The 141,518-nt window shown below is 38.5% G+C and overlaps 6 protein-coding genes across 8 annotated transcripts; 3 read left to right on the forward strand and 3 right to left on the reverse strand.

Annotated features, from left to right (window-relative positions):
• Positions 1 to 7,811: 7,811 nt before the first annotated feature.
• Positions 7,812 to 10,868, forward strand: LOC129723159 (2-amino-3-ketobutyrate coenzyme A ligase, mitochondrial). Of its 3 annotated transcripts, XM_055677195.1 has the most exons (5): positions 7,813 to 8,126; positions 9,307 to 9,533; positions 9,596 to 9,905; positions 9,959 to 10,668; positions 10,734 to 10,868. In XM_055677195.1, the coding sequence occupies exons 1-4, from the start codon at positions 8,081 to 8,083 to the stop codon at positions 10,666 to 10,668; spliced, it is 1,293 nt and encodes a 430-aa protein (XP_055533170.1). In that variant the 5' UTR covers positions 7,813 to 8,080; the 3' UTR covers positions 10,734 to 10,868. The 3 variants fall into 3 exon arrangements, with proteins under 3 accessions (XP_055533171.1, XP_055533170.1, XP_055533169.1); XM_055677196.1 differs by lacking the exon at positions 10,734 to 10,868 and having other exon boundaries at positions 7,812 to 8,126; positions 9,968 to 10,695; XM_055677194.1 differs by lacking the exon at positions 10,734 to 10,868 and having other exon boundaries at positions 9,959 to 10,695.
• On the reverse strand, positions 10,703 to 12,421 carry LOC129723164 (ATPase ASNA1 homolog). Its single transcript, XM_055677202.1, has 5 exons — positions 12,304 to 12,421; positions 12,084 to 12,239; positions 11,719 to 12,018; positions 11,397 to 11,655; positions 10,703 to 11,332 (listed from the first exon to the last, which is right to left on the reverse strand). The coding sequence occupies exons 2-5, from the start codon at positions 12,194 to 12,196 to the stop codon at positions 10,985 to 10,987; spliced, it is 1,020 nt and encodes a 339-aa protein (XP_055533177.1). The 5' UTR covers positions 12,197 to 12,239; positions 12,304 to 12,421; the 3' UTR covers positions 10,703 to 10,984.
• Positions 12,422 to 18,786: 6,365 nt separating this feature from the next.
• On the forward strand, positions 18,787 to 60,269 carry LOC129723133 (uncharacterized). Its single transcript, XM_055677126.1, has 6 exons — positions 18,787 to 19,010; positions 19,383 to 19,566; positions 53,301 to 56,983; positions 57,476 to 58,558; positions 58,621 to 59,148; positions 59,220 to 60,269. The coding sequence occupies exons 1-6, from the start codon at positions 18,978 to 18,980 to the stop codon at positions 59,559 to 59,561; spliced, it is 5,853 nt and encodes a 1,950-aa protein (XP_055533101.1). The 5' UTR covers positions 18,787 to 18,977; the 3' UTR covers positions 59,562 to 60,269.
• Positions 60,270 to 60,342: 73 nt separating this feature from the next.
• Positions 60,343 to 67,794, reverse strand: LOC129723162 (peptidyl-alpha-hydroxyglycine alpha-amidating lyase 2). The gene is made up of 5 exons (XM_055677200.1): positions 67,482 to 67,794; positions 66,888 to 67,167; positions 61,981 to 62,156; positions 61,424 to 61,924; positions 60,343 to 61,362 (listed from the first exon to the last, which is right to left on the reverse strand). Exons 2-5 carry the CDS (start codon positions 67,101 to 67,103, stop codon positions 61,068 to 61,070), a joined length of 1,188 nt encoding a protein of 395 aa, XP_055533175.1. The 5' UTR covers positions 67,104 to 67,167; positions 67,482 to 67,794; the 3' UTR covers positions 60,343 to 61,067.
• An 11,890-nt stretch (positions 67,795 to 79,684) lies between these two features.
• LOC129723173 (uncharacterized) lies at positions 79,685 to 92,662 on the reverse strand. Its single transcript, XM_055677213.1, has 4 exons — positions 92,296 to 92,662; positions 91,725 to 91,847; positions 80,700 to 80,782; positions 79,685 to 80,624 (listed from the first exon to the last, which is right to left on the reverse strand). The coding sequence occupies exons 1-4, from the start codon at positions 92,302 to 92,304 to the stop codon at positions 80,534 to 80,536; spliced, it is 306 nt and encodes a 101-aa protein (XP_055533188.1). The 5' UTR covers positions 92,305 to 92,662; the 3' UTR covers positions 79,685 to 80,533.
• Positions 92,663 to 112,794: 20,132 nt separating this feature from the next.
• LOC129723174 (cuticle protein 16.5-like) lies at positions 112,795 to 113,328 on the forward strand. Its single transcript, XM_055677215.1, has 2 exons — positions 112,795 to 112,858; positions 112,927 to 113,328. Exons 1-2 carry the CDS (start codon positions 112,844 to 112,846, stop codon positions 113,197 to 113,199), a joined length of 288 nt encoding a protein of 95 aa, XP_055533190.1. The 5' UTR covers positions 112,795 to 112,843; the 3' UTR covers positions 113,200 to 113,328.
• The last annotated feature ends 28,190 nt before the right edge of the window (positions 113,329 to 141,518 follow it).

Consider the following 141,518-nt stretch of genomic DNA (forward strand, 5'->3'; position numbering starts at 1 on the left):
ATAGCCCATAACTCATAGTTTTTCAAACAATACGAATATAGTACCTCCCAGACAGTTGTGTATATTGATGCTACTAACAACTTTGTAGAACATAGTGAAGGCCTAGAAAATAGAAAAAAACATGTTTCATTGAAAAATGTGTTTTGACATGTCTATTTTCAATAAAAACTCTCTAAGTCAATTTGAGTAGCAGATACGAATTTTTTGTCTTCGGCAAAGTTGGTCGTATTGGTTATACCTATAACTTTACCGAAGACACCAACTCTGTATCTCGATGGAGCAAAAAAATAAATTTTTCATCTCACTTTTGGGGAGATTAATCACAAATCTCATAGTACCAAAAGATGCAGGAGGTCTTACCCACCATTTTTGCTGAAGACGTCATAATTGTATATCCAACGTACGTGGAGTTATCAATTTAGCGCGTCAAAATCGACTTTTAAACCACTGTGCATCCCTCTAATTGACTCGCCATAGACCTCAAGAGTTATATCTTCGGCGAAGCCCACAATCACCACCCCTGGAGGGAGTGTTAGTTTTAACACGTCGTCATACATGACATTCCACAATACCGGACCCTAACCTATCCGTAACTTGTTTAATGGGTAAAGCTGTTACGACAACTTCGATTCATATGCCTGCGTCACACTCTATTTTCTTGTTTGCCACCGAGTTTTGACCGCAGGATTCTATGCTCAAAGACCCCAAGCATTCTCCGATCAGCCTCCTCCCACATGCCCGTAGAGCGCCGGCGGGTGGATCGGTGTCCTGTAGGGCGTAAATTTCGTGTGGATCTATGGCTGCTTGATCCAAGCTGCGCAATCCGTAATAAGCCCTGTTCGCTATCGCAATCCATCTCTTCACCTTGCGGCTCACTTCGTTATCGTACGTTTCGAGTGTTCGAGACAAATCCGACTAAATTTTGCAAAGGGACTTTTTTCTAGAAGGCTAAACTTTTGAAATTCAATGGTCAAAAATGATTTATGACCGCCCTTGCCATACAATTCGAACCACTGTGTGATGGTGAGCTCCTCTGCATACAGTACTTTTCAAGGCTATGTTGAACAGTATGTTCGAGAACCCGTCTTTTTGCTTTTTGCTGTCTTGAAGTTTGATGTGAAACCGTCAAGGGTCGCACGGCTGAACTTAATCAGTTTTGTTGGGGAACCAATTTCAAGCATAGTCTGTCACAGCTCGTTGCGTTTCACTGAGTCATAAGCAGCCTTGAACCCTATAAACAGATGATGCGTCTACAAGTTGTGTTCTTCCACTCGAAAACCACACTGGTATTCACCTGGGAGGGAGAAACGAATACTACGCTCAAAATTGATCAAAACAGAAAACACGCATATTCGTCGTCTTATGATTGATAGCGTGTAACCTTCTTCCTGCTGTAACCCGTGCATGACTGGAACAAAGTTTTTAGTGAGTATAGATTGCTTGCACATATTGCTTATACGTTTCAACAACGGAAACGCCTTTAAGAATATCGACAAACTTTCACGAAAGGCCGCAAATATTATGTTCAAATCAAATAATTTCGATATTAAATCGGACATTTCTTTCAATGGCCGGACTTTCACCGAAAATTGACACCGCTGACGCTGAAGGTCGACTCAACTTGAGCCGGTGAAAATGCGGTTTTTGTCACTTTGTTTGCAGTTCGAAAATTTGCAGCACTGGTCTCCTACGCTTCTGTTGCGGTCTCCTGCTTGCACGCCATTCAGGTGTTCATCGTAGTGCTGCTTCCACATTTCGATCACCTCACGATCATCCGTCGAAATGCCTCCATCCATATCCCTACATTTCGGCTCGTGGTCTTCGTTAAGTTTTTAGTAGAGTTTTCGTGTTTCGTGTATGCGGTGCAGCTACTCGAGTGCTTCGCATCCCTCCTCTTCCTAGCGGCGCTCTTTTTCCTTGAAGCGTTGCGTTGCGTCGCGCTGCGTTGGACTTCCTCCGCAGCACTACTGATAGCTGTTTCAGCGGCGTTTTTGTGATCTTCTAGAGGGGCTTCTTCAGGTTCACCCACTTCTGGCAGCGCAGCTTCGAGCGAGCATCAGCGCTGCGACGTCGTGTTGCTTCAAACGCGCGAGATTATACCGTGCCGGGCGACGGTACCGTATGCTATTTACAACGGATAGTTTTAGGTGTATCTTAACCATCACTAGGTAGTGATGGTCAAAATCGATGTTAGCGCCTCGATGTGCTTTGACGTCGATAATGTCCGAGAACTATCGACCATCTATTAAAACGTGGTCGATTTGTGTTTCTGTTCAATTTGATGATTTCCAGGTGAATCTATGGTGGAAGCTATGCTGGAAGAAGGTGGTACGTATGGCCATGTTCTTGGAGGTGATAAAGTCGATTAGTCTAAGATCATTTTCATTCGTCAGTTGGTGCACTGCACTGAAACGTCCAAACACCGGTCTTCTGGCCACCTGATAATGATCTTTACATCATGTTTTGAGCAGCGGTTGTATTCTCTCCAACTGCGCGTAAAATTCGTCTTTGTCGTTTAGGTACTTCCTAGGTGTGGGCTACGCACGTTGAAAATACTAATGTTTAAGAAACGGCCTTTAATCCTCAGCCTGCACATTCTAGGACTTATCGGCCACAACCCAATCACCCACTTCTGCATCTTATCCATCACTATGTAAGCTCTCCGCTGCTTATGTGTGCCTTCACAACTTTGGTAGATGGTATGACCATCCCCGTAGATACGCAGCATACTTCCTGCAGCGCTGAGATGTTGAATTTGCGGGTTTTTAATTCCTCGGAACTCACAACACGATATAAAGATCGTCATCGGAGATACGAACGCACAAGTCGGACGAGAGGAGTTCTTTCGTCCCGTTATTGGTAGGGAAAGCCTTCACTCTACCACCAACGACAACGGCTTGAGGCTAGTGAACTTCGCCGCGGCCAGGGGAATGGCCATCTGTAGCACCCATTTTGCACGTCTGAATATTCGGAAACACACCTGGAGACACCCCAATGGAGAGTCCTGCTCCCAGATCGACCACATGCTGATCGACGGCCGGCACTTCTCAGACGTCATAGATGTGCGGTCCTTTCGAGGGCCAAACATCGACTCGGATCACTATCTCGTGGTAGGCAAGATTCGCGCCCGGTTGTCCAATGTATTTAAATCGAGATCGGCGAGGAAGATACATCTGGACATCCAGAGGTTATCAGCGGAAGGAGTTGCTGCAGAGTATACTCGGAAAGTTGATAGACGGATCGGTGGACCAGCTGGAGAGGACCTGAACGAGCAGTGGAAGCACATCCATGATGCGGTCAGCGAAACAGCGCGAGAGGTGATAGGCATGACAACGGGAACCACGCGTAGTGGGTGGTTTGATGCTGAGTGCCTAGAGGTGACAAAGGAGAAGAATCGAGCCTACGCCAACACGTTAGTAGCAGCTAATCGTGTAACGCGTCAGATGCGGGAGAAATACCGGGAGGCAAGAGCTGCCGAAAAGAGGCTTCATCGCCGTAAGAAACGTGAGCACTACGATCGCGTTCTCGCGGAGGCGGAGAATTGCTTCACCAGGCACGACACGAGGAGCTTCTATAGAACGATCAACGGAATCAGGAACCGGACCGTGCCAGTACCTGCCATGTGCAATGACAGGGAGGGGAACCTGATAACCGATAAATCGCAGGTGGCCAGGCGTTGGAAGCAACATTTCGAAGTGGTGTTGAACGGCGAGGAAGGGAGGAGAGTCGTCGAGGGGAACAGGATAGATATTGGGGAGGACGGACAAGCTGTGGACCCACCAACATTGGACGAGGTGAAGAATGCTTGCAAAGAGCTAAAAAACAACAAAGCCGCTGGGAAGGACGGCTTACCGGCCGAACTTTTCAAAGTTAGGAGCGAGCGGCTGTGTAGTGCAATTCACCAGATTATCCTAAGAGTATGGTCTGAGGAACAACTACCTACGGACTGGTTGGAAGGACCCATATGCCCTATCTACAAGAAGAGACATAGACTCGAGTGTAGTAATTATCGAGGCATAACCCTCCTCAATTCCGCTTACAAAATTCTCTCCCGTATCCTGTTCCAACGACTGAAGCCGTTGCAAGAAGCCTTTGTTGGAGAATAACAATGCGGCTTTCGAGTGGGGCGATCTACAACGGACCAGATGTTCACCTTGAGACAGATCCTCGACAAGTTTCGAGAACACAACCTGCAGACACATCATCTGTTTATAGACTTTCGAGCGGCGTACGATACAGTGAAACGCAACGAGCTGTGGCAAATAATGCTAGAACATGGTTTCCCAACTAAACTGATTAAACTGATACGTGCGACGCTCGACAGTTTCACAACATACGTCAGGACAGCGGGCGAATTTTCGGACGCGTTTGTGACGTTAGATGGTCTGAAGCAAGGTGACGGGCTCTCGAACTTGCTATTCAACATAGCTTTGGAAGGTGCAATACGAAGGGCAGAGGAGCGGCACCATCATCACTAAGTCTCACATGCTTCTGGGCTTTGCGGACGACATTGAGATAATTGGTGTTAACCGTAGAGCAGTTGAGGAGGCCTTTACGGCTCTCAACCAACAGATCCGTACGAGATTAGCCAACAGATCCGTACGAAATTTGCGCTCTATAGGACTCTGATCCTCCCGGTGGCGCTCTACGGACATGAATCGTGGACGTGGAAGAAGGCCGATCGACGAGCGCTTGGGGTCTTCGAGCGTAGAATCCTGCGATCAATACTCGGAGGCAAACTAGAGAACGGGGTGTGGCGCAGGCGCATAAATCACGAGCTGTACGAAGTATACAAACACACTGATATTGTCAAGCTGATGAAACACGGCAGGTTACAGTGGGCTGGCCATGTAGCACGGATGGCGGATGAGCGACCGGCAATTATAATATTTAGTAGAGAACCGGATAGAGGCCGACGACTTCGAGGCAGACCGCGCACGCGCTGGATGTGTGCTGTCGACGAGGATGCCAGAGCAATGGGTGTAAGAGGGGGAGACTGGAGAGTAGCAGCCCAAGACCGAGTTTTGTGGAGACGTATTCTGGATTCGGCATAGGATCTTAATGATCTGTCGCCATAAAAGTAAAAGTAAGTAATTCCTCGGAAAGCACCCGGGTACTTCCTAAAAAGTTGAGAGATCGGTAGTTGCATGTTCTAAGTACCCAATCGTAAGTCCGTTTTCGTTGTCTAGGTCCTAGCCGATTGTCATGATTTTTCGTGCATTATGGGAGCTTTTTGAATTAATTCATTAACTTTCGGGCCCTAGGTCATGTCTGGAGGCTGGAAGTTGATTCCCGGAGATCGGAACATAACACTTAAACTCCTGTTTCAGCATAATTACATTATTCAATTTCCTTTCCATCGCTGAAAGCCCGCACCTTAAGCCCTCCCATTCCAATTTGTGCAACGGAGGAGCCGACCTTTTAGGCCACCTTCAACAATTCTTTCTTCAACTCCAACTCGTTTTTAAACACCTTGAACGATTTTCGAAATGTGGCCTTCATTATGGCCCAAAATCTATCCATCGGACGAACCTCTGAAGAACTTGGAGGGTTGGCAGTTTTTGGTACAAAAACTTTTTGTCTCTGTACCAAACCAATGTCAAACGCGCGTAATGGCATGATGCTAGGTTCGGCCGAAATAATCTCGCCTCCGTGGGACCGCGAATTTATTTTTTGCCGAATTTGTCCATTTTTTTTTCCTTATGTCTTCCGGAACATCAAATCGTGATTTGGAAACGTAGAGGTCTAGCTCCGGTGGCTGCTTTGCGTCTGCCTTGATGTAGGTTTCAATACAGCTCCCTTGCGCAGGATTTGGCCGCCGTGTTTTCTTGATCACACCGGTTCGGTGCCTTCCAGACCTTGAATATACGAATCCCAGTTCGCTTCATGGTTTGCTGAACGAACCAAGCGGAACCCTTTGGCTTCAGAGCCGCGTCGCGAATCGAAATTTTCGAATTGCGCCTGAAATATTCCAACATCCTCCGGGCCTTCACAGGGTCAGCTGTTTTCGATTTTCTTCAACTTCCAGCCCGCCGCTCGGTCGTCTGGGACTCCTTAAAGATTTTAACACCCGAGACACAGTTGTATGAGTGTCTTTCAGTTGTCTTCCAATGCATCTCATGGTCGCAGCCGGACTTTCCATTAGGGCGCGGAAAATCCTCTAGCGATTTTCTTTTGTTTCGATGATATCTCAAAAACCACTGAACCGATTATTGTGAAATTTTGCACGTGCCCTCCAAACTAGTAATAACTAGCTTTTCATCAAATTTTACCCACGGCCAAAAAAGTTACACACGGATAAAAATGATGCATTTGTCGAGAACAGGCCTTAATGTCTGATGCCATTTTTAAATCTAAGATGACTATTCCCGTTTTCAGGTAAGTCGTATAAAACTGTGGAAAACCATCATAAAGACCCCCAAATAGTGGTATTTCTGGAACCAGGGCAGCGCTTAGATACTAGAAATCGGTGTCTGACAACATTTTTAAATTCATAATGGCGACTACTGGATCCTGGAAACCTACGAAAATGTATCATTTACTACAATTTGCATATTTTCGGAAACAAAATGACGATCGAAGACCCAATATCGATGTTCGACACTATTTTCGATTTCGAGATGGTGACTTCCAACTTCATGAAAATTGGGTAAATTTGAATATAATGCTCAAATACTTCTTCATATTGATATTTCCGGAGCTGACATGGCGTTGAGAAACAGAAAATTTAAATCCTACGCTATTTTAAAATTGAATACAATTTACAAAAAATTGGGTTTTTTGCATTACAAATTTATGCATGTCGCCTAAGAGCGTTTGAAATCTATTTATATATAATAGAATTTTTTACATAGAATAGAGAGCGCTTCGAATAAATAGTTGGTAGAGCGAAGGAGTGTGATGAAGAATGGTAGAAGAGCTGATGAAATGATGAAGAGAGAGTGAACAAGAGGGGGGAGAGGGAAGTAGAAATTTGGAAAAATATGCAATTTTAAAACAGCTATTGAAAATTTTGACCATTAATTCCCTTGTACTGCCTTCATATTTTTGAAATTTTTAATAATTGATTTTATCTCATTCAAGTTAGTTTCAATTATTTTTCTGCAGGTAAAAAATCCTGAGAGAACATTAAATTATATCGACGTGTGACTTCATTTCCAATTGGACTCATAAAATTCAAATTATTATGAACACTTTCAAACTGCTAAGCAAGTCTTTGTGCCTTTTTAGTACCAAATCGATCGTTGCTAGTTTTCTTAGAGGAAACAAACATGTAGGACTATTCGGAGATGAATTAGAATAATATTCTAAGGAACAATCATTGAATTTAATTTTGCCATTGTAATAACTTTGAGAAGACTATTTAAAACTCAATTTTAAGAGGTGGTTTATAGACTTTTCACTTTCCTCATGGAAATGGGATTGTATTTGAAAATAGCTCTTGGCATTTAACGCAATTTTAACTTGGTGTATGTTATCACGTTATATGTATACATTCAACTATTTTTTCCATCGGCGAAGTTTGATCACGACGCTTTTCAGCATTCCTGACTATTTGCGGAAAATATCCTCCATACTAATTTGAATCTTCTCCAAAAAGAATAATTGCAATTGAACCAAATTTTAATAGAATAATAATTCTACACTATGATTAATGACATGACCGATTTTTGGTTTAAGCACTAACGTTAACGTACACAATTTTTAGAGCAATTTGTCCCCAACTAATTGAACAATACGCAAGATTGAAACACCGTCCTACCTCGGAGGACTTAGTCTCTCTTTTTCTCTTTCTCAAGCCGGCACAGTTTAGTCTGTTTCTAAGCGCCACCCCGCCCATTCGCGTTAGTTCGCGCTAGTCGCGGTCGCTAAACAACGTCCAGTCGCAGTCTTGTTTGTTCCATGCTAACGTAGAGCTCGAAGTAGTGCTGCGAGACAATTTCGCTAGAATCACATTCTGTCGCAGACCATAAATTGATCCAATTTCGCCGAGTTAATCAATTCATTACTTCATACTTTGCGGTGCTGTTGAATACGGTTGTGACTTACTTTTTTTGGAACCTGAAACCACGCAAGCACAATGTTGCTATCCAGGCAACTGATTTGCAAAAATGCATTGAGCAAAGGTAAGTGAGAGTAGACTTATCGCCAGACGAAACCGGCTTGCAAACCGGTTTCAAGTAAACAAGTTTGGCTTTAAGAAACATAGGAAAGTCGGATAAATGATATGAAAACCAGATTTCGAAAAAAGAGCATATGTTGAATGGAGTTGCACGGTGATGCATTTTTCTTACAGTAGTAGAAGAGCAGAACTCGTCGGAAGATTCACAGAATGTTAAAAATAAATTTCGGATAACACTGTGTAATAGAAAAGTGAAACAATGATTGATGCCTCCAAGGTCGCAACGATTGCGTCAATAGGTCAGTCACTTTGTGGCGTTGTTGCGAGACAGCCGCAACTAAGTACATAGCATATAACGAGCCGGCTTGGCGAATGCATCTTCCCGCTCTTATCTTTATAGATATTATTCGTATCTATCTAGCAGAGTGCAATGTTTGCTCTTAAGTCTTTGGTTGATAGTATTATTAGCAAATAGGAATATATTTTTTTCAAACAATGTCAAAAAATGACTCCGATTCGACCAGTGAACATTACAACAAACAAAAAGACAGTTGAAAATTTACTAAGGGTGTCGGTTCTATTATCGTCAGGTTTTACCCATTGTCGTCCGTGGGGTAATGAAGTCATAGAGAACTAATATTTTGCAGAGAGGTACTATGCATTATTAAGAACCATCATGGAAGAGATTGAAGATCTTGGACATCATTTATCCCCCTGACGATAGTAGGTAAAATCTTAAGATAATAGAGCTGATACCCTACATAATAACAACCGACATTATTCCAAATGGAAATTTCCACTATATCAAATGCCGAAATGCGTGCTTTGCAAAAATTTATTCGTGATGTCTGCTAAACACTTTCGAAAAAAGACTAAAGAGTAGAAATAATTCACACCTAATACTGTCAAATAAAACTTATTCAATCTTTAAAACTAGATAAAAATCAAAGAGAATAGTTAACGGTAAAATCAAAAAAATATTCGGAAATTGGTTTTAGAAATTAACCTAACACTCTCATTGAAATAATTGAATCAAACGACTTTTCAGAGAAAACGCAAATAAAAACATCTTTGGCCATGTCTTTATACTTTTTTCGCTTTCGTTGACAATTTCAAGATAAGAATTCATAATGTCATACATTTACAGAATAACATCTAAAGCATCAATTTTCAATCATTTCTAGGGTACCCGGGAGAGTTTGTAGCATCGTACTCAAGTTTAGCAAAGCCGGAAAGAGCAGCTCAGAAATCATTTCGTGAGGTTCTTCAGACACAACTAAATGACATTGAGAAAGCTGGAACATACAAAAAAGAACGCATCATCGTTTCACCTCAGGCGACCGCTATCAGCGTGGATGGCTCTGAGGGGAAAATTCTCAATTTTTGCGCCAATAATTATCTCGGATTGGCTGTAAGTTCAAGTTAGTGCATATTTAACCATAGATTCAATATTTATCTTACTTGTTCTCTCAGTCCAATGACGACGTGGTCAACTTTAGCAAAAAAGCCTTAGACGAGTATGGAGCTGGCCTAAGCTCAGTGCGCTTCATCTGCGGTACACAAAATATTCACAAACAGCTGGAGGCGAAACTGTCCGCATTTCACCAGCGAGAGGACACCATTCTGTATGCGTCCTGTTTCGACGCCAACGCTGGCATTTTTGAAGCTGTTCTTAGTCCTGAGGATGCAGTTTTCTCAGACGAACTCAATCACGCTTCTATTATCGACGGGATTCGATTGTGTAAGGCTAAAAAGGACAGGTATCTTCATCGCGATATGAAAGGTAAGTTTTGAAGAAAACTATTTTATGAATAGTAAATAACATGTCACTTTGAGATTTGGAAGAGAAATTAAAATCCTCGGATGCTAGAATCAAAATGATCGTAACGGATGGCGTTTTCTCGATGGATGGCAATGTGGCTCCATTACCGGAGATATTTCAGCTAGCGGATAAGTACAATGCCCTGACATTCGTTGACGATTGTCACGCGACTGGATTTTTTGGACCTTCCGGGCGAGGAACCGAGGAGTTTTACGGAATGTGGGGTCGATGCGATATCATAAATTCGACGCTGGGTAAAGCTCTTGGAGGGGCAGCCGGAGGGTACACGACTGGCCCCAAAGAGCTAATTGATCTGCTGCGACAACGATCTCGTCCGTATTTGTTTTCAAATTCATTACCACCACCAGTCGTGGCCAGTGGGATGCGGGTTATCGAGATGCTGATGGAATCCAACCAGCTAACTGCACGTGTTCAAAGCAACACTAGACGATTCCGAACGGCCATGACCAAGGCAGGATTTACCATCTCTGGTATGGATCACCCCATTAGTCCGGTGATGCTAGGCGATGCCCGACTAGCATCGGTGTTCGCGGATGAAATGCTCAAGCGAGGAATCTATGTGATTGGATTCAGTTATCCAGTAGTTCCGAAAGGTAAAGCTCGCATTCGTGTGCAACTTTCTGCAGCACACACTGATGAGGAAATTGATCGAGCCGTGAGTGCCTTTATTGAAGTAGGCAAGCAGTTGAGTGTAATTCCGTAGGTTGTGAAAATAAACATCAAAAACCAACACGGCATTCTTTCAGCTTTTTTTTCTTGCTTTCTTAGACATGAAAATATATTTATTGGGTCGATTACTGAGGAACCTCTGGCGTATTTTTCAGCTATACTTTGTATACCATTTTGTCGTTCAGTGTTTCATAACAACCTAATTTTTATACGTAATAATTCAAAAACCAAAGTTAAGAACCAAAGTGTTAGAATATTGCTCTTACCGTGGAATCAATTTGTTCAACAAAAAATAATAAACCATATCTCTTTCATCCAGACAAACACAGTCATACTTACTATTCACGATACTATTCACTTTGCTTCGGAATCCCATCGTTGGGGCAGTACGGTTTAATAAGGTTCTCGGAAAACTTTTTAACCTTTTCTCCACCACGAACCTCACTGTCCAGCAGAGGCAGCTTGACAACGTGGAAATCTTCGTACAGATCGGCGATCTGATCTAAATATTTTTCCTGCACCTTGTACCGAGCGGAGCACATCGCACAAGGTTCCTGCCCTTCCCGCCGAAACAGCAACTGATTGACGATAATATTATGTGTATCTATTCCACACTTGGTCAGCTCCTGAACTAATCTTTCCGTTTCGTACAACGACAAGAATTCGGCGATGCAAACACATACGAAAGTTGTTTGGTTCTGCAGATAAGAAAACATAAACATGCAATTTTCTTTCAACCAGTTAAACAGAACTTAAACTTACTGGATTACGAAACTGCTCATTCACTTGCCGAATAATAGTCAACATTTCTTCCAATTTGCTGGTCAGTGTATCAGCGTTAAAGTCTTGCATCCCGAACAATGATCCCAACTGTGAAATAAACGGTGCGAGCTTCATCTTTAACCGCAGCAGTTTGCCAAGGCCCTTTTCTACCACTTGTGGAAATGATAATAGTCTCAGCGTATGTCCTGTCGGAGCCGTATCGAAAACGACTACGGAAAAATTCATAGCTTTCACCAACCTACAACCAGAATCAAGACAATTAGTAACAACAAAAGCTAACTCTTAGGGTAACTAAACATACTTCATTACTTCCGCATAGCTCATCGCTTCATCGATACCGGGCAGTGCTCCAATCACTTCCTGGAACACCCCTTTGCTGAGCTTCATAGCAGAATTCTCGCCCTCGAAATACTCGTCCGGTAGTTCGTTCAGACCAACATTCGGATCGATTTCCATCGCGAAAAGATTATCGAATCCGTTCACTTTGCTCGGAACCTTGGTAAACTTCTGATCGAACGCATCGGAAATGTTGTGCGCCGGATCGGTTGATATGATCAGCACCGATTCGCGAACCTTAGCCAGCTGGATGGCCAAACTGCAACTGTTGGTATACGATGGTGTATTATATTACCTAAATTGGAATATTAAAACAAGTCATTGTGGTACCTGCATGTCGTTTTCCCAACACCGCCTTTGCCACCGACAAACACCCACTTCAATGTTTCCTGCTCGATGATATTCTCCAAGCTGGGAGCCAATAGTTCAAAGTCTGTGTCCATTCTTCCGGTCAACTTACAGTCGCTACACAGATAATATAGACCACTATAATAAAAAATCTGAGTTACATTTGATTCAAAAACGAATTTAGTAGATTATTCACAGTTACCTATCAAACGAACCAGACCGCCACGAATATTTTTGATTTCGATTTTATGATTCAAAGGTTCTAATAACAGATGTCAAACTGACGCAATACGCGTAAAATCATTTCAGATGTTTTATACCAGTTGGTGAGGGTCTGTCATAAAAGTATGGCACACAAATGGGTAATGATTTTATACTTATTGGTGGTGGTTGAAACAAAAATTTTATGCAATGTGTATTTTGGGTATTTTGCCAATGAGCATAAAAGAGAGGTGAGGAGGAGAGTGCACTTTTCTAGTATTATTAAATGCTTCAAATGTAAACAACTAGAGGAACTCAATGGTAAATCCAAATAGCTACGTCACTATTTGGCATCAACTCTGGGCAGAGGGGGGCGAGCAGAGGGGCGCGTGCAAGTGCTAGTAAGTTTCCTCCTCACCTCTCTTTTATACTCATTGGTATTTTGCCGTTTTTCTCTTGATATTTGGGGACAGCATTTCTCAAATTATGTTCTTGGAAAAGTTAGATAGCCTAAAAAGTAATTGCGTATTTTTACGTGGAACCCTTTACAACTTTTCGTAGTAATGTGTCCTAAGGGCATCTTCAGCGGTGGTCTATTTTTGAAACAACTTTATACTAGATTTACACCAACGCAATCCGAATACAACCAGCTAATTCGCGTTGACAGTGTTGCTGATATTTGTTTGGTTTTTGCATGCGACAAAGAAGGAAGGAAATATTTTTGCTTTTGTCATCACGCACATTTTGACAATTGCATATGAGAGTTCACGTAGGTGCGAACAGCCTTCAAAATCTTTTTCAACGCGAATAACCCGAATATAGACCAACTTTTCGTTCTCCGCACCAGTGTTGAATATCTTGTTGTTTTAAACCGCTGACATCTGTCACACTGTCAACAATTCAACACCCCATGCTAGTTTGTGAGACTTGTTATAATAAAAAGCACTCAATATTTAACAAACGGAAACTCGATAAGTTTTACGCACATTTAACAATTACTTTGGAAGGACCCTTTATATCCACAAGACTTCATGGATTTAATGGTTTGACCCAAGCGTCAGTGAAATTTTTCAGGATAGATTGGTATGATCGAAAAATTTCTGCTACAAGTAGGGCTTCGGAGGATAGCGAAAAATATTTGATCACGTAGATGTTCATCTTCCGTTTTTGTGTCATCAATCTTTCAGAATCTTGCAGTTCTTTAAACTTGGGTTCGGTGTTGAGGATATTGAAACAAGCCTGAATTTTAAACGTTTTCAGTTCAGTGTCACAAAGGAACATTTATCTGGTCTCTTGAGGTCTTTTCTAGTCCCACTACAATTCAGGCGGATCACGAATAGCCAACATACAGTAAAGTCTTTTTTTACACGGTTTTTTTTACACGGTTTTATTTTACACGATTCTTTTTTACGACGATTTTCCAAATAACGCGATTTTTTTACGTCGTTTTCTCAAATAACGCGGTTTTATTTTACACGGTTTTGTTTGCACGATTTTTCGTCTTCGCGTAAAATTGTTACAGTAAGTAACAGTAACGGTAACAGACTATAGTAGACTGTTTTTGACACAGTTTCATTTTTACACGGTTTTATTTTACACGGTTCTTTTTTACGTTTTTCCAAATAACGCGGTTTTTTTTACACGGTTTCTTTTTGCACGGTACGTAAAATCGTGTAAAAAAGAACTTTACTGTATTTGTCTTCCTGGTGGCTGATGGTTTCAAACCAAGTAGTTGAACCTACGGTTATGGTCTTCCAGAATTCTCCCTTTTGCCGGTCGGTTTCCTTAAAACCAAGAACGACAAACCTGTTAATTTTCTTCTTCAAAAAAAAAAAACACAAAAATGAATTGTGAATATTCATGAAAAATCTTTGTTTCATTTATCCCCCAACTCTGGCAAAATGCTTATATGTAAATGGCTAAAAATGAGGTATTCAATCAAAATATGACATTTTACCCACCTATAGGTAGCGTACAAAGGGTTTTAGAACGATCTATTCCTTGTTCCAAAAAGTGACAAAAATAGATCAAAACGTATACCAGTTTCAATTTTTTTCAATTTAGATCTGGTATAAAACAAAATTTACATCACCGGTGCAGCAGTGAATTTGAGTTTGTTCCAAAAAAATCACCCCTTTGGCATCACGCCATGTTTCAAGGGCTAACATCTCAACATATGTAAAAACGCTCCTTTTCATACATCTTCATCTTACTGCTGACAGCGGGCACAAATTAATTTGAGCCCAGGACATGAGTTCATTGTCATTCACTGTTACTCGGCATAAGGGTGCCAAAGGCTCGAAAAAAATAGAACAAAGCAACAATTTGGACCACCGCTGAAGATGCCCTAATGTTCTGATGCTTTTTGTTGGTTAAGCCCTATTTAGAATTCAAAGCGAAGTGAAAATCTCATACAAAATGTTCATTTTTCACGCTCGTGAAAAATGCAACCTGCAAAAATTTCACTTCGCTTGGAACTGTAAACAAATTCGATCCAGCGAAATCGAAGGTTGTGGATTTCATCTTTTACACTTGGGTTTTCTTTTTTCAAGCATGCAAACGCTAGTGAAGCAGCAGCAAGCGAAAACTTGCGTTCGTTTATATTCTGTCAGCTGCAGCCAATTTTCACTTCGCTTCGCTTAATGCGTTAACACCGTAATGACTACTCATTAATAATTTATAAACAAAAACTTGCATTGTCAATTACCTTTCCTTTGAAACGATACAATTAATACCTTTTGAAAATATAAAAAAAAACTAAAAATGCTATTATTGTACATATTATATCATAATTAACCCTCTAGTGCCCAATGCCGCCATTTGGCGGGCTTCAGTCGAAGTTCCGAAAAGCTTTAATAAATACTTAAAAAGTGTTTATAATGGTTTTTAATGATTTTATCGAAGTCCGTTTAGAAATTAATTTGGGCACTAGAGGGTTAAACTGCGTTGTTTTATTGTAAAAAGTAGATCAAATATTATTGTCCAGAACAGTAAAAAACATTGATTTTTACTATGAAAAGAATTTGGTTAGGTGTCCTAACCAAGGTTGTTAATCGATAATTCATCGTAAACGCCGATAACGATACCGTCTGTTATCGTTATCGACAATGACGCTTACGTCTTCAGACATTATCGTCATTGTCAAAGACGATAGATACTGAACGGTATCGAATCAATAACGTTTGTTTATCACCAACCACTGCAATATCATCTTTTGCTGCATTAGATATATCATTTAGATGCATTTTAAATGAAAATATGACAATGCTACATACATTACTATTCGAATTTGTGCTTCAAAAAGCGCCTCATAAGCTAAAACAATCAAAACTGAGACATTTATTTTCCTGATGAGAAGCGAAACATAGACAAATAAAAAAAAGTTTCCTCCTGTTGCCTAGTGATGTTTCGTCTCCAACCTTCCGAAGTGAAAAAACGTTTCCTCACCCCGTGTCTGCTTTTTGATCAAGTCGTTACATCATTCGCTACCATAGCAGACGAAACTGGCATGAGGCGTTAGTGAGCTGATAACGTCTAGTGACTATCGTCATCGCCGATATCGTTAATGTTTGAAGACGCTATCGTCATCGTCAGTAACGATACCATACTTAATCGGTAACGGCGATGACGATTATCGACGATAATCTATCGTATTAACAACCTTGGTCCATTTTTCCTATATATTTATTGGGCATTTTTCCTATATATTTAGAAGTCACTGACAACGTTCCTCATGGTAAAATTTGGGCGGTGAATTTATCAACAATAATGTTGTTAAACCATGGTAGGTAATAATAAAAACCATTAACTTAGACCTTGAAACCATGCAACCATACAATGTTTTAGGGTTTTTTTGAAGTAGAATACTTCTCTCAAGAAGTTCGGCTACATAGGGATGCGAAATGAAAATCTAAAATCGAAAAAAAGGGAAAAATATGTCCAATTTCAAATGCTAATAAATCGGTTAGTATTCGATGGATTTTCTTCGTTCTTGCAGCAATAGATAGCAAAATCTTCTAAGATTCTTCCCAAATGAAGATAACTATAATTTTATTATTCAAACTTTTGTACAATCGAAAATAGTCAAGCCTTGTCAAAACGAAAAATTCGACCTCTGACTGGTCGTTATATGATTGCTTCCCAAGCACAGTCGACAGAATCATATACCTTGCAATTTAAAACATGCTATTTGGCCTATATAAGAGTCTGTTTTAGCTAGCGAACCTATACATTAGAGAAATGACAAGACACTCACCGTTAAGGCAATTGTCAACATCAAAACGGGCGAGCTGTATAAATTTGCATTGCCGTTATCCGTTTTGATGTTGACAGTTGCCTTAACGGTGAGTGTTTTGTCATTTCTCTAATGTATAGGTTCGCTAGTTTTAGCCGAAGCCGCTCATAATAGTTGTAGACCGCGACAACAACAGTCATCCTTTAGCAGCAGCAGTAGCAGTGCAGTGGATACCAGCGATTGCGAAAAGCGGCCACAGCTGTGGCATAGCAATGGGTAGCGCTTAGTAGGTTATCTTTCTTGAAAAAGTATTCTACTTCAACCTTGCGGCCGTGGCTTTGCACACAACCTTCCTTTGATTTTTTTAGTTTTAAAGTTATTTATTTTCTAGCTCATATGCGGTAGCTTAACGAAGCAGTGTTCACAATGTATTGGTTTTTAAATTTGAAAAGAAGCGAATTTTGTTAGAAGGAGTGACCGTTACGCCCGATTTACTGGGGTTAGTATGGCATTGCCATTTTATGGTTGGGAATTTTAAGGTTGGGAGTTGAATTTGTTTTTAAAGAACTGACTAACATGAAAAATAAAACTGACTTATCTCTAATAATTAATAACTATTCGCTTATATCTAATATCTTATAATTTACTTAATTTTTCGATTTATTGCACTGCTAACGTTAGAAGTTTGTATCGTGGCAGAGTCTCGCTAGGGGTGCCGCGTTGTTTCCGCTTTGTGTAAGCTTTCTGTATCTCCAGTATGCTCGTCAATCAGTACATAGTGGGTTGGGTATTCTGGTGAATATACAAAAGATATTTTTTTCAAACGTTAATGTCGGCATTTTTTAGGAACAAGTAGAGTTCTGACTTACTGGAAATCACCGCTTCCCAGAATATCTCTAACGGGAACGTTCGGTTGTCTTCCTCGGGCCCGAAGGGAATCTGTTAGCTTGGACCTAGCACCAAAGAATTCGGTACACGACCAAACAACATGCTCGATGTCATGGTAGCCATCGCCACAAACGCAGTGATTACTTTCTACAAGCCCTATACGAAAGAGGTGCGTGTTTAAAGTGTAGTATTTGGACATAAGTCTTGACATCACGCGAATGAAGTCTCGACCTACATCCAACCCCTTGAACCATGCTTTCGTCGATACCTGACGTGTTCTCTGGCGCAAAATACTATAAAATTAATCATAAGCAATAGGCCTTTCATAAATATCGCCATCAATAGCACCCACCTTAGCTAAAGAGTCAGCCTTTTCATTGCCCGGAATCGAGCAATGAGGAGGGACCCACGCTAAGGTAACCCGGTAATTTTTATTTGTTAAAGCACTTAAAAACCATTGTATTTTACCCAGGAAACACGGGGTGTGCTTCACAGTCTTCATCGATCGCAGAGCCTCAATGGCACTGAGAATGTCTGTGAAGATGAAGTAGTGGTTTATGGGTAGGGTTTCGATGATCCCAAGGGAGTACTGAATAGCAGCAAGTTCTGCGGTGTACACGGAAGCAGGAGCATCGAGTTTGTAGGAGGCGGTAAAATTTTCGTGGAAAACACCGAAGCCAGTGGACTCATTTAGATTAGATCCGTCAGTGTAAAACCTTTTATCATAACTAACATGTTTAAACTTATTGGAAAAAAACCTTAGGGATCTCTTGGGGTCGCAATTGATCCGGGATACCAGAAATTTCTTGTTTCATGGTGGTGTCGAAGAAGAAGTATCTAAAAGTGCGATATTGGAGGAATCGTATGAAGAAGCATTAATATCTTGAGCCATATAGTCAAAATATAAAGTCATAAATCTGGATTGATATTGAAGGTCGACCAACCTCTCGAAATTTTCAATTACTAATGGGTTCATAACTGTGCATCGAATTAGCAACCGGTAAGAGAGATTCCAAAAACAATGTTTTAACGGAAGAATACCCGGCAACACTTCAAATGTTTTAGGGTTACAATAAAGAAGATTATCCTTTCACTGTTCTTACCCCAAAATGCATGATACTTTTTTTTTGGACGTCAACAGCCCTAGGTCAACATGAGCCTTACGGCATGTATTACACATCTCTGATTATACCAGCTTCGGTTCGGCTTTGAACGCTTTTCGATGATTGCCACTGAACCCTGTAGGTTTTTGTTGTTGTTCTCTTCTTTGCTCCGCTTTTCCTGGCCTGGCCTCTTCGTTGAATCGCCCGACTTTTGACGTTTGCATTCGTTAGTTGCTCGCTCATTCAAATCCGATCATCGGTCGAGTAAACATACGCGCGTATATGAGCGGTAGTTTTTGCGTAACGTAACACGAAAGATCTCTTCGTTTAAGCCGTGCTGTGCTTGTTTTATGCTAGACTCCTGCTTCAAGGATATTAGACAAACTTGTGTTAAAAACTAGTTTTTTTTAAGCTGGTGTGTGGTTTAGTATTAAAATAAGTGTCAAATTGATGGATGCGACTCTTGAAGAGAAGTGCTCAATAGTAAGTATTTTAGGGATCACGTAACGGACTTTTTCCCTAGTAATACTGTAATAACAGAGTGTAGAAAATTGAGGTTATGACGGAAAAGTACAATGTAATGAAGTTTCGTCGGTTACCAAGGTCGACAGTGTAAATATTTAAAGTACAAGAAAAAGTCGCTAGTACAATAATGCGGAAAAGATATGATTTGTGTTGCGTGAAGAGAAAGGCAAAATTCTTTCACCGGCAGTAATAACACATTCCCAACAGGACTCGTTTTCACGCAATCGCTTCGCGAAATAATTCCGGTTTCCGACTCTTATTCCCTGTTCTGTGTTCTTGTTTTTTTTTCTTGCCGGTTTTGTATTCCCTCTGGCGTTTAAATCTGCGAAGATCGCCAATAAAAGCAACAACAACAGCACCAGCAGCAGTAGTGCCAGCGAGGAAGGCAATGACCAAAATAGTGAGACCAGCGAAAATGCAAACATCACCAGTGTAAGAAGAAACCCATCAATCCTTCTGGCGCTGGATACTGTGCACCGGTCTCTGCTGTTGAAAAATTTGCAGTTCGATCAAGGTAAGTGTCTCCTTTGCAAGAAGTACCTACTGTTCCACCCGAACCGGTAGGCTGTAAATTGAAGGTGGATGGGTTGCAGTTTTTTTTCTTCATAAGAAAAATCTGCGTTTTATCGCTTGATTGCAGCGAAGTATTCATAAGTTTATTTTTTATTACCAAAAACGCTCGAAAGAACTCACATGTGTAGCGATATTTCCTTTGTTTATAATTTAGTTATTTACAAATTTTCTTCTCAAACCATCGACACGAAAATTGATCGTTTTGCCTTTCTCCTAGAAAGGTATAGCAATCACTGGAAAAACCAAAGGTATAAAAGTGGTCCCAATGGCCGAATGTCATATACCACTCGACCCCTTTCGACGAACTGAGCATTTTCTGTATGTATGTATGTATGTGTGTATATGTGTGTGTGTGTGTGTGTGTGTGTGTGTGTGTGTGTGTGTGTGTGTGTGTGTGTGTGTGTGTATGTATGTGCAACTTTTTTTTCTCACTCACTTTTCTTAGAGATGGCTGGACCGATTTTCCTAAAATTAATTGCAAATGAAAGGTCTAGTTGCGCCATAGGTTGCTATTGAATTTCATTGCAATCGGATTTTTAGTTTAGAGGTTATGTATCAAAATGTAAAAATCACGAAACATCAATATCTCAGAAACCACACAACCGATTTCAATGAAATTGGTTTCAAATGATCGGGCTGTCTCCAGAACCCTTAACTTTTGAATTTCGTAATGATTAAACATATGGTTCAAAAGTTATGTAAAGAAAAGTTATCCTGAGGTTGTTTAAACTCACTCATTTTTCTCAGAGATGGCTGAACCGATTTTCACAAAATTAGTGTCAAATGAAAGGTCTAGTTGCCCCATAGGTTGCTATTGAATTTCATTGCAATCGAATTGTAACTTTGTCCGTTGTTCATGAAAATGTGAAATCACATAATGAAAGTAAACATATTGACTTCCTCCTAACGATCACTGGCTAATTAAAAGGTAGAAAAGTGATCCAAATGGCCGAATGTCATATACTACTCGACTCAGTTAGACGAATCGAGCATTTTCTGCATATAAGCATGTATAGGTGTATATGTTTGTGTGTGGGTGTGTACGTGTGTATGTGCACCTTTTTTCGCACTCACTATTCTCAGAGATGGTCTGACCGAACAGATTTCAATGAAATTAATTGCAAATGAAAGGTCTAGTTGCCCTATAAGACCCTATTGATTTTATTGTAATCTGATTTCTAGTTTAGAGGTTATGTATCAAAGTGTAAAAATCACGAAACATCAATATCTCAGAAACCACACATCTGATTTGATTAAAATTAGTTTCAAATGAACGGGCTACCTTAAAAACCCTTAACTATTGAATTTTATGAAGATTGAACATGTGGTTCAGAAGTTATGGAAAGAAACGTGTTCTGGAGACTATTTAATCTCACTCATGTTTCTCAGAGATGGCTGGCCCGATTTTTATAAAATTAGTGTCATATGAAAGGTCCCCATAAGACCCTAATGATTTTTTTTACAAACGGATTATTACTTTGCCTGTTATGTTAAAAAATGTGAAATCCAGCTATGAAAAGAAACATATTCCAAGACAACTTACTTGGACTCACTCATATTTCTCAGAGATGGTTGACCCGATTTCCACAGAATTAGTATCAAATAAAAGGTCTACCTACCTCATAACACCCTATTGAATTTTGCAGTAATCGGACTGTAACTTCGTCTGTAATGTATCGAAATGTGAAAATCACGAAACTTCATTATCTTAGAAACTACACAACCGATTTGAACAATATTGATATCAGATGAACGGGCTAGTTAAGGGTTAAATTATGATTGAACACGTGGTTTCAAAGTTTGGCTGCCCCATACGTTACCTTTTCTTTTGATTGTAATCAAACTTAAGCAAGCGTTATGTTTTAATTTGTAAAACAACGAAAGTCTATTATCTCAAGTATTACACGACTTATTTGAACATAACTAGTGTCATACAAATGAGTCATCTCTCAAACTTACAAATAACAAACTTCATAACAATTTGATATGCTGTTTAAAAGTTTTAGAAAGAAAAGAAATTCAAAGACTATTCAACACTTTACCTGCTTCGATCAATATATATGGCCTCAACATGATTTAAATGTGGTATCGTACTATCTGAACGTTCCCGGCATCGCTCGTGATTAAATTGTTCGAAATTAAGAGTCATTGCTTTCATTTCGCTATTTCTTAAGTACTAACATTACGTCAAATTTCATATTTTATACTTTAATTACAACATCAATATTTTAGAACCCAAAGAGTGGATAAACATTTATTGGATTTAAGCATTCATGTAAATCTATATTTACAAATAATAAGTTTGAATGAGAAAGGCTGAGTCTGACCGCTAGGTGGATTAATTTAGGTTTTTTTCATAACTTTTTTTTATATTTTCAACTCTTTCCCAGATAAAACAAGTAGCCAATTAGGAAATAATTTTGAGAAGTAGATTTCAAATCTGAACCAGTATAGTTTTTACAACCATGAGGAAAAATATAACAATACAAGGCTTAAACCATTTTCGTTTTTATATTCTCAACCAGCTTTTGAATATTGATAGCTCCTGAAAAAACCTGAATAAATCCACCTAGCGGTCAGACCCAGCCTTTCTCATTCAAACTTATTATTTGTAAAAATAGATTTACATGATCGCTTCAATCCAATAAATGTATATTCACTCTTTAGGTTCTAAAAAATTGATGTTGTGATCTATACATATAAAAATGCAATCCGGTTTGTCTGATCCATACACTAATCAACAAATGGAATCAAATTTGTCAGATAAATGTTTTTAGTTGTAAAAAATATCCCATAATGTTTTGACACCCCTCCTTCTTTTGGAAGGGAGGGGTGCCATACAAATATTTTTCATTAATTTTAAACACTTCACATCAAAGATGCATTCGTGTCTGGAAAATTGAACCTTTCATAGTTCTATTATCGGACTTTTTGAACATTTTTCTTAAAGACAACAGTTGTAACTGATCAATTAGTATTAACTTTAAACCATAATTTTTTTGCTTATGATTGTAATAATATCAGTTGACATATAGGTACAGGGTGTCAAAACCTGGAAAAACCTGAAAAATCAGCGAATGTCAGGGAATTCATATTTCGATCAGGGAAATCGCGGAATATCAGGGAAAACTGAAAAATATTCAGGGAGAATTTTTTAACCAATATGCGATTCTCTTTTAAACGACTCCCTAGCACGAAAATTGATTTTTTTAGCATAGAAGTTTTATTCGGGACCTCTACGGTTCGATTTTTATATCCGGTTTGTAAGCAAAGTCAGTAAAAAATTGGCTATAGTTTGAGAGTGTTTCAATGCTTATTAAGTGCCAGTAGGACGAAATGCTCCGTGTATAAAATATTTTATGAATAGTGTTTTTTCATTAAAATTATTCAGCCTGGCCTTTAATATTGTTTTAATTTAATGTTGTTTAATCGGTTCTATTATCATCTGGCTTGTCCCAATATATTCAAGAAATAAATGATGCCCTAGAATTTAAGTTCATTGCATGACGGTTCTTCATATTGTAGAGCATCCTTCTACAAAAGATTAGTTCTCTACGACTCCCTTAAACCCTCTGACGGTAATAGAACAAGTCTGACGATAATAGAATAGATACCCTAACTACACATGCTCTGCTACAAAAGAAAACACTCTCGAAAAAGGAACTTTCTCCACTGAAAACCAATTTCTTGGTGAATGGGCTTCAATATAAGCAAATCCACTGATATAAGTGTCGTCAAAGAGAAAAACGTAGCAAATTCAATGTGTTTTCAAAAAAGAAAACATTGGAGGAAAAAACTCAGTAAAAGCATTTTCCAAATCTTAAAATATAATCTCTCTGGACTTAAAAACTTGAGTATAAGACTCGTTATCAATGATGCATGGAATCTGATTTTACGATGCTTAAAAATGATTTTTTTTCCTTAAAATGTAAAATTTAAAAGCTTCAAAGATTAAAGACAAAAAAAACTCCACTAAAGTTTAGGGTAAAACTTCAAGTATGTATATGCTTTGATGATGATACAATATTGTTTAAAAGGATATATTTATCTAGAGTTTTAAACTGGAATTGTTGTTGAAATGCCTTTTCAAAGCATTTATAGTGTTGAAGTAGAAAAGACTGATTCTTTAACTTTTTTTAAGGCACGAATTTTTTTTTTGCTGCACCAAGAATGTTGTTTATGAATTATGCTTAAACAAGGACTTTTAAGGTTATCTTGCAACAGTCCAAATTTTCTAAAACTGCTAGAAGTGTGGGGATAATAATTTTTACATTTAATTTGCGTTCTACTGAACTTGTACTGGCTTCTTGCGCAGTTTCCACAGCCTTATAAAGGGTTAAGGATTATTTTTGTATGTTGGACGGTAATGCCGTTTGCAAGTATTATTCTGCTATTTGAGCTAGAAGAACAAAGTACAAAGTATTGAGCGTTCATTAGTCTACAGGTTATTTACTTTTTCGATTTAGCTTTTTTCTCAATCGGTTTCTACCAAATCAGAAAATCACGCTACTCCAAATTATATTCACACGTTTCAGAAAGCTCGAAGCGTGTACCTAATCTCTTAGCAGGTTCAGCCGGATCGATCCCAAACTAGGGTGTCTTTGTGAGAACCGTATCAATTGGAACGCACAGCACAGCACTACTTTCTATCCTCTCTGTTTATTATGTGCTACTTCGGTTCGACGGTGTCAAACCCGACGCAGTGTTTATTCAATTTGTTAGCCTCACCGCCTCACCCAGGCTGACCACCGTCGGGTTAAACTATTTACACAATTGATACTGCGCAGGGTAACGACGTAAACTCAAAACCAGAACATATATTTGATAATAAATCCATCCGAAACCAGAAAGAAGAGCACTCGGAATCCGACGAAAAATATGATCGTTACAAATTCGATGCCGCATGCAGCACTGCATCTCCGCGTGGAACGGTGAGATCTGGTATATACCAAAATTAGTGATAATGACCAACCAACCGATCGCTAGTAGCTGCTAGTCTGAACGAACCGCCGAAATGAATGTTAAGCAACTGTTGACGTTGATGATGTTGATGTACGCTTCGATGTTTCACTTGGCGTTAACGCAAGACCACACATTTGCGATGACTGGTAAAATAAAATAGGGAAGAATATAAAGATTTTTGGATATTGGCAAACGAAAAGCAGATGATGAAAGAAATGATTCATTCATGACATTCGATTTGTTTTCACAACAACATGACATTTGCTTATTTTTTATACTAAAATACGCCCTGTTGATTAGTTTGGCCAAATATTTTTTCTGCTTGAATAATACGCTCTTTTGAATACCAGTTTGCTTGTCTGTGATGAAAGAAAAAACAGACTCGCTTGATTATGCATGCGGCCATGCATAGCAAGTGAATTTGATAAGATTATTTCAGGGCATATGTAAATCTAGCATCAGCGTTGGTCAGATATACAGAAAAAGAGGCGTGATAACTTCTGACCGATCTGTCTATGAGATGATCAATGTGCTTGATTGCAGCGTCTATCAGTTCCATCATTTGTTGGGAAAATGTTTTATTAGCTTAACCTTCATTATTACTTTGGGATATCCGAGCACATATGAAACAGTACTGTATTTTTCGATTTTAACCAATTGCAAACTCATTCAGCTACACTGCCCATAATCGCATATCAGTCCCAGCTTCATTTTCATCTAGTTGACAAAACAGCGCGTAAAGGTATTTTTCATTCTTAAGTTATTTCAGCTGTTAAGTGTGGTTTATTCCCATATTTTCGACATAATATAATGAGATAGACATTTACCATAACTTCTCAAGAAGAACGACAAAAATGCAGGTGGGACTGGTTTGCGATTATGGGCAGTACACGCCGTTGCACAGTGGGGCGACTCCATACAAAGGCTGACCAAGCAAAAAAAAGTGTCGATAAATGCGACAAAAACTTGGTATTTACATAATTTGGGGGCGCTGAACACGAATTTGGTATCCATTTTTTGTTTGGGTCCGTCCATAAAGCACGAAACCCAATTTATAATATTTTTGACAATTTTTTCCTTTTTTATAGAATTATATGATGTTTGACCACAAGTAGTGCCACCGGGCGTCCTCCCCATTGAAAAAATACGTAATTCATGGACGACCCCTTGAACTAAACAAATTTTGCCTAAATATATATATTTTTTAGATAAACTAAAACAACATAAGTAATACAAACTAATTACAAATTGAAAAAGTCATCATCATCATCATCATCATCATCTTCCGCTGTGATCTCTTGTGTTGAATTGTTTCCAGAAAATTTGAAGTTCATTATACTTATCAGCAAGAAAAATGTCTTTCGCTGCAATTTTCATTTCTTCTAGTGATTTTCGATATTTCATTGTTTCATATATATGTTATCTTCCTAATCCGGTTTCTATGGTTGAAAGAGGACATTTAAATACATGTATAACACCATGGATTGACAACTTACTAGACATTGAATTAGGTGGTGCCGCTGAAGTTGAAGGCTCCATAATAAAATTCAACGAATTTATGAATTTGAAAACCAAGACACTGGAATGACACAACGTTCTAAATGAATACGAAAAGATGCGGAGTGCGACCACTGTTCTTTGTTTTTTCCTCATAGAGCAAAATGTTTGCGTTACTTTTGTATGCAAACGAGTGCGAAGCAAAAGCAATCTTCAAACGGGCTATTGTTAGCCGGAGTTTGATGGTATGAATATGCTGCTATTATATATATTGCTGTGTATTTGACACTTCAATCAGTTTAGCGAATTTCATGATCGTAAATTGAAAAGGGCTGAATGTTTTTAATATTGTTTTAAATTTGCAGAAAGTGATAAAGTTTGACATAAATAAAATTTCATAAAGATTTGTTTACTGTTTTCTTGTTTAACACTTATTTTATAACTTTTCATTGATAAATTTTGTGATTTTTGCCCAAATTTATATTTTTTCCTTACGGATTGAGTACGATATCATAAATTTTCATTAATGGGGTATCATGGCTATGATTAAGATTAATCCTGGATGAAATTTCAACTACAAAAATAAAAACTAAAAAAATTTGCTATCGCTTTTTTCACTAAAGTGACAATTTGCGCAGTTTTGCGCTACAGCGGACAGTATGCATTTGAAAGTATACGTTTTTACCTAAATTTTGAATGTAGTCACAACCGTGGCAAATTGCGGCAACTAAACTTTTAAGCTACTTTTCTACAAAAAAATCACGTTTTTTTATATTTTTTTAGTGTCAGGCCTACTATGACTAAATTTCACAATATCTAATAAAAAGGGTTTGTTTTGCACAATATTTACAACAACTTTTCCTTTGACGCCAAAAAAATCCAAGCTATCATTGAAGCTACAGAGCGTTTCAAAGTAATGTACTTTTTTTTCAAAAAAAAAAAGACAAAAGACGTCAGTTTGCCAAGCTTTGAAAAGTCATAAAAAATTCAGATTTCATGATATTGCGCCCAAATTTTGGATTTAGACACTTAAATGTTATAGCAATAAAGGAAAAATATTATGGAACAGCTAACGAAAAAAAAATTTTTTTGGCTGATGGCCAGCGATTCTCCACTGTGCGTTGCAATCTGCAAAGCACATGCTAGTATGGATTACTCTCCAAAAGCATACTCACAGCCATAAAAAAGCGTAATGGATATTCGCAATACAAGTACTTTGGAATAACCTTGAATCTGCTTCTCATACGCCCCTGTACCTAGACCGTTTGAAATAAGTTTCCGACAGTAATTACTCATTCCGGTTTATGCTATTCATAGCGAATCGCGTAAAGAAGCATCCTACGAAACTACACGAAATTAAAAAAAAAAGAGATAGAAAAAGCCGCCACCATTCGAAGACGGTTTAAGTCCTTCAAAGCATATTTCTTTCCCTATCTTTCATGAGATTCTTTAATCGGTTCATCCTGTCCGCATTGCATTGCGTTGGTTCGCCTCCCACCCCGCAGAGTGCCTTCGGGTGCCTCAGGGCACCACGTGTGGAATAGAGCAGTCCTCTTTGCTCTGCGGGCGCACTATGTTCCTTCCACTTGGTTGCTTTTTATATGCATAATAATTTGCCTTCGCCTTACTTTGAGCATTCACTCGCCAAGCAAACGACGCAACCGTCTTTTTCTCGATTCGTCTGTCTGTTTGTTGTTTTAGACAAATTGTCCAGTCATGCTCTCTGTTCGAAGGGATTGTGGTTTGCGTCTATTAAAGGATTTCACTTCTACGATCCCTGCAATTCCTTTCTTAGCTATAACAACCTGTCGGTTCAAGATGTACCCCGATAATATCTCCCTTCCTGAGATAAAATTTCAACGCGTCTGCAGATAGGTACGGAGATGATGAACAGTAAATGGAGCTGAAAGAGTTGTTGATTTCCTTTTTTGTCGGTAGAGAAAAAACCGATAAAAAAACGGTGAACGAACGATATATTCCGGAACAACAAACATACGATACGAGAGCATTGACTTGTTCGATTGTACGGTGCAATTTTGTGGTGACTGACCAGTGACAACCGCATAAATCGGAATGTGGTTTTATGCGTCCGTTACCGGCATCTGAAAAAAATACGTGGGATGCTGCATAGTCTTTCATGACGATACAAGTTCACTCGGTTTCTGCCGGTGTCTACCTTGTTTGTTTGAAAACAACTAGCCTCCTTTGGCGAAGCTGCCATGATGACGGTTTTTCGCCCACGGGCTCTCTAGCGGAGTGGCGCGGTTCAACCCAGACAGCAGGGCGCGAATTGGTTATAGCCCAGAGCCAACATACTGGTGGGCAGAGATTGGGGCGGCTGTGGGTAGCCGGTGTTTGCTAAGTATACCACGCAGCTCGTCTTGGCGGAGGAAGACACCAAAGCTATATGCTACCAACTACTGATTGTGCGTTTGTCTTCCGCTCGATTCCCATGCTGGTACGCTGTGGTTTGCGGTAGGTTCGGGTTGATGGATGACTGGGTTCGTCTATTGAATGTGACGTCTGATGGGCTATTAGGCGCATATGAACCAGCATATCAGTCAATATCACGCTGGCTGATGAACAATACGTTGCCCGTCGAGATTTGTGTTAATTGATTTTAATAATTGAATGTGAGAGTTGGCCATACCGATACAGATTTTTTTTGCTTTTATCTTTCACAGCTGCGATTGAGTTGAAGAAAAAAAATATTTGTGTCAATGCACTGCTATGCAAATGTACAATTCGAAAGCTTGGTTTGGTTCACAATTCGGCTTGGTTTTACCTATTTTTACTTACAACAGTTAGAGGTTGAATCCGAAATGGGTGAATTGTGTCAATATACTGCTATGCGCACGTTCACGGAAAGCCACTAACAATCCAGCAACAACAATGATCGACTGCATTTCATGATATCTTTAAAATTGTGACACACTGTGATTGTCGGTACCTGTTCAAAAGTTCGCTAATATTTAAGGTCTTCTGCACTATGTCTCAGTAGTTTAGTAGAGTGGCGTGCTCTGAAAAGTGTAACGAAAATGTAAGGCACATTTTAATGCTAATAATCTTGCAACTACTGAACGAATTTAGAAAGTTTTTATCGATAGATGTAGTTTACCCTAAGCTCGTGGGATAATAAGTGGCATTTGATGATAAATTACTGAAAAGGTGAGTTGACATTTGCCGAATTCCTTGTTTTCTATAGCTCACTTTCGGTAGCCTGCTGGTTCACAATAAGAGTGTGTGATGAATTGATGTCTCACTTCGTGTTGACAATCAGCAGAAGCAGTCGAATAGAGCGTAGCACGCAACAATATAACACGCTGTTCCATGTTAAATTCTACGGCTTGAAGGACAACCATTTTTTTTTGCGTGTTGGCAGGCATTAGAAAGGAAACCATTAGATTCAGAAGTTCGAAGTGCTATTGTGGAGTCAAATCAACCGCATTTATAAAAATGTTTAATCAGTTTTCATTATTATTTTTATTATTTTTTATACAGTCAGCAGGTAGCAACAACCTCAATGACTAAAACTAAAACCAAGATTAACAAGTAAGGACTAAATTAAACAGACAACACTCTTAAAAAGTTATTTCTAATTACACGTCTAGACAAATTAAAATCGAAACATTCAAAACAATTGTCGAATACACGGCACATACAGTGCATTGACACAAATATATATTTTTCTCTAATTCAATCGCAGCAGTGATAGATAAAATCTGTATCGGTATGGCCAACTCTTATATTAAATTATTGACACCAATCAACACAAACCTCGACGGGCAACGTATTCATCATCAACCGGCGTGATATTGACTGATATGCTGGTTCATATGCGCGTAATAGCCCATCAGACGTCACATTCAATGGATAAACCCAGTCATCCATCAGTTCGTGCATACTGTAGTTCGTTTTGGCTTTTCCCGTGCAGTACACATCCTGGAAGTATTTGAAAAACCGTAAGTTGAATCCTAACTGAGAAGATGCTTCCGAAACCATGTATGACACTTGGTTTTTGAACGTTATTGAAGAATCAAGAAGTACTCCAAGGTTTTTCACGGTGCTCGTTAAAAGCTAACTGTCGTTTACGCCTGAAGTATATCACTGATCATTTGGAAACATTGATAAACAGATTTCTTCCTGCATTTCAGAACGTAGTTTAAATCTTACAACAGAAATAAGAATGGCCCAAGATGACTACCTTGTGGAACACCAGATTTCACTAATCTCTCAAATTTAGCCAAATCAATAATATGCCGTACGATGAAGAAGGTGAAAGATACTAGTGGTAGTGGATCGTTTCTGAACGAAACCATGTTGATCTGACGAAATATACTGCAAGCATTTCTTTGTCAAAAAGCTCAGAACAATCAGCTCGAAATGCTTTGACGAAGTGCACAAGGTGTCAATTCCTCAATAGTTGGAAACGGTACGCTTGCATCCTTTTCTGCGAACCGGGAAGACAAGAATTTTTTCAGCCGCTTGGAAAGACTCAAGAGTGAGTGAGGAATCGAAAATCACTGCTTGTGGGGATGCAAGAGCATGAGAACAACGGCTGGAACACCATCTGGGTCAACACGGGAAGAATTTTACGAACGTTTGGCTGCTCTAATAATAACATCCATAGTTATCGAGTGGTGAGGACCAAAGTATGATAAAACAGGTACATTCGCAGTAGCACTGATGATAGCTTGTGAGCTAGCCGGTACATTCAGGAAAACGCTGCTGAATTTTGCGAGAAAAAGGGAGGCTATTTCATCCATGGTAAAAGCTTAGCGATTGCCATTGCGCATCCATGTAGGAAGACTAGTTTCCTTTCTCTGTTCCTCTGGCCCATGTGGGATGACGTTGCTCTTGTGTAAGCTTCTTCGGAACAAGTTGATCGATGGCATAGAGCAGAAGCAGCTAGGTTGACATCGTGATCTCGAGTAAGCTCCTCCCAGGCAACTTCCATGAGAAGGGAGTCCATCTCTTCATAATCGGCTTTGCTGAAGTCATAATGGTCTTCGCTCTAGCATCAACGAAAACACTCCCACTGCCGCGCGGCATTGATAATAGCAATGCTGGGTGATGCCTACAATCGTTGACTAACGAACATGGGGCCCGCATTAGGCCACATTTTGTACCCAGTTCGTCGCTCACGAAGTAGAGGTCTAACAAACGACCGCTTTCATTGAGAACCCCACTCAGTTGTCTAAGGCAAGCTGTGCTGGAAGCATCCAACAAACATCCGGAGGTTAAGCTATTTCCAGAGCTATTTGGATTTGACCGCCATGTAATACTGTGAAGGTTGAAGTCTTCGATAACGATCTAGACGAAATCAAGAGTTATTCAATTTCGAAGTAACCTGGAAGGGTAACCTTGACACGAGTTGATGTAAGAGCAGATGGCCAGCAAAACACCACCCCCTGAACGTTTATCACTTTTTGTCGGAGAGCGGTCCTCTCTATATAAAGCATACGACTCATCGAACGGTTGATTCAACACCGTATTCGCATTTAACCAGGTTTCCGTGAAGACGTAGATGTCATAGGTATCGGAGCATGAAAATTTGTAGTCCGTTATAGAGCAATTAATTCCTTTGACGTTTTAAAAATAGACCAACAAGTCGGACGAGAACGAGTAACGCTAATTGTGTAACATTACGGGAAGTCGCAGAAATGTTATGTTGCTGATTGAGAGGGGCTTCTATAATGCTATACACAATGCGTACCTACTTCCGGCTAGGAATAAGTGATGCTCTTCTGGTACCGTCAGCGATGTCATGGTTCCAGAAATTCGATAGGATGGTTTGATGATGCGACAGAATAGCGTTTGGAGATGAGGGAATATTGTCGAGCTTGGGAAAATACGTCGTCACCTGAGTGCGGGAAACCTCATCACACAGAGATAAACCTGAGTCAAAGTAATATTTGCCTGAGTATGTCAGTTGGAAGACCGCGTTCTCGCCACTAGCCACAGGGTCCGAGACGACTTTGATGAACGAACGCTGCAGTGGACGTGACTGGGTTAGGGCAGTCAGCTCAGCTTAACTGGAAAATCAGCAGTTAAACCTTGAACCTGTTACAGGTGTTTGAGTTGAATCAAAAACCAGCACAAGGAATCCCAAAGGTGACGGCGTAGTGGAGGCAGCTGAAGTGTCGGTTAAGAACCCTAGAGCTTCATCGTTGTTTCGTCCTACGATGGGTGTAAGATACTGAGCGTGTGTGGTGGTGGGTAACCATACTTAGCTTAGCTTGGGAATTATCATACTGTGGGCTTAGCTTGGGAATAAATTAAATAAAGTTGAGCGTCTTAGGGTCGATACCTATTTTGACCAGTGAGACCACTTTAATGGTGGTGCAAGTTGTTAAACATGACTCATTATTGATCAAAATTTAATGAACTTTTCCAAATAAATTTTCCACTTTCAGCATTGAAATTAGATTATAACTTGGTATATACTACTTTTCGCCGATACGTTTGAACTCACTGTATATACAGAGTAATGATGCTGTACAATTGTTTTTGGCCGGTGACCGCCCTTGCGTAATATACAAACTTCCGAAATCGTGTGGGGTTTAGCGAAATTTCGTTTATAAAACCATCACAAGGTACAAGGAGATATCCTCTTTGGAGTAGAAGACCTGGTTGGTCACGCATATTCGACGAAAAGGGCAACATTTAGTTTGAAAACTTGTCATCGATCTGAGATTCTGCCCACAATATTTTGTTATCTTACCTTTCGTGTAAGGCCTTCTAGAAGCGTAATGTTCACGGCGTTTCCGAGTCCTATCAGAAAAAAGGCTCCGTAGAGCGAGCATTTTACTTTCATGGCACGCTGGTCACGAGTTCATTTTTGCTGATAAAAACAATATGCCACATAAAGCACAAAATGATCGATTGTGTCCGAAAAAAGTGTTCCTCGATTCCAGAGTGCAACAGTGACGGTTTGGAGAGTAGTTTGCAAGCGAAGTATGCATCCACTGGTTTTCATCGACTAAGGGATCTAAGTCAATGCTGTTTGCTGTGAAACGGAAGATTTTAGAAAATTGTTGCCCCGAGTAATCGAAACCTTCTCGGAGATGAGTGCTGCTATGTAATATGTGCTCCAGCGAGACGGTGAACCAGCGCATACTGCTAACTTGGTTCAAGGCTGGTGTAGAGACATTTTGACATTTCTTGGGAAAAATATGAATAGCGCCAAACTCCCCAGATTTGAACGCAATGGACTTTTTTGTCTGGTCCTACAGAATGTCGAAGCTTGCTGAATACAAGATCTCCAACTTTGAACAGTTCAAAGCGATTACTCAAAAAATCTTGGATTTAACACCCTTGGAATCCGTGCGTGCGAAGTTGGTGATGCTAGCTAAGAGGGGGGTTAATCGAAAGATTCATCTTTCGTTTCGTCAAGCGACACAAAAAAAACGAAAAAGACTCCTCAAACCTCGTTATTAACTTACTGCGGAGAATCCGGAAACATTCCAAGAAATAACAGAGCGAATAAAACGAAATCTCCGTCAGTTTGGACGTAAGATTGCCAAGAATTGGTAATTTCGCAGTCAACCATGAAGAATGTTTTGGTGTGAAATTATGTTTTCAGACGAAAAAATGTTCCTGCTATAGGATTGCCACAGTTAACAAAATGATCGAATATTTGCAACACAGCTTTTTTCAATCCTCAAGACAAACTGGCTGTTCGAATGTTCCAAAAAGTTTGCAGGCTGATGATATAGGGATGTTTCTCCAAAACTTTGAGAGCTCCATTGCTGTTCATTGTACCTTGTGTTAGAATCAATACATCGTTAAAAATCTATCCACGTGGTATGTGGATGGCCCCAAAATTAATGCAAGCGTCCTCTCCTTTCATAATGCAAGCGTCAAACCTTTACTTTACTGACATTTATTACTACTCACTTTGTATTAAGAGAGTTCTGCTCGATCTATTCTACCGCAGTGTGTTTAAAATTATCGTAATTTCGATTCGATTTACTTATCATGTGGGAAGGGAAAGAAAAAATGATTAGGTGCAGTCAACTTTTAAATCTTTTAGTGTCAAACCGGAAGCTGGATTATCTTGCAAGTCTGTGGCGTGGGTGATTAAAAAGTAAACGGAAACTCACGCTTCCCTGCGGAACACAAAGTAAAAGTCGAAGTTTCCTATACGAGTTGCTTGATCTTCAACTGCGGTTATAGTTCCGTCGAAGAGTCAAGGCTGATCCCAATATTTGAATGCTGACTGTTGTACTGTGTAGTGAATCTATCCTCGGGAAGGCTACAGATCTATGCTCCAGAAGATAAGCGAGATTTTGCAGCTAAAGATTAAGGAAGATTACTTGGAAATGCTCCCATAACTGGATGTTATTGAAGCATTTTCGGAATGTAATACACATCTAATGTCAAACGAGCGCATTCGTGAATATCATCAATACTATGTCTATAGTTTGTCGTATAATCATTTGGTTGATGCGCATTTCTAGCTACATATAACGTAACCAAGTTAAAAATTTCCCTGCGACCCTGGAGTGCTTACTGTTTATGGAACAACAAATTCTAACCATCTCTTTTTTAAGTGTTGGCATATCTAGTCCACTAGAAAGTGGAATCCACACGCACTCACTTTAAATGCATACGCAATTAAAATCCCATTGCGCTGGGGTACTCAAGAGTTATGAGGAAACAGCAATAACAAAGGTTTCAATTCACCCAGCAGTAAACCATTGATCGAAGAACACATTTTACGCAATAGTCAGCATTTTACTGTTCCATTTTCACGTGCATAAAAAAATCGAATACTGCACTCAATGTGACTATTACAACACTCTTAATAGACCCCACACTGTGATATTCAAATGACTCTTTATCACAACGATTCCGTAACCTTTCCGCCTCGGAATAGTGAACGCTAGTTGAGAAGCAATAATATCTACGCACCGGAGAAGTATAATTTACGCGCTGAACATTATTCCTCTTCCGGGCCGATCCATCGGCTAGCGGCTGGCAAACCAGGCAGTCTTACCGTATCGGCAGCATTACGAGCGGAGCAAAGGGTAAAACACGGGCCGACAATTTGAAACAGTGGTTCGATAAAAAAAAAAACACAAAAAGTGCTGACGATTGAAACCTCAAAACTCGTCCCGAACACAGAGTGAAGCAGAGTGCTTCAATTTGACCATGCATTTTGACTGTGGTTGGAGTTTTGTAAATATAGACAGTCGTTTAAATTGTGCATGCAATAAACAGACTAGTCGAGCTGCGGTTCTACCTTTCTAGTAACTGATTCAACTTGCGAACTTTTCAAGGTGCCACCGAAACGAGCGATTTGTGTTTTTTATTGTCGATATAATGACTTTTATGAGATGATTGCTCCGGCGATACGTGCTTTACCGAATCAAGCGAATAGGAGAAGATGAACCGAAAGAAGAGAACTCCTCCATCAAGATGGAACTTATAATGATGATATAAAATGAGAACTATTTCGAACCCTCTGTTCTGACGGCTACCTGAAATCAATCCACCATCATCACCATCAGCAGCAGGTAGCTTGTTGTAAAGCTGAAGAAGGTTATTTGTGTGTTTAAAATTGCTTATATTAAAAGAATATTCCAAATAACTTAGTTTTTGAAGCTCCCTTACACACATCACTAGTCGTCACGGCGAATCAACATCTCAGCTTCCCACAGGCTTTCTTCGGTTCACGCCGCGGTACGGCAGTTAGAGCGAATGAAGCCGCTAAGCCATGAGATTAGTTACATTAGCGGTATTGTCATTGTGCTATTCAAATGCAAGGGCAAATCGAATTAGAGCTTGAATATAAATTTGTTTAACTGGTGCAGCCGATAGAGGATGGCTAGAAAAATAAGAAACGAATTAATTGCTGATTATGGCATAAACCTAATTAGTGTGTTCTATTTTACTTTCAAAAATTGTGCTCATTGTTTTATGTAAATGTGTTTTGTTATAGATGTTCACATTTCAAAATGAAAAAAAAAAAAAAATCCATTCTGGGTTCATGTTCAGCTGATGTAGCTGAATATAACAGGGGACTATAAACGTCAATATATCACAGCGTCTATATTTCATTTCAAATGCTCTCGAAAACTATCTTATTCATTGAAAATGCACAATGTACTGAAACAAACGTTGAGTTCTTGTTTTTTTCATCTAAAAGGGTGTTTATTCGAGAATATGCCTACTGACAATTCCGAGACGTTTACTCTATTTCAGTTGTTTTAGGGTAAACCAACCAAAAAGTGGGTACCAGAATCAATGAGTGGTAGATGAAAAATGTATTGACTTTGACAGCCACATGAGCCCTTGGAGTATAACGCAACGATAGTTTTAGGTTTCTCTGTAGTAGCAGTTGAGTTTGTGCTTTTATCATCTCATTTTCACAATGAATATGTGCGCGTTCATTAACGTGAGCCTTACTGAAAAGGTGCACCCATTTTTGCTTGGAGTTTTTCAACACAACTGTACTGTATGTTATTGAATTCGATGATTCGATGTGTTCGCCTCCTATAGATGCACGAGCCATTGCTTCGTAAAATGCATTTTATACAGTAAAACGGATTTACATTTGCTTCAATTAGCTGTTAATGGAAACTCGATACGTGATGTTCGCCACTTTTAGAGTATCAACAGAGATAAGTAGAATAAATGATGATTTAATGTATTTAAAAAGAAATTCAATAAAATATCCTCGTTGATTCGCTGGTTTAGTTGACTGGTAGCGATATTTCCAACGCGACGGTTTAACGCGCCTACAAGCGATTCGATTTGCACACAGCTTGACACTTAAAGTGGTGCCGATCGTATGGTCACCACGTTTTACAGCTTTCACAGCTATGACTCGGCGCTGTTTTAAAAGCATAATGAGCGAAGCCTGCACCTTTAGCAGCGGCTAAGCATGAGAAATCAATTTTCCCCACATGCAGGGCGTTCCAGTAAAGTAATACATTGCTTCGAGATTTCGCACTAATGTTCCTTCAGTTTAAGTACAGAGAAGTGTCAGACCATAAACCTCGCACTGCTAACATCTACATCCAAGTTCAAGTGGCACATTCGTATGAAGAAAGTTTTCTTGAGAACCTCTGAAGCTATTGTCTTCAATTTTAGTAGTGGACGTTTTGTTATGAATGCTTCTTCGGGGAAGAAAACAACTTCAATGTTTTGCTTAGCATATAGTAAAACCTTCTCATTGATTTGTAAATCAAATCATTCCAATCTAAGATTTTTGTTTATTTACGTCTCTTGAATATGGATGGAACAAACTGTGTTCGAGCTGTTTAATGTGTTTTTTATTTCCAAAGTAGTGCACTGTTCCGAATGTAAATATAGGTTCTGAGCCATTCTACGCTACTTTGTAAATCTATCTGGACCGATCATTTCCGGTTCAGCTGTAAATTCGCAAAGTTTTTATGGAGACGTCATTTCATGATACTTATTCTTGCTGTTGTATTATGTTAAGTAAATGCTTTTAATTTATTTTAAAATTAATTTTCTGAATGTGCGTCAAAGTAATCAAAGTGTGTAATCAGAATCGGAAATCAAACATTCTGAATAAATTTTCGTTATTTCGCATGGAATTACTCCTCTATATGAAGTGCTACAGGAGGACATTTGCTGTGTGAAATATTTTGTCGTATCTGAAAGTGAAAATTCTGTTTTTATACTCTTTCCTTTTTCTTTTCTTGTATAACCTTACGAAAGAAAAACTTTCATCCACCAGCACGAGTTAATTGGCATATACTGCGTCCTTATAGTAATAATACTGTCTCGTTTTAATACATTGGTTAGTGGTCTACACTGTTTACGGATGGCTTTTGATTGTTTACAAATCAAAAAGTCTCAAAGAAACCAAACATAACGGTAACGTATATTCTTCTGTTATCGCAAGTGAATACATCTTCACGTGGAATGTCATCGGTGTAAATTTCTCCAGACGGCTCTGGTTGCGAAATTTGCATGCACATTACCCCTGTCCTCAATACTCTACTCACTGACAACGGAGACAAATTATTATGCACGGACAGGGCAAAAATGCCAATCGTGTGTCGCGACAACAGAAAGCGTGTTCATCACAACGCCAATCACAGTGTACACCGTAAACATACACACATCAGGTTTCAACGAGATTATCACCATTATGAGAAGCCATTACGATTAAGCTTGGACAGAGTTCGTATATGGTAGATTATTTACAAGCCATTTGTATTTGCGTCGCTCTTAACAGCACAGCAAAAAAGTGTGTGCTATCAGCGTAAAAAGAAACACGTTTTAGCAACTTGATCTTAACTGACTATACAAAAGCACAGTAAGTGCCCGGCACAAGTATGTATTAAACTACGTGACTTATATACGTCTTATAGGGAAGGCAATACTCAGTAAGTTATGCAAATTTTAATAGCACTGTCACTTAAAAACCCAGAGTGATTGGTTGTGGTTACACTGGTCGAATTTTTTCGAAGGACTATCGCATACATTTTCAACAGCACACAATTGTGTAAATAGTCAATCTACGCTTACATACAACGTTACAATTACAACTGAACCGACCGGCAGGACTTGTCGCAACGCCCAGGTCGACAAGGTAATTAACTTTTATTGAAATCTCGCTGCGCATCGTCATTTCTCGTCGCCATCAAGTGCGTGGTTTTCTCGCTCCGATGTGCATCACAATGTCTCCAGCATCAAGACCGACCGAAGAACATAAGATACGACGGGGGACAGAGGACAAAACCTTGCTCATAAAGAGGCATATTTTGCGCCGAGTATAATTTATCTGCAAACGTTGTCTTATTTTATGGATTTCTTTCGAAGTCCTCTGCATCGCTTTCGCGTAAATTGTATTTCTGGTTTTTCAGGCTGTCGTCGTATTTCAGGATGGTTGAGTTGTGGCAAAACGGTCAATGGACCTGTTATTATAAAGCCGAATGGCAAGGAACTTTCTGCCTTTTGTCGTTGGCCAAAAACCGTTACGCAGCAAAGGCATTTCAAGTTTTGACAACGCGTCGCTTATCACCAAAACGGACGGAATGGATTTCGTTATTGACTTTATTTGTGGCAATCAAACCGGCTTGAAGTATGGCTTGAGTGTACCATTTGAAAAAATCTTGTTCCTTGAACTTGACTCAATTGGCGCCTGCCTGGACAGGAATAGTGACTAACCCACTTCAACGCCAGTTGCGATCCTCTAGTACCGTAAATCGGTAAACCTAGATAGACAATTTACGTTTCAATGTCTTCCGTGATGTGGCATTATGGTTTTTTACTCGCAGTATTCAATTCGATTCGAACCAAGCTGAGTACTGTTATGGCAGTCTATGGGCCACCTTGCAACAGGTTGCGGTAGACGCTGTTTCTCCACAAGGTCTGTTGTTTAATCGTTTAAGTGACCTATGTGTCTGTTGTGATGACTTGTTCAAATTATGTTCAATGAAGATAGACTCAGAAATATTTGCCGAATATTGTCGCACCGTGTCGAATGAAATGTTTATGTTTACAGTAACGTACTTTTGATTGTCAAGCACTAATTAATCAGGGTTAGAATACGTTTTGTTCATGTGCATTACATTGCTTGAAATTAAGTGAAGTACGTTCAAAAGTAAAGCAAATTAGGAAGATTCATGTGGAGGTTCATTTTTTTCGTAAGCCGATAGTTTATTCAAGAAACACGTAGAAAAAATCGCGAGATATTATTTTGCAGCAAATTTATTGATCTTTAAAGGAAAAATACAGAAAAAAATATTCGTCTGAATGGATTTACCCACTTTTCGTTTTATACCGCCCATCATCTTCTGCACAGTGGAACAGTCAACTCGATCCGCCATTTTCTTCCATCATTTTCTTCCACCATCTGCTTTTTATCGTTCGCCCAATATTTTTCAAGTGGACATAAAAATCAGGGTTATTTGGTGGGTTGATAGCTTTTTCGTTGATATCAATTCCATTCTCCCTTTACGAATCCATGACTTCCCGGCTGTAGTGGTGGCTGGCCAAGTCAGGCCAGAACTTCACCGGACTGTCATATGATTGGATGAACGGCTGTTGAAAACCTTGTTTTTTTCGCCGCATCTGCAGATCCCCTGCCACACCATCAAGTTTCGAGCGAACTTGTCGGTAAACACGAATTTAAACCCCTTGGCAACATCACCCTTGAACTTAAACAAACAGAGTTTTTCTCCTGGGAGCTGCGCGAAATCCATTTTACATATGTCTCGCCATCCATTAAAATGCAGCCGGCATATTTGGTCAAGACTTTCTCATGCAGTATCCTAGCGCGATGTTTTGCAACGAGATTCTGCTTGAGGGTCCTGTTGGGGTGCTTGGTGGCGTGGAACGACCGCAGGCCTTCATGCCGACAGATTCGTCGAAAAGTGCTGTACGGTGTCGAGAACTACATAGCCAAATCGCGCAGGGTGATCCCAGGGTTCGTCCGAGCTGCTCTGCAGACTTTCAATCGTAGCTGCTTGTCAATCGTTCCACTTCTGTGGTTGCTGTGATCAGCGCGATCCAGCGTTAGAGTTTTATTGAATCGTTTCAGCACGCTGTTTACGGTTGATTTGGGGAATTTGAGGCACTTCGCAATTTTTGCACCTGATCACGTCGGACAAACCTTCCTCATCCCTTCGTTGTCATTGTTTTCTCGCAACCGCCACTAGAGGCGCCACAGTAAATAGAAAGCTGCGACAAAATATTGAGTGGATCTAACTTTTAATGTATTCTAGTCTGCTACAATTGCGGCTACTCCGAAAACTGTTGTGCTATGCATTTCACAAATTTTTTGTGCGAAGTCAAAGTAATTATTGTGCGTTTGAGAGAGGACATTGGTTAATTAAAGCTTGAAATTTTGCGTGAAGGAGCATTACTCAGACTCAGAAGCTGAAGTTGTGAGAGCATATTTTCGGCACAATTATCAGCAAATTATCGTGATGATAATTATCTGGTTCGGAGACGTTACGGATATTAGAGTATAAATTAAGCGATTTTCAATACTCTTAAAAATGTAATTTAAAATTAACTTGCAAAAAGTTTTTCATCCCGTTGGCCAAATATTATCGACTTAAAAGACTAAAGAGTAGTGTTGAATTAACGTATTAAAATGAAAATAAAGTAAAAAAACCAAAATAAATCCACCTAGCGGTCAGACCCAGCCTTTCTCATTCAATTTTTTATTTGTAAAAATAGATTTACTTGAACGCTTCAATCCAATAAATGTATATTCACTCTTTAGGTTCTAAAATATTGATGTTGTAATCTTTCCATATAAAAATGCAGTCAAGTCTGTCTGTCTGTCTGATCCATATAGGCCCGAAAACTACCGAACCGATCGACGTGAAAATTTGTATTAAGGGGTTTTTGGTGCCGATAAAGGTTCCTATGATAGTTTGAGACCCCTCCCTCTTCTGGAAGGGAGGGGTCCCATACAAATGAAACATAAATTTCTGCACAACTCAAGAACAAACCAAGCAAATGAAACCGAATTTGGCATGTGGATGTTTTAAGGGGTAACTAATATGTCCATAATAGTTGGATGAAACACAAATTTGTGCACATCTCGAGAACTAATCAACCAAATGGAACAAAATTTGGCAGGTAAATGTTTTTAGTGGTAACAAATATGTTCCATAATCGACCTCAGACAACATTTTGGATTGTAAGATGGCAACTTCCGGTTTCTGGAAAACAGCCGAAAATGGCCTATTTCCACCCAATATAATAATATCCGGATCTAGAATAATACACAGGAGCTAAAATCGACCACAGATAGCATTTTCAATTCTAAGATGGCGACTTCCGGTTTCTGAAAACAGCAGAAAATGACCAAATACCACCCAATATGAGTTTTTCTTCAACCAGTATGCCGTTCAAAATCCAGAAATTGTCTCCAAATGCCATTATGAAATCCAAAATGGCGACTTCCGGTGTCGGAAAAACAGCGGCAAATGACCAAATACCACCCAACATGGGTATTTCCGGAACCGTAATGATGCACTGGAGCCACAAATCGCCTTCAGACAACATTTTGGATTGTAAGATGGCAACTTCCGGTTTCTGGAAAACAGCCTGAAATGGACGATTCCCATTAAATATTAGTATTTCTGAAACCAGAAAGATGCACAGAAGCTAAAAATTGATCACAGACACAATCTTGAATTTTAAGATGGTGACTTCAGGTGTCTGGCAAACAGCCGGAAATGACCAAATACCATTCAATATGAATGTTTTCGGAACCAGAATTACGCCCAGATGACAGAAATTGATTTCACAGACAATTTTAAAGTCCAAAATGACGACTTTCGGCTTCTGAAAAACAGTCCAAAGTGACCAAATATCACCCAATATGAGTTTTTCTTTAACCAGTATCCTAAATACCATTTTGAAATCCAAGATGGCGACTACCGGTTTGTGAAAAACAGCCTAAAATAAACAAATACTATCCAATATGAGTATCTCTGGAACCAGAATGATGCAAGGAGCTAACAATTGACCTCAGGCACCATTTTGAATTGCTAAATGGCAACTTCTAGGCAAAAGTCGGAAATGACCGAATAATACTCAATATGGATATTTCCGTAAACGTGATGATGCATAGAAACCAACTTTTAGTTTCTGGAAAAAAACCAAAAATACCTCTCAATATGGGTATTTCCGGTGTCAGATTGATGCCAGAAAGTCTGCTGATAATGACAGAATACCACCCAATATGAATATATTCAGAATTAAGGCGATGTACAGAAGCCAAAAGACGAGGATGTTGTCATTTCGATAAAACCAATCATTTCATACGATTGTTATTTGACTTTGATCATATCCCATGGCCGATTCGTCGTGCATTTGTAGACTTCAAACAAACCGCAAGGAATCAATGAACTTGGAACGTTCAAATAGTACGACACCACATTTAAATTATGTTGAGGCCACATATATCGATCAAAGCAGGTATAGTTTTAAATAGTCTTTGAATTTCTCTTCTTTCCATTACTTTTGAGCCACATATCAAATTGTTATGAAGTTTGTTATTTGTAAGTTTGAGAGATGACTCGTTCGTATGACACTAGTTATGTTCAAATAAGTCATGTAATCTTTGAGATAATAGACTTTCGTTGTTTCATTAACAAATTTAATACATAACGGTTGCTTAAGTTCGATTATAATCAAATGAAATGGGAACGTGTAGTGCAGCCAAACTTTGAAACCACGTGTTCAATCATAAATTATCAGTTAACCCTTAACTAGCCCGCTCATCTGATAATAATAATCAAATCGGTTGTGTAGTTTCTGAGATAATGAAGTTTCGTAATTTTCACAAGTCGGCACGTTACAAATGAAGTTACAGTTCGATTACAGTTAAATTCAATAGGGTCTTCTGAGGCAGCTAGACCATTTATTTGACACTAATTTTGTGGAAATCGGGTCGGCCATCTCTGAGAAAAGTGAGTGAGTCCAAGTAGTCTTCGGAATATGTTCCTTTGCATAGCTGGATTTCACATTTTTAAACATAACAGGCAAAGTATTAGTCCGATTGCAAAACAAATCAATTGGGTCTTATGGGGCAAGTAGACCTTCCATTTGACACTGATTTTATAAAAATCGGTACAGCCATCTCTGAGAAACATGAGTGAGATTAAACAGTCTTCAGAACACGTTTCTTTTCATAACTGTTGAACCACAAGTTCAATCTTTATGAAATTCAAAACTTAAGGATTTTCTAAGTAGCCCGTTTTTTGAGACCAATTTTGTTCAAATCGGTTGTGTAGTTCCTGAGATATTGATGTTTCATGATTTTCACATTTTTAAACATAACCTCTAAACTAAAAATCCGATTACAATAAAATTCAATAGGGTCTTATGGGGCAACAAGACCTTTCATTTGCAATTAATTTCATGAAAATCGGTCCAGCCATCTCTGAGAAAAGTGAGTGAGAATAAAAATCTGCACATACACACACACACACATACAGAAATTGCTCAGATCGTCGAACTGAGTCGAGTGATATATGCCATTCGGCCCTTGGAGCACTTTTATACTTTCGGTTTTGCAAGTGATTGCTATACCTTTCTAGGAGAAAGGCAAAAATACTTGATGAGGTTGTTTACAAGTCACGACCCAAGGAGGTTAACGTAGAATTATGACAGCCTATCTTATGTCGATGTATTGCTTGCAACTAGGGTTAATCAATTTGATGGTGTGAAGCGGTAAAGCTCAGTAATTATTTTCTTTCAACTTTCTTTTCTACTAAATGATTAGTAACCTTGAAAATAAGCGTTGTTTAATTGATTTGAAATCATTCGAAAATTATGTTGAAGGTTGCTGGAACATTATTGTAAGTAGAGCACCATTTCATCGTTGAAACAAAACAACGGGGCTAGACTGAATTTTGCTCGATGAAAATGTTATGTCAAATTTTAAATTTTAATTGGAGGCAAAAACTTATTTTACTGCTTCAACATTTCGTCGGCTTCGTTCAAAACGAACAAAAAAAAATTAATAGCGCCAAACAATCAGCGTGGAAAATTATTTTTTTTATTTCCAAGTAAACTTTAATATTTTGGACTTTCCATTCTTATTGAACCTGTTTGAGTCTCTTATGCACATATTATAAGCAAATTGTACCATTTAAAACTGAATTTTTGAATTTTTAAATTGAGAAATTTTGATTTGTCTAACAAAGGGACATCTACTTAAAACTATGGCTTTTTGTAAATTTTGAAATGGGTAATATGTAAGATGAGGAGATGGTAGCCGCAAGGTTATAGAAGTCGCTTTGATGAATAGATGGTCGTGTGTTCGGATCTTAGTTAGAAGTAGGCTATTTTTGGTATTTTCAGTATTTCAGAGTTTATTTTCAGGCTCCTCATCATCACCTCATTTTTCCAGAATTCATTTGCTTTCTTACGTTGGGGTAGAGAACATTTGTTTGCTACCAGGAAGCGTTGCTCTTGCATCAATAGCACCGCGTTACATACTATACTCATTGCATCACTTATCAAACGTTAACCTTCCCTTCTAACAACTACTCCCCTTTCTATGATCTTCGTGGAGATGCAGAGGTTAATACGGTCTTCAAACACTTAACCGTTATTGATCCTTAAAAAAAGTATTGAGTCACTAAAACTTGTACAATACGAAAGGTTACAAAATCCGCTTTGTCAGGCGGATTGTTAGTAGAATCAGGCCTTTCGATATTGATATAGCTTTATTCTCAGACACCACAATAAAACTGGCCAGAAGGACGCACGACGAAACTTCTCCAGGAAATTATAATTGGTGATGTATGACAGGATGAAGAAGGCTCGGTAGCGTATAAGCCAATAGCGTGTAGAAAAGGTAGGGCAAAATCACATTACACACAAGCACGGATAAAACAATATCATTATCATGCCGTTTCTCAATAGCGGTATTGCTAACAATAGATGTGCGGGATACAGCAGACATCCTGACATATCTCACAATAGATCAACGATTCTGGTCGCAACAAGAAGTCCATACAGAAAAAAATACTCCTAGTTCTATTTAATTAATTTACTGTGCAATTTTACTGATTTGAATCAATCACGGAGTAGCAACCATTGATATATGCAATCACTCGTAAAAAAAATAAAAAAGTTGTAAAACAGCGTTAGTAGAACTCAATTCTGCTTTGGAAAAGGAAAAACTGTTTCTTCAGAAATAATTCTTTTCATCACTATTAGCAAAATTTAGTCGTGTGGCAAAAAATAATAACTACTTCAATTGAATAATTTCGAAACGCTCAAAAGTGCCACTGAAGTGTAACAATAGTACAAGTTTGCTTAGTTTATCGTCATTGCGGATTGCCATTTATTGATGACATGGGATGATTCTAGTTTTAGAAATAATATTTTATCTTCCACTGCAAGCAAGCAAACAACGATACTACCAGAGAACACACGCACAACTAACTACCTGTAGTGCCCAAACGGCTTAAAGTTCACGCGCCAGATCCGGTCAGAATTGTCCGGACATTTTCAGTAGTGCTACAGGCATACATACCTGTATGACGCTGCTTCCTACACAGACGGGGGACCCAAAATCTAGCGCTGTGAAAGGTGATCTCAGATCACCGGTCCGATTTCCTCTACTGCTTACGTGCAATCGAATGAGTGGGTGTTGTTGCAAAAACCATACAAACATTATATTTGAAGTTTTTATTTTTATTTTTTTTATTTTTGAGTAAAGCATCATGTTGCAACAGTGATCGGATAGACAATGAAGACTGAATTTGTGCATGATAGCTTTTATACGTGACTACCGAGAGTGGGTGTGACGTTGTTCACACGAGCGTGCAAAACAACAACTAATCGTTTAGGTAGTGATTGGTTGTTTAGTTTGATTCAAACTGACACTGAGTTAAAATAAGCGTTTACGAAAGCTCTATAATTTCAATAGTACAATAGAAAGAAAAATGTAAGAATGAAGAAAATCTGTTGGAAACTGACTAAGTTTCAAGCATTTGATAGTAGATAATTTCCGTGACGCTCTCGATGATTTGGGTTTTTTAATTTGCATCCCTATGCAGCCGTAAGACGTAATTCTACGTCAAAAACAACAAAAAAATCAGATGATTCATTGAATATATAGGAACTAGATTTTGGAAATTTAATCGACTGTAACTAAACGGTTTGAAAATGAAAAATTATTAAAAACATGTAGTGTAAAAATAGATGAAGAAAAAAAAATAGATGTAGTGTAAAAATCTGCTTTTCTGCGGAGTCTACGAAAAAGTGATTTTAGTGTAGTATGTTTTTCTAAATTGTAGAAGCAAGAGCAGGCATTATAAAAAATAGATTTATTGACTAGGTTGATGATTTGTACTTGTATTCATTTAAAGATTAGACGTTTGTGCCATTTTTGCCTCCCATTGTGGCAGCAGAGACACTGTTATTAGCCGTTCGAATACGCTTGCTTTCAAAATTTGAATTTTTTGGCCTGTTCCTCATGCTCTCCTTCTTCGTCTTCTTCTTTATCGTCATTGCAAGAGCTACTCGTCTTGCACACTTCGTTCGAATTCGGATGTTGTTTCACCTGTTCGCGCGTGTCGAGATTTAATGATGACGATACAAATTTTTACACACTTTCTGTATGAAGAGAAAGAGAAGGGAAAAAGGCATAAAGTAGCCGTTTCGTTTGCATGCCTCATGAAACCGCTGTAAAACGACTTTACCACGTCGAATGTGCTCATCAGATTAGATATACAACTAACTCGTATTCTCCACAGCAAGCTAATTTAAACAAGTATCTTAATTTTCTATTCAAAGCAATCAACTTGCTGAAAACTGCAAAGCCAAAACGTGTTATAGACAGCAGGAACCTGTCGGAAAAAGCAGTTAGAGCACGAATAGTAGGGTAATTTTTTTCGTCTTCTATTTCGACTTAAAATTAAGGACACATGAAGATACTGCGTCGTCGATAGTTAAACAACACAAGAGGCATCTTGATTTGCATATAAAATCACAACGCTGCTTCGCGTTCCCCAGTTAGTCGTTCACCTTTCGCAAAATGATTATTTCAAATATATACTGGAAAGAAGATAGAAATGGGGCAGATTATAAGCTGGAGTGGATGTCTCAGAGATTCATAGTCATGGTTTCAAATTGCTGATAAAGCTGCTGGCTTGCAAATTTTAGTTTATTATTATTAGACAGCGGTAATATTGCTGCTGTACATAAATAATTACGAGATGCTAACATGCAGCGAAATGCTGGTCATTAGCTTTTTACCCCAGAATCTAGAGTTACATATGGTCCTTTGAAGTTAGATGTTTGTTCTGTTTCCTGTTTGTATGAATACTAAACCAAGAACATTGATCCATTAAAATTCATTTTGAGTCCGTCGTCGCAACATGAAGCAAACTATAGCGTGTTGAACTATTTGTGCATGTGATGTTTTCTCAGTTTACTTTTATGTTCTCTGATGTTTGGTTCATTCGTAGTCATCAAGTAAACCCACTGGTTATTGCGTGCAATTTTTTTCCCAATGCGTTCGATACTGTAGAACCAGCAGCGGAAACCTGTCCGAGTAGGTTCCTCTTCACACCTGTCGTTGATTTCTTTCTCGGATCATCCAACCAGAAGATAATAGCAACTAATCAACTATCAATTTACCTACGGATGCACGTTTGCTGGCGCGAGAGTGGATTCCGAAATTGCACTCAAAGTCAAACCGCAAAGCTTTTCAACCCCGAGTGAAGAGCTGTTATTATCGTATTGCTCCACAAAGATCCAAACTCATCGCTTCTGGTATCTTCGCAGTCCTATGGGATATCTGATAGTCGAAACAAATTAAATTAGTTTCGCTTTCATTGGGGTTATTTGTTAAGAATGGATCTGTTTTCACTCTAACAAAAAAGAAAAAAAAAACACGCAACCAGAATTTCAAATATTTCCAGCATCTTCCACAGGTTGTGTTGAATTGTGCTCGGTTTGCCTGACAAAAGCAGCATACTTTACAGCACTCAACTGAAGGCAAACAAACGAGAAAACTTTGAAATTACTTTATTTGTACAATTGGTGTAGGCTTACCGTCTTCTTCGCACCTCACCGCCGCTGGCGTCTTTGGCCAAGATAGTTTGTACACACTTGTACAGTTGCAACAAGTAAACTGGCCACAGAAGCTCAGCTTCCACATTGGTGGTTTGTCTGAGTGCGAACGGACGCACCATATGGGGTGCGCACAATCAATCCACGCTCTGAAGGAACGTATCAAGGGGTTCCTCAATTGAACCCCTTATCTGGCGGTGGCATGAAGCGATAGAACACTCCTCCGTGGCTGCCGACAGATTGACCACCAAAACGAGAAGTGGTATCGAAAACGGCTTGTGTAATGATATAGCTCCGATGTATAGCCAAATTTAACTGCGAGATTCAATTAAGGCAATACACAACGGAGAGAGCACTTGTATGGACGCTTTTCGTCTTTATTTTTGCTTCGCTATATTTCAAAGTATATTGCCTTGTGCTGTTCGTATTTATCAGCAGTGTGCTCTTAAATCCCTACCACGCAATGAAATTGCTACAGTTGGCGGCGAAACTGAGATTTCGAATTACGGAGGATGTTGCTTGCTGCGATGCTGAAAAAGTGGCATCCGTGCTGCCAGTTGAAGCGAATACCCTAGCATTAAGTAGCTGTTGATTTTGCACAAAAACTCCGTTTTTGCTCAATTATCCGTTATTAACTTTAGCTCATGCACAAGTGGCGGCATGCTTGCCGAGTTATCACTGGACGCTTGAAAATTGTACCATTGTGGTATCTAAACAATACCCTAGCGAGTTCAAACCTGATTGATAGCAAAATCTGTTGTCAAATTTGATTGCGGTAAATAAAAAAACAGAGACAGTTGAAAATTTTATAATTTTTACATATTGATCAAATGTTAATGATCATAATGCATAAATATATTTATATTTGTTATTATGAATCGATGAGTTCATAATAAAAAGACTTGAAATGGTTTCGCAATTCTTTATTCGGAGTATTATGTGTTGTTTTGTATGTAGCAGATATTGTTCCAAGTTAAAAGTTCTGTTATGCTCTGGTTTTTCAACCTGAGTCGTAATACTCTGGATCTATCTTTGTCGCTAAGTTTAATCACTATCTTTTAATTTATACTCGAATTTTTCTATTTTGACCGGTCCTGGCCAAGACTAGGACCCTCTCTCGCAAAAGATGGAAGATCATGTTGATTTGTTACTATTGTATATTTGAGTATCGCTTACACTCTTGATATTACATTCAACAGATTTCAAATAAGTTAATCCTACGTCGAGATAAACCTATTTCAATATTGTAGAGGAATTAGGGCAAAATTGACATGCTACTGACATTTTACGTGGATCAGATACCTACCAATCGATTTCTGAGACGAAAGTTCGTGCAAAAAAACGTGTAAAAAAACGCGAGTTTTAAAAATTGTTGTAAAAACCGTCCAAAATGGAAACCGTGTGAAAAAAGACCTTACTGTATATTGAAATCCATGCCAGAACCGTTTTCATAGAATCATCGTTTTGGAATCAGTTTTTGTCCGATTTGAGATCTGTTTTCTCAAGATGAGTAAGAAATTGCTATTATGTGGACAAACTCTTGGAATTTTGATTTTCCTTTACAAAAAAATGGCATTGAAAAAACATTAAAAATTTGAGATTTCTCAGAAATTCAAAATGGCACCATTGTTGCCCCTTAAGGTGAAATAGGTCCAAACTCAAGGAAATTTGTTTCTGCATCAAAATATATTAAAAATCGTATATAGAAGCCAAGACAGAATAAGAAGTAAATTTTTGTTGCACTGTGTTATAATTTTGTCTTTCAAAAAAAAAAAAATACACTAAGAAAAGATTGAAAAAAATTACTGTTGTGGGCCAATTTAGTTTTTTTTTTTAATTTCGATTTCTCCAAGTTCTGTAAACAATTTTAGGTTAGCTTATAATGTGTAGTTTTCGTAGAAACAAATTCAGATTAATAAAAAATGAGTTTTTGGATATTTAATTTATATCTATATTTTTATGTTCTTTGCCAACAAAAATCTTGTCGTCTCACGGTGTATTTATTTTTTTTTGGAAGGATAAAATTACAATTAATAAATTTGTAACAACTTTGCTGAGGACGTTATTCTCAAAGTTCTTCAACCTATCGAAAAAATAAGCTAAAATATGGTACAACTTCGTAAGAAAAAGTTCTGGAGATATGTAGTCTTGTTCCAATGCTTCTTTAAAACTATGTTTCCTGTAAAATTCAACTAACAAAAGTTAAGTATAAAAAACTAAACTTTAAATTACTTTCACATAAAATACTCTGTAACTCTGTACCCAATGATGATAAGATTTTTTTTTGTTCAGTTTCATGTTTTTACATGTTCTTAAACTTTGTCAAATAAACCATAAACTTATCGTAATAGTGGGTTAGAACAAATGGAACCTACAACAGCTTGTAGTACTTGAGCTAAACTTTTTGGAAAATTATTCACATCATGATTCTTCTTACCTCTTTTTACTCTATACGTTCTTAAAATTATCGAAAAAATAAGCTAAAACACGCTACAACTTTGTAAAGCAAAATTCTAGAGATGTGTGTTTTTTGTTTCGTGGGCCTCAACGATTCCTCCGAATAATGTTTTCTTGTAAAATGCAACTAACAAAGGCTAAGTACAAAAAACTAAATTTTAGGTAACTTTTATATAATATACCCTTTTACTTTGTACCCAATGAAGATAAGAATTTTGTTTGTTCAGAATAGTTACACATTTTTAAATCTTCTACAACTTTGTTAAATAAACCATTCCTCTATCTCTTAACACAAAAAAGCATTTTTTTTATTTTTAATACATATAGTAAACTTTTCACAACTTTTGACAATTTGATATTATGCGGGCCATTCATACGAACAATTGTTTCGAAGACGGCATTAAGCTAGGAAGAAGGTAAAAGGCGCTACGGAATTAGGTTTCACTTTTTTCCTTTTTGTAAAGTAGAGAAGGATAGTGACATGATGCCAAATCAGGCCAAAACAAAGGATTAACATCGAGGACCTTCACGAAAAGCAGAAATTGTTTTTGTAGGCACTCCTTCTGGTAAATATCCTTGTTTATTATGCCTGTGATGATAATAATATCTTGATAACTAGCTAAAAGATGAGCTTTTTCTGCCAAAGGTACAAACTGCTTGCCAAACAGAATATTTCATGGTGAATTCATACATGTCTTTTGTCCTGAAATTCTCTTCGGTATGATTTGCATTGGCCATTGCAGTGTAAAAAACCAATCCTGGAAGTTGTTTGAAGTCTTTCACATTTTGTCAAATTTTGTCAAAAAATCACAATAAAATTTTCGAGCACGCCATCAAATTCTGCTTATCGTCGCGGCTGGGGACTTTCTTGACTTTGTAAAACTTTAAACCAAAACACTTCTTTGATTTCTGAACAAATCCTGGCGACATTCCTACTTTCGAGCCACAGTTCAGATATAGAGGTTCGGATTCCTCTTCGAAATTTTCTTGACCTTCTTGTCCATAGAACTATCGGCACGACCAATTTTTTATTTCTTGGTTGCCTTTCGACACTCAAACGATCAAAAAACCATTTCAACACATCGTGTACTGTGGTTTTGGACAAACTAGGTTTTTTTGCGAATTCGTATCGTAAGTATCGAGGTGAGGATTTTTGGTACAGCTGTTCAAGATCCGTTCGCGCAAGTCATTATTGTTCGTCGACATTTTGAGCAATGTCAAAACAAATCAAAGTAGACGAACGTATAGACCCCCAACTATGTTTGAGTGGAAAGAGTTGCTCATAGCTTGAATATTGAAAAAGATCCAAGAGTTATACTGATTTGAAGATGTCCGGATTATTGCACAAAATTTCTATATGTATTTCGTAGCCATTTATTCCAAATAGTGAAACGATTATATATATATATATATATATATATATATATATATATATATATATATATATATATATATATATATATATATATCTTATATAATTGTTTGCTATTCAATATTAGTTACAGCAAAATGCAGAATCAATGTTGCACTAATCAGGATCAACATCTGCTAGTTAATAATGAAACGCGAGTATGACTACGTAAATGCATAGAAGAAAAACAAAAAAATATATTTTTCACATACAAAGATACTAAGGATGAAACAGTTTTCCGATGAAAATATTTTCATTATTTGTAGATTGCTATGAAGATTTTCGCTCCATTCGAAATGGAATGGCAACACCGTATTTTTCGCAGCGTGCCGGATAACTTTATCCCGCCAGCGCAAAAATGGAAAAATTGTGTAGGAAATGCTAGTCAGACATGGAGGCCGCGCAAATTCTCTCTGCCTGCCATTGAAGGAAACGTTGTAGTGTTGTTGTTGTTACTAGTTCCATTCGGCGAGCGCAACTGGATGATTCCTCCAGTGCACTTTGCGGTTTCGAACGAGCTCCAGAAGTGCTGGCACGTTTCTCCATCCTACGCTCGTGCGAACGTTCCGAAGTCTGCGGTTTTCTCTGTCAGTGTTGCACGAAGTGGGATCTCGTGTGTTTTTTTTTCTCTTCTGGCGCTTGAAGTGGCCGTTTCAGTAGCGTGCAGGCCACCACCCTGAAACATTCAATTGATTGCTCTTCAGCCGAAAAATATAGTAATTCAGCTCGTTTGTGTACAAATCGCGCGTTCCATAAACAGAACAATCACGCTCATATGGTTTCTACTTTGTATCCACTTACAGAATCCAACCACAGCGGCGGCGAGAGTTACTCTGCTTGGGGAAGCAGCACTTGGGAAGAGGAACTACAGCAACGTGCAACACAGGAAAATCCACTTGACAATAATCTAACACAGCCAACGATAACGGAAGTGGTAAAGGTAACCAGTTCTGGTGAAAGTGATCAAGTGGATTGTCCAAAACAGATCACAGAACCCGCGAATACACTTGAATCACAGATCAAACAAACAACCGATGCGGTTTCCCGTGGGGTTGGTGGTTCGGTGCTGGGAACACGGCGGGAACGAGATTTGAATAATAACAGCAAAGTCAACGATAGTCGTGTCATGATGATGGTAGCCAAGTACGAATCACAACAGGGAAAGGGGGTTGTTGGTAGTCAGATTGACGAGACTGAGACGAGTGATTTTGAAACAGCTAGCGTAAGTAGTAGCAGCTTGGGAAGTTTGCGAAGCAGTTCCGCTTTTAGTGAAGGAAGTCGAGATGTGATGAGTGTGGAAAACTTCGGTAAACCTGAGCTAGTAAACGAACAAGAAAAATGTCACCGAGTGACTGCAGGAACTTCTACTACGATTACGATAAACATTAATAATAAGACTGCGGACAATGGCTGTGATAGAAGGTCGCTGGGCACAAACCCGGAAACGAAGGCTGTGCATGTACAAGTTCCCGAAGAAAGTGAAACAGAACCAGCAATAATGGGCAGTGAGGACGACGAATCTACCGCGTCTGAGCCAGTGGAAGAACAACAAACAGTTGAATCCGCTGATATATTCAGTGATCAGTCTTTGTGCGACACTCGTCATTTTCAAACGGCTGAAAGCCAAGAGTTTCTAGACTGTGGAGATGACACTGTATCGTCTAATTCTGGTTATGATGATAGTAGTACGGAAGATAGTGATGTTATTGTTGAGGCTCCGCAACAAAAACAAACTTCGAAGGTCATCAACCAGGAAGTTATCGATAGCGATAGTGCGCCAATGATCAATATTATTCAAGAAATGACCCCAAATCTGCAGGTCACATCAACCGTAGTACTAAACAAGGCTAAAATAAAAAACCATCGAAAAGCTCGCCATGCCGAAAAAGCGCAAAAGCAGAAAAAAGAAAAGAAAAAAATGGATAGTTCCATCTTCAGTCGTCAAAAGATAATTGACGACAATTTCTGTAATGAGATCCTCGATTCAACCATTCACTTCGATCGGTTGTATGGTTTGAATCGAAAAACGACCGATGAAGCTCCAATCGAAGTGCTGAGTGATTCCGCGCTACTGCCTTCATCGGCTGGTGATGAGTCGTTTGATTCCTCTTTATCTTTCGGAAAGCTGGAAGGGAAGCCACGCTATTCCGGTCGACCTGTAGGGCGACTAATGGCCAGACGACTAAAAAAGCTAGACAAACCGTCTAAGCAAAGCAAATCCGAAGGACTTTCAGATTCATCGACATCGAACTATGCGAATGGACCAAAAAAGCCCCCGCGAACATTTGCATCTCGAGAAAATTCTAAGGTTGGCTGGGTTCTCGAGAAAAAGGAACCCTCATCGGTAAAGCACTCAAAACAAACAGAAAAACCTAGCTGCCCAAAACTTGAAGATCTCGATTCCGATCCGGATTTGGTTGGATGGAATTTTAACGAACAGCAAAAGTCACACGAAATAGGGTGGACTGTGCCGAAAGAACGTAGCAATGGATCTGCAATTCCTGCGCATATCTATAGTATGCTTCACTATTCCGACGATGAAACTAAAAAGCGACTGATCAAATCTTCCAAATTGCGAGCTGCACCGCAGGCTTCGCCTGGCAATTCTCGATCACAGCAATCTCCTTTCGGGCCTAAACTGGACATCGATACCGTAGATAGTGGTTGCTCGGAAAGCGTCTCGAGACAACGCAAAACATCTTCAAGTTTGGAATTCGAAACTTTCGCTGCAAATTCAAAAATTAAAAGCACACCTCACAAACAACGGCATCAGCAGGTCAGCAGACGAACCGACCTTTTTTTGAAATCCGAGCGCAACCAGAACCCCAAGGACAGACGTCGAACAACCGGAAATATTCCAGATCGGGCGCAGCAAGAGCTGGCCGAAAAATACCATTTTTTAGATGATAGCAGACGAAGTGATCACGACCCAAATCAGGAGACATTGTGTCGCAAATGCACTGAAAAATCACAGGGTAAAAAATCTTTTCGTAAGGCAGCCGTACGACGGACCAAATCTTTCTTCGAAGCATCTAAAAAGAAAATACATTTACAGGGGTTGAAGAAGAAAGCCAAGAAGGATCGTTTTGACACCCCGAAAAAGTGCGAGCTCCTCGGGTCCAACTTGAACAAAGAAAATTCCGTTAAAAAACAGTTACACAAACATCTAGGTTACACACCGGATCATTTAAGGTGCGGATCTTGCCCAAAGCAGTCCGGAATGGTACATAACAATTTAACTGCAGAGACCAGATCGGCGCCTGCTAGAATCAACGACGGTCACCCCTTACATCGACTTCCAGCGAGGACAGCTCTCAATTTTTCTGGACCCGATGTAGTTAGTTTCGACGAGGTTGATGGAGCTGCAGAACAAAAAAAGCAAAAGTCTCACGAAATAAAATTCCTAAAAACTCTGAAGAATCTCAAAATTTCTCCAAAGAAGTTATTCAAATCACATGATGAGTCATGCAAACAACAACAGTGCACAAAGACGTCCTCCCCTCGTCAACATGGAGACTTCCAGTCGTATGACGATCTGAACTTGGATGATGTAGCCCACATGGGTGACTTCCTAAATAACGTTCGACGGGCGGTGGAAGTGGAACGGAGGAACAATTGTCAGGAAGAGCTTTTAGTCAGGGAAACTGCGAGTTCTTTCTCACGAAGCCGACGCATATCTACCAGCAGTGAACTGTTAGATAGTTCTGCCATGCAGCGTCTTCAACGGCTTCGATACATCGCTGATCAACATGAAGAACCTATCTACCAGGAAATCTCCCCGAAAAACAATAAAACTATTATCAATGAGTTCATAAGTGGAGAATCATCTGGAAATCAACGCTACTTGATGGTGAATAACAACCCGAATGTGCTGTATGCCACGGTTAATAAAACTGCTAAAAATTTAATCAAAGCAAAGTCAAACAACAGCATCTGTGAGGATCAACCGCAGCCGGTTAGTGTAAAAAAGCTCAACGCCGATCCACCAAAATCTCCGACATGCCCGCAGCAGTCAAACACTTCGATCGAAACACATCCACACTCTGTCTCTGGCAGAAGACTAAGACGTTCCTTGTTCCGTAATTCTACTGCATGCGATGATAGTGGTGATGGTGGTCCCAATCGATCCGGTTCCATCGATGAAGAAAATGACATCTCGGTTTTGCAGGAAGACGACGACGATAAGCAACAACTTTGCATACACGACGTTGGTACTGACAGACAAGAAGTGACCGAACCGTTAATCCTTCGACAACAAGTGGGAAAGATGGGGACTAATCCGAACAAACGTAACGATGACAGCGCGGGTATGAGAATGGATGACGACGCCTATCGGGTCTTCAGCGGTGACATTCACCGCACCAACAGCGGTACGATGATGCGAGAGGCCGTAACCCACGAGGCGCAACTGTTGAGAATGGCGTGTGCTTCTTCTTCCGAAACAACCGGACGGGCTCCGCTTGGATCGGTCGATACGGATGATGAGGTGAGTATATCTAGTATAAAGCGGCAATGCAAGAATCGAGTGTGATAATTCAAGTAAAAGAATATTGTCTATTTGAATATTCGCCACCTTACTTTATCTCGTGGTTGTGGAATGTCCATAATCCTGTGTTAGATTTCGATAGCCTTTATGTAATTGTAATAATTTAAGATTTTTTTCTAGAATGAAAAGAAAAATTTAAAAAAATCCAAATTTGAAAAGTGAGAAATAAATTCACATAGTAAAATTCTGGTGTTCGATTCTGCTTAATATTCCTGGGTAAAATTTTTCAGATTCAGGTAGTACGCACAATTGCTTATAACGCTTCCGTAGATTTTAAGCGTTGTTTGCATTAACGGTATTTTCCACACGCATAAAACTGCCGAATGCTTTTCAACTTATAGATAGGTAATCAAAAAGAATTACTCACACTTACATTTGAACTCTTTGCCTTTGCCTATTCGGTTTTTCCACACTGTGCCCAACCCATTCCAGATCGAATCTCTGCAGAAGTACGAAGACAGAGGCCTGGACGAGCTGCGAAAGTCACTACGGGATAACATTTCCATCTCGGAGATTGGTACCAACGACACGGAATCGGAAGCGTTCTTCACTGGGTACGACACAGTGGACTTTTTCGGCGCAATTACACCGTCACGACGCAACAATTTAGAAGCTTCCAGTGGTGAGCACCGAGCGATGGACTCAACGATCGATACGGATAACATTTCCGAGTTGATGAGTGCACACGATTACTCAGTATCGAATATTTCCCCGGTGAATAGTTCTCCTTCGTCGGCCAAAATGCGGCTCAACAGTAGTGACATTTATCGAAGTTTCAGAGATAAATTAAGGTCGTCGTTTCGAAAAAGCAAAAACTTTATTAAAAACGAGCAACGTAAAATTGTGAATTACTTCGATGAGAAACCAGCGAAACGAGAAGAGTCCGGAAACAGGGTGGCGTTCGATTTAGATGATTACTGCAAAAAATATGTTGACGATGTCGACACGGAGGAAATCTACCAGTCACTAAGCAATGCAGGCTCACTAATAGAGTTGAGTAACCAATACCTGGCTGAACTAGTTAATCAGATCAAAACGCAATGCGACGTAAGAAAACAGTTAAAACAAGCGCTAGCCGTTTGCCGAAATACGAGAGAATTTGAGTGTTCATCAGAATTGATCGAGGCCGAGCGGTTGATGTTATTGTCGACCCTGAAAGAGAGTGCAGCCCGCAATGAACTAAGCAAAATTGATTACAACGCGAACGGAAAAATTCTCAACGATGGCAAAAAAGTCGGCATCGTTGCCTTGAACCATTTCGAGTTCCCACTCAAGGAACCAGCAGTCAACGATATGTTGTTCAATTATTTCTATGTGGTGGTGTGCTCCTATAAGAACCAGGTGAAGGCAACACTAGCTAAAGAGCGATACAAAGATCGGGTCTATTTCCGCAACTGTGAGATAGAGTTCCACGATCTGGATGCCGAATACGAAATCCGCGTTGAGGTGTTTGTGCTGCGACTGCGAAAAAACGAACGAAACTTTAGCTTCGAAAGTAAATATCATTTAAATAAGGTAATTTTTCACTCCTTTTTTCTCTATAATAAATGCTTTAAGTGTCTGCTTTTTTATTATAGGAAATCAAAAACTTCCTTGGCTCCTGTCCCAGTCCGCCGAAGCTACGCAGTCCAGCAAAACTACTTTCGAGTCGCTCAAGTTCGCCGAAAAATTTTGACTTCGATAACGAGTTTTCGCGCTTCAAATCACAGGGTTACATAACGCTAACATCGTTTAGCTTACTACCGGGCAACAGCTCCATTCAGACGGAAGGTAACGAGCAGCTGTTGGAAAACTGTCGCCACTCGCCGTACTATTCCGCTTCTAGCAATTTCCAGCGGATGGTTCGCCGTCAGGGTAATCACAATGTTTACCTGATGGAAGATTTCAAATATCTCAAACTAGACTCGATGGTGTACAACTCAAATCTGCTGGGTAGCATTGGAATGAGCGTTAAAAGTGAAGTATTGTTCATCAATTCTGACATTGATGGGTTTATAAATGTGGGACAAAGCCGCACCGGGAGCATCGATTGGTGCCGAAAGTGGTGTAAGCTTAATGGGTTCGTTCTGGAGTTCTGGAATTACCCGCAGGAGTGTCAAGAAAAGGTGAGTTATCTTTTTGTAGTTGTTTAAACAAGATTATGGAGGAACTAACAATTATATTATTTTTGTTTCAGCTTCCTACCCTCCAGATCGACTTGACAAAGTGCATCAACGACGGGGTGGAGCTCGCCGATCGAGCTACCTGTTCGCGTCCTCGCACCTTCCGCTTAGATGTGTTCGCCAAAGGCACCGGTAGCTGCAGTAGCAGTGGCATTAGCAGCTACAAGGATACAGATTCCCATCAGCACAATCGAAACAGTGACAGTCATAATTCCCAACAACAAACACAACCACAGCAGCCTTTATGTGATAACACCAAATCCTACCTTCTATCGGTCGATACGCCCAATGAGCTTAAAACCTGGCTCAATGAGCTAAATCGTGTTGTTAAGTTTTTGAAAGAGTGGAAAATTTGAGATGGAGTTCACCATTGAAATCTAGAAAGAAATTTGGTGCAATAATGTTTTTTAGGCTTTCGCCAACACTGGCTGCAGCTTAAGTCATCGATTAAGTAGTTTAGCAACTTTAGAATAGCCAAACTAGCTGTAATGAAAAGAATCTCAAATGTGTGTAAAATATGCCTGGTGCCTTTTCCCCTACAACAGATTTCAATCGTCGGTCAATCCGTTAGGTTTTATAACATGTGACGCAGTAAAGGCGTAGTACAACGTATGCTTAGTAGTTGTTGAACTTTAGATTTTAGTTAAAATGCATTCCCTATCGCGACATAATACAATTACATTCCACTGAAAAGGTACATGAAAACCACACCGCAACCAAGTGCCTCTATTGCTACTTAATTGTTTCAACTTTTAGCTTAACAGAGAACACGTAGGTTTAACTTAGTATCGTTCATAGAGTTCATAAAATTGAGCCTGATCGTTTCGATTTAAGAAATAACTCATTTTCGTTACAAATCCCATAGCAAATCGAAATGATCTCAACGTTATATTTTGCTAGCAGATAAGACAATTTTCTATTTTAACATAGAAGATTTTAAATCAAACTTTGTCTTTTCGATTGTACTATTTGTAAAGGTTTGGAAGTTAGTTCTACCAATTCGCAAATATTTGAGCTCTCTTTTTGGATTGAATAAACGGTGTATATTTTCCTGTTACAGAAAACGGTTTAGTTTAGAAAAAAATTTCGAAGGCCCCTTTCCAATCATAAACTAGCCAAAATAAAACTCCAATCACATACTACGTATAAATGTTTATTATACACTGCCGCAGTAATGCAGCACTATACAGCACTATGATATTTTGGTTTTCTTTTTTTTCCTTCTCTGTTGATGCTTAGTTTACACGTGTATTGTTCCGGACACTAAATACGATTCATCATAACGTGTCTCGCCAATAGTTACCAATCCTCTAACGCTGCTGTTATTTATTTACTAGATAGAATAACAATTGGATAACGCAATCTTTCACATAATATGGTTAATAACTTGCTAACTCAGACTATACTAATAAAGCACAAAACGCAAATACTGAGATAATGATGACCCCCAAAACGTTCTACAGTGCAACGAAAAACGTAAATATACGGCTGGAAGTTGCGTGATTACAGTTGGTGCAACAGTTTAATGTTATTTTCTGCCATTTCTTCTGTTCCCATTATTCCGGATTTATATTATTTTATTTATTTTTAATAATTTGGTTATGTAGTTGGATAGTAGTTCTACCTGCACTTTATTCCGGGTAAGGATTCTTCTTGCATGCTATATAATTTGGTTATTATGAAGTTGCATATAAATTCTACCTGCACTTGGTAATGAATATTGATGAATATTACGCTCCAATTCCTTAGACATTTTATACAAATAAGATATATTCATTTGCAAATATTCCAATAAACTTTATGCACTTGGTTCACTTTGCATCCATTTTGAAGTTTTTATCTGTACCCAAGCGGATGGTCGTTTATAGCAACTCAAATTTCCACACTTTGTTGGGCCCAATTTCCGTCACGTACATGGCTGAACCGTTGGGACAGAAGGCGATCGAGTGCGGATTTTCGAATTTGCCCCAGTGATCGATAATGGTTTCGGAACGAGGATCGATTGTAAATCCACGAACCGGAATCATATCCGCGGTGGGACCATTAACCGCGTAAACCAGGTCACCATAGGCAGCAACGTCATATACGTGACCCAGATCAGGCTCCTGTATCGTAGCAGCTTGTGTACCCTCGCCGAAGGATGATCTGAGACCGGCCCTGGAAAGCAAATTTTTTTTTGGTTTGTTTATATACGAATATCAAATTTGATCAACAATACTTCGGACAGACCACCCGCATGTTCTCGCGGTCAGCAATGCAGATTAAGTCCAGATGTTCGAGCAGGGTAAGTCCATGTGGCACCTGCAGCGACAGAAACTCCGGAGGTTGTGGTATCATCCTGATCAGCCGTCCGGCCGCATTAAACTTTAGCAGCCGGCTGTTGCAGTACCCGTCAGCGATGAAAACTTCCCCGGTTGATGCCACAGCCGTTGCCGTCGGTTTGCACAGGTGATTCCGAGACGAGCCGGGCTCGAACCGTCGGCCGATGGTAATGCTTGGATAGTCGCGGCCAGGCATAAACTTGAACGCTTGATGCAGCGCTACATCCGTCAGCCACATGTTTCCATTACGGTCGATGGTCATACCGTGCGGCATATAGAATATTCCTCCACCGCTTTCGTCAATCACCTTACCCGTAGCAGCGCTCAGCGTTAGAATAGTGCTATCCTCTATTGGACCCTCCGCGATCTGCTGGAAGTGGTTAGTCTCGTTGAAGCTCCTGTGAAAAAATTATTTACAAATTAAAAAAAACTTCCCCGTGCCGTAGACACTCACTCTGCAGTCCAAACACGGCGGCCTCGGTGGAAGATTACTGGATTGCCATCCCGATTGATCGACACGGCGGTAACCTGGCCGAATTCGTGACTAACCATGGGCCAATTTTCCACTGCCCGTGGCTTCGGCGGGCTGTCCAGATGGGATGTATCTACCGGTTTCATGGGCGGTGATGGCTACAGAGAAAAACGGAATGATGTCTGTAAATTCTCTATTAGGGGCCATCCACATACCACGTGGACAGATTTTCAACAAGTTTGACCAACACATGGACCGTGGACAGACCCCCCTCCCCCCTGAGTTGTCCACGTGGTATGTGGGTGGCCCCTTAGTCTTATATCATAGGGGCCATCCTTACAAAAAAAAAAAAAAAAGAATTTTTATGGGCATTTGTCCACGAGGGGGTAATAATCGTTAAAAATCTCTCCACGTGGTATGTGGATGACCCCATAGTTATTCAGAGAAATCGTTTTTCGTCGGACGTCATTCTTTTTTTAATCAATATTTTAAAGAATACAAGACAAAAATACAAGAATATTACGAATTTAATGCATAAATTAAACAGATCGAGTTTATGTTAGATTTATTTCAGATTTTCTGGAATTGCCAAATCCCGGAAACAGAAATATTGATAGGCGAGATTTTCGAACTCAGCGGAAAATTTCTCATGATTTAATATAGTTTCCTATATCTACAACAGTCCAATAAAACCTAATACCCCGAATGATTATAGCTAGTGTAATAAAAAGAATGATTATTATATACCCGGGAGCAGGATTGCCACATTTAAATCTATATTTTCCTCTGAAAAAAACTGAGCATCTGTATCTGGAACAAAAACATCTGTAAAGAAAATTTGTATTGTCTCAACATAGAGAACTTTGTATTTTTTAAAAGTTTTTATGCTACATCAAAATCCATCTATGAGCCGAAAAGTATGAGGAATTGAAAATATATTCAATTTGCTTGCATTAACATCTGGAGTGTTCATAAAAATTAATGTCAGTCTTGAAAAATCTGTAAATCTGTACTTTTTGACGAAAATCTGTATATCTAAATATATAAATTAGGGAGAGAGACAGAAATGTGCGAACCTCCATAACTTGGCAATGGATATCCCGATTTGTAGGCAATTTGTTTTGTTTTGTTCGTCTTTATACAAGGAATTTTTGTACGAAGAGAAAAACTGGAAAATATTCAAGAAAAAACTTTGAGGAGAAAAATAGTGTTTCTACAGAAAGCATCCGTAATGAGAGTTAGACATAGCGCATTCTTAGAAGGCATTGACAAATTTTCAGTCATTTGTTTACCAGTTGACAACTACTGCTAATAATTCAATGAAACGTGAATCATAGTTTATTGTTCGGTGAAAAATTAAAACGAGTTTTGCTTACTAATTACAAGATCAAGATCAGGAAATGCGGTGGCTGTTACATCTTCAGGGTTTGCAGCAACATTACTAGAAGGTGGTTGTAGAGCTCATTCCGCGTTCAAGCTGCCGTTAAATCTCCAGCTGACTGATGAACCGACTTGCAATATTCCTAAGAAATCAACAATGGCGAAAGTGTTGCAGAATTGTAAGCTGATCATTTGGGACGAATGCACAATGGCAAACAAACGGGAATTTGAGGCACTTGATCGAACAATGAAAGATTCACGAAGCAACACAAGACATTTTGAAAAGCAATGATTCTGTTGGCTGGTGATTTTCCATTCATTTTACTCATACAATTATTCTATAATTGACACACATCCCTGTAACTAACTTTCAGATTTAAGACAAACGCTTCCTGTCATTCCACGATCAACGGCAGCAAATGAAATCAACGGTGCAGTTGACGACCAATATGCGAGTAATGTTGCAAAACCATAGACTGCAATGGTGTTCTCGAATCAATTATGAGCTATTCTGCCGCTCATAGCAAGTCCGTCCCATTTGCTTTTTGGTGCTGACGAGAAAACAGCAATTGAAAATCGTAACGCTTTAGGTGAAATTTTGCACTTAAATGCTTTTTCAATCGAGACCATCAACAGAATTTAGTACTGCAATAACAATCTAACACTATTGCATCATAAAAATTGCATAAACACTGAAATTTGATTAAAATTTGTTAAAAATCATAAGCTGGGACTCACATGCGATTACTTTTACGGTACGTAGCCAGAATGATAGCAAGTCAGTCCCATAGCCAGCTACGACCGGTGATGAAAAACAAACTACTGCAAATCAATGGCGGTGCTATAGCTTGCGTTTGGAATGAATTCATCGCTGGTCAATTCATAAATGACCTTCTCTCGTGCTTCATTAAACAAGTTTTTTGTGAGAAGCATAACAAATTAGAATTTGTTTTTACATTTGATACTACTGATAAATTCAAAATCAGTTTAGGTGTAGGAACTTGTTCTAAATTTCCCTGAGAGCGGTCACACGTTCGTGACGGCGGACAGCTTCCACGTAGCAGTGGAATCAAATATGAAAGAACACCTACAGCTTAGGAAAATATTTGCTCCGTTAAAAAACAGCTAAGTAGCGTATCAAAGTATTTGGTATAACTGACAAATTCTTCAAAACGAAATTCACGACAATAATTGAACAATTCTTAACCACATCTTTATATAAAATACGGATAAAATACGAAAAGTAGTATTTACTAAAGAATGCTTTCACTAACAAACCAGAGACACACCTAAAGCGTTCATTGTCAACAGCTGAAGAAAGCTACTGGTGGAAACTTTGTTTTGAAGAAAACATTGTACTATCAGCTAGAGCCACACGATGCAGAACGCGTAAAATTCAATCAAACCTTCTATCGAATATCACCTGGTACATCCAATTCTAAACCTGAAGACCATAAGTTGTGGTAAATATCACATTTTTCATAATCATTGTTGGCTACGGGGTTAAATTGCGAAGGTTTTTTCAATGGGACCGACTTAACACTTAAAGTTGGATTCTATTTCCAAAATAAACTATACGTAGACAAATGACAACAAAATGAAGTATTTGAAGCCGTATTGTTGAAATTGTTGATTCGATATAAGGTACAATTCGATATAAAGTACAACTTAAAAATCGAAATGTACCTTATATCGAAGTTTGCCTGTATTTGTAAAAATAGATTTACATGAATGCTTAAAAATCCAATTAAGGTATATTCACTCTTTGGGTTCCAAAATATTGATGTTGTAATTGAAGTATAAAATATGAAATTAGACGTAATGTTAGTGCTTAAGAAATAGCGAAATAAAAGAAATGACTTTTAATTTCGAACAATTCAATTACGAGCGATACCGGGAACGTTCAAATAGTACGATACCACATTTAAATCAATGTTGAGGCCATATATATTGATCAAAGCAGGTATAGTTTTGAATAGTCTTTGAATTTCTTTTTATTGTTATGAAGTTTGTTGTTTGTAAGTTTGAGAGATGACTCGTTTGTATGACACTACTTATGTTCAAATAAGTCGTGTAATACTTGAGATAATAGAATTCGTTTTTACATTTGATACTACTGATAAATTCAAAATCAGTTTAGGTGTAGGAACTTGTTCTAAATTTCCCTGAGAGCGGTCACACGTTCGTGACGGCGGACAGCTTCCACGTAGCAGTGGAAGCAAATATGAAAGAACACCTACAGCTTAGGAAAATATTTGCTCCGTTAAAAAACAGCTAAGTAGCGTATCAAAGTATTTGGTATAACTGACAAATTCTTCAAAACGAAATTCACGACAATAATTGAACAATTCTTAACCACATCTTTACATAAAATACGGATAAAATACGAAAAGTAGTATTTACTAAAGAATGCTTTCACTAACAAACCAGAGACACACCTAAAGCGTTCATTGTCAACAAACAACAGCTGAAGAAAGCTACTGGTGGAAACTTTGTTTTGAAGAAAACATTGTACTATCAGCTAGAGCCACACGATGTAGAACGCGTAAAATTCAATCAAACCTTCTATCGAATATCACTTAGTACATCCAATTCTAAACCTGAAGACCATAAGTTGTGGTAAATATCACATTTTTCATAATCATTGTTGGCTGCGGGGTTAAATTGCGAAGGTTTTTTCAATGGGACCGACTTGCGATCACTTTTGCTATGGGACAAACTGGCTTGCTATTTTTTTCATAGTTCCTCAGAACGAAGTATTCAAAAATATTTGTTTTTTCGAAAGTAGATATAAAAAGGAATTGATTCCATAAATAAACTCAAAATTGATAAAAATGCAATTGGGACGGACTTGCCATGAGCGGCAGTATTGGTGATGGAAAAATACCACATGATGTTTCTAACGGCTTGATCACATTCCAACAAAATTTCTGCAATTTTACAACGACGAAAGAGGAACTTATTTCGAATGTTTCCCCAAACATCATCCAATCATACAATTTCGATGATTTGAATTTTGCAACGTAATGTAACACAAAAATGTAACATGTAAAATATTATGTAATATGTAACATTTTGTGTTACATGTAATGTTACAAGTGACATATTACATGTGACATGCTATATGTACCATATAACCTGTGACACTAGCCATTTTATACGAGTTACCGTCATTTTCTTTGTCTTTTACTAGGTTTGTGTACATAGACCACTCTGTTCCGAAACGATTCGAGGATTCCAGTGAATGTCACACTGCAAAAGTAAGACCACACAAACATATTGCAATCAGCAAATTATAGCAGATGATCACACTAAACGACACGTGTTTCAAAACAGCCGTAAAAAACGAACTTACGTAAAACTACTAGCATAAAATGGAAACTAGCAATCCGCTCTCTATATTTATATGCAAAACCCCTTGCTTCGTTGTTATTCTCTTCTACATAAGGGATATGGCTGCTGAAACATTAACATGTTTACGACGGAAATAAATCCGTTACTCCACTCACCGGTTCCTCGGCCACCTCGTTAAACGCGTCCTCGTAGGCTCGCTCCATGATCATCTCCCGAAGCCGACGGAAAAAGTTACTGTTCAGCATCTCAGCCTCCCTGGGATTTGACGACGGTAGCAATCCATGGTTGGAAGCAGACCAAGCGCTTCCACAGCAGAGAAAAACCAAAATCACCAAACAGCTGCCATTCTCCAAACGTATGGCTCGATACATTCTTATGAGCCCCACTGGCCTTGCACCACTCTTCAACACTTCGCTTACCGACTGCTGCTTCTCACTTAAGTTTGCATTTGGGGAAGGAAAAATTATTACAATTTTGAAAACGACCCGAAAGTATATATGCTTTATTTATGATTATTGGATGTGCCTAATGCCATAAAATAAAAAAAGGCAACAAAAGCTATTCTCCAAGTTGTGATAGGCCTGCTGCCCGTGATAGTGATAAGTGACGCGTGAAAACGATCGATAACTTATGACGACGATTCAATATACGGCAGACCATATGTTCTGGAACTTGATTGTACTTTATTGTTGAACTGAATTGAACTGAAATCACGGAATCGAAAATACAATCGACTCCAGAATACTTACAAGCACACAGAAAACCAACAGTGAAAATCAATCCAGATCAGGTGTTACCCAATTTTCCATCTTCTCACAACAACAGCACGGTATTTCGTGCGACTTGGGCAAATCCGTACGTCCGGCCTTCGTAGCAGCGGTTTATATATGACTAGCAACCAGGAAAAACCCAAACTTACTATTAGTTTATCAAACGACACTTGCACTAAACCTGCTTTCCTGCTGTTCGCTAGTAATATATTAAGTTACGCTTCAAAACTTCCTCCTGCCTGCCTACAGTATGAGAGAAGCTTTCCTGCATACGACAGCTACTGACTTGAGCACCGTGTTTTGTTATAAAGGATGAAAGCTTCCAAGAGCAGTATTTCGCGGTTGAACTGAGAAAATCTCTAATGCGCATGTCCTGTAGCAGCGAAGGAAAAGGTCTACGGAAAGCACAAAAAACTCTCTCTGTATTATTCAGTTGATTCTACGGTACAGTTTGCGGCTTCTGCTGATTAACCAAGCGCAAACATTGGTCCTATTCATTGAGCAAACATTGTTGTACTCAACGAAAAACGTGCATTTATTATGAGCCGTTAGTGTGGCTGTCATTAGCAAATGATTAAGTAAAATAAATGGGAAGGTTGGAGTGGAACCTGTGGCCAACAGCATTCTAGTGATGCTGAGTTTTTCCACTGAGCTCCATTTGGTCGTTATATTTTAAAATTAATTTAATTAGAGATTTCAATTCAAATAAACTACAAAAAAAAAACAATTCAAAACAATTCAGCAATTGTTGCACCGTTTGAGAGATTTTGAGTTTTGAGATTTTCGACATTTTGATTTTTTCTAGCATGAAGGCCGTTACAAATTTCATTTTCATTTCATGTCAACCCCTCCCCCCTCTACAAAAATCTTTGTAATTGGAATGGCAGGAAAAAAAATCCAACCATTTTGTTCTTCTTGAATGCCTGAGCTGGTTCAAATCAAACTTGGCATACGTAATCATTGTACGGAAGAGGCAACCCCTTGGGGGAGAAGGGGATCCTAATTGATAAGAAAATCAAGTGTTTTCATGTATTATGAGAACTTTTTATTATATTTTTCAGGCCTTTGGTCATGTCCGGAGACCGGAAATTGATTTCCAGAGACCGGAACATGATGTCGAAAACGGGGAGGGGAAACTATCGAAAAGGAAGGGGCTCTTAATCGATAAGAAAGTCAGGACTTTTAGTGTACCATGGGAACTTTTTTAATGAGTAGTTACGATAACTTTCATGCCCTCGGGCGGTCATGGCCAGAAGTTGATGTCTAGGGACCGGACTATGATGTCAGATATTTTGCTAAAACAAAGATGGCGACTTTCGGTTTCTGGAAAGCTGTATAAAACTGTGGATAACGTTTACAAACCTCCCAACATTGGTATTTCCAGAACCAGGATGACCCTTAGAAACCAGAAATAAAAGTTCAACGACATTTTTTTAATTCAAGATGACGACTTCCGGTTTCAGAATTTTGCGAAAAATGAATACATGATCTGCAATATGTATATTTTCGATATAGAGACGATGTCCAGAATCCAAATATTCATGTCCGGTGCCTTCCTACATGACGACTTACATTTTCTGGAGAACGTTATTTTAAAATCAATTTCACGATTTCTACTGTCTGCCAAGCTGTGTAAATCTGAGTAAAATGTTTAAATAATGTAGATATTTCTAGAAAAAAAATTATGTTCAGAAAACTGACAAAGGGGGTCAAACGCTATTTTCAAACTCAAGATGGTGACTTCTGGTATCAGAAACACTGGGAAAACAGAAGAAAATATTCAAATATTCTCTAATGTAGGTTGATTCCCCAAAATTATAAAATAGGAGTCCGAACCAGGGCTTCCAAGTATACAGATTTTTCTGTATTATACAGATTTTTTGACCACGATACAGAAATGATACAGAATACAGAATTCAAACAGAATGTTGATTTTTATTACAGATTTGTACAGAAGTTTCGGTTTGAAATTGTGATGTTTCACAAAATGTTCGAACTAAAAAACTGCTAGCTCATGCCTCACAAACACTTCATCCGAACATCAGATTTAAGTTTTTCGAATGCGTTTCCCACATAGTCGCCAAACTGGCCAATTCGCATAAGGAAATCCACGGGTGACGTTTCAGTGCCTGTACGTTTGTTATTGTTGTTGTTGTTTCGATCTGGATTGCATCCAAGTAGCAATCTCGAACATATCTGAGGCTGTCAAATGTTGAAAATAAACTAAAATCAGCCGATAGCAGAAGAGTATAAACGTCAAAATTTTGTCTACCGATCATGAATTCATCATTGTGTCGAAATTTCATTTAAAATGCTTAACCCTCTAGTGCCCAAGTTAATTTCTAAACGGGCTTCGGTAAAATCACTATGAATCATTATAAACACTTTTTAAGTACATATTGAAGCTTTTCAAAACTGCGACTGAAGCCCGCCAAATGGCGGTATTGGGCACTAGAGGGTTAAACAAAATATCTTATTCATTGAAAGTGCACATTGTATTGGAAACAAACGTTGAGTCTTGATTTTTCACATCTATAAACGTATTTTTCCGAGAATAAGTTAATGAACAATCATGGGACATTGACTCTATTTAAACTGTTTTAGGGCAAACCAACCAAAAAGTGGGTACCAGAATCGCTGGTACCAGAATCAATGAGTGGTAGATGAAAAATGTATGGAGTTTGACAGCCACAAGAGCCCCTTGGCCGATAGCAATCGTCTTTTGGGGGGCCTTATTCACAGTATGCAGTGTGTACGTTGCGGATAATTTTGTATGACAGAAAAAGAGAGCAATATTTTAACTTTGTTTTCTCGGTTTTACAAGCAGTCTGACTGTTCCAAATGGAAAATTGTATAGGTGCGAGCAGACTTTAAAATTTGTTTCTTCGTCCAACGTGGAATACTTGCGGCTTATTGTTTATTGTTGTCTTTCTCCAAGAAAGGTATAGCAATCACTTGCAAAACCGAAGATATAAAAGTGCTCCAAAGGGCCGAATGGCATATATCACTCGACTCAGTTCGACGAGCTGAGCATTTTCTGTGTGTGTGTGTGTATGTGCAGATTTTTATTCTCACTCACAGAGATGACTGGACCGATTTTCATGAAATTAATTGCAAATGAAAGGTCTTGTTGTCCCATAAGACCCTATTCAATTTTATTGTAATCTGAGTTTTAGTTTAGAGGTTATGTATCAAAATGCAAACATCATGAAACATCATTATCTCAGAAACTACACAACCGATTTGAACAAAATTGGTTTTAAATGAACGGGTTACCTGAAAAACTCTTAACTTTTGAATCTTATGAAGATTGAACATGTGGTTCAAAAGTTATGGAAAAAACGTGTTCTGGAGACTGTTTAATCTCACTCATGTTTCTCAGAGATGGCTGACCCGATTTTCATAAAATCAGTGTCAAATGAAAGGTTTAATTGCCCCATAAGACCCTATTGATTTGTTGTGCAATCGGACTTTTACTTTGCCTGTTATGTTTAAAAATGGCAAATCTAGCTATGAAAAGGAACATATTCCGAAGAATACTTGAACACACTCACTTTTCTCGGATATGGCTGAACCGATTCTCACAAAATTATTGTCAAATAAAGGTCTAGCTGCCTCATAACACCCTATTGAATTTTATAGTAATCGGGCTGTAACTTCGTCTGTAATATATCAAAATGTGAAAATCACATTCATTATCTCAGAAACTACACGACTGATTTAAAAAATATTGATATCAAATGAACGGGCTAGTTAAGCGTTAACTGATGAATTATAATTGGACACTTGGTTTCAAAGCTTGGCTGCCCTACACGTTTCCATTTCATTTGATTATTATAGGACTTAAGCAACCGTTATGTATTAAATTGTCAAAATAACGAAAGTCTATTATCTCAAAGTTTACACGACGTGTTTGAACATAATTAGCGTCTGACGAACGAGTTATCTCTCAAACTTACAAATAACAAACTTCATAACTATTTGATATGTGGTTCAGAAATGAGAGAAACGGTTCAGAAGTGAAAGAGGACGAAGAAATGGAAAGAAACGCAATTCAAAGAGTATTTGAAACTATAACTGCTTTGATCAATATATGTATGTAAATATACGTAAATATACATGTAAACAACGTTCCTGGTATTGCTTGCGATTAAATTGTTCGAAACTAAGAGTCATTTCTTTTATTTTGCTATTTCCTAAGCACTAACATTACGTCAAATTTCATATTTTATACATCAATAACAACATCAATATTTTAGAACCCGAAAAGAGAATATTCCTTTTTTTGGATTGAAGCGTTCATGTAAATCTATTTTTACAAATAATAAGTTTGAATAAGAAAGTCTGGGTCTGACCGCAAGGTGGATTAATTTTGGTTTTTTTTTTATATTTTCAACTCTTTCTCAGATAAAACAAGTAGTCAATTAGGAAATAATTTTGAGAAGTAGACTTCAAATTTTAACCATTATAGTTTTTACAACCATGAGGAAAAATATAACAATACAAGGCTTAAACCATTTTCGTTTTTATATTCTCAACCAGCTTTTGAATATTGATAGCTCCTGAAAAACCTAAATTAATCCACCTAGCGGTCAGACCCAGCCTTTCTCATTCAAACTTATTATTTGTAAAAATAGATTTACATGATCGCTTCAATCCAATAAATGTATATTCACTCTTTAGGTTCTGAAAAATTGATGTTGTGAGCTATACATATAAAAATGCAATCCGGTTTGTCTGATCCATACACTAATCAACAAATGGAATCAAATTTGTCAGGTAAATGTTTTTAGTTGTGGAAAATATGCCCATAATGTTTTGACACCCCTCCTTCTTTTGGAAGGGAGGGGTGCCATACAAATAAAACCCAAATTTCTGCTCATCTCGAGAACTAACCAACTAAATGGAGGCAGGTGAATGTTTTTAGAGGGAACAAATATGTGCATAATGGTTTGACACCCATCCCTTTTCTATAAGGGAGAGGTCCCATACAAATGAAACACAAATTCCGCACAGCTCAAGAACCAATCAAGAGAATACAACCAAATTTGGTATGTGAATGTTTTTAGAGGTAACAAATATATCCATAATGGTTCGACGCCCTTCCCTCTTCTGAAAGCACATCTTTATGCACAAATTTCTGCACATCTCGCGAACTAATCAACTAAATGGGTTTTAATGGTAATAAATATGTTCCATAATCGACCTCAGGCAACATTTTGGATTGTAAGATGGCAACATCCGGTTTCTGGAAAACAAAAATGCCCGATTTCCATCCAATATAATAATATCCGGATCTAGAATGATACACAGGAACAAAATCGACCACAGATACCATTTTGAATTCTAAGATGGCGACTTCCGGTTTCTGAAAAACAGCTGAAAATAACCAAATACCACACAATATGAGTGTTTCTTCAACCAGTGTGAAGGTCGAAATTCAGAAATTGTCTCCAAATGCCATTATGAAATTAAAAATGGCGACTTCCGGTTTCGAAAATACAGCGGCAAATGACCAAAAACCACCCAATATGGGTTTCCGGAATCGTAATGATGCACTGGAGCCACAAATCAACCTCAGACAACATTTTGAATTGTAAGATGGCAACTTCCGGCTTCTGGAAAACGGCCTGAAATGGACGATTCCCATTAAATATGAGGATCTCCGGAACCAGAAAGATGGACAGAAGCTAATAATTAATCACAGACGCAATCTTGAATTTTAAGATAGTGACTTCCGGTGTCTGGCAAACAGCCGGAAATGACGAAATACCATTGAATATGAATGTTTTCGGAACCAGAATTACGCCCACATGACGGAAATTGATTTCACAGGCAATTTTAAAGTCCAAAATGACGACTTTCGGTTTCTGAAAAACAGCCCATAGTGACTAAATACAAGAAGCTTAAAATTGACCGCAGATAGCATTATGAATTGTAGGATGGCAACTTCTGGTTGCTGGAAAACAGCCAAAAATGGCCGATATCCGTCTAACATGAGTATCTCCGGATATAGAATGATACACATCAGCTGAAATCGTTCAAAGACCCTATTTTGGATGCCAGGTTGGCGACTTCCGGTTCCTGGAAAACAGCGGAAAATGATCGACCTACACCCAATGTGAGTGTTTCTTCAACCAGAATGACGCTCGGAGGCCAGAAATTATCTTAAATACCATTTCGAAATCCAAGATGGCGACTTCCGGTTTGTGAAAAACAGCCTAAAATAACCAAATACCATCCAATATGAGTATCTCTGGAACCAGAATGATGCAATGAGCTAACAATTGACCTCAGGCACCATTTTGAATTGCTAAATGGCAGCGTTTAGGAAACATTCGAAAATGACCGAATAATACTCAATATGGATATTTCCGTAATCGAGATGATGCATAGAAACCAAACATTGACCCTGGACACCATTTTGAATTTAAAGACTGTTACCGATGAAATCGGAACAATAAACTTGTAACACATGCATGCTATACGTTTTGTGAGTTTTTTTCTGTAGAACATTATTGTTAATTGTTAAATATCACTTTTTGTTAGTGTAGATTAATTAAAGGCTCCCAAAATTATTGTTTTAAAAAGACGCAAAGAACCGCATTAAATTTATTCAACCCTGCAAACCAATGACTACTAACATCTCGAAGCAGTTTCAGTGCAGTGGGCTGGTAAACATACGCTCGAGCACGACTGTATCCTGTTATCTGGCGAAGAGGGAGAGGAAGACGGAAAATGAGAGGTTGAGAGGAGAACGATAGGGACCGATCGAGGATGAGGAGTGAGAAGTAAACCGTCGTGGAGTAAGGATCGTGTCGCCTGCTCCGGCGGGAATTGTACGATTTTGGAAAAAAGTAAAGTGCAAGTAGAGACGAACGTTGCCTTGCCCGATCTGAAGATCGCTAGAAAACCGCGACACTGGTGCGGAAACACGTCGAAATCCGACTGCCGAAGGAAAATCGCTACACTGGTGCGGAGAAGTGGTCATTGGGACGAACGACCAACGGAGCCACGTGGAATTGCCGAATCAGCAGGCGGTTGGACGTCGTATGTCGTCGTCGAAAGGCGTTGGGAGTCATCCGAATTCGGTCATCCCTGGCGGAGGTTCTGGTGTCCGGCGAGTCACGCTATCGTCGCGACACACGTAGGCGAAGGGTGGAACGAACGTTCTTGAGGAGAAGGCCCGAAGAGGTCCGGTTGAGCCTGGCCCCCGCTCATTGAGGCTCAAACCGATGGGTTACCTCCTTGTCTGCGAGTACGGTGGATGGAGCGAAAGCTACCCAATCAACGAGGCGACGGCCATTGTTAAATAGCTCTGTTCACCACTTTTGAATCCGCTGAAGGTATGTTCTTCCGTGTCACTCTCCCTCTCACTCGCGTCTGCATGTTCCAGTCATCAGTTCCTGACGGCCGCAACGTCACACTCTAATCTGAATATCGGTTAAATATAAGTAATTTAAAATGATTTGCATTGTATACTTTTGCTACGCCTGAGCCTTGTAGTATGTCTTACATGTGTTTCGGTTTTGTCCACTCTGTGAGCAGGTGAGTTATCGGTCGTAAGTCCTCCTCAAATAGCGGTGGAAAGCCGACCCTAGAGTCCGTGTAACCCCTGAGCTTGTCGTTTGTTACAAGACGACCACTTTTAGTTTCTGGAAAACAACCAAAATAACTAAATACCTCCCAATATGGGTATTTCCGGTGTCAGATTGATGCCAGAAAATCTGCTGAAAATGACCGAATACCACCCAATATGAATGTATTCAGAATTAAGGCGATGTACAGAAGCCAAAAGTCGAGGATTCGATAAAACCAATCATTTCAAACGATTTGTTATTTGACTTAGATCATATCGTATGGCCGATTCGTCGTGAATTTGCAGACTTTAAACACATCGCAAGGGATCAATGAATTTGGAACGTTCAAATAGTACGATACCACATTTAAATTATGTTGAGGCCACATATATCGATCAAAGCAAGTATAGTTTTAAATAGTCTTTGAATTTCTTTTCTTCCCATAACTTTTGAGCCACATATCAAATTGTTATGAAATTTGTTATTGGTAAGTTTGAGAGATGGCTCGTTCGTATGACACTAGTTATGTTCAAATAAGTAATGTAATCTTTGAGATAATAGACTTTCGTTGTTTTATTAACAATTTTATACATAACGGTTGCTTAAGTTCGATTATAATCAAATAAAATGGGAACGTATAGGGCAGCCAAACTTTGAAACCACCTGTTCAATCATAATTCATCAGTTAACCCTTATCTAGCCCGCTTATCTGATAATAATATTGATAAGATCGGTTGTGTAGTTTCTGAGATAATAAAGTTTCGTGATTTTCACATTTCGGTACATTACAGACGAAGTTACAGTTCGATTACAGTAAAATTCAATAGGTTGTTATGAGGCAGCTAGACTTATCAATTGACACTAATTTTGTGGAAATCGGCTCAGCCATCTCTGAGAAAAGTGAGTGAGTCCAAGTAGTCTTCGGAATATGTTCCTTTTTATAGCTGGATTTCATAATTTATTTGGTCTCGAAAGAACGGGCTACCTAGAAAACCCTTAAGTTTTTAATTTCATAAAGATTGAACTTGTGGTTCAACAGTTATGAAAAAAAACGTGTTCTGAAGACTGTTTAATCTCACTCATGTTCCCTGAGAGATGGCTGTACCGATTTTAATAAAATCAGTGTCAAATGGAAGGTCTAATTGCCCCATAAGACCCTATTGATTTGTTTTGCAATCGGATTATTTGCCTGTTATGTTTAAAAATGTGGAATCTAGCTATGCAAAGGAACATATTCCGAAGACTACTTGGACTCACTCACTTTTCTCAGAGATGACCGACCCGATTTCCACAAAATTAGTGTCAAGTGAATGGTCTAGCTGCCTCAGAAGACCCTATTGAATTTAATTGTAATCGAACAGTAACTTCATCTGTAATGTACCGAAATGTGAAAATCACGAAACTTCATTATCTCAGAAACTACACAACTGATTTGATTATTATTGATATCAGATGAGCGGGCTAGTTAAGGGTTAACTGATGAATTATGATTGAACAGGTGGTTTCAAAGTTTGGCTGCCCTATACGTTCCCATTTCATTTGATTATAATCGAACTTAAGCAACTGTTATGTATTAATTTGTTAACAATACAACGAAAGTCTATTATCTCGAAGATAACATAACTTATTTGAACATAACTAGTGTCATACGAACGAGTCGTCTCTCAAACTTACAAATAACAAACTTCATAGCAATTTGATATGTGGCTCAAAAGTTATGGAAAGAAGAGGAATTCAAAGACTATTTAAAACTATACCTGCTTTGATCGATATATGTGGCCTCAACATAATTTAAATGTGGTGTCGTACTATTTGAACGTTCCAAGTTCATTGATTCCTTGCGGTTCGTTTGAGTCTGCAAAAGCACGACGAATCGGCCATAGGATATGATCAAAGTCAAATAACAAATCGTTTGAAATGATTGGTTTTATCGAAATGACAACATCCTCGTCTTTTGACTTCTGTACATCGCCTTAATTCTGAATATATTCATATTGGGTGGTATTCTGTCATTATCAGCAGACTTTCTGGCATCAATCTGACACCGGAAATACCCATCTCGGGAGGTATTTTTGGTTGTTTTCCAGAAACTAAAAGTGGTCGTCTTCAAATTCAAAATAGTGTCCAGGGTCAATGTTTGGTTTCTATGCATCATCATGTTTACGGAAATATCCATATTGAGTATTATTCGGTCATTTTCGACTGTTGCCTATAAGTTGCCATTTAGCAATTCAAAATGGTGCCTGAGGTCAATTGTTAGCTCCTTGCATCATTCTGGTTCCAGAGATACTCATATTGGATAGTATTTGTTTATTTTAGGCTGTTTTTCACAAACCGGTAGTCGCCATCTTGGATTTCAAAATGGTATTTAGGATACTGGTTAAAGAAAAACTCATATTGGGTGATATTTGGTCACTTTGGACTGTTTTTCAGAAGCTGAAAGTCGTCATTTTGGACTTTGAAATTGCCTGTGAAATCAATTTCTGTCATCTGGGCGTAATTCTGGTTCCGAAAACATTCATATTGAATGGTATTTGGTCATTTCCGGCTGTTTGCCAGACACCGGAAGTCACCATCTTAAAATTCAAGATTGTGTCTGTGATCAATTTTTAGCTTCTGTGCATCTTTCTGGTTCCAGAAATACTAATATGTAATGGGAATCGTCCATTTCAGGCCGTTTTCCAGAGACCGGAAGTTGCCATCTTACAAATCAAAATGTTGTCTGAAGTCGATTTGTGGCTCCAGTGCATCATTACGGTTCCGGAAATATTTTTATTTTTTGGATTTCATAATGGCATTTGGACACAATTTCTGGATTTTGAACGGCATACTGGTTAAAGAAAAACTCATATTGGGTGGTATTTGGTCATTTTCTGCTGTTTTCAGAAACCGGAAGTCGCCATCTTAGAATTTAAAATGTTATCTGTGGTCGATTTTAGCTCCTGTGTATTATTCTAGATCCGGATATTATTATATTGGGTGGAAATCGGCCATTTTCGGCTGTTTTCTAGAAACCGGAAGTTGCCATCTTACAATCCAAAATGTTGTCTGAGGTCGATTATGGAACATATTTGTTACCACTAAAAACATTCACCTGCCAATATGGTTCCATTTAGTTGATTAGTTCGCGAGATGTGCAGAAATTTGTGAATAAACATGCATTTCCAGAAAAGGGAGGGGCGTCAAACCATTATGGACATATTTGTTACCTCTAAAAACATTCACATACCAAATTTGGTTGTATTTTCTTGATTGGTTCTTGAGCTGAGCGAAATTTGTGTTTCATTTTCATGGGATCCCTCCCTTATAGAAGAGGGAGTCGGGTTTCAAACCATTATGTACATATTTGTTACCACTAAAAACATTTACCTGCCAAATTTCGTTCCATTTGGTTGATTAGTTCTCGAGATGTGCACAAATTCGTGTTTCATCCAACTATTATGGACATATTAGTTACCCCTTAAAACATCCACAGGCCAAATTCGGTTTCATTTGCTTGGTTTGTTCTTGAGTTGTGCAGAAATTTATGTTTCATTTGTATGAGACCCCTCCCTTTCAGAAGAGGGAGGGGTCTCAAACTATCATAGGAACCTTTATCGGCACCAAAAACCCCTACATACAAATTTTCACGTCAATCGGTTCGGTAGTTTTCTGGCGCATATGTGGATCAGACAGACAGACAGACTTGACTGCATTTTTATATGTAAAGATTACAACATCACTATTCTAGAACCAAAAGAGTGAATACACATTTATTGGATTGAAGCGTTCATGTAAATCTATTTTTACAAATAAAAAATTGAATGAGAAAGGCTGGGTCTGACCGCTAGGTGGATTAATTTAGGTTTTTTTCATAACTTTTGAACCACGAGTTCAATCTTCATAAAATTCAAAAGTTAAGGGTTTTTTAGGTAGCCCGTTCATTTGAAACCAATTTCGTTCAAATCGGTTTTGTGGTTTTAGAGATAATGCTGTTTCATGATTTTTACATTTTTATACCTAACCTCTAAACTGAAAATCCGATTACAATAAAATTAAATAGGGTCTTATGGGACAGCATAACCTTTCATTTGCAATTAATTTCATGAAAATCGGTCCAGCCATCTCTGAGAAATGTGAGTGAGAATAAAAATCTGCACATACACACACACACATACAGAAAATGCTCAGCTCGTCGAGCTGAGTCGAGTGATATATGCCATTCGACTCTTTGGAGCACTTTAATACTTTCGGTTTTGCAAGTGATTGCTATACCTTTCTAGGAGACAAAAAAAAATTAAAAATCGTCACCAATCTACGTCATTGTCCGGTCATTATACGGTATTAATTATCGACCAGGAATAATTTTGAGAATAACCATAAAGTTGCGGTTTGTTCCAGCATTACCCATCATTCCTTTTTTTAAATTACTTGTTAAACTGAAATACGCCGTTAAAAAAATAATAAATAAATTACAAATAATTATTTCAATGTTAAAACGTTAAAAGATGAGGTCTAACGAACCTCAATTCGAGTGATTTGATCTCTCATTTAGTATCAAATTGTAAAAATGAAGAGTCAATTTACAAAATCGGCAGTTCACAATAACTTATAATAAACGGATTCAACAGCATGGTTTACTTTATTTAAAATTCATTGGTTGGTTGTATTCTGTTGTATTGATCTTGCCTGATTGATGAAAGTATGTAACTTCTAACTTGATCCTCAAATATTGCATATTCTTAAGGCTAATAACAGTCGCCATTTATAACCCGTCCTAGCTCTGCTGCACTTTTTTTACGATGTAATAAGGAGCCAACGGTTTAATTTTTAAATGCGAAGAATCGTTTTTTTTGTGGCAATGCAACAGAAAAAATGCTCTAGTTGGTGTTGCCTTGGGTCACCAAAGCGAAAGCCGTTGGAAATTATTCGCGGCGAGGCGTTCACAAGTTGCTTGAATTGATCAACAATTTAAACCTTGTTTTTTTGTACAGTAACAACCTTTAACTTCAAATTTTCGGTTTTCGTAATATTTTCAACGTTGCTGTATCGGTTGTATTTTGATTATTTAATTTCGTATAAGCAGTTCGATGAAAAGTTACTCCAATCAGTGCTGTGTTTTAGAAACCTATGTAATGTCCGTATTTAATCGGCCAAACTATGTAGTTACAAATAACATAACTTAAACCGGAGGTGTGATGTGTATATCTGCTGTTAAAAATCATCCTGTGCAATCTGCTACTACGCGTAAAACGTGAATAAATAAATAAATTTATCGTTTAAAATGCATTATAGCCTATGTGGTCTGATTAAGTCTCACAATACATGGTTCTCTATAAATCTATTTGTATATAAAATATTTGGTCTCTACTCTACTGGTCTTCTCTGCCTCGTTTTGGTCTACACTGATATGGTGTTTATTTTACACAAGGTTGTCCTCCTAACCATATATTTGGCAGCAAGTGTCATCCGTTAGGCAGTTTCCCAGTCCCAAGTGGGCTGTGTCCAGATGTATCCAGTGTTGGTCATGGAGCAATAAGCATTATAGTACCGGCCAGGGGATCTGCGGATAGAAAATGTTTGATCATTCAATTACTAGTACCTATGATGTTTGCACAGAACCGCGTCACAATCTCACCTGCAGTAGGACCACTGGGGGCATTTGCAGCCAAAGAGCTGTTGAAATTCCTCTTTGCAAACCTCGTTCCACCAGCATGTTCTCTGGAAGAGAGCGCATTACAGAATAGAATTAGTATTTGGCTTCTGTGAGTGAAAGAATAATAAAACCCTTTTGTTATTCTAGCAAAACCTATTTATTTTCTGCAACCTCTTATTAGTATGCCGGATAATGAAAGAATTTGTAACATGACTTGATTTGAATTTATATTTGATTTATATTGCAGCATGGTATTTTTCAAATATTTATCCCATTCTTTAATATATTTAATAGATTTAATAGAATTTAATAGTAGTTCCATATACCGATACTGCGATTATGATACGGTCTTGGCTTTAAATATATTGTCTCACGATGGCCGGATGCCGGAGACAATAAATTACCCACATCGTGCGCGTATTTGTATAATTCTCAGATCAGTACCTTACCAATAATCCTTCTGATGATACTTGTGGGTGCTACAATGGTTTCCTCAGTGTCTAGTAGCAGCCAGTATCAAAATATACAGGTAAATTGAACAACTTCGGGATTAACAATCATTTAAATAAAAGAGAGAGATTTGACGAAGAATTGTTACTGCAATTTCCGGTTTCAGACCTTCAAATTAATTAACCCCAATCGAGTGTGCATATTCCCTAACCTATTGCAAGAAATATATTGACATACGACAGGCTGCGGAGCTCGAACTGAAGCTCAAACTGGAAAAATGAAAGATTACCATTTGCATTGAAAATTGGACAAAATTACCGATTTTTTACGGGAAACTATACCTTCACACGCACTGACGAAACTCCTCATGCAACATAAATCATAGTAACCCAAGAGTTAGCAGAACAAATTTGACACCAGTTGAATTCTAACCGTAATGGCGAAAACAGTGAATCTATTCCGCTCAGAAACGCGTCGAAAACGGGCATCATGCGGCACTTTGTGGACGCCAGGTACGCCCGTTTCGGTATCTACAACATCTTGGGACTATTGTACAACAATCAGAGCATCGAACGAAAGCCCGATTCCGGAGGGCTGGCGACCCCGAGTGACAAGAAACTCCAAAGAATGCTGAAGAGGAAGACCGTGGGAAAAGTGGCTACATCGCTTCGTACGCATGGTCGAGAGGTCGCTGCAACCGGCCAAACAGTGAAAAAGTACCTGGCGAATACGGACATACATGTCAAAAAGCAGCAGTCCTGTCCACTGGTCTCGGAGCTACATGCAATAACGCAGCGGCAGCGGCTGAACAAGGTGGTCAAGTCGATTTTCCCGGTGAATCGCGACGTGGCGGTGGTGATGGACGTCGAGACCTATCTCGCTTTCGATGGCAACGACTGGCAAGGCACTTCGTATTTTACTTCCCTCACGAAAGAAGTGAGCTCCGAGGTGAAGTTCTTTTCACACACCATGTTCCCCAAGAAGGTGCTGCTGTGGCTGACAGTCAGCGAAAAGAGGATGTCAAAGCCGTTCTTCTTTCGCTTCGGACTTGCCATGAACGAGGAAATTGATAGTACGAAGTGCCTGCCGGAAGATGCGTTGTTCATGAAGATAAGGGCGAAGAGGCGGTGTTCTGGTCGAATCTGACGTCGGCCCACTACTCAAAGCAATCGTTTGAGGTGATGGAGCGGCTGAATATCGATGTGGTACCCAAGTCGGCGTTCCCAGTTGGTCACGAGTTACGATGCTGGTCCAACAAGCCAGTTGTCGTAGGTTCGAGTCTCGGCTCGGGAGAGACTGTCAGTATCTGTAGGATCGTAGCGCTAGCCCCGCAATTGTCGTGTACACTTAACAGTCGGCTGCGAAGTCTGTGTATAATAAACAGAAAGACGAGTTCCGAATCGGAATGTAGCACCAAGGCTTTGTTTTGCTTTTACCCAGCTGCGTCCCGTCGAAAATTTCTGGGCAAACCTGAAGCATAAGATCTACTCCAACAACTTTGTTGCGAAAACTGAGAGAACTTTTTGAGTTCTAGGGCAGAACCTGTGTTGATCAGTGCACCATGGTCCAGAGAACGAATGTAGACGAAAATGAGGATCTAGAGTTCAATAGCAATATTCTGGAGAAAAACTTTTTTCTACAAAGTTGTTACTTATGCCAGGGCCTAACGTTTTCGAAACAAAACAATGAAACTGATAATTTTGCGCTGTCGTTTCGATTCGAACAGTTTCATTTTCACTTGATTCCTTCCGGTTTCTGTCATCGAATCACTTCTTTCTCTCTTTATCGTCTGTTGTTCATCGGATCGTTTCAAATGAAACCGATGGCTATTCCAATTGACGGAGAGAGAGACTCTTTCATTTCCTTCAGCGTCTCATTTGGAACTAGCACTGTTCGATGCGTCGTTTGATGATAGTTTTCTAATACCGCAAGCCGCAGTTAAAACGGCAATGGCATCCAATGAATACATCACTCAAGTTCCGATCAATATTTCAGATTTTTTTTTCGCTGTTGATCACTGGTGCTGCGTAACAACTCCGGATTGTGAAACTTGTTTTGGAGTCCTCCGTTTCATATTGTCACGGTTTATTTTCTCCCTCTTCCATATATTTGCACGAAGTAGGGGGATTAGGGGCATAATGAGCACACGGGGCGAAATGGGCACCCCTCTTTTATGCGAAACTACGCATTTTTTAATACAATATGGTATGTGGAACTCTTCCGTAGTTACTACAGTATCTCCTTATGTAGAACAAAAGTGGTTGGTCTGTTTAAAATATGGAAATATATTGAAAAAATCAACTTGGTTCCCGGATGTTGGAAAAATTATTATTATTGCGCACTACAAAATAAGCTTTCACGGTCGTTTAAATGGCTCAATCAAATATGTAGACACATCAATATGACGTATGGGTTGTACCTCAAATTTCACCATCATTGAAGTTTGATTTTAAGCTAAAATTAGTATTAAAATCTCATGTTAACTTTAAATAACTCGATAGGGGCGAAATGGTCACCTTTAGGTGGGGTGAAATGAGCACACCTTGTCACATAAACTTACCTGAAATTCATCTCAGTAGACTTGTGAGTTTGTCTGTTTCCATAGGCAGTGTTTGTTTACAATAATGATGCGAACATATATTAGAAAATCTTTGAGGCCGAATCGGTCAGAAAAAGGGACTACAGGCAGAATTGGCCACCACAAGGCGTGACGGGACATTCACGAAACAAGCCGCCAAGTATCACGGCATCTCGCGACAAACGTTGGCCCATTAGTTGTACTTCTACGCAGTTTCAAGATATGTTCTATAAGAGTGCTCATTATACCCCGTGGGTGCTCATTACAGGGAAAAAGCAATACAGAATCTGTATTACAGAAGTACAGAATATTGCCGAAAATACAGATTTTACAGATTTTTTTTTGGTTATACCGACGAACTGAAATCAATTTCAAAGGTAAAATTCGATTATACGATTTTCAAAGTTTCCTTAAAAATAACAACATTAGGATTATGTTGGTATCGATGCTGAAGAAGGGAAATGTGACTTGAACAAAGCGCGAAAACGAACGTTTCGAAATATTTGTCAGGATTTCTATGCAAAGTTCGTAAAACAAATTGCAAAGAGATACGTTTCCACCGATCCTGTTGTAAACACGGCAGCTTTAAGTAATCTTAAATTGTTCGTGAAATTTGAAAATTTAAACGATTTGATGCGTCAATTTCCTAAATTTGTAACAGTAACTGACTGACAAGGGCTATCTAACGAATTTTGACCGCTTGAAAAACACTTTTTGACCGGAAGAATAATTGATACAAATGATTTAACTTGGTCTGAGTTGTTGAACACCACTATATACTTTTAATATGTAGTTGAAACCAGAAATTGCATGGCCTCTAAGCTAATGATCTCAATTTTAAAAGCTGAAAGTTACGTTGCAGACCAGGGAGGAGATACAAACTTTAAATAAACGATAGCTTTAAAACATAAATTCACCAAAACCTGTATAAATATCACGTAGAGATAAATGAATCTGTTGAAATATATTCTGCAAATAAAAATGTTTTCATCCAACATTCTGAGTTTGCTCGATACAGATTTTTAATACAGATTTTTTGGCCCGAAATACAGATATACAGATGTTTTCAAAGAAAAATACAGATATAAATGTGGCAACCCTGGCTCATTATGCCCCAGTGGGGTGCTCATTGTGCCCCACACATCGACTGATTGGTAGTTTTTGATGCATGAATCTAGTTTGTGTTTTTCACCATTATACGATAAACTTTTCAATTTGTGAATAGTGTACCTTTAATTGTAGATATATAATGCAAGTTTTGCACTGAAGACAGCTTGATATCTTGTCGTTTTCTATGCTTAAATCAGCAACCAAGTTAGGGTGCTCATTATGCCCCTATTCCCCCTACTGTATGGAAGCCCCCTGTCTTCGTTAGCGCTCATTGTCATTTTTAATTGAGAATAGTCATGTAAGAGTTACGGTGATAATATTCTCTTTCAATTGAAACGCATGTGTATCACTTTTTAGCCCTTCAGTTGTCAAAATCAAAGCAAGAGCTCCCGAGTAGTTTTCATGTGGCTCAATTGAAAGCGACGGGTCAAAGCGTCACTATAACCTGATAATTGTCAACTGAAAATGATTTTATCAGGCTCTGCTTATGATGAAGCGCTTATTTTCATGTTGTCAAAAATTAGAGTGACCAATACTTTAGATGAAATCAGAAGTCTAACTTTTTTATCTTTGTACAGGGTGCGACGAGAAATATACGCGAATTTATGATTATCCGTACCGTGATCAAGTGGCGTTTCACTCTAGCTCTAGGAGATGCGTGGAAGTCTTCGTTGATGATCCTTCGCATGGATTTTTCAGAAATGTTGGCATCCTTGGCAAGTTTCCTTATAAAACGTACCAGGTTACAAGCAATCTTTGCACCAACAGATTTGATCACGATTTGCTTACGTGCAAACTAAGGACGTCCACTTTCCGGCTTCCGCTGCTTAGGGCCAGTAAAGACTTTTTGATGCGATGTGGTCGACTAACATCCAACGGCCTCGGCATTCTGGTTCGGCGTCTTTTGGGTGAACAGTAAACTTGTGATCACTTCTTTGACTTACTGGCAATAACCCGATTTCGATGAACTGCTGTAGCACTTAAAAGTGAATGTAAACAAATACTCTGTCCAACAAAACCCGTCATTAGATACACTGCCAAAATAGGATGGCTTGAAAAAATGGTTTTACAGGTCGGACTCGATTATATACAGTCTCCAAAAAATTTTCACTATGTATAATCGAATCAGAAAAAAAATCTTTTTGTTTATTTTGCATTAATATTTTGTTGTTTTTGAGTAAATAAGTAGGATTTTTTTGACTAACCCCTTTGAAGTCGCAAAAAACATTTCTTACAAAAATATATGAATGCATAGATTTCGTAGTTATTCTTTATGTTATTGCAGTCAGCCATGGCAAGAACACTACACCGTGCTGCACGGGTGCCACTTTTGCATAGAAACACTACACGGCGTGTATTGCAACTTGCACTGCGTAATGTGTAAGGAAATTGACCGGTGCGCGTGTGTAATGCTAATCCCCTACCCCGGGCATGAAGCTTCGGCCTACACACAAGCTGAGGGATTTAGCTTCGTAAAATCACCGGAGCCGCGGGATTTAACTTCGTTGAAACACTCCACAATCTGCTCTTACGTAAGAAATTACATCAGCAATGCGAGCCTGATGCCTGATATGCCGAAGCTTAATGCACAGGGTAGGGGATTAGTCTTGCCCTGCTTTTACACTTTGTGCGGTCGTTCTTACACATCACGCAGTGCAAGTTGCAATACACGCTGTGTAGTGTTTTAAATATTTTCTCCGTGGCAGTGCGTGATTTGGACATGGCTGATTGCAGTCAAACCTAAAGAAAAATTTTGATCAGTGTGTATTGTGTTTGTTTACTCTTTTAGTTTTGTTATTGTTGTGCTACGTTATCAAGCAATTCAGAACAAAACAGAAAATTATCATAGCAGTATTTTCTCGAAACAGTACTTGAAACTATACATTTTCGTCATTTCATTTCAATCCCCTCTTCATCCAATATTATTCATAGACTTGACTTGCGTATTGGGTAGATAGAAGATTAGCTAAAAACATAGCCTTTAACTTATTTAAATTTTTGCTCACCAGTATTGATTTCAACTTCATATAAATAAGTATTTGAAAAGAGTCAATCTCTATCACCTCAACCTTAACATTGAAATAGTAATATTAGGGTCTATTCAAATTTAACGTGACATAAATATTGGACTTCCGGAAAACCCTCACCACTTTGTCTAGCATGTTTCCAATACTCAGCACACCAGGCATAAAAAATTTCCTCAGCCCTGCTTGCGTTATGTAACATTTGAACGGACTTTTATGAATCAATAAGGAAGCGCTTATTTATAACGTAACGCAAGAACAATTATTGTTGATCTCCTTTCCCCCTTTGCCATGCTTTTTGTTGAAATTTTCCGTATGGGTTGCAACACTTTGCCAACCCAACACTCTTTCCCATTTCCTAAGCGTTACATAATTTGTAAACGTTCCCTCGCGATATTTCTGTTTTAGATCAGCTTTACTTTACTTGAAACATTATGGCTCAAAAATCAACGTTTTGGGTAAAAAAATGTTGCGTTACGTCATATTGGACTTAAGGGAACGTCCATTAATTACGTACCGTAAATGAAAACTATTTTCGACCCCCTCTTTCATCTAGGTAACGCTCTTTGTATAGATCTTCAAAATTTTTTAGCATTGATTGCGACGTTTTGTCAGAACTCTACTTCCCCCTAAGCGTTACGTATTTTTGAACGATCCCCGATACGACATTGCTGCTTTAGGTAAGTTATATTTAAAATTGAAAAAACAAATTTTTTATGATTCGATTATACACAATTTTATATATAATCGAATCATATATAATCGAGTCAATATATAATCGAGTCTGTATATAATCGAGTCTGTATATAATCGAGTCCGACCTGTATCCGAAATATTATATTAAAAAAAAACTCATAACTTTTGAACCAGTCGATTTTCAATGATTTTGAATCAAATTATTTCCATTTCTAAAAAAAAACGAAGAACCAAATGTGTGTGCTTTTAAAGGCAAAAATTATAAAAACTGTTATAATTTTTATCATGTTTTCTATTTTAATTTACTCAAACGTAAAATATAATATATTTTTAAAATTTTCTCCATATGTAGAGTCAAATGTGTCTTTCAAAATGTAGCCAAAAAATGTTTTTTATGTGTGACCTTAAAAAGAACGACAAACAAATGAAAGGGGTGTTTTTTTTGGACAACACGAAGTCGTCCAAAGGCAGTTTTGATGTGAAAATTTAAATTAAATGTTAGAGCAAAATAGATTAAAAAGGCGCTTGAAACCAGTTTTGTTAATCTCGCTCATAAATAGCATACCACACATCAAGTGAGGTTTTCGTTGCTACCGATAGCACACACTGGAGAATTCTCCATTCAAGCTATTTCTCGTTCTTCCTCGCTTTCTTCCTTGCTCATGTATTCGCTCCCGAAATCATATGCACACACTCGCGTCTACTATCCTACTCGCGTCTACACCCCTACCCGCAATCACGACCAGCCGAAGACAATTGTTTCAAGATGCATTGCGATGATTACGGAGGGGCAAAAAAAAATATTATTATTAATAGGGTATCGGACTTTCATTAGACTGCCGTGAAAAAACTTGCCAAAACAGTCCGATATAATATAGGTTCTAGTATACGATGTTTTACAGATTCTCCTCCCCACTCTCGGCTGTCGGTGCACGAATGGTCTTAAAACCGAATTAAGGGGAAAAAATTGGACCCAGAGCTCAGAATCATTATTCTAGAGAAAAACGTTCTTCTACAAAGTTGTTATACATGATGCAGCGCTTAATAAAAAATCATCAAAAATTAGGCTGACCCAAATTTTTGATGAAATCAATTAAGAATTTTTTAACTTTATGGTATATCCCAGATTATGAATTTTTTGAATTTCCCACAACTTCAAGATAATTTTCCCAAGACCATAAATTAATAACGAAATCTACCTTTTTCCCATATGTTCCCAAGAAACCTTTTACCCATATGCTTTCAAGAAAAGCCAAAGCAAAGTATTGCTTTGTTTCCCACTCACAAACCATAATTTCCAAACCACTCATGATTCCCACAAGTCCCAAAACGATTAACAAATCCTTTAATTTTCTCACCAGTCTAAAGTACATGTCCAGCAGTTGTTCTGGGTCATGTTCTTTCCCAGACAATAAATTATTTCCAACCTCACAAGTTGCTTAAAGGAGCTAATGCACTTGAGTTGCATAATGCCCTAGTGCCATAGTGAGTATCCAATTACACCCATAAGTAAATTATCCAGACCTATCCCAAGCCCAGTGCGATGTGCGCACATGGCTGAAAATAATAAATAAAATAACATTCAAGCTAACTGCGCCTGCCGCGCACGCTTGTATGTTATGTATCTCCTTTCACCAATCGTACCGGCGTTATTGAGCTGGCCCACGATTGGTTGACAATTATGTGAATAGCTATGTTTTCCCTCTCTACTTTCTACTCTTGTACTAAAATGACTAGGATTAAGGTTTTGCTGTATCTGGAAGAATCAATAAAGAACATTCTTATTTCAAACGCCAAGGTGAAATGTTTGATTGTTGCAATATCCAGAAGAACGTTCCCTCGGTTTAATGTATGATAGAATAGTTTAACTTTGTTGATGGAAAAAAAATTCTACAGCGTCGTGCCGTCAATTTTAAGACACTTTCCAAAAAAAAAAATTATAACCGATTTATTTTGAAAAAACTTTTCTGCTCAAAATTGTTTATTTCAATTTTCCGTCAAAACTGTCTTTGAACGACTTTCAGTCCGTTCCAAGCAACACAATTTGCAAAGCTGACATCGTAAATATCTTAATTTTAATCAAGATTATTGATGTTATTCCATACAAAATATGTATGTTTGGGGCAAACATAAAAAATATCTCTTGATCTCTATTGGAAGGGCACATTAGATTTAGAAAATTTTTTTATGATTGTTTCTTTTTATATTTGAGTAAATTGATTTTGAAAACATAATAAAAATTTTACTTTTTTTTTGCATTCGATTTCTCGGTATATTTTTGTTTTTCATAAAGCTCGATATGATTACCTTGTAATTGATTCAAAATCTTCAAAAATCGATCAACTGGTTTGAAAGTTATAAATTTTTGGAAATAAAATATACCGAATAGAGCCGTTTCTTATGGTCATCCTATTTCGGAGTTGGTCGCTCTACCAACCTAACAAAAAATAAATACGGGTATGATTATTTTTGACAAAGATTGGTCACTGCCATTATGAGCAGAACTGAAGCACTTTAAGTGACTTGTTCCGAAATAGAGTGACCACGAAGAGCGGATCCATTCGGCAAAAATTATTTTCAAAAATTTATAACTCTAGAACCAGTTGATCGATTTTGGATCGAATTAAGGTACCGTACTGCATCAAAATTAGAACACTTAAGCTATGATGTAACTTATAGCACTAAAATATCAACGGAAGAAGAACTTTCTCAACAATCTTAATGATTTTGCATGTAGGTTATTTTAATGTTGTTGCATTGAGGTGCTATTTATATAGATTAAAACACGTTTCGTAAATGAAAACAAGGAGAATTTAGAAATCGGCTTTGATTCTGAACACTTCAACGTAATCGCTTGGAGATAGATAGGCTAACCGATTGAATACTGACTGTCACTGTTTTCAACACCTGCTGAATCCCCGGAAGTGGCCCTACAGTAAAGAGCCATACATCACAAGGGTGAAGGACATTTCGAGAAATAGTATATAGTATTCATTCTTTTTATTACACTTGCTATAATAATCCGATGTTTATTGTAAAGTGTTCGAAGTTTGAATAAAACGGTAATTATTTCTAGTTTTTGGAAAAAATACCAAAAATCAAATCTGTGTGCTTTTAAAATGCAAAATAAATCAAGTTATTATAAGTTTTGTCATGTTTTCGAAAACAATTTCCTCAAATATTAAAAATAACATATTTAAAAAAAATTTATATAAAGTCAAATGCGCCCTTCTAGTTGAGACCAATATTACGTTTGCCCCAAAAAGAACAACAAACAAATGAAAAAGACATATTTTTGTAAGAAAAACATCAATAACTTTCAGTAGAATTAAGATATTGAGCATTGCAAATTGTTTATCTTAAAAAGCCCTGAAAGTTATTCAAAAACAATTTTGACGTGAAAATTTAGGTGAAAAAACAACAAGTACTTTTATTAAATATGAATCGGTTATTTTTAAAGATAGAAAAAAAAAACATAAATAACCAATAAGTCAAAAAAACAAAAGGAAATAATTAAAAAGAGTAAGTTTTAAGATTAAATTATACTAGCAATACTTAACTCAAGCAGGATTCGTGGATACAAATTCTATTTCTAATGCAAACCAAAACCCGTTAAATATTAAAGCAGCGCCTCAAGTCAAATGGTAATCGGCAATTCGGTTCACAGCATCTCAGGCTGCGTATCGCACCCGCCCCCACGCATCTACGACTCAAACGGTGTCTGTTGTTTAGCTAAATCAGTTGTTTATCAGTTGTTTAGTGTTAACCAGTATCAGTTGTTTTATGTTGTTAAGCTAAATGGAATTCACGCTTCAACGCACGTAGCAAACGGTCGTAAAAATAGATTTCCATTGGTGCATAAACACTTTAGCTACCGGTTGCTTGGAGGGTTTATTTGGTAGATAAGAAGCGGGTGGGACGTCTGATTCGTTCATTTTTATCCTTTTAAAGAGTTGATTTAACTGCAGACTATAATATTTAAATAATTAAAAGATATTTGGAAAACATTCCCCAAAGATGGCCTCGATTCAAGCATCTCTGCCGAGAATCATTTGTCTCTATCAATCATCAGAAATGTGATACCGAATTGTGAGTGACGTTTGGTGTATGTAGCTATTATGTATCTGTTCAAGTATTATCTCAACATACCTCCGTTAGATATCCACGTACGCTCTGGTCCGAGTAGCTTCGCTTAACGATCCGGCAGTGTACAGGTAGTATGGAAATTGCGCCTAACACTGCGAAAGCAACCCATATCTGGTGATTGTTGTACTGTAGCGTGGTGATGACAACATCAGGAATAATACAAAAAGAAAGCTCAATGAGTGGGATGGTTATGACGTCGCAAACAAGCATAGTTCTTCGCTAGTTTGTTGTGGTATAATCAAGCAAAATTGTACGAATACTATTCGGAGGCTGTTTTGGTGTATTTAATTCCTTTGAACAATAAAAGAAAAGTATTCTACTCAACTTCACTTAATCATAGCACAAACGAAGCCACGACTGTAAAGGCGAACTACAAAAGCAACAGAAGCACATGACGAAGACGATTTCTGGCTATCTGCAGCGCAGTTATGTCTATAGTTAGAGGAGCATAAAAATTCCAGCAGCCGCAGCATTTTGATCGATAGAAATACACTAGCACTGTGACGCGATTCTGTCTCACTGTATGCTAATAAACGACTTCTCTACGTGCGAATCCTCAATTGGCATCACATACCTTATTCATTTTTTCATAGACCCGGTTAGAGTTCAAGTTGTTGGTGCACTAATTAAACTTTCCTCCAATTACCAAGCGACCGGAAATTAGTCACTCGCGAAAGGAAATGTGAAGTAATGTAAACCAGGCACTGCTAGTACGGGTGAAGGGAATGGAAACTCAAAGGAACTGAAGTGTTACTCGTTGCTCCTTGCACACATACATCAACGGCCAAAGGACTAGCCAGCAACTTGTTGATAATGCGGATCGACGAGGATAGCGGGGGAAAGACAAATTGTAATATTTTAGTGAAAATAAAAAAGAGCACACACGGGAGTTAGATGTCGTACACTTTGCGAAACGTCGGCGTTGTAACTAGGAACCGGGATGCAGCGATTTGCGTATATATCCCTGGGCCAACTTCGAGAGAGAGAGAGAAGCACTTTTATCGCAGGGATTCGTACAACAGAGCGCAACTGGAGCGGAAGCTTCAGTGTGTTAGTTGAATAAAAAATCAAGCTTATGTTGCTATAAAAGCTTCAAACATGCAGACTTTTCTGGAGCTTTCTAAAGTTGTGGAACCATGCGTCTCCATCGAAATTATTTCTAATCGTGTGTCTAGAATTTATTTACCTTTACTCAAATAAAGCAAAATTGGAACTTATTGTTTTCTAAAATGGAATGTAAAGATGCTTTTTCATAGCGTACATCCCGTTCCATCAAGCTGATTTTGTTTTTGTGCATATATAAATCCTTCTTAGCTCAAAACGCAAGACAAAGCATTAATGTCTCAACCTTTTTACTATTGATCACAACTTTGCTGATATGACATGTCTCCGAAGAATTTTGACCTGCAAATTTGATGGTTTTCTTGTGAGTCCTGTCGTTGAAATTGCGATTTTTAGAAAACTAAAACTGGCATGTTTCTGTTATTAATTATAACAAAAAAAATTGAAGAACAACTAACCAACCCGTTTTAGATAATGCAATGTTTATGCCTTTCTCCTAGAAAGGTTAAGCAATCACTGGAAAAACCGAAGGTATAAAAGTGGTCCCAATGGCCGAATGTCATATACCACTCGACTTCTTTCGACGAACTGAGCATTTTCTGTATGTATGTATGTATGTGTGTATGTGTGTGTGTGTGTGTGTGTGTGTGTATGTGCAACTTTATTTTCTCACTCACTTTTCTCGGAGATGGCTGGACCGATTTTCATTAATTTAATTGCAAATGAAAGGTCTAGTTGCGCCATAGGTTGCTATTGAATTTCATTGTAATCGGATTTTTAGTTTAGAGGTTATGTATCAAAATGTAAAAATCACGAAACATCAATATCTCAAAAACCACACAAACAATTTCAATGAAACTGGTTGCAAATGATTGGGCTGTCTCCAGAACCCTTAACTTTTGAATTTCGTTATGATTGAACATATGGTTTAAAAGTTATGTAAAGAAAAGTTATCCTGAGGTTGTTTAAACTCATTGTTTTTTTCTCAGTGATGGCTGAACCGATTTTCACAAAATTAGTATCAAATGAAAGGTCTAGTTGCCCAATAGGTTGCTATTGAATTTCATTGCAATCGGATTGTAACTTTGTCCGTTGTTCATAAAAATGTGAAATCACATAATGAAAGTAAACATATTGACTTTCTCCTAACGATCACTGGCTAATTAAAAGGTAGAAAAATGATTGAAATGGCCGAATGTCATATACTACTCAACTCAGTTCGACGAATCGAGCATTTTCTGCATGTATACATGTATAGGTGTATATGTTTGTGTGTGGGTGTGTACGTGTGTATGTGCACCTTTCTTTCGCACTCACTTTTCTCAGAGATGGTCTGACCGATTCTTTCTATCTTGGTGTCAAATGAAGGGTCTATTTGCCGCCTAGGTTGCTATTGAATTTCATTGTTTTGGCGCTGCGTCAGAATGTGAAAATCGCTCTAATATCGCAGAAGCTATGAACATAGTTGAATTCAAATAAATGGGCTTTCAAACCCTTAAACAATGAATTTCATAATGTTTAAACATGTGGATTGAAAGTTATAGAAAGAAACGAAACCCGCAGACTGTTTAAAATTATAGCTACGATCAAAATATGTGGCCTCAACATCATTTAAATTTGATATTTTACTATTTCAATGTTTGCGGCCTTGCTCGGGATTGAAGTTGAAATTAAAAATCATTTCTATCATTTCACTTTTTGCCTTTCTCCTAGAAAGGTATAGCAATCACTGCAAAAACTAAAGGTATAAAAGTGCTCAAAAGGGCCGAATGACGTATACTACTCGACTCAGTTCGACGAGCTGAGCATTTTCTGCATGTGTGTGTGTGTAACGCTCTCCCAATCTCACGCGATTTTCTCGAAGATGGCTGAATCGATTTCAATGAAATCAATTGCAAATGAGAGGTCTAGTTGCCCTATAAGACCCTATTGAATTTTTTTGTAATCTGATTTCTAGTTAAGAGGTTATGTATCAAAATGTAAAAATCACGAAACATCAATATCTCAGAAACTACACAACCGATTTGAACAAAATTGGTTTCAAATGAACGGGCTACCTAAAAACCTTCAACTTTTGTTTATTTTATGAAGATTGAACATATGGTTCAGAAGTTACAGAAAGAAACGTGTTCTGGAGACTGTTTAATCTCACTCATGTTTCTCAGAGATGGCTGTACCGATTTTCATAAAATCAGTGTCATATGGAAGGTCTTGTTGCCCCATAAGACCCTATTGATTTTTTTGCAAACGGGTTATTATTTTGCCTGTTATGTTTAAAAAAGTGAAATCCAGCTATGAAAAGAAACATATTCCGAAGACTACTTGGACTCACTCACTTGTCTCAGAGATGGTTGACCCGATTTCCACAAAATTAGTGTCAAATAAAAGGTCTAGCTGCCTCATAACACTCTATTGAATTTTGCTGTAATCGGACTGTAACTTCGTCTGTAATGTATCGTAATGTGAAAATCACGAAACTTCATTATCTCAGAAACTTCACAACCGATTTGAACAATATTGATATCAGATGGACGGGCTAGTTAAGGGTTAAATGATGAATTATGATTGAACACGTGGTTTCAAAGTTTGGCTGCCCTATACGTTTCCTTTTCATTTGATTGTAATCAAACTTAAGCAACCGTTAAGTTTTTATTTGTAAAACAACGAAAATCTATTCTCTCGAGTATTGAACAACCTATTTGAACATAACTAGTGCCATACAAACGAGTCATCTCTCAAACTTACAAATAACAAACTTCATAAAAATTTGATATACTGTTCAAAAGTTTTGTAAAGAAAAGAAATTCAAAGACTATTCAACACTATAGCTGCTTTGATCAATATATATGGCCTCAACATGATTTAAATGTGGTATCGTACTATTTGAACGTTCCCGGTATCGCTCGTGATTAAATTGTTCGAAATTAAGAGTCATTTCTTAAATTTCGCTTTTTCTGAAGCACTAACATTACGTCAATTTTCATATTTTATACTTTAATTACAACATCAATATTTTAGAACCCAAAGAGTGAATATACCTTTTTGGATTTAAGCATTCAAGTAAATCTATATTTACAAATAATAAGTTTGAATGAGAAAGGCTGAGTCTGACCGCTAGGTGGATTAATTAAGGTTTTTTTATTATTTTCCATATATTTCTTTATCTCTTGTTCTAAGATTTAAACAAGTTTCGAAGTGGTTCCTCATAGGCAAACAATACTAAGATCATCAACATGGAGTCAACCATTCTATTCGGTTCCTCTTTATACCCCTTGAAAAATCATTTTCTACCATTCGTCATCACAAACTGTATTTTATGCGTGTTAAATATATGTTATGATGCTTCCTGCTTCCAAAACAGTTTATAACACAGGTTTTGTCCTAGAGCACAAATTGGAAAAAATGAAAGATTATAGCTTTTTAACCATTCCTGTGAATTTTGGTGCCCCTAGCAAAGGTAACTTTTTCAGAGACTTAAATAAGTTTTCCCGGAAACCTACGTAGAAGTGACGAACCCTGTGAGCACTTGCTGTGTGCCATTTCATCGCACTTCTGCACACACTAAGGGTTCCAAAATTAACAGGAATGGTTGAAAAACTATAATATTTTAAGGGCAACATTTTTTTTCGCTTTTGTCGACCAGTGTCAGAGCATCGTAAGTTTTCGATGCATAACCTGCCTCTATGCTACATGAATCCTATAGTTCAACGAAATAAAATGACCCATTTTCACAAACGGATTATGGCTCCCAAATTAATACCATTCACACTCTTCTCTAAACTGCATTTCAGTTAACTTATCTCTCAATTTAACCGCTGTAACTCATGGAAGTAATCTCGATTCTTCCCTGGATGACGAATTAATGTTGGCCATGACGCGATAGATGCTCTAGCGTATTTTCAATGTATTAGACGGCTTCGAAGCATCGCACTTAACCTTCATTGAACCCTTGTGTGGAAAACCACACAAATGAATTTTGTTTTGATTTTTTTTCGAAAACTTCTCGATCGATTTTGATGAAACTTCTTGACAATTCCTAAACCATCAATCTTACACAAAATACATTTTCTCCAAGGGAAAAATATTTTTGGTTGATGAGATATTTAAAAACTTACGTTGTTTACCCTGGTGTGTGGATTTCCACACATACAACATTTGAATTTATTTTGAACAAGAAACTACTTAATTTTGCCCCAAACTTATTTTTTTCATTGAGTGCTTTCATACCTGAAGCTAAAGGTACCAATTAATCCTGTTTCAAAAATCGAATAAGGTGTGTATGTGTGCGGAAGTATGTGTAATACATTGTGTATGTGTGTTTATATTCATTCTTACGACCAATATATCTCGATTTTCTCAGCAACGGCTGAACCGATTCGATTGTTCTTAGTCGCGTTTGAAAGAGCTTTAAGTCTAGTTAGTTGATGGAAAATATCGTTTTGTCATTCAAAAATGACGTAACAAAAGATGATCAATTTACATGGGAACTGATAAACTAACTGATTTTTTTTCAACGGTTTGACTGATTTTAGAAATGTATAAAGGTGCATTCTTGTAATTCGCATCAAAACCAAATCAATCAAAAGGCTACGTGGGGCATGTGTAAAAGTATGTGTTTATTTGTTTCATCCCAGTGTGAGAATTTTCACACATATGGGTTACGAATACGCAAATGCTAAAAGTACCTATTTAGTGTTTGCACAGCCTGGTTGAGCAGTGTTCAACATTTACACAGTTTTATGTCTACTGCGAGACAAGTATACTCGCACTTTTAGGTATATTGAAATAAATTTAGAATGGATCTCCCGAGATGACTAATAAGCAAGTCGTCGTGGGTTCGAGTCTAGGCTCGGGAGAAACTGTTAGTGTTAGTAGGATCGTAGCGCTAGCCCCGCTAATGTCCTTTACACTAAACATTTGACTGCGAAGTCTGTGTATAATGAACGAATCGGAATGTAGCACCAAGGCTTTGCTTACTTTGCTTAGCATAGATTTCAGAATATTCTTACGAACATTCCTAGCACCAAATTGCTTCATTTGGTTAAACCGATGTTAGGATTTTTTTTTGTTCAATTGCTATCATAGCATGTTTAATTGGTCTCATATCATGTAAACACGTTTTGTTTTGTAACTTTTGCATGAACCATCGAATCAAACAAATGTCCGATGATGACCTAATGGCCTCCAACTTCAAGCCCTTCTAATTGCAGCCAAAAAAAAAACAAATCAATACATCCATTGCTGAGATAATCCAAATGTATTTTTCAAGATTGTTTTTGTACACTACGCATAATATCATTCAATTAGTTAGTAGTTACCTCCAAGATACTCCAATGTACTAGGCATTTCCACAAGTTTTGTTCTGTTTTTTTTTCAACGTACCTTTGGAAATTATCATTTAATTTTAAGTATATTTTTGAATATAAATCTACCCTCCAAATCCTAACAAACGCATCTAGCACCAAAATGACTCAAATCAGTCAAACCGCTGATAGAAAAAATCGGTTAGTTTATCAGTTCCTATATAAGCTGACCACATTTCGTTACGTCATTTCTGAATGAACCTTCGGATCAAAACCAGTGTGTCGAACAGTTGACATTTTTGCATGACACCGTATTGAAAAGTACTGTTCCCTCTCTTGCAGTCGGCGACAGCAGCGTTCAACTGTACGCTTCTCTATTTGAGAGAATCGGAAGACTAGAAGCCAACACGGATGGTTAACGATTCTCTTTTGTGCCGATCTCCGGCCGGTTCGATATCTCGACTGTCGCATTGTGCTAATGACAATAATTAGCAATCATGCGACAGTTTAGTATAGTAATAAGATGGAAAATAAATAATTTTTATATATGTACTGCCGAAAAATACCATCAATCGTGTACACCAGAAGATTAGAATTCCAACTTCTAAACTTTTTCAATCGAAAATAGTTCGCTGTAGCGAAAATCTCATTCAAATTTAGTATATTTAGCAAAGGCAGCACAATAAAAGCATGAATCTTACAAATTCAATTAACGTCCTTGGACCCAAATAAAAATCGATGCTAAGTAAGTTGATTCCACTTCAATTCGTAATGAATGCAATAAATAGCACAGACAGCTACAGTCAATAATGCACGAGCCAGAGATTGTCTATACAATGACAACAATATTAAGAGAAGTGAGCGAGAGAATTGTTGTTCATATTGAATTCGTGACAAAAAGCAAGAGATAGAGCAGATTGTATGAAACTTCGGTAGCGGCTACTGTCGCGTAGTGTTTCATTCCACAGCGGTAATTACAAAAATCTCGCTACTGTCGTGTGAATACTATAGCGTACGAGTACATTTTCCCACCCTGATCAAAACGATACTTTTCGTCAAATAACTAGACTTTTAGTTCTTTCAAACGCGACTAAGAACAATCGAATCGGTTCAGCCGATGCTGAGAAAATCGAGATATTATGGTCGTAAGAATGAAAATATACACACATACACATACTTCCGCACACATACATACCTCATTCGATTTTCGAAACAGGATTATTTGGTACCTATAGCTTCAGGTATATATGCACTCAATGAAAAAAATAAGTTTGGGGCAAAATTAAGTTGTTTCTTGTCCAAAACAAATTAGAATGTTGTATGTGTGGAAAACCACACACCAGGGTGAACAACGTAAGTTTTTTATAGGATGCAATGAAGGTTAAAAAGTACCAACCGATGTTGGTAACGTCGTAATGGTTTGTACTAGTATTAGTAATTTTTTTCGGTTGCAGACTGTGTCATGGGCAAGGGGCGCATTACAAAAAAAAAACAATTTTTTGAACTCCCTAAAACTGATCATTCGAACAAAACAGAAGTTTGCGGAAACATTACGATTTTTGCATATATAACATAATTTTGAATTCGATCTTTGTCACTGTATTCACACAACTGTTGTGCGAAATAAAAACAAAAGTTTACATTTACAAAAGTTGATTGAGGCTTGAACTTGTACGTATACTTGAAATTCAAAAAAAAAGTTAGCAATTTTCAATTTTCCTTCACTCTAACTCTAGCATTACTGAAATCCATGATTAGAAAAATAATGGAAGAATTTCGCGTCAACCCATTGAAATTGTGTGGGTGTGTAGGGTCTTACTAAACTAAGCATATTTGTACACTTAATTTTTCAAAAAATCATCTTGACTAACATTTAAAAAGGGCTTAAGTTTTCTTTCGTAAGTCGAAATATCCAAATAATGTCAAGAAAATGCGAAAGATTGTAGAGGGATAGCATTTCTCAGAAATTTTTCGAGTTCGGGATCAAAATGTAAAAAAGTGCATTCCAAAAGCTAAAATTGAAAAAAATGAGAGATTATAGCTATTCAACCATTCCTATGAATTTTGGGACCCCTAGCCATTGCCAAAACACGTCAACTTACGTGAGAGTGTCATATAGAAATTGCTCGCCGGGTTTGTCGCAATCTTACGAAAAATGTCCAGCAATTTTCACGTTATTTTGTTTCTGAGCTCACATGTGTCTCGTCGAAAATGACAAGAATTAGGAAATATTGTCAAGGAATAACTTTTTGAAAATTATCTGAAATGTCATTTCGAGATACTACCTAGCATACCGAAACCTCTCCTAATCGTGAACACAGATAATACGGAGCTCATCAATCGGCGAAAACCTAGGAAATAAACACGGAAACAGAAAACGGTAAACGATTGGAAATTGGGTACCTGGAACGTCCGATCTCGCGAGCTGGCAACTACAGCGACAGGAAGCCGAGATCGCAGCTATTCAGGAGGCCAAATTTCGGAGAAAGGGTATTCCGAGCAGTAGACTCTATTGCATTGCGAGCGACTTCACGGCAGTTAACCGGAACATTCACCATGGCGGACGAAAACATGTTTTCGAGTTCTTTCTTCGTTTTATTTATCAATTACTACGTTTTTGCGACAAAACTATTGGAGAAGAACTTACGCTTCAGATTTGCCCAGAAATTCTCGTTGACTTAGGTACCACATCGATATCCAACCGCACCTTCTCCTCCAACAATCGCTTTGAGTAACGTATGAGGAAAAAAATCCGAACAAACTTTCAATTCCGAATTATAATCTTGCGCATTTTATTTTTCTATACTTGTTTGTTTATTAAAGTAATGTAACTCATTTACAAACCTCATAGGAAAAACTCAGCCCCACATCGCGTTGATTTCCTGATCCGCTGGGGTACTTGCTTTATAGCTTCCTGAACTCCGGATGTTTCAATTGTTTTGAGCTCCTTCTTGGTTTTTCTATCAAACAATAGACGTTTTTCGCTCTGTAACCTTAATGGTACACCATTCGCTTCAAATTTGCTCAGAAAGTTTCAATAGACTGCAGCTGTGACACATTTTGAGGATTGTTTCCTTTCGGAATAAATCCGATATTGCCTTGCCGCAAATCCGCTAAAGTTGCATTAGCATAGTGTCACAATCCAAGGTCTGGCCAAAACACTACTTTGTCATTTTTATGGTACTTAATTTCTATGTTTTAAACCCATTTCATGCAGATACTTATTCACCGTTTTTGTTAATCTGATAATTATTGCCCAGCTGACGATATGATTTCGCCGACCGACCAGGCGTTTCCGCCTTCGATTTCGCTAAAACTTTGTACTGCTGCAATGTGCATTTTCGTCCGGAACCAGATTTTCTTTTGAAGGTATTTATATTTTCGAAGAGTCTGTCAATAATTTATATAAATGTTTTGTTTTGTATCCAAGATTTTTGGAGTAGTGAAACACTTCACTTTCAGATTTTTCTTTAATTCGCTCACAAAAATTGCAAATCAATTTACGACGATCTTCTTCCGACCACGCCTTTTTCCCAACTAAGCGTCACTTGACAGAATCGACTGGTCGTGTTACTAGTTATATAAAAGTGGATCTTCATTTTGTGGAAAAGGATTTTTCGATTTGTGCAGCACTTCGAAATCGTAGACCAATTTAAAAGTTGTTCGGATTTTTTTCCTCACACGTTAGTAGGCCTTAATGAACGACGCAACTTCCGGCAGGCACTTCATACTATTAATATCCCAGTTCACGGCCAGTTCGAAGAGATAGCAGATTGTCAACCACAGCAGCATCTTCTTGGAGAACTTAGTGTGTGAAACGACCTTCACCTCGGAGCCCATTTCCTTCGTGGGAGAAGTAAAATACGAAGTGCCCTGCCAGTCGTTGCCATCCAGGATGAGACAGATCTCGTCGTTCATCACCACCGCCACGTCACGATTCACCGAAAAAATAGACTTGACAGTGTTTTTCACGGTCACACGATGTCCGTTTTTTCTTCTGAATGGAGTAACTTCACTATTTCCGCCATCACGGTTAGAGTTCGACTAATAGAGCTGTCAATTTTTTTCTGCTGACTCATGGATTTTTATGATTGATGCTGCATGAGCAGTTCCGTTATTGCGTGTGAAGGTAAACTTATTAAAAATTGGCAATTTTTGTCCATTTTTCAAGTACCACATCTACTACGGGGTTTTGGTTTCGTAGTGCTGAGAAATCAGAAATCAAGAGTCATCTGGTGGAGGCCCATAGATGACCGTATATGCGTGTTGCGGAATAAGGGCAAATTTCCTAACTACAGTTTAATCAACACCTACGCATCTACAAACGACAAATCCGATGACGTCAAAGATGAGTTCTATAAAAGCTTGGACGAACCTGTGACGAGTGTACAAAATACGAAGAAAAAGTCGTCATCGGAAATGCAAACTCACAGGTTGGGAAGGAGGAATTTTTCTATCCAATCACTGGAGGACATAGCCTTCCCTAATCAACCAATGAAAACGGCCTGAGGCTGATAAACTTGGTCGCGGCCAGAGGAATGACTATATGTAACTCCTATTTCCCACGTTTGAATATTCGGAAACACACCGGGAGGTATCCAAATGGAGAAACCTGCTCCTAGATACTCCCAGGTACTGGTTGACGGTCGACACTTTTTAGATGTTACTGATGATAGGTCTTTGGGGACCCAACATTCGGTTTGATCATCATCGCGTCGTTCTTAAGATCCGCGCACGGTTGTTGAACGAGCTGAAATCTCGCACAGAGAGGACGATGCATTTCAACATAAGGCGGTTTGAAGCTGATGGAGCTGATGGGTAAATATAGGGAGGCAAAAGCTAAGTTAACCTAGAATCCTAATAGCTGATTCCCTCTGGTGAAAATCGTACCACTCGTGTTGAAGACCTCTCTTCGTAGAACATCTTTAAGGACGAAGCTCTATCACCTTGTCAATCCTCTGCGTGACTCAAAGGGACTCGAAAGTGATTCATGGTAGCTTTGATCTGCTTTGTTAGCTTTTCCGGCAAGATTTCCTCATTCCCGTTCGCGATCCACTGTACCGTATGCTGCCTTAAAATCGATAAAGATATGATGCGTGGAAATGTTATACAGGGTGTTATACAGGATGAAGATCATAATGAGCCCTGTGAGAATCACTACTACATTCGGTGACATTCACACGAAAACTATTAATCACTCAACCTAATGTGTACTCTATCTCTCGGAAGAAACGATGCAACTTTAGTTGTTGCTTGTATTTTTACAATTTCATCATAGTAACGAAGGATGTTTCTTGAAACCTCAGGATTTCATACAAGATACAAGAAAAAAAATCCTTCATCTTTTTCAAAACAAATTTGACCAATTATTAGCTATGCCTGTATATTTTCAACTCTTTTGGCAAAAACTTAATTAAAATAAATTATGAATTCTAATGTTTCAAGATACATATTTTGTTAAAAAACTCCAAATTGCAGTCGAGGTCCGCAGACTCAGCTTGACGAATTTAGCAATATCAGTGTGTTACTGTACGATGTAAACCTGTAATAGAGTTATAGAACGCATTATCCGATTTTGGTTTTCTTAGTCATGAATGAATGCTTTAGAGCTAATTCTCGATTAATTGCTTAAGCAGGTATTAGATGACGCAAATATTTGCTATTTTTGGTACGATTTTTATTTGCACAAAATAAAAACTGTATTGAAAAATAGCAAATATTTGCTTCGTCTAATACCTGCTTTAGATGTATATTTACCAATGATTTTTTTCGATGTAGAATACGTCTTACGACAACATATACAGGGGTTCAACTTCGATACAGGGATCCAATTTCAAGAACCGAAAACATCAAGAGCGTCACGAAAATTGACCACTTTCAAACCTTTTAAACTTAGTCAGTTTCCAACCGATTCCCGTCATTTCTGCAGCAATCGATTGGAAAATCATCTACCCGTCCAAATGCAGAAAGTTGTTATCTGATTGATCGAACTATTGTACTATTAAAACTCGTCAAGCCTTGTCGAAACGCAAATGTCGACCGCTGATTGGTCGCTCAATGCTTCTTTCCCTAACAAGGTCGACAGAATATACCTAGTTGACTAGGAATGCGCGCTTTGTGGTTTATGTATAATTCATTCCATGACAGTACCGATACCACACGGACGTTGGACGCTGATCGTGGCGAAGAAAGAAAAGCCGGGTTTCGGTAGCTGTAGAGTTATTGGAAATGGCAGGCAGTTCTACTAGAGAAATGGTGGCCCTGAGAAGGGCCGGTTGTAATTTATATTTGTTCTCGTGCTGGATGGCCGCAGATAACAGAAATATAGTTTGACATCACAGCAGAATTTCGACCTTCATACTCATGTCTACCACCGCACTCTGTTTCCAAAGCTGCAAAAACGTGATCGAAATTATTTTAACCTAAAAAAATTGATTTTAGAGCCACAGTGTCTCCAGTAAAGTTGTTCTATTAGTGATTCAACTTATTATAAAAGTTGCGATTTTGTGATTTATCCACTTAACAGTGAGAAACGAATTTTACTTTTCTCATTTTGGAATATAAAAATCCACTTTGTTCGGCAAAGTTATAGAACATTTTATAACCAACAACTTTGTTGAAGACATCATACTTCTATCTACCAATTTAAATGGACTTTTGTGGAGTTTTCTGTAGATCACCCTTAAAATCAATTGTTTTCAATTCAACTTTCTATAGTGATGTTCTACAATTTTTCAATGTTCTACAATATTGTTTGCTATAACAAAACAAACAATTTCTTCGAAGAAAGTTTATTTTCATCTCACATATTTCTTTGTTTATTGACGATTTCTACTTAAATAATGCACTAATTTATACTTATCATTTTTTACTCGAAAAAAATGATTTTGAAGCCATAATATCTTCAGCAAAGTTGATTTGTTAATTATTCTTCGTTTTATGAAAATTAGAGTTTTGTGATTAATCTACCTACTCATGTTCACATATAAAAATTCATTTTGTTCGGCAAAGTTGTAGCATATTTTTTAAGAAACAACTTTGTCAAAGACACCATACTTCTATCTGCCAATTTAAATGAACTATTGTGATGTTTCCTTTAAAATAACCCTTAAAATATTTTTTTTAATACATATAACTTTTTATTTTGATTTTCAAAAATTTTTCAATGTTCTACAATGTCATTATAATAAAATACACGAGTTTACTAAAGAAAGTTTCTTTTTATCTGTTATACTTATACAGTTAGGAAAGGTTTTTATTAAAATAATGTACTTATTTACTTACACATATATACACAGGAGACAGCGAGGGACAAATACCTATATCTGGGTTGAATAATGTTTTACTTATACTTTAAGGGGTTATATACCTTTTTGGTCGAGAAAAATGAGGGAAGTTTGAATCTATATTTAAGTGCATAAGACCATTTTCATTGCATCAAAGGGGTATTTTTCTGAAAGTACAGTTTATCAACAACAAAAAAATATGTTTGATTTTGAGATATACCAATTATTACTGGAGTAATGGCCGTTTCCCCGAAACGCTATTTTTTTGCAGAGGCTTGCGGTGATCCTGATAGAGACTCAGCGGGTCAACCGAAATCAAAAAACTCATATTATTTCATTAGTTTAGGAGTGTGCCGGGTCCTTGAACGATCGCTTTTATGAGTATTTTGTTTTCAGTGCAAACGGGAACGTTTTTCCCAAAAAATGCACGTTTTGAGTGCTAAAAATTGCATTAAAAATTTTTTTGCGGCAAAATGTAACTGTATGTTTCAAAAAGCGATCGTTCAAGGACCGGTGAATTTAATAACGAAAATTTGAAAAAAAAAATCACAAGAAGGTTGTATGCAAAGCCACGACCGCAAGGTTGAAGTAGAATACTTTTACAAGAAAGATAACCCGGCTGCTTGCGTGTCAGTTGGCAGTATTGTAATTTCTTTTTGTCTGATATTTTGAATGAAGTTCATTGAATATTTTTAAATTTTGTGCAAATGAGACGTTGAAGTGCTGCCGAATTGTAATATGCACATTTAGTACGACATCATTAAACGGGAACGGAACAAAGGCATGACCGTAGCCAAACACTAAGCGACGCAAACACGTAATAATAATCAGAGTATGCATGTAGATGAAGATAATTAACTTTGGATTATAGCGCAAAACGAGAAAATATTAACTCTTCAAATAATCATTTGTGTTCTTCAAATTTCAGTTGTTCGATTTAATATCCGATGAAATGTTTGTTTATTATCTGATGAAGCTCTTATATAGGCCAAATGATGCATTCCCAATTTACTAGGTCCATAACTCTGCCGACCGTGCTTGGGAAAGCGCGGTATAACGACCAATCAGAGGTCGGATTTTGTGTTTTGACAAGGCTTAAGAGTTTTCAATAGTACAATAGTTCGAATGATAAAATTGCAATTTCATGCATTTGGTAGGAATCTTAGAAGATTTTCTAATCGATTGCTGCAAAAACGAAGTAAATCCGTCGAAAACTAACCGATTTATTAGCATTTGAAATTTTTCTCACTTTTTTCAGTTTTAGATTTTCATTTCACATCCCTATGTAGCCGAACTTCCTGAGAGATGTATTCTTATTCAAAATTAAATCTTCATTAATTCATTTGTTGTCCTTATAAAAAACAATTGTTTAATTTATCATAGGATGTGTTTATCTTACATCTCTGTGTTATCTTACATCTCTGTGTTACCTTGATAGTGAGGACTAAGGCGCACGGTCAACACAGTGAGAAAGGTGTTTTCACATTGAAAACTAGACACGGCTTGTTGTCAAATGCATCTACCGCTAATACCACCGCTATCATACGAAAGCGCGTCGTTTCAACAACGGAAAATGACGCGCGTCTAAGCATAACCCGAACTGTTTCGCCGTGCTGCTCCCATTTACCTTTACATCGGCCTCAGGGAAGTACCGGCTGCATCTGCATCTACCGCTGAGGCTGTCACTATACTGCTATTGGTACCAAAAGCTATTAACTCTTCAAATAAGTGTTTTATTTGTTCTCAAAAGAACAATTGTTCAATTTAAAATCGGATTTACGCAATCGCATCTCTGTAATATTACCGACAATAATATTCTTCTGAACAAAATGAAACAACTTTCCCATTAGGCCTCTGCCATAATAGACGCGAAAAGCGACGCGAACCGATTCGCTCGGCTGTAGGTTAATGTTCAGCCATCAGTAGAGCTGTACATTAACCTACGGCCGAGCGTATCGGTTCGCGCCGCTTTTCGCGTCTACTATGGCAGAGGCCTTAGAGAAAGTTGCTGGCTGATGTATTCACTTCATGCAAGCCTGCTGCTGATGCTTCCCGCTACCACGCTGAAACAGCATTTTAGTGAAGGGAGTGTCGTTGCATCAGCTGACCCTGCTACTATCGATGCTGATATACCCGCTGCAACAGCTACGCTATGCATAGCCATGCCACAGTTGTGGCCGCTATACGCTGGCCCAACTGCTGAGCAACTGCAACGCTATCCGCAGCCATGCCACAGTTGTGGCCGCTATCCGCTATCGATGGTACCCACCGCTCGCTCCCGCTGCTGCTAAGGGAGGACTGCTGTCGTCGCTGTTCAGAACTATTATGAGCGGCTTCGACTAAAACAGGCTCTTATATAGGGATGAAAATAGGAATGAATTATTTTACGTACGTGGTGGAATGATATAACTTGAAAAATATGTGTGACTTCATTCCGGCTCAAAGCGATCATTTGATAAGCTCCACCTCTTTTTTCAGTTTCTAAAGTTATTCCTCAGTTTCGTAGCACGGATGCACAAAAATGATTTCTTGTCGAGCCGGACCGATAGCACTCTCATTGAAGCAACAAAATAACATGTTTTGTGTCGTGTTGTGTAGCTTGGTTGAAGAAAATGTTCCCGTCCCCGTGTCGCATGTAAGCAGATTATTGCGTTCAGTAGACAGTAGATAGTGTATCCAGCGAATAAACACCGATAGTGCTCTCACACACGCAACGGTTTTTACCCGTATCTTGTTGCGGTTTGTAACATTAAGCGATTTCGTTTGCTCGCTGTTGCGTGTTGCATCATGTTGCAACTTGGCAGCTGGGAGACGACGAAATTCTCGTTTATGCTGATTGATTGAATCGACTACATATTAGCTCTGCATAGTCGAACTAAATGCTTTTGTGAATGCGTTCTAACAGGGCAGTTAATTATTCAATGTCGGTTATGCTGATCGCAGCCTTTGCGCTGCCCCTACAGTGGGGGGTTTACTAAATGAAGTGAAAGTAAAAATTAGAAAACTACAACAGAATTTGATTGCATCCCGCACAGAATGTCTGCTTGTGTTGATGCCAGAAAATTATTAACCTTCAATTATTTTTTTATTTGCCTTGAAAAAAGCATGTTGCGGTTCAAAATCGGTTGCTAATTACAACCTTTGAGCTGCCCTAACATTGGGGGAATTTAGATACACGGACAACATGCACTGTGGAAGCTATTTCACATTCAGTAAATTAGACGGGTGCGACAAATTTGAATTGCTAGGATGCAACACAGAATGCTTGCTTGCGTTGACAAAAATTATTAACTTTCAATGACTTGTTTATTTGCCTTAAAAAAGGCATTTTGATTTCCGAAATTGGATTTCCTGATGGAAATCATCATGCTGCCCCAACACGGGGGGAATAATGGCTGTCTGGCGACACACGCTGAGAAAAACCGCGCTTCTCCTGAGCATGGTGACCAACCACAGGGCTAGTGCTGCTGCTAAGGAAGGACAACTGCTGTCGTCGCTGTCTAGAACTATTATGAGCGGCTCCGGCTGAAGCAGGCTCTTATATAGGCCAAATAGCATGTTTTCAATTGCAAGGTATATGATCCTGTCGACCGTGCTTGGGAAGCAAGCATATAACGACCAATCAGAGGTCGAATTTTTCGTTTTGACAAGGCTTGACTATTTTCAATAGTACAATAGTGTGAATAATAAAATTACAATTATCTTATTTTGGGAAGAATCTTAGAAGATTTTCCAATCTATTGCTGCAAGAACGAAGGAAATCCATCGAATACTAACCGATTTATTAGCATTTGAAATTGGACATATTTTTCACTTTTTTCGGTTTTAGATTTTCATTTCACATCCCTATGTAGCCGAACTTCCTGAGAGAAGTATTCTACTTCAAAAATGAAGGAAATCGGTTCAGTAGTTTTCTCGCAATCAGGATCACGGCAAAGTCATTTTTCTAAAAACACTATTCCGAGATAACCGCGTGTAAAGTTTCAAGTTTAGCTAATGCGGCCGTATCGAGGCCACTGCAAATCGCTCTAACTTTCTTCATATTGCTCAGATCTTTATGAAAATTTGTGGAAATGTTCTCAAGATGTTGTATTTGAAGATAAAACAATAAAAAAAATTCGGTTTTTTGAAAACTAAAAAGGTATATAACCCCTCAATACAGAAATAGTTTATTCTGCAGATTTTGAAGATATCTGTTAGTAAATTAATGCATTGTATATATAAAATCACTACTAAAAGTTATATTGAAAAAATGATTTTTAGTGGCAATTTGTAGAAAACTCCATAAAAGTCCATTAAAATAGGCAGATAGAAGTATGGTGGCTTTGACAAAGTTGTTTCTTGAAAACGGAAAAAGAAAAATTCGTTTCTCACTGTTCAGTGGATTAATTACAAAATGACAACTTCTATGAAATGTAGAATAATTAATGGATCAACATTGCTGAAGGCACTACGGCTCTAAATTCAAGTTTTTTGGGTCAAAACACTTTCGATCACGTTTTTGCAGCTTTGGAAACAGTGTGCATCGGCAATATCAAACACGCAACAACCTGCTGCCATTCGACACCGGAACGGGACATTGTCTCCTTTCAAGCCGCAACACGACACGATACATCCGCATTACGAAACCGTGGGAACTTGAAATTAAGGAGGGGCTATTCAAAAGATAGCTCTAAACCAGAAAGAGATGAGTTTCATTTTCCGTACATTAGTATTGCGACATACGAAATAAAATTTTTCGAACGTTGGAGAGTGGTATAACTGGAGATAAAGAAGTCACGTCTCTACACACCAAAATTTCTCTTTATGGTTCAGCAAAGTACATTGCTGAAAGTGTATCAGCAAATCACTTGTTTACTGAACCACAGCATTTTTTTTTCAAAAGTTTACTGTAATTCAGTTCTACAATTTACTGAATTTCGTTCAGTAATTTTATTTTTGCTGTAAACTAGTATGCCATCGATAAATTCACTGAAAACCAGTAATCGATTCAGTATTTCGCGAAAATACAGCAAATCTATTTGCTGAACAGAAAACAGTAAATGAATGTTTGCTGGAATCCAGCGAAAGAATTGATATGTCAAAATATTTTACGTCAAGCTGTCATTAGTAAAACGCGCCAAATCGCTGTGCAGCTGGTACGGGATCATCGCTAAGCTCCTGATAGCGGATATGGGACCATAGCTAAGTCACTGTTGGGCTAGATGAACTTAAAGGTTGAAATGATAATCATACATCTCTAGTTCAACAGTAATTTGGCTATGATCCGATGGGCGGATGGAAGCTGGTGCCTGAGGGAAACATGATTCCCTTGAACTAACTGGTTAACCAGTAAATTGATTCATGCTTTGCTGAATGTACAGCAAATTGTCATAGCTGACAACCAGCAAGTTGTATTTTGTTTTACTGAACATGCAGCAAACGATCTGTCACTTTTATGCAATTGAGCATCACTGAATAATCAGCAAATTTCATTTTTCTGAACAGATTGCTGGAAACACAGCACACCAAAAATCAGCAAAATTTTGCTGGTTTCCAGCAATAAAAATTTGGTGTGTATTTCCAGTTATATCATTCTCCAACGTTCGAAAAATTTATTATGTCAGAGTGGATATTGCACGCGATCTAACCATGAAGCATTTTTGCGATAATTGAATGAAAATTGCAATTGCAGTATTTGGAAGAGCATAATGAATGTTTTTTGAAAAAAACTACAACTGTGATTGGAAGCAGCTTCTCAAACAAGCACCACCAAAGTGGACAACCCCAAAGTAAATACTCTGTAATTCGAAAGTAAAGTAAAACAGCAACCAAAACACACACACCAACGATGAAAACAGAAATGTGAATCACTTGAATTCGTGAAAACGTGTAAGATACCCAATAAATTCCCAAGAATACAGATAAACTCAAAACAACAACTCAACTTCATTCTTGTTCTGGATACGGTAGCGAGTGAAACCGCAAAGCTGCACATAGCTTTTGCTGTTGTGATTTATGCGAGTCCAATCCCAATCGCCAATCGAGTGTATATCCAAAGCTATTGCAAGAAAACATTGCCTTAGAAAAGGGGTTCGTATTCTACGTCGTTTCTTAGAACAACATCTGCAACTATTTTTTGACAAGGAACATTAATCTTTTTGAGCATTGTTAAAGCCTCCAAATCGTAACGTCATATTTTTAACAGGTTCAGAAAGGTATTTCAAGATGCATTTCGACACTTCTAAGCAATTAGCAATTCGACTCGCACATCAAACGTGTTTCAAATGGATAATGCTTGCTTTCTTTTTACAGTTGAAAATCGCAGCTGAAGCGCCAAAAGTGTTCTTTATCAACTGACTCAATTTCACGATTTAGGATAGTATGCCGTATCCGATTTGAAAATAATATAAAAAAGTGCACTCCCTTTCTTGCATCAATGTGAGCTGCTTAAAATAAACCACTGCACATACACGTTTATAAGCTGAAGATATAAGACCATGTTAGCTTGAATTCGTATACCATTGTTACCATGCATGCTAAAAACATATCTTTCCATTTCATCGATCTGGTGTCACTGACACCAATTTCTGACACATAGTTTTCAGTGCGCTGTTTAATTCAATGCTAAACAGCGAGTTTATTTTTTAAATAAATAAAATACGTGCAAATCAAACCAAACATAACACACAAACATCGCATAGACAGGCGAAGCAGAGCGACCGATGCGATGTGTCAAATTACGTCTGATCGAAGGTATAATTTAGCTTGACATTGGTTGGTCGTTCATTCAAACTCAATAGACCTGACGCACAAATCGAGCCCCACATTCGGCGCACTACGCGAACTACGCCGCCGGTGTTGTTGAAAGAATTTGGAAGTGGATGAGTTAGACCTATCCAATGTACACCACCAACTCCATCAATCATCCGCCCCGGGTGTGATGAGACCAGACCAGACCGGAATTCTAATTAGCTAGTTAATTATGTGTCGTCGTGGTTCTTGCGGTGCAATGCTACAAGGACGTTCGCCATTTGTTGGGAAAGAAGCAGACTGTTAGAACAGTGCTTAACGTTACGTACAGTTATAATGAACGTGTTGAAGGAAATGATCATATTTAAATTTATTTTAAAAACCATCACACACTTTTATTGCTAAAGGCCGCATAAGTCGTTTGATTGGTAGGCAATGATCTTCATACTGTTTATGTACCGTTTTTTGACACTCTGTGTATACATCATGTTTTGGTGGACATTCGGAATAGCAATCATGCAGACATGACGTTTCGTGCATAGTTAAGTAGATTTTGAAGGATTTGAAATATCGAGCTGAAATAATATATAGGTAAGCTGGTGTTCATGGAGGTGAATTAGACGTCGATTGATAAAAAACTGACTATAAATATTGACCGCTACAGACAAGATGGGTATCAGTTCGACTTATTGGTTCGATTTTTCCACAACCAACTCATCAGCTTATCACATTATTCAACATGCTTGCCAAAATCGTAAGTAGGCCTTATTTTAATTTGGGATCCTGTAGCCTGACTTAAATACCGAAAATCCTATCACACAGATTTTGATAGCCGTTCTGGCAGTCGTGAGTGTAAGTGCCAAACCAGGATACGCCCCGCTGGCCTATTCGGCTCCACTGGCCTATTCGGCTCCACTGGCCTATTCGGCTCCACTGGTTGCCGCGGCCCCTGCCGTTGTGACATCCCAGAGTTCCCAATTTATCGCTCGGAACTATAATGGAATTGCCCCGGTAGCTTACGCCGCTGCTTATACCGCACCGTTAGCCTATGCTGCCCCAGCCTTCAGTGCATACACCGCACCGGTGCTGCTTTGAGGATTTGCACTGGATAATGAACGGATTGGAGCTGTGATATTCGATGATGATAATCACGATAATATATGCCAGTCGGAAAAAAAACAACGAGGATTTCTGTTATGAAATATATTTTTTTTTAGCAAAGTACATGTTTTTATGTTTTTTATTTGATCCGACAATTTTTGAATCTCAAATATATGTTTTGTATAAATCCGGTTTAAGGTGATGAAGTTTTTCCGGTTTGAAGTGATTAGTACACGCTATTAGCAATGCACAGTTCCTGTTAATATTGCTTTTTCATTCCACAATAACTTCGGAGGCCTAATTTTTAGCGAACAGTCTAATCAATTCGGAAATCGAAAACACAGATAATCCGCTGAAAATTAACAGTCACAATTGTTGATTGGGATTTAGCGAAATAGTGCCCAACACTGGAGTAACCATAACCTTCCCATTAAATCCTGGAGATCACGTGCGAAAGTAAAGCTTGATTTCACGGTACTTTTCATTGTGACAAAATTATTCTAATGCAATTACAACCATTTTTTTGGGTTCTCGTTTTCATCTGTCGCACGTGTCCTTGCGCTTTTAATAAACAGCCGTTCAATATTGAATTCTGCTTCCGTGTGACCCCCAACACTCGGTTTCTACGAAATTTGAATACGCACCAGCACGTGTTGAGCTTATGTGTACGCTTCACCTGGCGGAGGGTTTGGTTACCTCCCGTTCCAGCATCCGATTATAAAGTTCATTCTATCTCTTCACCTCCAATTATTCTGCTTAAGTTATTACACTAGAAAGGTCCTTTTTCTCCATGATGTTCACTGAGATGAGGTTCATCCTAGTGCATGCGCGTTAAAGTTGGCACACATAATGGGCGAGAGAGTGAGTTTCTGCTTGGCCAAGCTTCCGTGAACTTCCGCGAGTGGGAAATTCATTGATGCACTCCAACTAGGCGGCGTGCTGCAACCGTGGTGCAATAGAACGGTCAATGCACTTTACAGTAAATAATGCACTGTCGCTTCCAGTTTACACACGTTCACTCGTTTTGGGCACAGCTTTTGCGTCATCAATGCGCTATATATGCGGTGCATGTAGAGTGCATCTTTACATCTCACTGTATATACGTACTGAGAGCCACTACAACAGAGTGACTTGAATAATTTTTTGTTGCTCCTTGATTGTGTTTATTTTTCTATTTCACATTTCGCTGTTAATATAATCAAATTAACAGCTTCCGAAATTTATTGACAGTGCTTTGAACAGAATCAACAGTAATCTAACTTTACAAAATTTTAATTGTATATACAACAAGCTGACACCCAGCCACACCTCTCATCTCACGACGACCCCAAACGTTGTCATGAATGTTATCTCAAACCTGACGAATAGAAGTAAAGTTACAACACAAATAAGTTTTCAATATCAGTTGTTTTTGCAAAAATCCTAAATATTCATAATATAATGTCTTGAACTAAAGAAGCACAGCTTCATCATCGAGATGGAGGGAAAAAGATATCGTTGAAATACGCCCACTACTCGAGATGTAGAAATTTTTCGGTTCACCGATTTCAACATTAACAAAGGTCGATTCCCGTTTCTCCTTTAACCAGGCTCAATTTTACTGAAATAAATGCGTACGGTGATCCAGTTAAAAGTTTCTAAGTTCACATAAAACAATTTAACTCTCCCTTGATGTCGTTTTTATATATATGGAAAAAGATAAACAATCTAATTTTCTCTCGTTGAACAATATGACTTGTATGTAGGCCTTTCTGAGACAAACCACCGTTCAGACTGCCATTTTCCACACCTATCAACTTCGTGCTACTGGGAGAAACTCATCATACCACACACGAGAATACGAAAATAACGCAAGAAGCCGAAGGCTATTACAGCGTAAAACAAAATGTTGTAAATTGGATGTTTCCCATTTTGCATAAAATCATTCTGAGAAGGCCTAATTGGTTGATGTTTTTTCAAATTTAGATTTTTTTTTATGACAAACATTAAGGGGTAGTATCCACAAAATGCTCGAAAAAACAAGGCTTTTTTCATGATTTTTTTTTCCAGGACATTTGAGATGTAAGGTATATAAATAACAACAATATCGCACGCTAGCCTGGGGGGCTAATGCGGTCTTGATCAACTAGATTAGTTGAGAGAATTCGTTATCGATATTGTTTTTAGCACATCTTGCATGTTGTAGGATAAGTACAACGATACACCGTGCCCCAGTGCTGAGTCGAGAAAATTTCCAGCTCGAAAAGATCCTCGACCTGATCGGGAATCGAACCCGATATCAGCTAGCTAGCTAGCCGACCGACATCGCTAACCACAGAACCACGGGGACCACGTATATAAATAATATATCGTTGGATTAAGCAACTCTTGGAGAATAGAAAAAAAAAATTATTGCTATTTTTTATACACAATGGCGGATGTGCTGCGATTGCCGTAAAACGCTTTTTTTTTAAGTTCTTCCACGGCGAGCAGTAGAAGTCGTGCCCAGCGCCACCTATAACCAAAACAAAAATTTTTTCATTATCTACATAAGTGTCACTAGTGCAAAATGGCAACGGTATGGGGAAAAAAATTCTTTTTCGACAAAAAAAATCGACTTTAATTGTTTATAACTTTTGTTGTTGTTAATCAATCGCCAAAATCGTGTGTACTTCACTAGATAATCTAATGAAGAAGCTACAGTTAAAATTTCAAGTCAATCGGATGTAAACTTTTGCAGTTCTACTGCTCGCCGATTTCGAAAACATGGTTTTGAGAAAAACGCGTTTAAAGTTTCAAAATGCTATAAATCTTAAGAAGCGCAATAATAAAGGCCCTAATATTTTTTTTTACCGTCAGTCAGCTATCCCTGCGCCGTAAAGTTGTCCTTCCTGGGTTTTATTTTCCTCTTCTTCCTTTTTGTCATCAGATGTATGGCTGCGCCTAGCCTTATTCGCGATATCAGACATGCGATGCTCAGCGAGTTTCACGCGGTTGGTGTCGGATCCCACGCAAAACTCAAACTTGTCACTCATATTTAAGTACTTTTGAATATAACTCATAGTTAATATAGAAAAACTCAAACAAAGAACATACAAAATGAGAACGGCTGATCGATTAAACAAAGGGAAATTGTGAGTAAACACGTGCTGTAGAGACCTATAACGGACGAAACTCCATGCAGCGACCTCTATACTTCGAATTTGAAACACGATAACGATCATAGGTAACTTCTGCTAGTTTACAAAGCCTCGAAATTAAAAGAAAAACGAGCATAGCCAAAATAAACGAAAAATGTTATTTTGGAGCTTGAAGTTGTTCGGTAAAAATTGATTTAAACGAATTTTGAGTTTAGATCAGTACTTGGGCGATGTAGATTTTGATTCTTGAATCGTTATAGCATGATTTAAGTCAATAAAAAAAATGACAAGAAAAAATTTGTTGGTAGATATTACTCCTTAATGAAGACTCTTGTAGGTAAAAAAAAACAGCTCACACTACAAGTAAATTTAATAGCCATCGCTATTGTTAAAAAAATCTTTAGCCATGTCAAAACTTTCCAGCAAAAATGACATACAACGAAAAGCCAGTTAATAACTTTTAAAATATTTGTATTCGATCGTCAAGACATTTTTCGATGTCTTCAAATGAGAACTGCTGATGTGCCAGACCACGTGCCATCGAACGGAACAAGTAATAATCGGACGGCGCAATATGGCGAGTTGGACTTCCTATTAGAGCGTTTCTTTGAAAGTTTCAACGACTTTTACAGTATGAGGCCGAGGGTTTTCATACAGTAGAATGACTTTTTCTCGCCTCTACTTGTATGCTGGCCATTTTTCGCGCAATACTCGGCTCAATCGCATCAAATTGAATCGATACCGTTCCTCAATGATGGCTGCGTTCGATTTCAACAGCTCACAATAAAAAAACACAGAGCTGGCCCCAACAAAAACACAGCATAATTTTCGCATCTTGTATACATAACATACTTATTCGACCGAACCGACGGCGTAAAAACATAATGACTTAATTTCTTTGGGCTGCTGTAATGAACCCATTTTTGACGTGGGACTACGTCTTTGTTTTCTATACTAGTATGCATTCTGTAAAATTGGAAATGAGACTGGCAAATGTTGCGTCAGATTTCAAACGATAATAACAGCATAATCACATGATGGATAACAATAACCAATATGTTGTTGGATAGATAACATGTTTAACAATTTTTTAATACGCTAATTATCATTATTTTTTCATTGCAAAGCGGTAAAAATCAATAAAAAAGTGTCAAGGACAAATTTACGCGAACAATGAACCACTCACATGCGAGTATTCCTAGCACAGACGACATGCATAGACTCCAACCATTCTCTGTGATATTCTTTGTATCAATATCCAAAAAAAAAAATAAATTGACAGAGTATCCCCGTCCCAATAGGTTAATCTATGTTTGCTTCCATGAACCTACACCAATTTGATGTCTCGAAGGTAAGGTTTTTCGAAAAGTTTAAAAACAACCCCTCTTCTTGAACAATTACTAAACCTGCTGTTGGAGCGTAATAGAAAGCAATGTCTTGAAAGAAAACATGCTGGCAAAAGCAACAGTACCGTAGAGTATATGGGGAGCAGAGCGTCGCTGGTTCCTCGTCGTCTATCATTGCAATGCTGCTACTGATGGTGATTGAAAGTTTATCTGATGAATATGATTACCATAAAAACCATAAATTACTCAACTAGAATTGGACATTTTTGCAATGGTTATAAGTTATTTTTATTTAATTTTTATCTTCGATATTCACTTAATAGTCGTGACCGACATAATATCGAACGAATATTAATTTATATGAGAGTAAGAGCCGGTGAGTGCTTATCAATTTTTTGGCCATTTACTAAGATCTATTCAGAATCTTTTTTTTACTTTTCAACATTGTTAGATATTACAACCCTAGGCCAATCTTGTAGTATTGATCACCCTATACGATGCGATGAGGGAAACCCCTTTCTTTTTAGCCACTGGAGCAGATATTCACAGCCGAGAAAACGAAACCCAACGTCCCTTGGTTTCAAATCAACCCACCCCAAATTCTTTTCTGTAAGCAAGCAATTGCTTTTAAATGGCTTGGTTACTTGTAATATCAAAGCAAACTGTTGCTACGTTAGACATGAATCCTCACTGAGCAATTCTTCCACTTTAGCGTCTTAGAAGGTTTTTGGCCTTCCTTCACGCGAACAGTCGTCAACATCGAAACGAACGGAACTAATCACAGCACTTCACTCATAGCAGCAATTCCGTAAACTTTTTCAACTCTCGATGCGCTTCAACCAGTTTCTTTGAATGAAATGAGAAAATGTTTGTTCGAATGTAACGTTTGCATTAAAAAAAGGACTTGCGAGCGCCCTTCAGGCAAATAACTGGAACATTCGCCATGGTGGACGAAAACATGCGTATAAGCATGTTTTTGAGTTCTTTCTTCGTTTTGTTTATCAATTCATCTCCAGTTTTCGCGAAGAAATTTTTGGAGTAGATCTTACGCTTCAGGTTTGCCCAGAAATTCTTGATGGGACGCAGCTGGGGTACGTCGGGTTCGCCGACTTGGGTACCACATACTCTATCTCCTCCAACGATCGCTTCAGATAGTGAGCTACCAGAACCGCGTCTTCACCCTTATGGTATTTAGTTATGAACAACGCAACTTCTGCTTGCTTCGTACTATAAGTTTCAGGCCATGGCCAGCCTGAAGCGAAAGAAGAGCGGCTTTGACATCCCCTTCTCGCAGATTGTCAGCCACAGCAGCACATTCTTGGGGGGAAGGGTTGGGGAGAAACAAAATACGAAGTGCACTGCCAGTCGTTGCCATTCAGGGTCTCGTCGTCCATCAACATCGACTTGTCCATCATATTTAGGCGCTGCCGCTGCGTCATTGTCTGCAGCTTCGAGGCTAGTGGAACACTTCCTGACATGTACGTCCATGTTCGCAAGATTTTTCACTGTTTGGCCGGTGCCCGCAGCGATGTGGCCAAGTTTTTCTTCGGTCTTTCTCTTCCTATGGAACTTCATGTCGCTCAGGGTCGTCGGTCGTCGGGAACCGGGATTTCGATCGATGCTCTGATTGTTGTCCAATAGGGCCAAGATGTTGTAGATGCCGGAACGAGTGTATGCGGCGTCCACAAAGTGCCTCACGATGTCGCGGCGGGGTACCGTTCTTGAACGGAGTAGCTTCACTGTTTTCACCATCACGGTTAGAGGTCGACTTATAGAGCTGTAAATTTTTGTCTGCTGACTAATGGGTTTGTATGATTGATGATGCATGAGAAGTTTCGTCACTACGTGTGAAGGTAAACCCATGAGAAATCGGTATATTTTATTCATTTTTGTTTTCAATGCAAACGTTAATACCACTATCCGAGTTCCTCCTGATATCAGCGCAGTGTTATCACCAGCAGCCGTCCAACGAATGGGCATTGATTGCTCTTCTTCGCTTACGAAGAGTCGCTACAGCCAGGGTTGCCAATAACATTTTTGAATAAACTGAAATAATGTTGAAAATAAAACTGGAAAAAACGGGATCCCCAATATGACAGAAGCAAAACTAATATGTGAGGATTGAATTGAAAGAAACAAAACTAATATTTGAGGATTTGACAAGGCAAATCTTATTCACGCGCTTGAAATTGAGATGTGTTTTCTTTGAATTTTATTGAATCGAGTGTCAATTTTACACATATCCATTATATAGTACAGATATGACAAGGCGCCTACAATCCCTTATTAAGTAGTATTCTTACTCCAGGTCACAATCATAAATATTCAATAATCTCGCGCCTAAGTCAGCACTATTTGATTACAGATTTTACAGACTTTTAAACAGATTGCTTTATCCATTATTGGTCACTTTTCTTCTACATTTTTTTTTTATTCTCGCTTATTTTCCGTCGGTCTAGTTCCGCCACGGTTGCGGCCAATCACCGACGCCCAGGGAGGCGACTCCACACCCAGGACCCTTACTCACGACCCGTTTATAAACGGACCGGCGCCAACGGCTTTACTTCCTCATGCGATGGAAGGCGTGATCCCAGAGATTTTTCGCCTCAGAAAATCTCCCGGTGTCGGCTAGGATTGAATCTAGACCAGTTGGGTTGGTTGTGAGTGGATCACGCCACCTCACAACCATCGACACCTATGTCGGCGGTGGGATTCGAACCCAGGCGTCGAGCGTGGTTGGCGAAGACGTTACCAACCACACTAGGCCCCCGCTCAATTTCTTCTACATTGTTTTTAATGATTTTTTTAACATTATATCATGTCATGTTGCTTCAATTTGGCTGAGTTTCGTGCGAGCAGAAGATACTTACTTTACTCTACTTTACATACTTATTTGGCTAACGGACCGTTCATCGGTCTAGGACCGAACGAATTAGAGATGTCCAGCTTCTTCTGTCTTGGGCAGCCGTTCTCCAGTCTCCTCCTGCATCTTCTTCCACCGCGCACATCCACCGCGTGCGAGGCCTACCACGGAGTCGACGGCCTCTTCCTGGTTCTCTACTGAAGATAGTTTTGGTGGCTCTCTCGTCGAGCATTCTGGCTACATGTCCAGCCCACTGAAGCCTGCCCCGCTGTATTACCTTCACTATATCAGCATGTTTTGTATTTCTGGTACAACTCGTGATTCATGCGTCTGCGCCACACTCCATCTACCAGTTTACCGCCAAGTATTGATCGCAGAACTTTACGCTCTAAAACTCCGATCACTTGTCGATCAGCTTTCTTCAGCGTTCATGCTTCATGTCTGTAAAGGGCCACCGGGAGCATCAGCGTTTTTGTGATGATCGGTATAATTTTGAACTGTTGAAACATTTTTCTTCCCTAGCTGTGCTGATGCGGAACTGATACTATTCAAAAACCCATATGAATTTTAACGGTGCTTGGTCATACAGAAAACTCAATTTCACAGTCCTAAGCCTCGAAAACATTTATATTAATATGCACGATGATTGAGTAATAAGGTTTCGATTGTTCAATGAACAAATTCACCTTTCTCTTGTTCTCTTGCAAAAAAACAGATGAACAATCTAATTTTGTCTCGTCTAACAGTAGGTATGACTTGAATGTAGGGCTTATTGAGACGAACCAAAAATCAGGTTATTTCCCACACATATCAACTGCCTGTTACTGAGAAAAAACCAAAATTTGCTTGGTGGCAACTTCACATCTCATCACACCACACATGAGTGTATGAAATGAACGAAAACAGCCGAAGGCGTCATGAGTGTGACTTTTCCAAATCGGTCGAAGCTCTTGCTGGAAAAAATAACATACACAACGAGTGGGAACTTTAACCTTAGTAAACTGCTTAGGATCGCTAGGAGCAATACAGCGAAAAAGAAAATATTTGCTCTTTTTTGTTGACGACTGTACTCGGCTTTTGTGCAAAAAAAAACGATTCGAACGAATTGCAAAATGCTGTGCCCATTTTCATATGAGCTAAATAAGGAGATGTTTAATCGTTCGAGTTGATTCGAACGAAAACGGAGGTGGAAAATCTCTGGTTCTTCCGTACGAATGTGATGCGATACGGCCGTAAACAAGAATCAGGGCAATTGTGAATTGGTCGCAGAAGGTTTTGCACAAAATTAGTCTGAGATTACCTAAATACATCAAATTAATATAAAGTTTACACTTTGGATCGCCCTTATTATGTTATGTTTTCGTTCATAAACGACAGTGTTTTTTTGATTGTGTTGATTGAATTTACCTATCCTTAAAATGATGTACACTAAAGTCGCTTTTTACGCGGGAGATACATGTCACGTAAAAAAACCGCGTAAATTCCGGAATCCGCGTAAAAAAACCGCGTAAATTTCGGAATCCGCGTAAAAAAACCAGCGTTAATTCTGCATTCCGAGTGAAGGGGAACCGAAGTCCGCACAAAAAAAAATACCGCGTAAATTCCGGAATCCGCGTAAAAAACCGCGTAATAAAAAAACCCGCGTGAAAAAAAAACGGGTAAAAAGTGACCTTAGTGTATTACAATTGTTTGCTTAAAAACGACTCCATGCCAAATGACCTACAAGTTAATATCAATCATTTTTTATTAGACTTTGTACACGTTTCGACTTCCAGTCGTATAGCAAAACTTTTTAATAACTAGTTGTGGCATTTCGGGACCGCAGCAATGTTTCCATTTTCAGTCCAAAATCACTGGTTTGGACAAGCTTATAAAATATGCATTTGGATAAAACTGCTTGGGAAGAAAATCAAGGCATCAAGGAGGTAAAAAGGCATTGGTTCATGTTTCAAATCTGATCGAAACACTCAGGAATGATGGATGGACGGGGGGATTTCCATCCTTGGGTTGCATGTGGTTGAGTTTATTTTTAGTAGTATCTGGTCAGTTCAATCATTTCGCATCCGCTGTGCTATTTTTTCGTGAAGCATGCGAACAACATATCCGGCAGGGTCGACGGATTTGTATTTTATGTGTTAGTCCTAAAACCGAAAGTATAAAAGTGCTCCAAAGGGCCGAATGGCATATATCACTCGACTCAGCTCGACGAGCTGAGCATTTTATGTATGTGTGTGTAAGTATGTGTGTGTGTATTGCAGATTTTTATTCTTACTCACTTTTCTCAGAGATGGCTGGACCGATTTTCATGAAATTAATTGCAAATGAAAGGTCTTGTTGCCCCATAAGACCCTATTGAGTTTTATTGTAATCGGATTTTTAGTTTGGAGGTTATGTATCAAAATGTAAAAACCATGAAACATCATTATCTCGAAAACTACACAACAGATTTGAACAAAATTGATTTCAAATGAACGGGCTACCTTAAAAACCCTTAACTTTTAAATTTTATGAAGATTGAACATACGGTTCAAAAGTTATGAAAAGAAACGTGTTCTGAAGACTGTTTAATCTCACTCATGTTTCTCAGAGATGGCTGTACCGATTTTCATAAAATCAGTGTCAAATGGAAGGTCTAGTTGCCCCATAAGACCCTATTGATTTGTTTTGCAATCGGACTATTACTTTGCCTGTTATGTTTAAAAATGTGAAATCTGGCTATGAAAAGGAACATGTGCCGAAGATTACTTGAACTCACTCACTTTTTTTAGAGATGGCTGACCCGATTTCCACAAAATTAGTGTCAATTGATAAGTCTAGCTGACTCATAACACCCTATTGAATTTTACTGTAATCGAACTGTAATTTCGTCTGAAATGTACCGAAATGTGAAAATCACGAAACTTGATTATCTCAGAAACTACACAATCGATCTGATCGATATTATTATCAGATGAGCGGGCTAGTTAAGGGTTAACTGATGAATTATGATTGAACACGTGGTTTAAAAGTTTGGCTGCCCTATACGTTCCCATTTCATTTGATTATAATCGAACTTAAGCAACTGTTATGTATTAATTTGTTAACAATACAACGAAAGTCTATTATCTCAAAGATAACATAACTTATTTGAACATAACTAGTGTCATACGAACGAGTCGTCTCTCAAACTTACAAATAACAAACTTCATAACAATTTGATATGTGGCTCAAAAGTTATGGAGAGAAGAGAAATTCAAAGACTATTTAGAACTATACCTGCTTTGATCGATATATGTGGCCTCAACATAATTTAAATGTGGTATCGTACTATTTGAACGTTCCAAATTCATTGATTCCTTGCGATGTGTTTAAAGTCTGCAAATGTTCGACAAATCGGCCACAGGATATGATCAAAGTCAAATAACAAATCGTTTGAAATTATTGGTTTTATCGTTGGACAGCATCCTCGACTTTTGGCTTCTGTACACCGCCTTAATTTTGAATACATTCATATTGGGTGGTATTCGGTCATTTTCAGCAGATTTTCTGGCATCAATCTGACACCGGAAATACCCATATTGGGAGGTATTTAGTTATTTCGGTTGCTTTCCAGAATTTAAAAGTGGTCGTATTTAAATTCAAAATGGTGTCCAGGGTCAATGTTTGGTTTCTATGCATCATCTCAATTACGGAAATATTCATATTGAGTATTTTTCAGTCATTTTCGACTGTTCCTAGAAGTTGCCATTTAGCAATTCAAAATGATGCTTGTGGTCAATTGTTAGCTCATTGCATCATTCTGGTTCCAGAGATACTCATATTGGATGGTATTTGGTTATTTTAGACTGTTTTTCACAAACCGGAAGTCGCCATCTTGGATTTTAAAATGGTATTTAAGATAATTTCTGGCCTCTGAGCGTCATTCTAGTTTAAGAAACACCCATATTGGGTGTTATTCGATCATTTTCGGCTGTTTCCCAGGAACCGGAAGTCGCCAACCTAGAATCCAAAATGGGGTCTTTGGTCGATTTCTCTAGATCCGGAGATACTCATGTTAGACGGAAATCGCCCATTTTTGGCTGTTTTCCAGAAACCAGAAGTTACCATCTTACATTTATAAATGGTGTCTGAGGTCAATTTTTAGCTTCTTGCATTATTCTGGCTGCGGAGATGCTCAAATTGGGTGGTATTTGGTCACTTTGGGCTGTTTTTCAGATACCGAAAGTCGTCATTTTGGACTTTGAAATTGCCTGTGGAATCAATTTCTGTCATCTGGGCGTAATTCTGGGTCCGAAAACATTCATATTGAATGGTATTTGGTCATTCCGGCTGTTCAATGAGAATCGTTCATTTCAGGCTGTTTTCCAGAAACCAGAAGTTGCCATCTTAAAATTCAAAATGTTGTCTGAAGTTGATTTATGGCTCCAGTGCATCATTACGATTCCAGAAATACCCATATTGGGCGGTATTTGGTCGTTTGCCGCTTTTTTTTTGAAACCGGAAGTCGCCATTTTGAATTTCATAACGGCATTTGGAGACAATTTCTGGAAAACAGCTCAATGACAATGTTCAGATTACAACATCAATATTTCAGTACCTAAAGAGTGAATATACATTTATTGGATTGAAGCGTTCAAGTAAATCTATTTTTACAAATAAAAGTTTGAATGAGAAAGGCTGGGTCTGACCGCTAGGTGGATTAATTTAGGTTTATAGGATGGATAAGACTTGCAGATGCTAAAAATGTAAACTCAACATGTTGGATATGGAATGATAATTTGACATTAGGACACGGCAAGAACAAAAGGCCTTTTCGAAAGTCGAAGTTCATTGTCCAGTAATAATCACAGATTCGATAACATCCAAATTATTCATACAATCTTTTTGCTGTCTGAGAGTGCAATGTGTTATTTTGATCATACGTTTCTATGAATCTATGCTTGTTGCTTGACAATGACAGTTAACTTACGAAAAAGGCGTATTTTCATAAGAGTTCAATTTAAATTAATTCAAAAATTCCATATATAGTTGAGCCTGAGCCTGAGTCATAGTGCTTATAATGGTACAGTATACAATTTTCCAAGAAACATCGATTTGAAATATTCTACTCATCATGAAAACGAATAAAAAGTTTCAAAGTCCAATTAAACCAATCATCTGCGAGCACACCATGCACAAACATCAAAAGCAGACACGAACAGCCTACTGTTATATTCCTGTCCAAGTGGAAAGTTTAACAGAATCTTCAAACAGGTCAACTGGTGCTTGCTTGAAAGACCCTAGCTCAATGTCTTTGAGGTGAAGGTTGTCTGAAAAGTTTGTGACAGTCTGCTTTCTCCATCAATTTAACGATCAGATTTAACATGGACTGATGCCTAGTACAAATCGTAACTTTTTTCGAATCTCATTAAGGCTCTTTCTGCTTTCGTTTGCGTTTCTGACTATGAGTTAGGTGACATCCATAAAGTACGTCACGCGTCTATGGGAGAGAGGAGGTTAAGGAAATCGTGACGATTTGTGACGTAGAGTTATAACGTTGTGTGACGTCACATGAAAAATATTTAAAAATAAAAAATTGACTAGAAAAATGATTTAGTTTACCTCCTTTATACTCACAACCTTTTGGTAAATATTCAAACTGGAGCTACACAATAACAGCGTAGGAAATACTGCCAAAACTAGTTGCTTCAAGGCATCAGCGAAAGTCCTGATTCTTCGAATGGGTCTGACGCAGTGTTGCCACATTTTCATCTGTACTGGGAGCTACAAAAATCCTGTTCATTTGTACTATTTCCGTCAAAAATCTGTTCCATTGGAGCATAGTTGTTTATTTTGTAAATCTTTGATAAAACAATTCCAACAACGTTCTTTCATTGTTTTGAGAAAACTGTGACTGCATTTACTCTGTTAATATTAGTTCTAAACTACTAGCTTGCTTGTCAATGAAACTTTTAGATTGTGAGATCGCGTTCACTGTGCCGTTATTAAGTCTGTTACAAAGTTTAGTCTAATCTTTTCTAGCATTTTTTACATATTTTTACTTTTTAACAAAAATGTGGCAGTAATGGTCTGACGAGCTCGAGTTGATGTGTATAAATTACATGGACATGAAAAAAGCTCCCAATGACATATCTAGCGCTAAGAAAACATATCTGATTACAGCAATCGGAGATCATTCCTAGAACCCGTAGAATTTATTAACCATTTGCTATTTTTTTGTGAATTTTTCTTGGGATATTAGGTTGGGTAATGTATCATGATCCGACCAATTTAGACTATTTTCAAGGTACATCGCTTTTCATGTCACATTTTCATCATTATTATTACATGTAATCGTAATTAATATATATTTATCGGAAAAGTCTATCTGTCTAGTTTACAAAAATAAAAATTTATAGCAAATCTGACGTAAATCCATTTAAATATATCGTTTTTCCTGACCATAGAATTTGTATCATGATCGGACCAGGGTGAATCATGATCGGACCAAAAAATGTATTATAATCGGAACAGTGTGCCTCTGAGACTTCAAGCGATTTTCCGTTTCGCGTGCTGGGCTTTACAAGCACGGTGTTTGGTTTGGGCTTGATAAATTAGATATTATATCGTGTTTCTAAAATTATTTTCAAACATTTTTCATATTATTGCGAAAACGTTATGAATTATATTTGAGCTTCCAATACGGCAAATTTGCTTATTCGATTTGTTGGTGTTTTTTCGGTTGCAGTTTCGTTTTTAACCGAGAGCTCACTCCACCAGCACAACTTTGAGAAACGATGTATGACCAACTTTTAGTCCCCAAGTAGTACTACAAATTTCCGAATATTGCAATGCTCTAACTTTTATGCCTGAAGTGCGATATTCAGCCAATCATACTTGTCACGGGAGTTACCTCACGGTGAAATATATTTCACTCTCACGCTCACTTCATTTTATGAGACCTATTTCCGATTCCATCAAAAGTGAAGTGACAAAAATAAGCTCCATGAAGTGAGATTGACAGTGACAGTGAAATAAGAATGTGACAAGTGAAATGAGTTTGCCAGCACAAAAATTTCTAAGTCCCAGAAAGTCGAGTTTTTCCGATTATTTTTTTTTCGAGGAAACACCAGATCTCGGCGTTTTACGCAAGTCTAAGATATTTGGTATCAACAAAAATTTCATATCGACAATTGCATGAACTAAGCCTTTCGTAATCAGTCGAAAAAGTGAGACTTAAAGCGGTCAACTTGAGATACTACTTCCTTAAGTTCGATTGATTTGAAATTTTGTATGAGGATATTTTTCGGAGAGACGAAATTTTTAAGCCATATCGCTAAACAAAATTCAAAGATTAGTTTTTTGCCTTAATACGTTTCCTTTGCCGCAGCTCAAAAATTAGTTAGTCTGAAAGAGAGTCTTGTTACTGAATAATAAATTCGATATATACTAAAGTCGCTTTTTACGCGGGGGATACGTGCCGCGTAAAAAAACCGCGTAAATTCCGGAATCAGAGTAAAAAAAAACCGCGTAAATTCCGGATTCCGCGTAAAAAAAACGCGTAAATTCCGGAATCCGCGTAAAAAAACCATCTTTAATTTTGCATTCCGAGTGAAGGGAAACCGAAATCCGGGCAAAAAAAAATACCGCGTAAATTCCGGAATCCGCGTAAAAAGCGACCTTAGTGTACATGTTATCATTAGATCACAAATCAATCAATTTTTAAAACTTTCTCCCCTTCGTGAATTCATTTTACCGTTCAAAATAATCGTGAAAAAATTCCATCAAAACGCCACATTTTCATATATTTTAATTTATCACTCTCGCACTGTTCGAAAATACGCGGGAAAAGTGCTTCCTAAACAAGGATGACACTGAGTTATATTTTTCCTATTTGAAGCATAGTGGATTATTTACAGTGAAGTTTTAAATAACATTGCTTTAGTTTGCGAACCTTACGCAGTTTTTGAGAGGTTTTATTCTATAAAAAATAAACTTCATCATTTTTATTCTGTTCCAATGAATTAAACGTGAAATCCTTCATTGAGTATATCAAGCATAAGCAAAGTGAAGTGGCAGTGATGTCTCAGAAGTAAGTTAGTCCGATCATGGTTCAATGCTGGTCCGATCAATTCATGATACAAAACAGGCTTTCGCGTTTCACCAATAATTCAACCTTTAATGCAAATATTTCATATAAAAAGTGTTCCTACATTGAATTTAAATGTTACAGAAGCATATTACTGGAAAATATACTGCAATCTTTAAATATTCGATTCTAAAATCCCTGCTTGAAAACAAGACTTGGTAACATTTGTAAGGGCAAATTGTGCTCGAAAATAGACCATTTTTTAATAATAATAATACTTAAGTAATCTGAATGAAACCTTCTGAACATCATCAGAAGAAGTTTTTTGATGATGCGGGTACATATTTGATACAGTTTTTCATTCAATAGTTGAAAAATCTCGCATATAAAAAAATGTTCCGATCATGATACATTTTCGGACTGGTCCGATCATGATACAATACCCTACTTCGATTCGTAATTTGACAAAATGTTTATTAGATACAAACTTTGCAGCCTGCTATGTTAATGTACATTACAATTGCGGGGCTAGCGTTTCGATCCTACTGACACTTAAAGTTTCTCCCGAGCCGGGAGACTTCAATTTACATCGACTGACTTGTTAGGTCAGTATCGAACTTCGAGACCTACTGGCAGGCACTTTGGAGCAGGACACTCACGGTTCAAATTTTTTAATATATAGGGGAGGAAAGTTGCTGTGACGTGACGTACTTCTCCAGGGGGGTTCGTCAATGTGTGACAAAATGTGACAAGGGGGGGAGAGGGAGTAAAATTAAATCAAAATTTGCGTGACGTACTTAATGGACCTTAGTGTGACAAAAATGCAATAAATATTCAAGTGATTAGCAACTTTAGATTGACTGGTAACGGAACTGTCGATAAATTTTTTGGGAATACATATCTATATGAATTTGCTTTTTTTCTGAAACAATTATAATATTAATAGTATCTAGCAAGCAAAGTATCATGGAGATCAAAATATCATTCAAATATAAATATTGAAAGTGAAATACCTAATTGTTTCTATTAACCGTAGTCCTACGTCGAACATGCTGTCGTGTTTTGAATATCACCTTCTTACTTTTATTTTACCGACCTCGAACGGCAACGTGCTGTGAATATCCAAAGAGTAGCAATAAGGTACATGCTCTCATGTTCAGATTCGCTCATATTTAAATAATCAACGCCAGAATATCGATTGCAAACAAATGTTTATTTTAACAAAACTAACAACTTGAAAATGTTTCTAACGATCAATCACATTTGCAGTCATCGGACCGAAGCGTCTATTGCGTAACAATTTCACTATCACAACTTTGCTTACTAATTGTTTGACCTTGAGGATGACGACGGTACTCCGTAGGTTGTTGATAATCGTGCACGCTGCGCAGCAGCGCCACTGTTTGAATTGGAATTACGGGCCGGTGCAGCAGTTAGCCTAGCGGCAAATGCATCGGCAACCGCTGGATCGGACGGAATTGTAGGTGCTGGTGCAGCCCGTTCGTTTGGTGCCACAGCCGAGTTCGGCAACGGAACATTCACGTTAGGTAACGGTGCCACGAAAGGCGTTCTAGCCAGACCGGGAAAAACTGCAGGAGCTGCTACGGCTGGTACGGCAGCAGGCGCTAGAACAGGGGTTCTTGCTGCGATAGCTGGTGCTACTGCAGGGGCGACCGGAAGGGCCGCTGGTGCCGCATAAGAGATGGCTGGTGCTAGATGTGTTATTGGTGAAGCAGCGTAAGAAACTGGAGCTGCAAGTGGGGCGGCTGACTGGAATACTGGTGTTACTGGTGCAGCGATTGGGGCAGCAGCAGCATAAGAAATCGGAGCAGGCAGTGCAGCAGCAAGTGGCGCTGCTACTGTTCGGTATACCGGTGCAATTGGGGCGGCAAGTGGACTTGCTGCATAAGACAAAGGTGCTGCAAGGGGTGCAGCTGCTTGGAACGCTGGTGCAACCGGGGCTGCGAGTGGTGCTGCATACCCGAAAGAATTTGTTGCAGTTAAAATAGTGGGGACATAGCTGCGTCCCACGACTTGGCTGTATGCGGTTCTAAGTACTCCTTGTTGATAGATTGGTGCTACCAAGGGAGCGCTATAAGCCAAAGGAGCATATCCTGGTTGTGGACTTGCACTCACAACGGCTAAAAGAACCGAGATGACCTGCAACGGTAAACGATTAAAGCGAGCGATCCCTTAAGAAATAAGTGAACTCTTACCAGTGGGACGAACATTTTCGCCAAATTCGTGATTTGCAATTTTTGTTGAAAGCTGCTAAATGATACCATATGGAATCAAACGGTTCGTTTTTATTCAGATCCTCCCACCACCCGCACATACGAAATAGCATAGTAATGGCACCTGCATGAAAATGAAAATTTGGCAGGCTCATCGCTTTCGCTTTTGTGTGTAAATGCTGCGTATAATTCGGTTCAACTGGAGTACGAATGATTTACCTTGCTCGATACATTTATACCCATCGAATACCAATATGCCCGCTACATACAATTTTGCTATGAACCATGACGATTGGGCATAGTGTACCAGCTTTAAACAGAACAAGACTAAAAATATTTTTTCTAGTCAATTTAACATCGAAAGGGCAGCCCATTGACATCCAACGAATCTAGATGCATCGCAATAGAAAATTAGCATATCATAATAGATACAAAAATAGTTTTAAATACGTCAAAAAGCAGGTGGATGCGAGCACCTTACAGATAAAGGTTTTTTTTTTTTTTTCAGCTATTTCCAGAGCAGCAAACGTAAAACTACACTTTGTGCCAAAGTTCAGTCACGTTTGCAATTATGCTGTATTAATATCATGAGTCTTTCATATGAGACGTGTAATGATATTCTCTTCGAGCGAAAAACGTACCTCGTATCTCATCTCAGACGTTTGACGTTCATTTTCCAAATATAGCCAACAACCGTGCACATCGCACTGGTCCCATGCCTTTTCTTTTCACAACGGTGACAGATCCTTGAAAGATCTGGAAGGAAAATCCGTTTAGCTCTCGGTACATCGGAAACCAACACCCACTCCAGCGACAGACATGCCTAAAATAGCTGATGTATTCTATTTTAAGCATACCGGTTAACATATGGGGGTAATTCGTTTGCCCGCGCGTGTTCCCATGTGTTTGTTTTATTTCGTCACTCGCACTGATGCGAAAAAAGATAGTTTTGCTCGTTACTGTTAACATTTCCTGCTGTTGCACCAGTGAATCATGTTTCCAAAACAGCAACTCTTAACCACCCTAAGCCATGCGTTTCTGCCATACATTCTTTCAGCGGAATCAGCGTACATCGCGCGTACATGCATACGAACTTCGCAAAACAAGGATTAGGTTTGTTTTTCTTTGTGCTCTGTCACTTTTGCCTTCCGGCGCTGCTAATAGAAGGCTTATGTTGAAACTGAAGCCACACATTAGCGTAATTGTTTCGGGACCGCAGCAGTGATTCTATTTTCAGCCTAACATCATTAGCTTGGACAAGCTTCACGGGCTCATAAAATATGCATTTGGATCATCGGATTGTTTAGGAGGAGAAAAAGACATCAAGCAGAACAGACAGAATTGGTACATGTTTCAAAATTGATCGAAATACTGGGGAATGTTGGATAGATAGAGAGAAATTCCAATCAATGTTGGATTGCATGTGGTTGAGTTCATTTTTAGTTGGATCTGGTCAGTTCAATCATTTTGAATCCGCTATGCTATTGTTTCGTAAAGTATGCCAATAACATATTCTGCAGGGTTGACGGATTTATGGGTGAATCGTGTGGTTATTATATAAAATAGCATTACTCTTGCAGAGGATCTGCCTCTCCCACTCATGTTTATACCATATTTTCAATCAATTACCAAATTTTACTGTCGTTTTGTCAGCCATAATCAGTCCGAAAATCAATAATCGAAAAAGTAAAATAATAAATTGCAAAACTCATGTATGTATCCCCTTTAGATACATTATTCAAAACGCTAGTGTTTGTTTGTACTTTGCAAAGTTTTTCATTCAGCTACAGTGTATTTAAAGAATCATGATGATGGAGGTTTGTAAGTTAATATTAAATCCCAACTCTTATTATGTACTTTTTAACAGAAGTTTGGCTTGAAAAGGCTAAAAGCTCATCCCCGTCGCGGTTTTTTTTTTGAATGAATAAAGTTTGCAGATGCTAAAAATATAAACTCAACATTTTGGATGTTTGGACTGTTTGGACTCATACAAGGGTCACCCGTTTCTCCAATGTGTATAACATATTGATAGGCCGGAACTCTTTGGCTTTATCCGTCCCAGTAATCTCGGGGATAGCAACCATTAGTGATTTCTTCTAAACCTTCGGCACGTACCCCGTTTGTAACAATTTATTAATAAGGTGCAGCAGGTGGTGTCCAGTGACATGGAAGCAATCTTGTATTACTTTAGCGTGGCTGCATTAAGTCGAGAAGTTCATTGACCAACGCAACACTTTGATTGATCGAAATAAACTTTCTCGTATTTGGTTACATAACGTTTCTCACGAAGAAAATGAATAGTGGACTTGCCACATCATTCATCTCATCCCATATATTTTACTCATGGAACATTGACACTCGAGTAAAAACCAAAAAAAAACTTAAATTTTTCTAACTTAACCCTCCAGTGCTCTAATTAATTTCTAGACGGGCTTCGGTAAAATCACTATGAATCATTATAAACACTTTTTGAGTATTTATTGAAGCTTTTCAGAGCTTCGACTGAAGCCCGCCAAATGGCGGCATTGGGCACTAGAGGGTTAATCAGCTTGCCAATCCATAAAGTGGATTCCTCTTATTATACTCGAGTTTTCACCTGAAGTTCGAACACTCAAAAATTCAATAATCTCGACCACACACGGCTTCTCAGATATTTGTCCGATATCCGATCAAAATTTTACGTCAAAGAGCGAACCACTTTCCACATTAGTTATTCAACACTACCACGGACCACATTAAAATACTTTAATTTGAAAATACACATCTCAAATTTTCGAAAACAAGCTTTAAATAGTAGAAATATATGAGATGGATTTTTCTAAATATCAAACTATAATTGAATATATTCTTATTTGTTTTTGGCACTAGAGGGTTAAAAACCGCTCTGGGCCGTCAACCTGGAATACAGCATTTCTTATATAGAATTGGTCAATAAATCGATTGGTGATGGTTTCATCCTATTAATGGCACGAGAAGTGGAGTGGAGAGTAGTGGACAGAAAGGGACTTTTACCTCCTTGTCCAATTAATAGTTCAAGCCTGTGCCTTGGCTAACAATCAAAATGTATACCAAAACGAATGTTTGAACAAAATTATGATTCCATTTTTTGTAAAACACCATACCGACGAACGGTATGTGTTTTGGCCAGATAAAAAATCATCCATTTAGGTCAAAAAATACAAACGGTCAAAAAACACAAACTAACAACCACACGAATCAAGAAACGCATTCGAAAAGCGGAACTGAAGGCCGTACAACGCTCTTGTTCCATAAGAAAGCTCCGTCGAAAGGCGGGTAACGGACCTTTCTCAAATGTTCAATTTTTTTATTAGTTTATAATAACAGCAGCAGAAAAAATCCAAATTTTGAGTTGTCACCCGTTAGACCACTAACATCTCTAAACAGGTTTCATAGCAATGGACAGGCGAATATATCGCCCGAATGCTGCTGTATTCTGTTCTGCGAAGAGGGAGAGACTAACAAAAATGGAGAAAACCGACAGAGAGAGAAGAAGGTGGGAGCAAAACTTAGACGATACGAGAGAGTTCGACGGAGACGTCAACGGTGACAGCGTTGTGGCTTGTCAAATTTTTGAAAGTTCTAAGGAGAAACCTCATTGATTCCACAAATGGCCGACTTTGAATCACCACTTCGAATTTTCGAAAGCAGAAGACTCGGAAATAGTTAATGCGTTCCCTGTGAAAATGCTATATTATGTTTGCTGTGGTATTCACCACAAACATAACATAGAATTTTCATAGGAAACGCAAAGAGTATTTCCGAGTCTTGTGCTTTTGAAAATTCGAAGTGGTGATTCGAAGTCGGCCATTTTTGGATTCAATAAGGTTTCACCTTAATTAGGAAGAGGAATAAAAGATCAGTGCGGAGTTTCAAGGGAAGTCAAGCTCCTCGATTACCGGTAGAAAAGCCAGATTAAAATTTTACGAAGATTGATTGTCGACCGAAAACTGCGTTGCAGTGATAGAAAAAAATACCCTTGGGACGAACTGCCACCGAAGTCACGTGCAACCGAATCTTGGAAGATGGTTACATCCTGGGGGGGTTCATGTAACCCCTTTCCAAGGGTCCATGTAACCCCTGAGCTAATCATTTGTTACAATGAATGTCTGCGAAGTGTGTGTCAAATGAACAGAAGGTCGAGTTCCGAAGGAATCTGGCACCTGGGCTTTGCTTTCGGTACGAAAAACTAAAGTAAACAAGTCAAACGTAAACTACGCATAATAAATTGGCGTAGTATAAGTTGTAAAAAAGGAAATGTAAACGAAGAAGTACTTAAATTTTATGAAATTATTAATCAAATTATATCAGAAAGTGTACCACTAAAAAAAAGAAGACGTACGAACACCAACAAATATCCAGTGTGGTTTAATCCACAATTGAAGAACAAAAAGCACATAAAATATACAAAAAAGACAACAATAGCGAAAATCTTCAAAATTACCAAGAAATTTGCTGTCAACTTGACGCAGCCATTAAAATTGCACATGAGTTCTTCATAACCGTTAAATCGAACACCAAATCAAGTCTTGCCCTAAGAACTTCTTCAATTACGTAAAAACCAAACTAAAAAGTAACAACTTTCCATCACGAATGCATCTTGACAGTAATATAGGACACACTAGTAATGGAATATGTAGTCTTTTTGCCACTTTTTTTAAAGAAATATACACCACATTTGAAAAAATAGACCGCGACCGCGAATATTTCTCGTATTTTGCTGAATATTTGAATTCTTTATCTGTCAATCAAAAATCTGAATTCGAAATTCAGAACGTACCTTCAAATTTAGACACTACGAAAGGTCCTGGACCTGACAGAATAGCTCCAATTTTCCTCAAAAACTTGGCTGAAGAACTATCTACACCTTTACTATACCTCTTTAATATGTCTCTGAAAAATGGAATTTTTCCAGAACTTTGAAAAACCTCATATTTAGTGCCAATTTTCAAATCTGGCGCTAAATCTGACATTCGTAATTATCGTGGAATTGCCATTATGTCATGCATTCCAAAATTATTTGAATCAATAATTAATGAAAAAATCTTTCAGCAAGTAAAAAACCAAATTACAACTTAACAACACGGCTTTTATAAAGGCCGATCAACTACCACAAATCTTTTGGAATTCATAACTGTCACTTTGACTGTAATGGACAACGGCAACCACGTAGAAGCTCTTTATACGGACTTAAGCAAGGCATTTGACAGAATCGACATACCTTTATTGCTCTTCAAGCTCGAAAAATACGGAATGGAAACAACATTTTTGGAATGGCTGCAGTCATACTTAACAAAACGAACACAAATAGTCCGCTTCCAAAATTCCTTTTCAAGCCCAATAGAAGTAACTTCCGGGGTTCCTCAAGGTTCTCACCTGGGCCCTCTTCTTTTTATACTATACGTGAATGACATTTCCTTTCTTCTTAAATCAATACATGTGCTTGTATATGCTGACAACATGAAGCTCTTTATAGAAATAATCAATGCAGAAGACTTCGAAATATTCCAGAATGAAATTAATGTATTCTACACTTGGTGCAACAAAAGTCGGGTCTCCTACGAAAGGCAGAAAACCGAAAGGCAGAATCACGAAAGGTAGAATCACGAAAAGCAGAATTACGAAAGGCAGATTATTTCATAAGGCAGAATATTTCATAAGGCAGAATAAGGAATAGCAGAATCACAAAGAGCATGAGTGGCAGAATCAAAAAATGGTCTATTTTCTTTTTAACAACACACACTCGCGGCCTTTGGCCGACTCTATTGTCCAAGTGTATGCTGTCCTTACTCGCTACCGCTCGTTCGGACTTTTTTTTATTCTCGCTTATTTACCATCGGTCTAGTTCCGCCACTGTTGTTGTGCCAATCACCGACGCCCGGGGAGGCGACTCCACCCAGGACCCTAACTCACGACCCGTTGATTAACGGACCGGCGCCAACGGCTTTACTTCCTCATGCGATGGAAGGCGTGATCCCAGAGATTTTTCGCCTCAGAAAATCTCCCGGTGTCGGCTAGGATTGAATCTAGACCAGTTGGGTTGGTTGTGAGTGGATCACGCCACCTCACAGCCATTGACACCTATGTCGGCGGTGGAATTCGAACCCAGGCGTCGAGCGTGGTTGGCGAAGACGTTACCAACCACGCTAGGCCCCCGCTCATCGTTCGGACCTTACTAAGGGAAAGAAAACCTGTTTGGATAATCCTAGAAAACCAGTAGATCAGGTATTTGTATACGAGAGGCCGCCGCTTCCGACGGCGGGTCGGCGGCCGGCTCGGACCGCGGAAACCACGGCGGCTTTGTGCCGCCTCGGTTCCTTGCCCTCGATTATGCGTCTTCGCCGCATGAATTGTTTTATGTTCATTATAACCAACCTGCCGTTGAGACTAGTGTAAGTTATATCTAACATCGAAAAGTTACTCTCCGCGATGCCGTGAGAGTCTTAAGGACCTGAGCCAAACCAGTTTGCGCGTTTCGGATCTAATAATTCAGCTTGATTTGCACCTCCCATCAAAACTGGTCATTGCTGTGTGACCAGTTATTATGTCTGGTTATTAAATAATATTAAACAATAAATGTAGAGTAGCAGCTTTGATACCGTGACCAGGGTTCGCACCAATTCGCGATCACGCACTTGGCTATCGTGAGTCAGGTTCTGCTACCAGTGATTCTGCCCTTCGTGCCCTTCGAAATTCTGCCTTTTGAAATATTCTGCCTTGTGTGTACGGTCATAGAGTTCTGTCTTTCATGATTCTGCCTTTCGTGCTTCTGCCTTTCGTGATTCTGCCTTCTGTGGCGAACCCCAAAAGTCTATTGCAACTCAACATTAAAAAATGTAATTCAATAGCCTTTAGCAGAAAAACAGTAACACCATCAACAGACATTTTCTTAGGAAACCAACCAGTAGAAAGATGCAAAATCGTAAGAGACCTAGACGTAGTCTTAGACTCCAAACTTACACTCATAGAACATTATAACACAATAATCAATAAAGCAAATAGCAAATATGCTGAGCTTTTTAAAACGCTTCGGCCATAATTTCCAAGACCCATACACAATCAAACTATTATATATTACATACGCCCGACCAATTGTGGAATATTGTAGCATTGTATGGAATCCCTATATTGTACCACGTGAAGAACGCATTGAATCTGTCCAAAAACAATTTCTTTTGTACGCGCGTCGTAAGCTAAATTGGACAGCATTTCCCTTACCATCATACGAAGCACGCTGCATGCTTATAGATATACAAGCACTTAAAAAACGCCGCGAACTTTCAATGGTTTACTTTGTCAATGACATTATTTCTCAACGCGTGCAATCTTTTAAATTATTATCGCAACTTAATTTTTATGCACCCAGTCGTCAATTAAGAAATCGTAAAATATTTTCGGAAAGCTCTCACAGAACTAAATACTCAAAAAATGGCCCAATAAATCGCATGATGCGTCACTATGATCAGCACTGCGAAAATATAGACATCACTATGGGCAGAAATCAAATCAAAAAACCTACTAACTACTGGAAATAATGTATAGAATATAAGAAAACATTGTATTATTATAACTGTAGTCTACATTTGCTTGACGAAATAAATAAATAAAATCCTTTTTCGTAAAAAAAAATAGAGAACCAGAAGTGGTCATGTTTGATTAAATTTACACATTATATTTTCAATAATCTTATAATATTTTAGTGTCATTGCGGTTATAAAATACTGCTACAGTTGTTTTTTTTTTCAAAGAGTCGAACTCATCATTACATTTTGTTTTTGGCAATTTTTTCATACAGGGAGATTGCGGGTTCATGTCCCGTCGGGATGCGGTATATTTTTCCAAATCTGTATCTCATTTCCAGTTCGCTTATTTTTCGCTCTCTTTACTTCACATACTCTCTGCTTAATGAACTTTTTTCTTACAATCAATACATTTGCAGCTAAACTTTTTTAAGTCTTAAGGAACGAGAAAAATTAGATTTGTAAATGCCAGTAAAGCTAAATCGGAGAAGAAAAAATCAAAATTTAAGTTTTTCGTTTGTATAACAAATTGTCAACAAATACTGAAAACTTGTTTGGGTTAAATCGAGTTATACTGTTGCTGTAATTCACATCTACAATAAATTGCGAATTGAAAAAAAATCGTTACCATCAAAGATGCACAGATCCATTCGAACCGCATAGACAAGTTTCGGCACACCAACTACCCTGCAATAGATCTGCCAATGACACTCTGCTATGTGCAATTCTTATGTTCATTCCCTAAAGTTCAACGTCCCTTATCTAGGTCATACCCCAGCGGAATGCCGCAAACTGCCGGAAGCATCAGCAGCATGCACACAATGCAGCCGATGCACACAGACACAAAATTCAGCGCATTCCAATCGGCAGCCTACGGGTGAGCCCTTTTACACTTACTAGTCCTGCTGCCCGGTTCTCGACAGTATGCTCGCGCAGAACCCTGCTCTGTATGTGCTAGTTTACTAGTATAGCGGCAACAGAACTACTTCTCTACGCCACTCCACTCCACTCCACTAGTGCGGCAAGTACAATCTGGAGAATTTACCTCGAGCATCGCGGACATCGATGACGCAATTGATGGAAGCTGGGCTGTGAGTACCTTCGGAGGATGAATTCACGTGTCGCGATGGGAAAGGTGTCAACTGTTACGTAACACTGCGTCATAGTTGATGCACCTTGCTGCTCTATGCGGAGACTTATCCGAAGAGACACGCAATTAAGTTCATTGAAGGCAAAAAGGACGAAACCAATAACACACCCAACACGAATGTTTATGTGCTTTGCCATCCATAGTATGGCTAACGGGACGTGCGTGAAGGCACGTAGGCATTTTAGAGGAAAGTTTTGGGTGGCGCAACAGTGGAAAATTGCCAGTAGGGTTTACAACATGTGTTGGAATCGGTAAAAAAACTGCGTTGAGTTATTTTCAGTTTTATATTAGTTTTCCCTTCAATCAATGCCCCTTACTCGGTCTGATTGGAAGCTAACTGAATGAAATATTGAAGGCAGCAGATTGCTATCAATGAAACAACTTTTTCTTTGAACAAAGACGATACGATAAATGGACTGAGCGATGCTGTATCTGCAGTAGATGAGATGGCAAAATCAAAAGCCATTTGCCTATGCAACTGTGTTTTCCACACCTTTGCTACTCGGTGACCCGATTGGTATCTTCGGTTCAATGTCTATTCGCTGACCTAGTGACCTGCATCCTATTTTGCGCCGAAAGGCATAAGAGTGCTGAGCATCCGGTACCGTGGAGATCCTCCATGCTCTGATTATTACTTGGCGATAGCCGCATCGCAAACTATTGAAAGACAAACTCTTCGAAGAAGCGCCTCTTCTAGCAATCTGCCATTGTCGTTTTATGCCCACGAAGGTCACGCTTGTTTGGTTTCATGGGTCATGGGGAGAAACACTTCCTGTCACGGACGGCATGCTAGTTTGCGAAGCCGTTGAAGGTTGCATGCAGCGTGATTCTCTGACCAATTGGCCCTGCCAGCCAGTCCGAATCTGTTCAACGAAGGGCGGCACGCCTGTCTGAAGGTTCTACGAACACACAACATTATAACCTTCTTGTCGCTGGATGGCCTTCATTTGCTACGATAATGATGCGCCTCCACTGGTAATGTTGGAAGCGCATTTTGCGCATCGCAGATTACATGCGAGTATTCATATGATTACCAGATACGTTGGATGCTTTAGAAGCCGTGAATGAGCTTCACATTTCTCATACAAATACTTGTACAAAATAGTTACATACTTTTATAATAATCGTTATGGTCGTACTCCCGGTCTGTCTTTTTATCGTTATTCAAGTTATAATTATATCTGGGATAATACTCATCTCAAAATTCCATTTCCGAAATCGTATGTCATCGCCTAGCCATTATCCTTTCTGCCGTTATCGTGTTGATATTATTCAGGGCCAATCATTTCCATTTATGTAAACCTGTAATTATTACCACCTATAATCGTCGTGTAATGTCGTTGCATAAAAGTTTCTCTTCATTTGTGATGATCCATCTATTAATAGTCAATCGCTCATTTCCGTTGTGAATCCGCAGACAACCTGCTGTGACATGAGACTGGCACATTCCAAAGCCACAGGTAGCCGGCAACAAGGAATGTAACCTGACAAAAGGGGACATCACATGCCAGAGCGTCTTGTTTATGGAAACGCGCTGGAAAACTCGTGGAATGGAATGCTCATTTTCGGTGCTGATCAAACACAAGACAATATTCACAGGGACGCTACAATGCTTTCGGATATCGGTATAGAATTTTAAAAGTTACTTATGTTAAAACCGATGATGAAACCTCTCTGCACTATAAATTGTTATGCAGTTCATTTGTTTATGATTCCTTGAAATGAAAACGACTGCCGATTCCATGCTACTAACTCTATCGGCAATATCTTTGAAAATCAATTTGTTCTCAGATGGCTTCCATCGACAGACAATATAAAACAGATCCGGCACAAAGCATGCAAACCAACCGGAAAGCATGCCTAGTGCACGAGAAGTGTCCCAGAAAGGTAAAATAAAAAAAACGCGCAACCGTTACACAACGTGGAAGCATCTTCTGCAGAACTTAACAATACATAGCGAATCGAACCACAATGGAAGTTATTTTTTTTCTACCGCTTCCTCGTGTCTGTCGTGTC

The sequence above is a fragment of the Wyeomyia smithii genome, chromosome 2 (assembly GCF_029784165.1).
Source record: "Wyeomyia smithii strain HCP4-BCI-WySm-NY-G18 chromosome 2, ASM2978416v1, whole genome shotgun sequence".
Classification (NCBI taxonomy): domain Eukaryota; kingdom Metazoa; phylum Arthropoda; class Insecta; order Diptera; family Culicidae; genus Wyeomyia; species Wyeomyia smithii.

Bases quoted from the DNA above. Each gene is read 5' to 3' on its own strand.
- LOC129723173 (XM_055677213.1), bottom strand. The intron at 80,783-91,724 runs GTATGTTGAGAT...GCTCTCTTCCAG, and splicing joins TACGTGGATATCTAACGGAG to AGAACATGCTGGTGGAACGA. The intron at 80,625-80,699 runs GTGAGATTGTGA...TTCTATCCGCAG, and splicing joins CCCCAGTGGTCCTACTGCAG to ATCCCCTGGCCGGTACTATA.
- LOC129723164 (XM_055677202.1), bottom strand. From the start codon at position 12,196: ATGGACACAGACTTTGAACTATTGGCTCCCAGCTTGGAGAATATCATC. The intron at 12,019-12,083 runs GTACCACAATGA...GTATACCAACAG, and splicing joins GTTGGGAAAACGACATGCAG to TTGCAGTTTGGCCATCCAGC. The intron at 11,333-11,396 runs GTAAGTTTAAGT...TCTTATCTGCAG, and splicing joins ATGAGCAGTTTCGTAATCCA to AACCAAACAACTTTCGTATG.
- LOC129723159 (XM_055677195.1), top strand. From the start codon at position 8,081: ATGTTGCTATCCAGGCAACTGATTTGCAAAAATGCATTGAGCAAAG. The intron at 9,534-9,595 runs GTAAGTTCAAGT...TTGTTCTCTCAG, and splicing joins ATAATTATCTCGGATTGGCT to TCCAATGACGACGTGGTCAA. The intron at 9,906-9,958 runs GTAAGTTTTGAA...TGTCACTTTGAG, and splicing joins TCTTCATCGCGATATGAAAG to ATTTGGAAGAGAAATTAAAA.
- LOC129723162 (XM_055677200.1), bottom strand. From the start codon at position 67,103: ATGTATCGAGCCATACGTTTGGAGAATGGCAGCTGTTTGGTGATTTTG. The intron at 62,157-66,887 runs GTGAGTGGAGTA...TTTTCTCTGTAG, and splicing joins ACGAGGTGGCCGAGGAACCG to CCATCACCGCCCATGAAACC. The intron at 61,363-61,423 runs GTATTGTTGATC...TTTGCTTTCCAG, and splicing joins ATGCGGGTGGTCTGTCCGAA to GGCCGGTCTCAGATCATCCT.
- LOC129723133 (XM_055677126.1), top strand. From the start codon at position 18,978: ATGGATGCGACTCTTGAAGAGAAGTGCTCAATA. The intron at 19,011-19,382 runs GTAAGTATTTTA...AAATCTGCGAAG, and splicing joins TTGAAGAGAAGTGCTCAATA to ATCGCCAATAAAAGCAACAA. The intron at 58,559-58,620 runs GTAATTTTTCAC...TTTTTATTATAG, and splicing joins GTAAATATCATTTAAATAAG to GAAATCAAAAACTTCCTTGG.